We start from the raw sequence: 144,179 nt of genomic DNA, 5'->3' as shown, positions 1-144,179 counted from the left end.
TGATGGGAGGTAAGATATTATTCTTCTCTCTCCACTTCCTTCAGAAGCTAAACAGTCTAGAATTCAGGGATGTCAAACTGGTGGCCCATTGGCAGGATGCGACACATGCAGGCCACGCCCACCCCAGATCCGCAAATGGGAAAAATGTCACGAAACATCACATGACACCGTGAGTTTGACACCCGTGGCTTAGATACATCCCATATTTGAACAAACTACAATAATCTCAATTCAGTGATTTCTTCCAGAGATTTTAGTTTTCAGCTCCCCACCCTAAGCCAACATCGCCAAAGCAGTTGTCTGTGTGCAACTCAACGCACCAAGAGAGTGCAGTTACAGGGAAAAGTGACTTAAGGTGCTGTCCAATTATCAATCAAACTATTTAGACAAATTGAAAAACATTTTTTTAAAAAAAGAATTTTGTTTTACTATATGATCATTGTTGAATCAATCACACGACAGAAATGCCACAGGTTTATTGTGAAATGTTCTTCTCTCACTGCAGATGGACCTGATAAGACAGAGTTAACATTGGCTAGGCAAGAATTAACTTTTTCATTATCTGATGGAGGCTAACCCTTCTTCTTCACTCATGTGAATTGAGTTCAATGGAAAGGTAGTAGGGGTGGGTTTCAGCCTATATGCACTGGTACATGCATACTGCTTTGTGAAATTTAACATGCCTTCCCATTCTTGAGCTTCCGGAGGCCCCGTACTGGAACACTCCCTCCCCTGGCCTGTGCCCCCTGACTTGCTTGCTCCCCCCGCCCACCTGCCCAGTTGCCACTCGCTCACCCCACCTGTCCACACTCGCCCATCCACTTCCTTTGCTGGAGCAGTCCACATGGCGCACGCTCCCGTCTCTTTGACAGCCACCTGGTTTCCAATGCGGGTGGGGAAGAAATCCATGCATTTTTCCTCCCTCGTTTCCAATGGGGGGGGGGAATCCATGCAGAGGGAGGAAAAATGCATGGATCCTCCCAATTGAAAACAAGGCGGTTGTGAAAGAGAAGGGACCGCACACCACGTGGGCTTGTCCAACAGCAGAATCTTCACCTCCTGCTCCTTCTTCAGCTGTTGGACAAGCCCACATGGTGTGCACTGCTCCCTTCTCTTTGACAGCCACCTGGTTTTCAGTTGGGAGGGGATCCATGCGTTTTACCTCCCTCTGCATGGATTCCCCCCCAATGGAAATAAGGCGGCTATCACACACACAGACACACACACACAGACACACCGCACATGTGTAAGGGGGACTGGAGCAGCTGGGAGGCTGACAAAAAAGAAGCCTCTGTTTCTCCACTGGGGCTCGCAGAGGAAGGAGGCAGGGACGATGGGTGGCACTCGCCCCCTCGCCATTTTCCCAGCCAGCCACCCAGCCAGGCAGGGCTGCAGCCGGTGGGCCGAACGGTAAGCATCCCTGTCTCTTTCCTCTGTGAGCTGTGGCAGAGGAGAAATAGAGGCTTCTTTTCTGCCAGCCTCCCAGCTGATCCAGTCCCCCTTACACATGCACTTTGCATTGCAGCAAGTGTGTTGTGTCTCTCTGTGTGTGTGCAGGTGTGCATGATGTGCATGCCTTCCATGGCATGCCCAACACCTTCAGACACCCACCAGGTCACCCGCAGAGCGGCAGAGAAATCTGGCTTCGGCAAAAGGAAAAAAAGCATTTGAAATTAGCCCTCTCTGCTACTCTGCTAAAAAAGGTGGGAACCAAGGCCAAGAGATAACAGGACGACTAACCATATTTGGTTAACCCCCAGAGCGGTAAGAGGCTGAATTGGGAGCTCTGTGAATTGGCTTGTAGGACACAGAATGCCGTGATCATAGGATTTATTGGGCACTAGTTTAGTTCATAATAGGAAGGGATGTGTGTATGAGAGAGAGGGGGGTGAGAGAGAGAGAAAAAAAGAGAGAAAGCAAGAGAGAAAGAAAAGAAGGGAGGGAAGAAGGAAGGAAGCCGGAGAGATGCACACAAGAAAGGAAGGAAGGAAGGGAGAGTGAGAGAAAAAAGAGAGAGAAAGATAGAAAGAGAGAGAAGAAAAAGAGAAAGGAAGGAAGGAAGAAATAAATAAAAAGAAAGTGGGAGAGAGAGACAAAAGGAAGAAAGGAAGGAAAGAAAGAAAGAAAAGAAAGAGAACTTATAACCACAATTGAGCCCCAATTTTTGGTTGCTAAGCAAGAGCATTTTTAAGTGAGTTTCACCACATTTTCCAAGTTGGCCATGCCCACCCGGTCACACGACCGCCAAACCACTCCCACAAAACAGGCCACACTTACAGAATAGGTTCTAAAAAATTGTGAAACCCACCCCTGAAAGGTAGCCTAAAAATGCTCTATTCTTCAAAATATACACATACACAATACAAAGGGGTCAGTAAACAAACTGAAAAAACTGACGGCTCCAAATTGATGAAAAAAAATTGGTGGGTGCCTGCAATAGCCTAATGATGACTTTATTGGGCGACTGTCAGGTTCATCTTTAAGGACTAAAAAGATACCTCACAGTAAACTCGAATATAATTTTCAGTCACCTAAAAATGAAGTAAACAGAAAATAGGTTCTTCTGTTCAGTATCTCAAGGAAGGCTCAGGATGATTTACAGCACCCTCCTTAATTTCGTCTAATAATATTTATTTATTTATTTATTTATTTATTTATTTAATGTATGGCATATCATACATCGACTACCAATATAAATTAACATTTCAACTCAATTAGCAGAACCCAATAAAATATAAGTGTTAAAAAGATCTATGTTCAAATATCAATGTCTAAGCCTATGACGGTGAATCTATGGCACGCATGCTGCAGGTGGCACACAGGGCCCCTTTCTGCGGGCACGCGAGCTGTCGTGCTAGCTTAGCCCCATCTTGCATGCGCACATGCCTCCTGATGGCCAGCTGGTTTTCTGGTCTCTGCCGCAAATGCACAGGAGGCGGATGCATGTGGGAGATGCACATGCATGTGCAGGGGGGTGGGGCACATGTGCAGGGGTTGTGTGTGCATATACACGGGGTGGGGAAGCACAGGGGGGTTGCGCACACATGCAGGGGGTAGAGCACATGCAGGGGGGTTCACGTACACCAGGGGCAGGGTGCGCGGGGTGGTGGTGGTCTTGCACACACATTGCATTATGGGGGGGTGTGCGCCGCACTTTTGGCACACGGTGACAAAAAGTTTAGCCATCACTGGTGTAGGCTATCAATGGTGTGAATCACTATGATTTCAGCCCTGCAAATGTTATCAAGGAAGTCCCTCCTGATAAGGCTGGGAAGCAGCTCTCCCCATGATCAAAGGAACTGTAGTAGGCCAGTGGTTTACTGTCCTTAATCTATCTTATGGTGGTGGAACAAGAAACATATCTTCTTCCCCTAAATTACTTGTCCAATAGCAATTAAAAAAAACATGTTTGCTTTCCTGTCCTGAGTATATGCTTGTGATAGATTCTAAGAACCTATGCTGGATATATTCTTGGAGATGACAAAGGCTTGAACAGAAATTGGAAAGAACTGTGTCTCCTCTGCCCTGTGGATTTTTAATTCTTAGACATAATGCAATGAATTTAAACATACGTCATCCTAATGAAACAGATATATCTTCCCTTGATGCTAGGAGAATTTACAACTCTTATAGCCGAAGGAAAAAAGATCCAGGTAAGAAGACTGATTGGAACCTGCTTAATGGTAGAATGTAGGACCAAAGTAGGATGTGTTCAGGCTCTGAGGACTACTATTAAACCTTATTATGAGAAATAGGAAATGACCAACAGGGAGTTTAAAGTCACATCCCCTAAGTATGTCCCAAAAGAGATGCCCCCTTTCTCTCTGTATTTCTCTTTGTATAGATGGTGATGTCCTATTTATACAGATTTTTGCCACCAGCCCTTTATGTAGTTAGCTTATAGGAACCCCAGAGGTTCTAGCTCACCTACTGCCACAATCATGGTTTTTTTTTCTTCCTTCTGCAACACTGTTCAAATATCTACCAAGTCATGGTAGATTAACATTTAGATGCCATAATGGTGTGCCAGTTCTTAGAGATGTTCCCATTTAATTTCCAGGCACAGGTTAGTAGCCACTTTGGAGCTACGTAAAAAAAAAAAACTGGCTCAGGAGGTTTGCTTGTAGTAGAAAAGATCATGTGGGTTATTTGCTTATTTCTATCACTGCAGCAAATCAGTAGGAGGTGATAACAATTATTCATCTGTCTCACTTTTAATAGGTTTCATAATGGCAGAAACACAGAGAGAAAGCTCTTTGGCCAGAGTGGCCTCAACCAGGGGTGTGCTTCAAATTTTTTAGCAAGGGGTTCTCTGCCCAGTTGCTGGCTGGGTGTGTCCATGATGGGCGTGGCCTAGTTGGCCTCCTGCGCCATGACAGGGTGGAGGCATTTTTTCCCTCCCCAGGCTCTGGAGGCTTTATTCAAGCCTCCGGGAGGGCGAAAAATGCCTCCTCAGGAAGCTAGAAATGGGCCTCCTGAACCTCCAGTAGGCCCATTTTTTCACCCTCCCTGAGCCGCCACGTGTATCCTGCACTTACCTGCATCCAAAATGGGCTGCATGGGGACCAAAATGGGCAGGGTGGGCGGGGCGGGGCAGGGCATGGCCAGCCAGGAGTGGGATTTGGGGGTTCTCCAAACTGCACAGAATCTTAGCTAGAGGTTCTCCCAAATCCCTGTAAACCCCTAGCAGCCAACCCCTGGCCTCAACTCTCTCCCCTATGTTTTTAGAAAAATGAGGAAATAATGGCTCACTTTCCTGTTATCTACTCTCATTAACAGTCACCCAGAAGGCAGGGGTATCCACATCTTTTTCAATTGGCTCACAGGAGTTTTAGGTGCACTGTTCACTTCTAACAAAGCATACAGGCAGTTCAGCCAGTCTGCTCTTTTGTTCAGTGATCCCTTATGTATCTTCCACTATGGATACATTCTTCTTCATCAGGAAGATGTGTGGCCTTCCTCCTCATTAATTGTCGATTTAGGCCTTTGTTGTATATTGCTGCCCTTATTAAGATTCTGTATATCACCTGCTCAGCAGGTCCATTCGATACCAAATGAACCTCCCTCAGTTCTAGGCAGCTGATTGACTGGCTGGCTACAGCCATCTTCTCTTGCTGCTGATGCCACCAGATTCTTCCACTAGTTCCCCTATAACCGCAGCATGTTGCAGTTAGAAGATGCTTCTGTTCAGGTATAGTTATATATCTCATTCAGGTGAGTAGGAAACTCAGTTGTCACTTCTGTGAATGAAATTTCCATGAATACTATTGAATTCATTTTGTTTCCCTTTACGTTATCCTACAATACAAATCTACTAGCATCATCAATGGCAGAAATCATGCCTAGTGAACATCATTTCATTATCCTTTCCTTAATAGGGATCTTGAAAAAGGGTTATAGCTTACACATCTGTGAAGGCAATTCCATTAAAAAGTAGCATTTAATTTAATACAATCTCCATTCTAGAAAGACATTTCTGGTACTGTATAAATTAACACTTATTGTTTCTGCTATTTTATTTCTCATGTGAAAAGCTGCCAAAATGTTCATATGCCACATTTACATTTTCTGAAAACTGAAAGAACAAAATCATAACATGGGGTAATAAAACTTAACCCACTCCTTACTTTGAATCACAGTGCTTATGCTCAGAAGATTTCTGAAGATTGTAATGTAGACTCCTCCTCAGTTATTTTATATATTTAGAAAACTTTTATGGCCATCTATTTCAGATGGCTCCCAATAACATTCTATAAAACGAAAATCAGTACAACCCACAAAATCCCACAACTACATCATATCTCCGTGATGGCGAACCTATGGCACGCGTGCCACAGGCGGCACGCAGAGCCATTTCTGAGGGCACGCGAGGCATTGCCCTGTCAGCTCCAGTGCGCATGCACCCGCTGGCCAGCTGATTTTCGATAGTTTTTTTAAATCTCCGGAGGATTCCCTGAAGCCTCCAAAGGGCGAAAAACAGCCCAATGCAAAGAGAGCTGCCGGAACGGGGAAAGACAAGCGGCAAGGAAAGAGGCCTCTTTCACTCGTGCTGGCTGCTCTGTTCTTTCCCCTGTGCCAGCAGCTCCCTTCCTCATTTGTCTATTGACTGTAGTGCCCAGGATCCTCTTTAATAGAAGGGGAGAATTTAGCAACTGGACTCAGACCTGCCATTGTAAAAAGGGCCCAATCTTTACACAGGAGAATGATAAGGGAAGGTTTTTTGACACAGGAGCACACTTGAGCATCCCCCCACCCCAATCTCTGCTGTTAGTGGCAGAGCAACTTCTCCCCTCACTGGGTGTTATCCAAGGGGAAGCAGCCAGAGCAGAGAGTGGCGAGGAAGCCTTGTGCAAAAATGCACGGTCCACACAGGTGAGGGGGGACATTACGTTATGTGGGTGGGCACTCGAGTTCGTGTGATAGCGCGCACGTATGTGCTTTTGGCACCCGAGGCGAAAAAGGTTCGCCATCACTGTCATATCTCATCACAATGCCACAACATTCCACTGACTACATTTACATTTGCTCAACTCTTTTCTATCCTAGCCTAATGATCAGGTCTTCACAACTCTCTGGAAGGCTGGTACGGTTGTGGTCCAAAATGTCAAAGGGGAAGCCATTCTAAAGGGAAGGGGTAACCATGGAGAAAACACAACTCTGAGGTCCAACCAGATGGCAATACTAAAAGGAAAGGGCATAGAGCCTGCCCACACGGTGTGACCTACCCTCAGAGAAGCCGTCTATGAAAAATTTGACTCTATCCAATGTAAGGCTTTAAAGGTGATAACAAGCCTCCTGAATTGCACCCGTAAACAACTAGAAGACAATGCAGCTTGCATATCAGAGAGTATAACACAGGCAAAATTCAGAAATCCCAGAAATGTGTGTGCTGCAGCATGTAGCAAGCCCATGTATATGTTATAGTAATTCAGCCAAGATGTGACTAAAACACGCAGGACAGTGAACAAGCTCTTAAAGTCCGGGAAAAGGTGAAATTAGAATCCAAGACAAACTGTTGTAAAGACTCCCCAAGCCACAGCTGTCACCTGCTCCTTGTGGCAAGAGCCACAATTCCAAGAGGAGTTCCAAACTGCATACCACTTCTATCCAGGAGAATGCTACTAAGTCAAGAGTCCAGGATGAAAACTCACTGGACTCCCAGGAACCAAAAACACAAACCCACTCTATTATTGCCCCAGAATAATCTAAGCTGGTTTCTTCCTATCCAGACCCTTACAGCCTTCAGGAACTGGGCAAGCACCTGGATAGCATCACCTACCCAGGCTCCAGAGCCAGTCCAAAACAATACTATATAGTTGGTGGTATTGAAATCTGAAACATTTGTTCCATTCTAATATGTAATGCTGTTGCATATGGCATATTTTTCCACATCAAAAATATATGCCATAGGATATTAAAAGATGAAACTGATAATACTCATCTCACCAACTCTTATTTTACCTGAGCAAAATGGAAGTGAAGCTTTCCCTATTAACCTGGTGCTACTTTTTTTTTTAATTGCTCCCTAGGGGAAAAAAAGATTTGGTGCACCTATAATGGGACAGATAATTTGATGTTTCAAATTAAATTGCTGTTCTTCCATTTTTATTTTTTGTTTCTTTTGCATCATCATTATAAATACCTTTATAATGCAAAACCTAAACCTAAAACCTTGAAGGGCAGATTACCAAAGCCAGGAGCAAAAAGTGTTCAAGAAATAAGACCTACTATGTAGTAAGTGCAGATCTTAGAAAAGTCTTGTTTTTATTTGTTTTTTTTGTTGTTCTTTTTGTTTAGTCATAATGTCTTCTTCATTGCCACCACTCCAAACCTTGGGTGAGTTAATGTGGTTTTTTTTTAGTTCATCCATATAGTAAACCTGGGAAGTAACCTTGTAAATAGCTGACAATGGAGTTGTATTTTTTAAGTCTGAAGGTTATTACATTTATTCAAAGTTTCACATCCCACTTTGTTTGTTTTCCAGTGGAAAAGTGATAGAGAAATAAACTGCCAACCTGTATGTGTTTCTCTGAGTTACATAAAGAGAATGCAGACCTTTTTGGATTTTTCTCTGCTGACCTTCCCCTTTTAGATGTCATCTTTAAAGATTGATTTGGAGGAGTTAGTGCAAAATATACGTTTTTCCCATGCATCCCATTTCCCCTTCCTGGACAGTAACAAACTACAGGCAAGATCAAACTTTTCTTTCTCTGAATCCAAACTTTTCTCTCATGCTGTTCTCATGAGCTCCTGTAGTAATGAGGAAATAGGAGGGAGGTCCCAATGTTTGATAGATTTCATTAATTGACATCAAAATGGCCAAAAACTCTACCTAAAGGGTAGAACTACTGAAACATATTGATTGTGAGACCAATTATTTCAAAGTATTGGTGATCAGATGATGCTCAACCCACAGATAGTTAGATTAAACGTCTGTTAGAAATGTTTTCTCTGTGGGCATGATATCTAGAAGTACACGCATATTCTTCATAGTGTAGAATTATATATGATCAAATAAAATCAAACCTTTATTGTCAATGCATAATATGTGTACAATGAAATTGAATGAGCCTCCCTTGGTGCAGCCCCCCTGAAAACACAGAATACATCCCAATAACTCAATAAATAAAAGAAAAAGAAATCCCTAAACCCAAATAAGTAATAACTAGGACACATTCCTTTATACATATATGGGAATGTCCATGGGGTTTTCATGGCAAAGATACTGGAGGGGGTTGCCATTTTCTTCTCCTGTGGATCACGTTTTGTCAGAGCTCTCTGCTATGACCTGTCCGTCTTGGGTGGTCCTGCACGGCATAGCTCATAGCTTCATTGAGCTAGACAAGCCCCTTCACCATGACAAGGCAGTAATCCATGAAGGGGAACATTATTTTACACCAGTATAAACATATAGCGCGTTGCACTGGCCCTGCAGGTCTACCATATTAACCATGATTGTGGTGTTATGTTGAGTTCAGAAGTTCTGATAGCCCACGGATAAAAGCTATTTTTCAGCCTGTTCGTTCAGCTGGCTATGCTTCTATATCTCCTGCCCAATGGTAGGAGAGTAAAGAAGTGCTGACCACGGTGTGAATCATCCCTGAGGATTTTCCTTACTCTGCTAAGGCAGTGGGTCCTGGTGATTTCATCCAATGAGCTCAGGGGGCAGCCCATGATTTTTTGTGCTGTGCTCATCATATATTAATAAAATTCATTATTATTTTCACTTTTTGATTTGACCAATTTGTCAAGATTCTGAAATTGTTTTATTATATCTACATATCCCTTTATAGTAGATTTATGTCTTATTCAACCCTATTCCAATTAAATAGCTAATTTGATTCAGAGCTGCATCAGAAAGCCATTTAGAGCATCAAGGAATAGCAAAGTTTGAAAATCTCTAAGGAATTGGGTGTTGAGGTGCCTCTGTGTAATCAATATTTAAGTTTGGGTAAATAACTAATTTCTGCACAAGGAATCAACAGATTATCATTTTTTTGGTTAAGGAAGTCGCATAACTCAATTAAGCAATTAATTGATTAAAAACTCTAGATTTAAAATAGAATGCAACTGTGTGTATATTAACAAGTAAGCTGTCACAGCATAGTAACAGCTTCTTTTTCACCTGCTTGCAATTCCAAGCATAGCTGGCATGTTTCATCTTCCCCTTTAAGGAACTGAAGAAATCAAATGGAGACAGGAAGCATTGTTCCTTCTTCCTTCATCTTACTCTGCAGCTTACAAAGGCTTATTGCTGATGTCAACGAGACTATGTCACCTGTTATGGCAACAAAAAACAGCTGCAGAAATACTGACAGCTGCCCTTGATCAGGATATTAATAAGTATGCATAACTGACTCTATAAATTGCAATGCAATTTATATCAAATCCTAAGGTACGATGGAAAAAATGTAGGCAAATTATTTGGGCATGCCAAAGCAAGGATTTGATTCTCAAACAGCAGAACTACACATTGTTGTGATTTATAACTTGGATTCTTCTCCACTGTAAATAGTGCCAGATTTGTCCTTTCCCAAAATGCTGTTAGGGTCCTGACACTTGTGAAGTGAAAATAATTCTATATCTGACAGGCAAGAGGTAAGATGTAGCAGGTTGCAAGCCTCTATTGAATCTTGTGTCAAAGAGTGGAAAATGCAATAGAGAAACAAAAAAACCATTCTTATTGGGTGCCCGTGGATCCTTTTGGTATATTTTAAGATCCCTCTGGAGTTTGCTTACGGCAATATTTTTATGATCCATCTTTATACATGGCTAGGAAATTAGCTACATTGTATACTGGTCCCTATACAGTATACCCCGGGGTTTGTTTTTCCTGCTATCTGTATTTTGGGAAATTGTATACTACTAATAGTTTTTACAATACATATGGCAGCTTAGAAAAAATTGTGAACGTGTTCAGTGGCCCCTTGACCCTAAAATCACAAAGGATGGAAGTCTTCACATTTCTGAGCATCACAGAGCTGTAAATTTTTCTCACTTTTTTGATACAGTAACCTTTTCCTAATTTATGGAAGCTTTATAATCTCTCTTTTTCGGCAGTAAGATTATTTTGTCAGATCATTAAGGATTAATCTGCTGATCACAAAATTATATTTTTAGCTGTGACGCAGGAGTGAGCAGGGCAAGTCTTTTGATGTAAGTTAAGGTCAAACATTTGCTTTTAGCAGCTCAAGTTGCAGACATAAAATTTAAATCTCATGGGTGAGCTAGCCTACCGAGAGTCCTGCACTAATTATTACCGTATACAGTGAAATGATGCCATTAACTTGTTATTTATATATGTATTGAATAGTCAACAGATTTAGTATGCTTCATGTGATTACAGCAATAACAATAGAACATTAAAAAGAAACATAGCTACAATCAGTGACGTGCAGTCAGGGGAGGCAGAGGAGGCAGAGCCTCACCGCTCTCATCATGAAAAGAAAAGAAAAATCTCCCCTTTTCTCTTTCTTCTCTTTCTTGCATGTGCAAGCAAAATACCCCAGGATCACAGTGGCGGGGACAGCAACTCCTTCTGCTGCTCTGCGGAGAAGAGCCACAGGAAGGAGGGGAATGGGACCACGTATGCAGGAGGCAGCCCTTCATGTTGGCTCAGGAAGGAAGGGAATGGGACCACGTGTCAGGAGGCTCCTCAGCGCCAGCCTCAGATAAGCGCAGCCGCGGTCCCCTTCATGTTGGCTCAGGAAGGAGGGGAATGGGACCACGTGTGCAGGGGAAGGGGACCGCGGCTCACACTGATCTGAGGCTGGTGCTGAGGAGGCTCCTCAGTGCCAGCCTCAGATCAGCGCAGCCGCGGTCCCCTTCATGTTGGCTCAGGAAGGAGGGGAATGGGACCGCGTGTGCAGGGGAAGGGGACCCCGGCTCACACTGATCTGAGGCTGGTGCTGAGGAGGCTCTTCAGCGCCAGCCTCAGATCAGCGCAGCCGCGGTCCCCTTCATGTTGGCTCAGGAAGGAGGGGAATGGGACCACGTGTGCAGGGGAAGGGGACTGTGGCTCATGCTGATCTGAGACTGGCACTGAGGAGCCTCCTGCACACGTGGTCCCATTCCCCTCCTTCCTGTGGCTCTTCTCCGCAGTGCAGCAGAAGGAGTTGCTGTCCCCGCCACCGTGATCCTGGGGTATTTTGCTTGCACGCTTGCAAAGATCAAAGTTGTCACAGTCCTCCCTTCATGATGATAATTTGATGATGTCACCAGCCTCACCAGCCCTAAACCTCACCGCATGTCACTGGCTACAATTAGTAGAACATGTTATTTTCTATTTTGGTTTTTAATTTCATTCATTTGCAGTTCAACCTCCCTGTGGTATAAACTAATTTGCACGCATACAAAAGTCTTAAGGTTGTGCTTACTTTAAAAGGAGTAGACTAGTAGTGATGGTGAACCTTTTTGGCACTCAGTTCCCAAACTGGAACGCATGGAACCAGCCATCTGGTGTTCTTGTTTCTGGAGTGTGCGAAGATCAGCTGGCCAGTGTGTATGCACGTACCCGAAACTAGAAGAGCAGTTGATGACGGAACGTGTGCCCACAGAGAGGGCTCTGTGTGCCACCTCTGGCATGTGTGTCATAGGTTTGCCATCACAGGAGTAGACCATCTAAACCAGGGGTGTCCAAACTTGGGAACTTTAAGACTTGTGGACTTCAACTCCCAGAATTCCCCAGCCAGCCATGCTGGCTGGGGAATTCTGGGAGTTGAAGTCCACAAGTCTTAAAGTTCCCAAGTTTGGACACCCCTGATCTAAACAATAGCTTTAGTTTGGTTGCACCTGTCCCAGCAACATGCAAAATGTATTGGCAAAAGTAAATTGTTGCTTTACCACATTTCTGGTTTAGGTTAGAAAGTCTGTCTGGCTTGCCTTTTGCTGTGCTAGTTTGTTCCATTTTTCTGAGAGGTTTTTCAAGAATTCCATATTCTTGCTAGCTTAAATACATAGAACCGCAGAGTTTGTCCCCCGGGAATTATTGTTGTGACTACTTTGGCACTATCAAATTCAAAGAGCAATGTTTCTCATCCTTAGCAATTTAAGATGTGTGGACTTCAACTCCCAGAAGATATGTGGACTTCAACTTTCCAGAGGCTAGGTGGAAAATTCTGAGAGTTGAAGTTTACACATTTTAAAGTTGCCAAGGTTGACAAACATACACAGGATAGGGACAGGGAGTAGGGGGGGGGAGAGGGAGAAAGGCTTTCTCTCTTCTGCACCTCTTTTCTGTGCCAAGCAATGCAGCAGATTATCATCAAGACTTGGTTTTATCGCAGGTGGATTAAAAAAAAAGAATCTAGAAGTAGGCAGAGAGATTGGATAAATCCAGCTTTGGTAAAATGACAATTAAAGGAAAGGTAAAAGGTACTTTTAAATAGTACTGGATGGCCAATATTTGTGTATATGTATGTATGTATGTCCCACCTTTATTATTTTTTTATAAATAACTCAAGGCAGCAAAAATACATCTGATACTCCTTTGTTTGTTTTCTTTCCTTATATAAATATAGATGCTGCATGACATTTTCATTCATAACATTTTTACTGTTTTTATTGTTTTAAAATGTTTTTAGTGTCTTGATTGTAATATTTTTGCAGTTGTAAGCAGCCCAAGGTCATTAACTGAGATCGGGTGACTATAGAAATTGAGTACACAAACAAATAAATAAACCACCTGATTCCACTTTGCACATATTCTTATTTGGTTGGATGACCATTCTGCCCAATCTCCACATTCTTTTTTTTAATATTGTGACTATTCTTTGGCCTGCACCACCTCTCTCACTGTAACCTACCCAGATTCAATTGAGGAAACAATTCAAAAGAAAAATGAGAAGCCATAGCTACAGATTCCTGATAATCATCTAATTGATAAGAAACTGTGAGAAAGCAAAATGAGACTAGTGATAGTCACACTCATCAGAATATACTGGGAGATGAAATGGAGATGGAGGGATATGTAGAACATTTGCTGTGCGGTTATATGTGTTGGGAGTATACTCCTAGTGTTGGGTAGGCAACATATATCTATATACAATAACAAATGGTCGTTGTTGCTTTAAATGGGTGAATGTACTTATCAGCTGTAATTAATTTTACAATAAGAGGGAGTCAGGAGAGCTCTCTCTCTCTCTCTGCTTGTCCTATGCTTGATAACTACTTGCTCGCTTGATGACTGGAACGTGAACTGCGACTGTAAGCAATTGTTTGTTCTTTGAATTGTGTTTGGACATATATCTACTATCACTGCTTGTGAAGCAATTATTAGTAGTAAAGCTACTTGTTTTTTACTAGCAGTGTCTGAAACTCTATTCGTGTGTTTTTTCTACTAGCAACGTTTTTTTCTCTCTAGCTGTACATTCCGCTGCGCTAGTTTCTGTCTCCCAATGGAGATACCCCTAACAATATGTGCCCATTGAGGCATACATTATGTCTCTGCTCTGTGAGCTGGATCAGTTGCCAGTTTGCTTCCAGGTGCTGATTTTGATCTTTAAAGTCTTACATAGCATAGGATTTGAGGAACTGTGTCTTCCCAGTTCCATCACATTGAGCATGAGGCCTATATTGTGGGTCCTGTCTATTAAGTAGTTAAATCTGGTAGGCTGTGATCCTCATCCTTTGGACCATCATTCCCCCTGAGGTGAGATCGTCTTCATCCCTACTTGCCTTACAGAAAGCCCCCAAGATGTGGGTTTTCCCATCAATATTGGAGTACCATAGTGAGTTTGCAAGATGCTTGTATGATGTTATGGGATGGTTGTCTCTCCCACTACCTTGAGTTTTTATTGTTTTCTGTTTATAGTTTTTTATGTATCCAGAGTCACATTTTATGAGATGGATCACTATATAAATGTATTATATTGAATTAATAAAAATCCACAAGTAATTTGTAATTATAAAAAGTGATGTCATTTGAGATTACCAAAAATATATTATCCTATTGATGGCAGTACGTTCTGTAGCCTATGTACTTAAGTTGCAATCCATTATTCATTGCTTGAATAATGTGGTGTAGGGTTCATACATTGATAAAGAAAAGATTTCATTTCTAAAAGATTTATTGTACATCACTAACAATATAAGGCAAAGTTTTCTTTGGTTTCTTTATAGGGCTCTATATAGCAATTTCATCTGGTCCAAGGATCTTCTTGGATTTCATAAAATGAATTGTATCTAATATTTCCCCTAGTATAAAAGTGCAATTAAATTTTGCAGATGAATTTATAGAAGCTCTGTAAGATTTATCTATTTTTAAAATACTCAGTTTTCTCATTTATCTTAAAACTATTTAGATGAGTATTGAAATCCAAAACTTGAAAATTAACTGACCCTGAACCATTAAATGTTATATCAATGGGATAATTAATTGCAGACATTATATTACATTGTTTCAATTATTTCAATCAAGAACTGTCCAATTTTTCTTCCCCCCACCCTTCTCGGTTTCTAATAAGTGTTTTTAACACGGTTTGAAAAATAATCCATTTCTGAAATATACAATTGGTTAAGTTTTAGCTTTGCAGACCTGAAAGCATTAAAAGCCTCGAGAGTATAGTTTCTTGCATAAATAGACATAGTTTCCTTATCTTTCCTTTCCAGGTTACTACAATCTTATTTTCTTCTCCCCCACCCCCTTCAGTATATACTATCATTCTACCTCATATCAATGCTTTAAAAACATCCCAGATACGCTGCTACTAATAGATATATTGAATGAGCAACTGCAGGAGTAATTTTATAAAGAGAGATTGGCTCACCTTGAAAAACTGGTACACTACAATTACTGTTTCTATTTCAAAAGAGTAAACCTGAGAGCAGATAGATGCCTTTCCCTGTGGCTAAAAGTCTAAATGGTCCATGAACCACACGAACAAATAACAGGTTTTAATGCAGATCAGACAGGGGCAGTACTGTTCAGTCAAAAGACAGATTAAGAAATTGTTAAACTATGAGTGATATTCTGAAAGGAAAGACTTGCTATACATGGATTGACAGTTGATTTCCCCAGGCTTATGATCCTGGGGGATTTCAATCTGCCTTCCATTGGCGAGACATCCGAGTCAGCTCAGGAGTTCATGGCTTCCATGATGGCTATGGACCTAACTCAGTTAATTCAAGACCCCACTCATAATAGGGGACACACGCTCGACCTGATTTTTGTCTCTGGGCAGTGGATGAATGCTCTAGATTTAGGGGATATTTCTATTCATCCCTTGTCATGGTCTGATCATTTCCTCATCAGGTTTGACTTCCATACTGCTACTCCTCACCGCAGGGAGGTGGAGGCGGAACTAACTAGATGGTTCTGCCCCAGGTGCCTGATGGACCCTGAAAGGTTCCTGATGGAACTTGGGACTTTTCCTGAATCCCTTGCTCACAACTCGACCGAAGCCCTAGTGGAAGCCTGGGATAGGGCGGCCACTTGGGCCTTGGATCGCAATGTGTCTTTGCGGCCTCTGACCCGGTGTCGATCCCGGGTGGCTCCCTGGTTTACCGAGGAGCTCCGGGAGATGAAACGCCGGAAAAGAAGCCTAGAGAGTGGTTGGAGGGCCAGCCGGTCCGAATCTGATCAAACACTAGTAAGAATTCATATTAAATCCTACTTAGTGGCGATAAAAGTGGCAAAATGGCAACATTTTTCCGCTCTTATCACATCTGCAAATAACTGCCCAGCCGCCCTGTTTAGGGTGACCCATTCCTTACTTAACCAAGGAACTGGGAAAGATCCCTTGCAGGGTAGGGCTGAAGAATTTGTTTAGTATCTGCAGGATAAAATCGCTCAGATCTGGACAGGCTTGGACTCTGGCTGGGTAGATTTGGGCGAGTCGATGGGGATGAATCTTGTGGAGACAATCTGGGATGAGTTTGACCCTGTGACCCCCGAAGGCATGGACAGGATTATGGGGAGACTCAGTGCTGCCACTTGTGTGCTGGACCCTTGTCCCTCTTGGTTAGTTTCGGCTTCCCGGGAGGTGACACGAGGCTGGCTCCAGCTGATTACCAATGCTTCATTGAGAGAGAGGTTCTTTCCCACCACCTTGAAGGAGGCAGTGGTGAGGCCCCTCCTTAAGAAGCCCTCCCTGGACCCAGCTTCTTTAGCCAACTATCGTCCGGTCTCCAACCTTTGCTTTGTAGCGAAGGTTGTTGAAAGTGTGGTAGCACGTCAGCTTCCCCAGTACCTGGATAAAGCTGTCTACCTGGATCCGTTTCAGTCGGGTTTCAGGACCGGGTACAGCACGGAGACGGCATTGGTTGTGTTGGTCAATGATCTCTGGCGGGCCCGGGACAGGGGCTGCTCCTCTGTCCTGGTCCTATTAGACCTCTCGGCAGCTTTCGATACCATCGACCATGGTATCCTACTGCGACGACTCGGGGGGTTGGGAGTGGGGGGCACCATTTTATGGTGGTTCTCCTCCTACCTGCCGGATCGGTCGCAGTTTGTGTTGACTGGAGGGCAGGGATTGACCCCGAGGTGCATCACTTGTGGGGTGCCCCAGGGGTCGGTTCTCTCACCCCTCCTGTTCAACATATACATGAAACCGCTGGGCGAGATCATCCGTGGTTTGGGGGTACGGTATCATCAATATGCTGATGATACCCAACTTTTCATCTCTACCCCAAACCACCCAAACGATGCCCTCAACATGATGTCCCGATGCCTAGAGGCTGTGCGGATCTGGATGGGGAGGAACAGGCTCAAGCTCAATCCCTCCAAGACTGAGTGGCTGTGGTTTCCATCATCCCGATTTGTGCATCTTATTCCATCTTTGATGATAGGAGGAGAAATTTTAGCCCCCTCAGAGAGGGCCCGCAATCTGGGAGTCCTCCTGGACACACGGCTTAGTTTAGAAGAACACCTGACGGCCGTGACCAGGGCGGCCTTTTACCAGGTTTGCCTGGTACGTCAGTTGCGCCCCTTCCTGGATCGGGATGCTCTATGCACAGTCACTCATGCCCTCGTCCTTCCTCGCCTGGACTACTGCAATGCTCTCTACATGGGGCTGCCCTTGAAGAGCACCCAGAGGCTTCAGCTGGTCCAGAATGTGGCTGTGCGAATATCATGGGGGTAACTAGGTGCTCCCATGTTACACCCCTTTTAGGTGGCCTGCACTGGTTGCCAGTTGTTTTCTGGTTGCGATTCAAGGTACTAATTATGACTTTTAAAGCACTCCATGGCTTAGGCCCAGGATACCTGGGAGACCACCTACTGCCACCAGTAGCCTCCCACCGTCCAGTGCGATCCCACAGAGTTGGCCTCCTCAGGGTGCCGTCGGCCAGACAGTGTCGGCTAGCGACCCCCAGGGGGACAGCCTTCTCTGTGGGAGCGCCTTCCCTCTGGAATGAGCTGCCCCTGGAGCTTTGCATAATCCCCAACCTCCGGTCCTTCTGACATGCCCTAAAACGTTGGCTTTTCCAGCAAGCCGGCCTGGCCTGTTAATTTTATCTAATTTTTAAAATGTTAGTGTTATATTAATTCGGTTTGTTTCTTGGATTGTTTCTAATTTTCTTTTAAGTTTTGTAATATGTGTTTTTTAATGCTGTACGCCGCCCTGAGTTCTTTGGGAGAAGGGCGGCATATAAATTCAATAAAACAAACAAATAAACAAACATCTAATATGTAAATACTTTTCATTACTATGTTCAATTGTGTAATCTCATTTACTCTTGCCTGCTGCACTAAATTTTGCTTGTCAAAATTCTTGTATCTTTTCAATCAGAATTCTGACACAAACCTTCCCAGGCACCTTTAACAAACTAACCTTGTAGTTCTTGCATATATTACTGCTTCTTTGTGTACGGTAGTAGAACAATAATGGCACTCCTCCAGTCATCAGACACTGATACCTTCTTCATATACACATTAAGCTAGTTACTTAACATTCCCTAAATAAACTTTCATATTTTAAAAATTTCTAATTGCTCCATTTACACCAATAGGATTACCATTTCCCAACATTCTCATAGCATTGATTAGTGCTTTTGATATATTTTTCCTGGACACTAACATACTGGGATTCGTTCAATTCCGGTCTTTGATATAATATTATCAGTCCCAAACAAATCTCTGTAAATATTTGTTCCAGCTTTCCATGGCTTTAGTTTCACTCCAAGCATTTAATTGTACTTATTTTTAATTCCATTCACTCTGCTGGAGGTCTTTGTTTAAATTTCTTTGCCCACTTTCAAAACCATTTTTTTATTTCCATTAAAGCTACTCTGCATTTTCTGTGCCTCATTTCATCTTAACCATTCTTTGCTTTTTGATTACATTCCCTGGAACTAATCTTTTATCTTTGTACAGTACTGTATGCATTTTATAGTATCCTTTCCTCACTTTCTCTCTCTCTCTCTCTCTCTGCAACAACCATTCTTTTATGGTATTTTTCTCATCCATAGCCTCTTTCACTTCACATCCTCTCACTTCAAGCATCCTTTTTCATATTTCCATTAGCATAACTCCACACACTTCAGTGGTCTTCTCTAACATAATTCTTTTCACTATGCTCCAAGCAACTCTCATTCTTCATGTCCGCTCCCCCTTCAATCTGGTGAGAGAGCAATCTATCTTCTACTACTTTTTCCACATAGGACTTGTATTTTTTTTGTCCCTATGCTCCATTTTTACTACTGTTTCTTACACTTGTTTTATTTTCTTCTAATTCCAATATTCCTTCTAAAATAATACCATCTTTCCCCCTATGCAGAATTTTTAATTCATTTTATATCTTTCACTAATTTTTCAACTTTTCATCATAACCAATCAATTTTGTTTTTAGATGTATAGCAATACATTTGACCATCTACATATCCCTAACCTGAGTTTTATATAAGCAGATATGCATCACAATTTCCACTAGGTTTCTGAATGCTCCAATCTGTTTTTCTATACTTTCTCATTTCATTTCCAGAGCAGAATATAATATGCCCATGTTTAGCCAGCACTAAAAGAAAGCCTTAGCAGTAGAATATAGCTACACCAGCCAGCTTAAGTAGTGAGAAAGAGTGAGAAAAGCTCAAAGGACCTCAGAAATAAAGAAGATTTGGAGAAAGAAAACTAACAGCTTGTCCCCAATACTTGAGGGAAGATCCATTTCTTATCAGCCTTCCAAAAGGCCAATAAGGTCAAGGCCATATTGCATCTCTGGAAAGAAGATGTCCCTGTAATGGACTGTGACAATAACCTTGAGGAACAGAAGAATAGCTGCAATCAAGACATTGCTCAGGTAAGAGAAATCCAAGTCCGAAGCACAAATGTAATTTGAGGAAACAACTCAGATGCTGCTTTTACATTTAAAAAAAGCTAGGAGAGTCAAATCTGAGATGGTTTCTCAAATTGCATTCCTATTTTGAATTCAAATTTCTCCTGCTTGTTCTTCAAGATTATTGCTGCAGTTCATTAGAGTTCCATAGGGCAGCTGCAAAGACAGAGAAGGATCGCTTCTTGAACCCACCAGCTGACATTGATTCACTGAGGGACCTAAATCATGCTCCACTTCAGATTTAACATGACAGGCAGAAACCATTGTGGAGAAGCAGTCCCATCTGACTCCATGCCATGTAGGATTTTAAATGTAACAAGAAGTAACTTGAATTGTATCCAAAGCCTATTGGGAACCAACAACAATTGGAAATGAAGGTAGAATCCTAGAACATGCTAGTCTTGTTGCTTTCCTATTTTTGATTATGAATATAGATGACATCTATATAAACTATAATATGTGGATGGAACCTATGAAATTTATGTCAGACTGAACAAAGAAGAAGATGCTGTTGAAATGATGATGCATTTTGAAGCTCCAAAACATTTCCCCCCAAACTTACCAGAGTAACTTTTCATAAACTAAAGCTGCTTTGAATAAATATTTCACTCTGTGCAGAAATGTTCTGATGGAACAGTTTAAATCTGAAAATAGACTATAAGTACCTAATGAATCTACTGATGCAAATGTTAATGCAATTATAGAATTTGTCAAATTATGTGCATATGGAGACTTGTGCAGATAAAATTGAAGAACAAGTGGTGAGGAAAATGCACTCATATAACATTGCATGAAAAATACCTGCAATAAGAAGATCTGACATTGGCCAGATTATATTAAAATGTTCAATAGGAAAATTACTTAATGACAGCAATGAATAGCATTTCCATAGACACTTCATTTAATTGTTTTCATTAGCAGAATGCAGTCAAAAGGTATCTGGGACACAGTGTTCTGGCATTAAAGTCTTTAACACAGAGAAATTCTTTATTATCACTATAGACTATCACACCATTTCAGAGAACAATGTAGTGCATTGAATACTGCTCATATTCAGAAAGAAAGAAAGAAAGAAAGAAAGAAAGAAAGAAAGAAAGAAAGAAAGAAAGAAAGAAAGAAGAGAGGGAGGGAGGGAGGGAGGGAGGGAGGGAGGGAGGGAGGGAGGGAGGGAGGGAGGAAGGAAGGAAGGAAGGAAGGAAGTCCTTTAGCTTTGGTTTCTTAAAGTAAAACCAAGTCACTTCTTGTAAGGATCATGCTTGTTAGTTTTGTTTGGATATCTGTAAAGTAAAGTAAAAAAGAGGAGAAAGGAGTTTATGGGTTCTAAAAAAAGACATTAATAGGAAACAATCAGAGACAGTGATTGTTAATGGGAGTAAACCAAATTTTATTTGTAACAACCTTTATTATGCAATATTTACAAGCAAGGAGTCGAAGTTATTGCCAACTAAAATTTGTGTATTGTTATATCTTTGACGTACAGCTTGGAACAGTAATGTAATTAATGATTTTGGAAAATAAATATAGCACCTCACATTTTGATAACCTTCAGTGGTGGGATTCAAATAATTTAACAACCGGTTCTCTGTCCTAATGATTTCTTCCAACAACCAGTTCATCAAACTGCTCAGAAACGTAACCACCGATTCTCCTGAAATAGTGGGAACTTGCTGAATCCCACCACTGATAACCTTTATAATATACTGGGGTTGTTACAGATTATGTAAAGTTCCATTTGGACTCTTGGGTGCATTTGAGGCTCATCAAAAGGCAATGGGCTTAACCCTGTAGTTTTCCTTCTATTTTCTGCTATACTGATCATATTATTCTCTACATGGCAATTATTAAAGAACTCCAAGATACTTCTGCAATGACAGCTGTTTTTGAGAGATTTCTAACAGCTGTTTTTGAGAGATTTCATAAAAGTGGCTGAAACTAAACAAAAGCAAATGCTGCATTGGTTTTGAAAAGATTGTTATGCTAGGACACATCTCAGCTAAAGCACTAATCCGTGATCCAAAGTAGATAGAAATTATTTTGCAAGCTCCAATTCCCAAGAATCTGGATTTGCCGTGTTCTTTTCTAGCAATCATGGCTGCCTCGTGAAATTTATTCCTAACTATGCCAATATTTTGGTCCACTGCAACTACAAAAGGATTTGCTTGGCACTGGTCTGCAGTAATTGACTCTGCATTTCAACAGCTGAAAAGTTCAATTAAAGAATGTTCTTTGGCTTATTAAAATCTGAATGCCTCAACTTTTGTGATGACTGACGACAGCCCTGTGGGATTAACTACAATCTTGTTAGAGACCCTGGGAGGCAGATCAAAGATGCCTGTTGCCAGTGCCAGCCTGTCATTTTCTTCTCTCGAGGGGGCATTCACAGATTGAGTACATGCTCTTTATGAATCACAAATTACTCATATGCATGCTTCTCTTTTTATACATATAATTTTTGCTAAAACTTTTAAACAAGAAAGTAAAAACGAATAGAAATTAACATAAAGGAAGAAAAAAGAAAAAGAAAAATTGTAGGAAAAGCAAAAAGTACGGAAAAGAAAAAAGTTGAAAAAATAGAAAAAAGATATAAAGAAGTGGCTTCTGATATTATTTATGGCAGTTATAAGTACAAATATATTTTAACCTCTCTAAAGTTACATAATTTCTTTCTGTAATGTAACCTAGCTACTCATCAAAACCATAAATTACAGGCTCATTTTTTTATTTTTATGCACAGAGACCACAAGAGGCTTTCAGTCACCAATAAATATGGATAATATCTTTTCTCTAATCAAAGAAATCAATTTGTGCATTTCAGCAAAATCTGTCAACTTCATCAACCATCCACCATGGATGGTTTTGAACCATCCATTGCACCACATCGGCAATGTAGAATACTTCCATCTTTGTGTATAACTCATACTCATGTTTCAACCATAAAAAGTACCATTTTCCTACTTCAAGTCCTGCATCTTGGAGATTACAACCGCATATGAAAATGAACATAGCTGATTCCATATCACATCTTCTATTACTTGATTCAGGATCAAACTAATTTGTGGAGGAATATGTTTCTCTGGTTGTTGGTTTACGTTTGATGGATTTTGAGGCATTATCATTAAAAGAACTCCCTTGTCTTTTCAGCAAGATGCCCTGCTTACAAGACTTTGAACATATCATTGAATCTGCAATCAGCCACAAGCAATTCTCCTTCTATTGCAACCATTTAAGCATCTGTATAAATATTCTCTTGTGGGTTGAGCTACATCTCAATTTAAAGTGTGCAAGATATTTAAGTAAATTGATAATTTAATTATTTGTCAAATTTATATGACTCTGTCAGACAAACTGAGAAGATACAAAGAAGTGGTGTGTGTGTGTGTGTGTGTGTGTAAAGTGCATGGCTTTTGTGTGCAATTTTACCAGAAAATATTAACTCAGATGTTGAGTATTGTTTCAAGAATAGCACTCTTTGTGTGCAAATTCAACTTTTACATGTTGATTAGCTGCTATTGTAGAGAATAAAGATGACCATGACTGAAAGATGCAGGAACTGTTACCTAGGCAAAGAGGGGCTAAAACATTTTTTTAAAATTCACAAGAAACATCTTCAAGAAAAAACAAAGAAAGTCCAGCTGCCTTTGAAAAAGCACCTTTGGGACAGCCATGACCTGGATGACTGAGAATTACCACAGACATCCCAAACAACATTTGAAAGAAGCTCAGGCAGACAGATCTCTAACTCACCAGAATACAAGAATGAAGACAAGGAGACACTGCACAATCAGATTTGTAAGATTCTGCTATTATAGCCAATCTCAATAAATAATAGTTTTAGCTTCCCTATGGAATTTCCTCATCTAATTACCTAACTGGGCTGACAATTAGACCCTCTTCCACTGAATTGATCAATGAGCAAATTAGGCTTTGGTTTTGTTGACAAATCAAACAAATATGATACAACAAATGTGTGTGCTTATAAACATTCATTTTTCTTCCTACACAGAAACATATCACTGAATACATTACTATGCTGAGAGATGGGAAAATCCAGCAGTATTATGTCATTTTAAATGGGTGTTGGAAATAAGTTACATCCCTGTTCTGCCCCCCCCTTCCATCCGGTAATGAATGCTGACACAGGCTTAGCTGTTTGCCACTCTTTATTTACAGTAATCATAATCCTGTTGGCTGAAAGCCCAAACACAACTCACAGGCAAGACATTGGCAGCAACCCAGACTCCAACAGATACAGGCAAGAGCTTCTCCAGATTGTCACAAACGGTTGTGTCCTGCAAACAGACTCCACCCAAAGTCTCTTCTTATATACTCTCTTGGGAGGGGCCAAGCCACAACCACCTGGGCTTGATGATCTCTTAGGAGCTTGTCTCGGAGCAGCTGTAGCCTTCGTTTCTCCGCTCTTCTCTCCGGGCATCAGGGACAAACTCCCTTTGATCTTCCCCACTGCTCCATGCCTCAGGTGCCTCCTCATGGCCAACCAGCCTTTCTGGTCCCTGCTCTGAGTCTGAACCCTGCCCAGGGTCCTCCATCTCTTCCATAGCCGACTCATAGGGTTTGTCGCTATCTGCGTCCCTCAGCAGCTCCAACGTATCCTGCTGGGCCACAACACATCCCACACCATTGTGTATTCCAGTTTATCTCCATATCAGTGGTGGGTTACAGGCGGTACACCCTGGTACGGGCGTACCGGAGCCTGCCCGGAGCACCGGATGCCATTCCGTTCCAGTGCTCTGGAGGGCCCACCCACCCATCCGAGTTTCTTACCTGTCCTTTAAGCCTCTGGTGTTTCTGCGCACACTCATGGCGCATATGGTGCCTGCACAACGCTCCACTGAGCAGCTGGAGTGTCACGGAGGCTTGCAGAAGCGTCGCAGGCAAGTACGATGCATGTGCGTGCCTCGCGTATCCATGTGGGTGAAGCCAGGGCCGTTCCAACCGTACCGGTTGGAACAGAATACGGAACCCACCATTGCTCCATGTGTATATAGAGGTTTAGGAAAAGGCCTTGAAAGACAGGAAGAAAACTTGCTACCAAACAATGGTCATATAAATGGTGTTTCCATTCCAAGAAACTAATTTGAGAAAATGCCTCACATCTGCACATCTGCAACTCCTGTACAAACAAAGATAAAGTGAGAAGGAGGAAAGTACATTCATACTTTCAAGACTCTATTACTATGGCTGTTACAATAAAAGTAGTCCTGACTTACATGGCATTGGTTTCTTGGTCTAAAGATGGGAGGGAGGGAGGGAGGGAGAATAGATGAAGAAGGGGGTCCACCTATTTTCCAAAGCATCAAAAGGCAAGATAAGAAACAATGGATGGAAACTAATCAAGAAGAGAAGCAACCTAGAGCTAAGAACAAATTTCCTAACAGTGAGAACAATTAACCAGCAGAATGGCTCGCCTTCAGAAATTGTGTGTGCCGTAATAGTGGAGGTTTTTAAAAAGGCTGGACAGCCACTTGTCTAGAATGGTACAGGGTCTCCTGCTGGAGGGGGGGTTGGACTAGAAGACCTCCAAGGTTCCTCCCAACTCTGTTATGCTGTTATTCTATTATAGGGCTGTGTGTGTGTGTGTGTGTGTGTGTGTGTGTGTGTGTGTGTGTGTGTGTTTCCGAACTGCTACAACCTATTTTTCATGTGCAACATTGAAGCGTAGGTAACCGGCAGTTAATAAGTTAATAAGACATCTGTGAAAGCTCATTAATGAGTATTGACTAATTTGTTGACAATTTCAGGAGTATCTAAATCATGAGTTAAATGGCTTTCAAGATTCTGTTATCCTAACAGAGTACGGGGATCATTTTTCTTTCATTAGCAATGAAGCAGAAATAACAATTTTATTTATATGGATACAAACTTCCATGCCTAAAACTTGTCCCTTTCAAATTGCTAGCACTAAATCTTGTTCAACTCTCAATGTGGAGAGAAATATGGAATTAGCAATAAGCCACCTTGCTAGCAACTTTGTTCACTGTGTGTTAAAAAATAATAATATCAGAACTTATAAAATGCTTTGGCTTCCTTTGTTTTCAAGATAGTGATGTAATCAATGACTGAAAATAATGTAGTGATAGTTACAGATAGTCCTTGCTTACCAACCAAGTGACTGTTCAAAATTGCAATAGCATGAATCAGTGGTACTTTCAACTGGTTCTCCAAGTTCCAACCATTGCATCATCTCCACAACCGCAGAATTATGCTTCTGGACCTTGGCAACCAGCTTGCAATTATTAAGGTTGCAGCATCTTACAATTATGTGATCACCATTTGTAACCGTCCCTGCAAGCTTCCCACAAGCAAAGTCAATGGGGAAGTGATGTGGTCACGGGGCATCATGCTTTACAACCACATCCTTTAGCAATGGCAGGCCTGGTCCCAATTGGTATTGCAACTTGAAGACTATCTGCATTTAATCTAGACTAGTTATGATGATCAATCAATTCATCAATCAATCAATTTGCTCTGAGGATTTTTACTATGGGAGATTGAATCTATTTATCTTTTTTAGAGTTGCCATCTATATCTGGAATATTAGTTAAATTTTGATTAATTGGTTAGTTATATGGATAAATGTATATATGAATAAAAATAACAGTTCTGAATAACTACTTTCTCTGTTTTCATCTTATACAGCATATTACCAAAAATGCTGTTCAACCTCCGGTATGAGGAAATACTAGTCGTCAGCAATGCCTGTTTGAGTGACAGGTCATGGTTTGAGGTCATTAAGAGGCTATTAAATGCTAAAAGTCTCCTTCACCCACTAGATAAGTTCTGATAGGAATGGTACAAAGCTAACTTGGGGTATCTAGGATCTAACAACTTTGAGATAAGTTCATTTCCTCAACATACCTCAGACTGACTGACAAGCATGTTATTTCTATTTTTGTAGACAGCAAAAACAAATTCACACAAGCACAAGGCAAGAGATGACTGAAAAAAGGAAGGAAAAGAAGGGGGAAATGTCCCTCCACCTTTTAACCTGTCTCACGCATTGTACATCTACTGTAGCTGTTTCCAGCTTCAAAACAAAGGTGTTTGTCCAAGAGAAATAGATGGCATAAATACTTACATTACAATAACCACAGTTGCACAGAATGTGGAACATATTGCTTAAGCAAATTATTTGTATTCAATTAATTTACCTGTAGTTCAGAGAATATTTCCAAACTTAAAAGTCTCCCAGCACTTCAAATATCTGATACACCAAGTGTGTTAAAATGGGAACATTTGTAACAATCTGAAAATTAGTCTGCTTGATAAACTCTTTAGTTGCATGTCACACCAGATTTTTTTTGAAGCTTTCTGCTGTGATATCCTGAAGATTCTGATTTATTATTTATTCTGGCCATTGCAATACAAAAGTAGTTTGCAAAGCTGGTTATAAAAGAAGCAATGGGCAAATTGTTCAGTGCTACAGGAGTGAGTAAGCACGTTCATTGGATAGGTGTATTTAATGATAGATAGGAAGCAGAGGTGGGTTCCTGCCAGTTCTAACCTCTTCTATAGAAGAGGTTCCACAAATCTACAGTAACGTTTAGAACCGGTTCCAGCTCCCTCCCCCCACCCGTCCACACATCATCAAGAGAGGAGGGATTCTGGAAGTTGAAGTCCACAAGTCTTAAAGCTGTCAAGTTTGAACACCCCTGGGGTTTTTTTTCTAAAGGGTTAGGGGAGCAAGGGTCCTGTAACTTGACAGTTTTAAGACTTGCATGCTTCAAATGGCAGAGTGTCTGAGCCAACATTTTGGTTGCTAAGCAAGAACATTGTTAAGTGAGTTTCACCACATTTTACAAGTTGGCCACGCCCACCCAGTCACATGGCAAGCAAGCCACTCCCACAAAGCAGGCCACACCTACAGAAGAGGTTCTAAAAAAAATTTGGAACCCATCACTGGTAGGAAGTATGGGGACCATAATTCAGGTTGACTTTTCAGGTTGATTTAAGCATTTCAGTTTCCAAGGAGAAAACAATGAAAAACTAAAAGATTATATCTCCATAGGATAGATTTAATAAATGACCTTTGACCATATGGTTAGGTCCCTGTTTGTTCATTTTATAAGGCATAAAATGCATCTTTGCTACTTGTAAAAACATAAATACCTGTTGTGGATAGGTTCTCGGTGTCATATAGTTGCTCTAGCTATTGACATAATTCAGAATTATGTCAATATTGCCTAACAACCAGTCAGTTCAGTTTGAAGTTAAGAAAAGTAGGGTGAACTCCCTCCAGATTCTATGTAGGTGAGAATTCTATCTGATGGGAATTCAGAAGTTGTTGTTTCAGTCATCACTTCCATCATCTGGAATTTCCTCCCTAAAGGGATCTGATCTTCTTTTCCCCTTCTGGGTTTCAAGACTGGTTAAATCCTGCCTAGTCCATCAAATGCAGGAGGAAAGTGTGCTGGGGTAATGGAGTGAATTTGCAAAAGCATGATTTTAAGTATTTTCCTCTGCATTATTAGAATTTGGTTTTGTTTGTTGACACTAGTTGGAATAGTGTGCTCCCCAAGTAAGCAAAATCCGCTAGAATAAGAAAAAGCATCATGAGAAAGGGGGGAACTAGGTCACTATGACCTGCATTTTCTGAATAGTCAAGGCCATTTTATACGACCATCCATTTTCACTTGCTCCTTGACATTCCAAATGTGCCCACCAGTTTGTCACCTTCTGCTTTATGTGACATGTTCTCAACCTCTGATTCACAGTTCATGCTAACAGTCACTTTATTTTTAGGCATTGGAGTGCAATTCTACATATATTTAACTGCAAGTAAATTTCACTGAGTATAATGAAATTTATTTTTCAGTAAGCATACGTACAGAGGCATAGCATCTCACTCAGCTAATTATTATTCTGCTATTCACTGACATCCATCAAGATCATCATCATCATCAAAAATTAAGATCTGATAGGGAGAAAAGGCAAGAAAGAAAAGAAAAGAAAAGAAAAGAAAGAAAAGAAAAGCTTCTTGTCTTAGAGATGAAAGTTGGTATTATTATTCTCTTTTAAAAGGGTAGGGAAGGAAAATAAAAATGAAAAGTAAGCTGACTATCAAAGTGATTAAAATTTTGTTAAATGTTAAGTAGGGACAAATTTTCATGCTGTGTTTTTCAACTCTCAAGGGAAAAGGAGCAATTTATATGCTGTGCTTAGGTTTGTTCTTACCCTTTGGTGAAGTTCTAAAACATTACAAAAAGAATGATAAGAAAAAGAACATTCTTAACTTGCTTTTAAGAATATGTCCTTTCCCTGACCTTCAATGTCAAACTGCAAAGAAGCAATTTGAACAGATGTTTTTATGTCCCAGGTATGTTCTTTAATCACATCTTCAAAGAATTTGTCTTAAACTATGGAAGATTTAATTGATCTGCTTAATTACTTGGTATATCCACTCCAAGGACCATTATTACTGCTTTAGGTTGTAATCTTATGCTCATACTTGCCAGAATATGTCATATGGAAGAGCTACATTGCCAGCTACAAAAAATTAACTTTTCCTATTATGGGAAAAGTAGCTACCACCACTTCTTCTTTCCTCCTCTTCCTCCTCCTCCTCCTCCTCCTCCTCCTCCTCCTCCTCCTCCTCCTCCTCCTCCTCCTCCTCCTCCTCCCTTCTTCTTCTTCCTCCTCCTCCTCCTCTTCCTCCTCCTCCTCCTTCTTCTGCATCCACCTTTCTCTTGCCTTTTGGACCCATAAAAGTGCAGTGTGTAATACACTAGCTAAGAAACAGAGATATAAAGTAATTGACCCCGAGTTAAATGCTGCATCACTGCCATGAATTTACTACGTCCTCTAGCTCAGTGGCCCCAACCTTTCAGGCACCAGAGATCAGTTCTGTGGAGAGAGGTTTTTCCATGGACTGGAGGTTTCATATGCTGCCTGCATCCTGCAGATGGGGTTCACTTGTTTGTGCGGCCCAGTTTCTGGCATGCTGCATATCGATACCAGTCCTGGGTTGGGGATCCCTACTGTAGCCAATTAATTAACACTTGCAATATAATAATGCTGCCTCTTGCCTATAAAAGCAGTGTTTATCAGCCTGGACATTCCTCTGATTTTCTCAGCCTGAATGGCCATTGCTGAAAAGTCTGAGGACACAATCCACAATTTGAAAATGACCATGGTTAGGAAATTCTCTTCTGAAATTCTGAATGAGGAATTTGTATCTCTTGTCCAGATGTTGCTAAATTATTATACAACTAGTGGTGAGGGATCCCGAGATTTAGAATTTATCCATATGAAAAGGGCAATGTGTTTCTTACCATACCACAGCTTTATAAATTTATTCATAACATATACAGAATTCCTGTTTTGTCTTAGGATACACAATTCCCTATAAGGCACAATTATTCTGATGAAATAAATGAAAACTTAAAGAAAAGAAAAAACAGAATGTTTCTTGCATAGCAGTTCAAAGATGCTGATTCAGAGGAAAAATCCTGGTTAGTCTTGTTTTTGCAGGAGAAGCTCCAGTTGGAATATTTTCAACAATACACTATAACCTCTTAGGCCATTTTTATCCATAATGCCTTGCTTTCTATGCCATATTTTTAGTGAGTTATCTGTTATAGCTGAGTCATATTCTCAGTGGGTGGCCCTGACTCAACTTGGCATGTATCATTTGTTTTGTTGTTGTCTCCCTAAAGAAATCAGAGCTCATTCTGGTCTCTTCATGGTTCAAATCTCTAAAACTGGTAGGCCTTTTTAAAATATCATTAATTATCTCTCTGAGGTGAATCAGCTTGCAATGGGTTTGATTATTCAGACCAGCTTTTTCCAAATTTGAATGTATGCTTGGACTAAAACTTCCAAAAGATTTCAGGAGACATGGCCAATATATCAGGTGGTCACTTAGGGAACATTAATGTTCTGATTTCCATTCAGAACAATTTGGACTTTTATTTCTGATACACTCTGGAAAGTCACATTTCTTTTCCTCCTCTGGTCTAAATGAGTCCAGACTAAACTGGATTTTCATGACTTTAATAGTTAGCCCAAAACACTTATTGTAAATTAACAATGGACTGAGATAGCATGCCACTTCCACCCTATGTGCATCTTGCTCCCTTCCATCTCACCTTTGATTATCTTTAGTCAGTTTTAATATTTAATATTTATTATTTTAATATTTTATCTTGTTTTACTTAGATGTAAGCTACCTAGAGTCACCTCTCGGTGAGATGAGTGACATACAAATTTAATGAATAAATTATAATGTTTAAATTACAATAAAGATCCTAGCATAGGCACAAAGCAATGCGTGAAAGTTCATCTTAATTATCACTTATTTCTCTGCTCATCTTTACAACAATTCTTTATAAGTTCTAAGGTAGTAGCAGTTTAGTCATCAAACCCCAAGGACATGGCTTAGCTTAATAGGAAAGTCTTGGTTATATAAATTACAATGGCACCAAGAAATTAATATAAGATGTTTTGGGGAAAATAAGGATATTTGGAATTCAGTGGGGCCAGCAGACACCAATTTTGAAAACTGAAGCCTTTAAACACATTATTAATACAAATGGGTTGTCCAAAAGACTAATATGGCTTGCTGCTCTGAACAATACAAGCATTCATTTTAGTGATTAACTTAACAGTTGCTCTAGAATGCATCTTAGTCTTTGTTGAACTCATAATTTCCACCTTGCACGACTCTAACTTAACATGTGCATATGGAATGAGGAACCTACATATCTGGAGATTACTAATTGGGATAGAAGAGCATAGATGCAAATGTGAAGTAATAAACAGCATCCATATTTTTGGAGCCGAAATGCCTAGTGGATTATGCTAAAGTTTTCAGAAATATTCTCAAGTGCTTTTTTTTTTCCTTTAAGGAAACTAAGCAGTGATATTTTAGCATGTTGATAGTTTTCTTGTGTTTAATACATTTTCGCTTGAATAACCTATAGTAATTTCTTTCGAAAGCAAACTTAACTACTATGGTAGTTGCTTAGACTGGGCAAATTAAATTAGGCTTCTGGCACATGATTTAAACTTTGGTACAGCTAATTAAGTATCTAATGGGTGAGGATGTTAAGAATCAGCAATGTTAAGGGCTAATAGCATAGTCAAATCTTCCTTCTAACCATCGTCTACCTCCTTCAATGTCAGTGGCTTGCAATGTCCTACTAGGATTTCAAATTATTTTGGCTGATTGATCTTCAGTTGTAAGGACCCTAGTGACACTTGGGGGTCATTTGCAATGTGCTAGCTCAGATGCTGTCAATACAACGAAAAATTCACAAGCTTTCAGGAAAACATCTATTGAAAGCAGAGGGTAAATCAGTATGCACTGATAGATCACAAAGGATTTATGAGTTGCTCTTTGGTAGCAATAGTTGTTTCCCATCCTAAAGAGAAATGAAGCCAGGAGCCAGGAATGGGCAATCTGGAGTTGCTTTTCATGAGGAATTTGTGCTTGCAATTAAGTTTTGATATCCAAAATAAGCCTAGGATTGAAACTCTTTTTTCCCCCTAAGTGCATTCCTTTTGAGCCAAGCTCAAGTGCATAGCAAGATTTCACTAAAAAGTAAAGTTAACCCTACTAACTTGGAAACACTGTAATGTTGATTGAAAGGAGTGGGAGAAATTTGTGGTTTTAAATATCAAGACCTTTGAATGTTCTTTGACAAAATTAAGGCATGTTTAGTTAATCTAGATCAAAGATTTCTATATGTAATGTCTTTTAATAACAGAATAGCTGAATAGTATCACTGCTGACACATTCATTAAGCATTTGTCATTTACAAAGTTGATTAGATAAATCTTAATTATTGCACCTCTTGGCTTCTATTTAGTGATGTTCCAAATAGCATACTAGCAATGAAAGTAAAAGGCAAACAAATTTATAAAAACAGGCCATTTTCCAAGCATCATTTGAAAGTATTCGGCTACAGCAGTTACTTCTTTACTCATGTATGGAGAGTTGCAAGAATAGTATGTCTAGCTAAAACATTTGTAGAAACAGAGCAGAAGAAGCACATATTGTGTATATAAAATCAGTTTGTTGGAACAGGTTTCCTGAGATTAGCTAAAACAACAGCATAAATAAGTAAATAAATAAATAAGCACACAACGTGCCTACTGTCCCTGTCCTAATGTTCCTTTTTATTCATATCCATCTCATGTATTTAAAATCATGTTTATACTTATTTATGTTATCTAATACATGCTTGACAAAATAAATAAGTAAATAAATAAATAGGGCTAATTGTAGAATTAGCACACACACACACAAAAAAAAACCCCACCCTTCAGTGGCGCTATTGCATTGCAAGAACGTCAGTACAACATACTGTCCAGGAGTGGGTTCCGGATCTCATCGCAACCGGTACGCTGCAACAGGGCCAGGAGTCCACCATGTGTACGCGCGCTGCGCATACATGCACACCCACTGCCTGCAATGCTCCAGCTGCTCTGTGGAGTATCACACAGGCGCTGTACGCTGTGTGCGCATGCGTAAATGGCCCAGTTGGTCAAATACAGCTCAGGAACGCGGGCGGGCAGGTGGGCCCTCCAAAGCACCGTACTGGAACAGTACCTGCTGCTCCCAGCAGGCACCGACATGTGTACCGCTCGCAGCCCACCACTGATACTGTCCTGTAAATTCTAATTATTCTTCTTAAGATGGGGCTCACAATAGTTAAAAATGCAATTGTCTCTACATTTTTAGGTGTTAATTCTACAGATTTCTATTTTTTGAAGGGCTTCTTCATACTACCTTCATCAAATTCTTGTAAAAGTTAAATTAGCATTGTTAATTACAACTTTGTATGCTTTTAAAAATATACATGAACACTCTTTTTAGGATCCTGCATTTTCTATTCGGAGTACACATGGTAACTACCAAAGCAATGTTGCGAATTACTGGGATCACAGAAGGGGAAAAATTAATTTAATCTTTTCTGGCCTTGCTATAGTCTGGGCAAAAATCTTAAAATGACATTTGGAATAGAAACTACAAAAATAACAGAAAAGTTATTTCCATTACCAACAAAGGAGCTACAAATAAATATCTCTTTCCTGCATGAAACTGATACCTTATCTACACAGTGTATTTTTAAACAAATGCCTATAAAATGTAACAAAATCTTCAACTTCAAGATTTAGCCTTACTTCATGAACAGCAGTGATGAGACCACAGCCTGGATCCATGCAGACCTTGAGACACTTTAATTTGTGGTCCCTAAAGTCTCTCAAATGATGAAATGTATCAGTAATCTGGCAAATAATTAAGCCATATATTTTCTATCATTAAAAGGAAAAAAACAGAAGTGGGAGGAAAAGGAAAATAATTCTGTTAATATTTACATGTTTAGGAATTTATTTTATTCATTTCAGTTTATGGATTACTTACTTATACAATTCTAGAGAGCCTACAATATTCAGATATAAAAATATCCCTAAAAACATTCCATCCTTAGAATAATATATGTTGCTGTTGTAAGTAAAGTCTTCCATAGCTTTCGTATGGCACAGTTTTCACCATTTTTCTGAAATGCAAAATAATTGAAGCCAATCTGACTTCAGGTGGTAAGATATCTTACAAGGAATGTTACATACTGATCCCAGCAATCCTCTTCAGGACATTCATGGATGGAATATCGATGAATTAATGTACCAGCAGTGGCTCCATCATGCTAGAATTCAGTTTCAAAAAACTGTCTCTTCTTTACAGTTTCTGGATATTAGGACAGGACATCTAGCACATTTTTCACTTAAACTGGGATTAAAAAGACTACAACTGAATAATAATCAGCATTTTGATAATACCTAATTCCATACTGATAGATCATCTTCTCTAATAGTTTCATGCACATACACTAGAGATGAACCTCAGAACAGTGGTGGGTTGCCGGTTGTACGCCCCGGTACGGGTGTACCGGAGCCTGCCCGGAGCACTGGATACAGTTCCGGTATGGTGCTCCAGAGAGCCCACCCTCCCACCCAGGCTCCTTACCAGTCTTTTAAGTCTTCAGCGCTTCCACGCACGTGCATGGCGCATACAGCACCTGTGCGATGCTCCGCTGGGCAGCTGGAGTGTCGCAGAGGCTCGCAGAGGTGCTAAGATGCATGCGTGCGTGCTGCGCGTGTCCATGTGGACGCCGCTGGGCCCGTTCTAACCATACCGGTTGGAACGGGATCCGGAACCCACCACTGCCTCAGGAGCACTCCACAGTGGCATGGCCAAAGCTTAAACTTTCCTCCCCCAGCAATATAGGTAGTCTCAATTAATAACTGCCTCATTAAGTGTCTGCTTGCAGTTACAATGATGATGAAAAACTAACTTTCTGACCAATTCTTACATTTACCACCTTCATAGGTCGATAAAGCAAAAGAAAGATGAAGGTCATAAGCACAGTTGTGGTTTCACTTAGCAAGTGTTTTTCTTACGACCAGGTTGTTTGCTTGACAATCAGCTGTGGATTGTTAAATAAGGATTACCTGTTCTGATTAGGAAGGATGAGAGCCACAATATCTCTGATTTTTGTAGATAGCTAGAAAGGATCATTACCAATGCTATTGAATGCTACTGAGAGGTCTCCCATAATAATGTCAACCACATCATTCCCCTTCAAGTCCCACTGCAGATCATCCATGAGAATAATCAACACAGTCTCTCTCTGTTCTATGTCTAGGCCTGATTCCTAGATGGAAGGGATCTAAATAATTAGGACCTTCTGAATAGAATCTAATTGTTTTTTCAACCTTACCAAAAATGGTAGGTAGGAAACTAGATAATTATCAAGGAAAGCTAGGTCAAGGAAAAGGGGAGACCACCACTGCTTCCTTCAAATAGTAGGCACTGCCTCTTTTGCAAAGATGCATTCACTTTTTGTACTCATACCATTATGTCCCTGTTATCTGCGCATTATGGGGCTAATTTGCCAATGATTTGTTTCATCCTACACATGACTGTGTCAACTTTTTCCAGCCATCACAGACTCAAAAGAGCCCCAACTGATCATGCAAAAATAATCTCACATGATTCTATCCATTCAGTATTCACTTGGAGAGCAAACATGAGTGATTTTGTCTTTAAAAAACTAGCCAACCTGTGTCAAAAGGCCAGCAGGAAGATCTTTTAGGTTCTCAAGGCCAAGAATGGAATGTTGTCAGCTAAATTACATTACCCATTGACACTTTATAGATCGAATAATCGTGTACTCTACCATCATGGTCTAGGCCCAAGCATGGGTTTATAACTGTCTCCGCTCCTTTTTATTCCTTGTCTTTCTTCAGTATTACTCCTGGCATCTCATCTGGTGCTTCATCTTTTGAAGATAATCAATAAATAAGGAGCACTTGGAGACTAGTTGGGAACAGTAGTGCCATAGCTTAAAAGTAACAGAGGTTTTTTGGGGTTGCTGGGAATTTCCCAAGTGCCTAAGTAGATCTATAAGCTGCTTGAGATGGACCAGTTTAATGAGCCTGTTTTTCTAAGATGGTTATTAGTGGCTGCAAATCTCAAGGCAATTAGATAGTAATCTGCTATGATAATGGATAAAGTTAATCTCCTCTCCTGTCAGTTCACAGTATTGTCAGTAATAAGGTGAAAACCAGTTCCAATATTTATGTGTATCACATAAGATAAAGTTGTGATGATTTTGGATAAAACGCTAATTGTCATGATAACCATGAGATCCTGAACTCACACCCCATCTTTCAAAGGCATGGAAGGTCAAATTCATGTCTCAGTACATGAAACCTGGGCAGGATTGGATAATGAATCATTTCTAGCTTAATATAACCTCTAAATTCAGGCAGTTGTGCTTTATTCAGCTAACCACAGCTCTGCTTACATTAATGTATGAACACAATTGCACAAACATTTTTGTTTCAGCTGGCTTTGAAGTATGGTGACAATACAGTTTTTTCTTAGAAAAAGCGAAGAACAAACATGATTCATAATGATAAACGTATTTGTTTGCTTATAATTTTGCTTTACAAAGTTAGGCTCTAGAGCAAAACCAACAAAAACATACACCATATTTTTCAGAGTATAAGACGCTCCGGAATATAGGACACACCTTCGTTTTGGGGGAGGAAAATAAGAAGAAAAAAAAATCTGCCTCTGCCTACCAGCATCCATGGTATTCAGCTGGCTAGCTTCCTGACTTGGACCACATGGTAACAAGGTCAGCCAATGAATAAGCATAGCAACTAAGTTAGCCAATGAGGGCTATTTGGACTCGTAAACAGTATTTGCGATGTGAGCCACAAGGAGACTGGAAGGAGCCTGGCTTACCTGAGAACTGAAAGTGAAATTGCTTGTGTTTTGCTTGTATTTACTGATACCTTGGAAAACCTGCTTTTGGTATTGTATTGTACATTATTATTATTCTGAATCCTGCTGAATTAGTTACCCATGTGTGATTGCTGCTGCAAACTCTGACCAACCATGTCAGCTTCATCACTTATTGCAGCCTGATTCAACACAGCTGATTGGTGCGTGGATGGGACTGCCGGAATACCCCCAATCAGCTGTTCCAGGCTGCAGGGATTGCCACAGACCATTACTGCCCCCATGCCTAACGTTTTTGGCCTCTAGTGGGGGTATGTGAGGCTACATTCGGTGAATAAGATGCACCCAAAGTTTCACACTCTTTTTTGGGGGGGGAAGGTGTGTTTTATAACCCCCAAAATAGGGTATTCTAATAAAATATCAAAAATCAAACATAGGTATATAAATTATTTTAAAATGACAGTCCAATTTCCATAGACTGTTAAAGATTAGGTGTGGCACTATTTGTAATGTAAAAGTTAAATGACTAAAATAAATAAAAAGGACAGTTTTCTCCAATGCCTTTCTTTATAATAAAAGTCATGCGGTCGCTATACTTACAAGATATGAAAAGCATTTCTCCCAAAGTTGTCTTAAGTTTTTCCAAACTGTTCTCTGCTTCTTGCTGTAGATTGTAGTATTGTTTAGGAAAATAGTTTCGATTAGCCGGCCTGGCCTAATTGTAACTGTAATTGTACTTACAGGGAACACCCACTACTGACCTTCCTGGATGGCTTTTTAAATTTTAAATTTTGGGGTTTTTAAATTGGTTTTAGAATTGTTTTTAGTTGTTTTTAATTATTTAATTAGTTTGGGTTGTATATACAGATGGTATGTTTGCATTGTTTTGTCTGATGTTTTATGTTATGTTTTGTTGTCTTATACACGAACGGTCTGTACACCGCCCCGAGTCCCTACGGGGAGAGGGGGCGGTCTATAAATTTAATAAAACCTAAAACCTAAACTTAAAATTAAACTTGGTTCCAATCACAGAAGGGGGAGGTTGGTATGTGGGCTAGATTGCCTTCTTTCATTCCACTTGAGATGGGAGGTCAGGGGCTGTAGTGGCAAACTCGCCATACTTGGGTAGCCTCTGTATGCAAAGGCTTAAGAGCATGCAGGAAGTCTTCCCAACAAGGGGGAGGGGGTTTCCATTTAATTATTGTGGAAAGCAGAATGCACAGTAACTGTGGTATGAGCCCTACAAATTGCTTTCAGCACACACACACACCAACTGTAATGCACCTAAAATACATTGGTGATTGGAAGGTTGAACCTTTTGTAGCAATAAAGGAGAATATTTGTAGCTCAGGGTTGAAATAAGGGGTCCTTGGTGCTCTCTGAGCTTGTTTGTTTTCTTGCAGATGTCTCATGACCCAAACTAGATAATAGTACCAGTGCTGACTTTCATCTTTCTGGAAATCATTTGTTCCCATTAATTATATATTTTCCATGTAAACTGCAGGATAATTGAATAGATCCAAATCCCAAATCCCAAGTATTCTTGTACTTCAGAAAGTATTCAACTCATGAGGAATGAATTATTTCTACTTGGATATCCACATAACCCCAACATCAAACTATTTTGTATTTGGACTGTCCAGTTTCCATATTCAAGTAAGAGGTTTGCCATACACATGAGTGGTTTTGTTTATGACATGTTGTTAATCTTCTGTTAGCTGGATCTTTGCTTTTGTAATGACAATTTGGATGCAAAATCAAGTCAGCCTACATACAGCAGAGCCAGGATGAAATATCAAGGAGAGAATAGAGCCATTGCCATAGCAACTGCAGAAAGATAAGAATGGTGGCGATCAGTGGATAAGTGAAACTCCATAGATTGGGATGGTATCAAAACTTATGCAATCATTTTGTTTCTATCAAGACTTAAGTTATAGCCAAAATGAAGACGTTTACTTTTCCTCCTTGGTGTAATTGTATGAGAACTATTAATGTCCAGACTGCTTATAATAATAATAATAATAATTTTATTTGTTAGCCGCAACCCTCTCCCGAAGGACTCGGGGCGGCGTACAATCAAAACAAATAAAATACAAATAATGACAGACATACATACATAAAACAAAGACATATACATGTGCATGGAGGAGGTAGACTAATGAGTGAAAAACAATTAAAAACACAATTTAAAATCCCATTGAATAAAATTACCGAATTAAAAAACCCGTCAGGAGCGTTATGAAGTTATGGTTGAGCCAGGCCAGCTATTTGGAATAGGTGGGTCTTGAGCTTTACACGGAAGGAGTGGAGGTCAGTGGTGGTCCTAATATCCGGAGGGAGGTCATTCCACAGGGCTGGGCCCGCCACAGAGAAGGCTCTGCTCCTAGGCGCCACCCCTCGGCACTGTCTGGTGGACGGCACCTGGAGAAGCCCCTCTCTGTGCGAGCGGATGGGTCGTAGGGATGTATGGGGCAGAATACGATCCCGCAGGTAACTAGGTCCTGAGCCATGGAGCGCTTTAAAGATCGTAATCAAGACCTTGAAACGCACCCGATAGACGACAGGAAGCCAGTGCAGCTCGCGCAGGAGAGGTGTCACATGGGAGTACCTAGTACTCCCCATAATCACCCGCGCGGCCGCATTCTGGACCAACTGCAGTCTCCGAGTGCATTTCAAGGGAAGCCCCATGTAGAGAGCGTTGCAGTAGTCCAGGCGAGACGTCACCAGCGCTTGATAGTGACCACATTAAATCAGGGCATGCATTTCATTTGATTAGAGGCTGCATTTTAATTTGATCTTGAGGCTAAAAGCAGCAGAAGCAACACAGATTTAAGAGGAGAGGCAATAGGAGGAATCTGAGAGAATGTAATAGTTTAAGTGTCTTATTTTGTATAATAAAATACATAAAATGATCACACTACTTGCAGAACATATTTAAGGAATTGCAAAATGACACCCATAATTTGATTTAAATGCCTTGTGCTTTTACTTTACAAACTTATTGCTTTTGTGATTCACAATATTTATAATTTTTAATAATTACATTTGTATCCTATCCTATGTGAAAAAAACACTGGCAGTTCTTTATGCAGTGTAACTTCATCACTGGAGCCAACTTGCTGGCATAGAGTGATGAATGTGTGGCAGAGGTCAGGATAAAAGATCTGGAACATGATTTTATTCTACAGATTTCACAATGAGCTTTAAAAGTTAGTTTCCCATATACAGGTAGTCCTCGTGTATACGGGTAGTCTTACAATTGAGCCCAGCATTTCTGTTGCTAAGTTAAACTTTTAAGTGAATTTTGCCCCCTTTTATGGCCTTTCTTGCCACAGTTGTTAAGTAAATCATTGAAGTTGTTAATGACATGGTTCTTAAGTGAATCTGGCTTCCCCATTGACTTTGCTTGTAAAAAGATTGAAAAAGGTAATTACATGACCCCAGGATACTGCAATCATCTTAAATATGAACTACCGGTAGTTGCCAAGTGTTCAAATTTTGATCACATGACCATAGGGATGCTGCAACAGTTACAAGTGAAAAACAGTCATAAGCAGTGGTGGGTTGCAGGCAGTGCACCCTGATACAGGCGTACTGGTGCCTGCCCGGAACACCGGGTACCATTCCGGTATGGTGCTCCGGAGGGCCCACACGCCCGCCCATGGTTCTTAACTGTATTTGAACTCTTTGGCGCTTCCATGCAAGCTCATGGTGTGTACGGTGCCTGCATGACCCTCTGCCAAACAGCTGGAGCGTCATGGAGGCGCCACTGGAGAGTAGGACGCATGCACACATTGCGCGCATACGCACGTTCATGTGGTGGATGCCGGGCCCCGTTGCACCGTACTGGTTGCACCAGGATCCGGAACCCACCACTGGTCATAAGGCGCTTTTTCCAGTGCTATTGTAACTTTGAGTAGTCACTAAATGAACTGTTTTAAGTCAAGGACTACCTGTATTCCAGATTACAAGGGAAATTATTAGCCATGGAAAATAAACAAAGTCCAGAAACTCTTTGATATTCCAAAAATTGTCATGAGGCAGTTCTATAGACACCTTCCTCAAAATGAAAAAACAGCATATACTCTGGGAAAGCTGCCTTGCCCCAACTTTCAGATCTATTAATATATGTACAAACCTAACCTGTACACAATGGATGGGTCTTGTTTATAGTAAAGCATTTGTCCTGAAGAACCACAGGCTTATTTCGAGACAAGGGTTTATCTAAAATGACTATCAAGACAGCATCACACATGGTTATCATAACAGAATTTTTATTGGCAAACACATTAACTCCCCCTGCAAGAAAAAGAAAGGAAAATCTATGGAAATAAAGATATGAAAATGATCATACAAATTAAATCAGTTGGTTTCAAAAGAAATCAAAATATAAAGAAATGTTCAAAATCCACAACATTCCTACAGAAATTTGGTTTCAGCTTTACTAAGGGTAGCAGCAGATACAATCTTTTAACTGCTTAGTATGTGGTATATACAAACTGATCTTAAAATACCCAAGATGGGATCCAGAATTTACCAGCAGTAGCATCCCTTGAACAGACCTTTGCTCATAATGCTTTCATTTACAGAGACAGGAAGCGAAGCAATTTTCATCAATTCCCTTCCCCATTAATCACTCCACCTAAACTACTCCAAAGACTACCAATCTTTCTGGAACAGATTTAAAGAGGTTGCAAGGAGAAATCAACAAAAATGATCTCTTAAGTTATTAGCAAATTCCTTCTTTTGAATCAGATGCTTATTATGAAAGAGTTTTGCTCTTGGGGGGCAAACTCTGGATCATATCTGAATAGGTACTAGAAATTATACCACCAAAAACTGAGAAGTTATCAATTTCCTAGAGAAATAAATATTACAAATTGGACTGTTTTTGACAAACTTCAGAATGTATACAATCAATTACTATTATTGCAAAAAGCCATATTATGAAATAAAGCAAAAGATCGTTAATAATTTAGACATGATTGTACAGTTTAAGACTTAAGGTCATAAAACAAAGATCAGAATCCTTTATTAGGAAGATACATTAGATTCTATAATTATTAGGTACGTTTAGGGTAGGACTGCAGCTCCCCTTTGCAATTTAGTTCTCCAAAAGAGATGACTAAATTTTCAATGCAATCTTTTAAAATTAAGTTTTGACAGCCAAGATTTGGGTGTGGGCAGTGTTCTAGCATAATAAAATAACCTATAGGAAAGGAAAATTTGTAGAGTTGTATTCATAACATATTAAAAGAATACTAGGTATTTCTCAGTCTATTGAGCTAACCTTTTGTCATTTGGATGTTTTCTGTAGGGCATAGGGATTCAGGAAATATATGCAACATATGAGTTCCATTCCTATTCAGCTACAATCCTGTCTACTCCAATGCCTTCCATATATGCTAGCTTAGAACCCCCATGCATCAAGGACTGTTAAGAATCTAAAACTTTAAAATATCTGGAAGGAACTTGGTTGGGAAAGAGGTTTATACTAGTAATACTATAATTATGTGGTTGGCGCTTATTTTACTATTTAACATTTACTCATTTTACTTAATTTATAGGCAATCCAACTCCTAAACAATTTTGGGTGGCCTATAAATAAATAAAAATTAAAGATGTTCCACAGTAAAAAGATAAACACTTATGAAATGGTTATTGGTATAATATGCTGAATAATTTTGGGAGGAACAATTTGTAAAATGTATAGTTCTATGACAACTGTAAGTAACAGTGACAGAAAGGTTCTGCACTTAAAATTCCATTTAAATAAAAGTATTCAAAAGTGTACACTTATTGCATAAATTTATTTTCAGTTCCTTATGCTCTTTGACTTTTTAATAGCACAGATGATCGTCTCCTAGAACTGAAGTAGAGAAACTATAAAGGGGATCTTCAACACTGAGTACGATAAATGCACTAAAAATTTGGAACAGTGGCTAAATTAATAATACACACATAGGTTGAATAGAATACAAAATATATGAACCTGAAAGCAATACTCTAGTTATTTGTTTTAAAGGAACTTAAAAAAATGAAAAAATTGGAATCGTACTGAACTAAATTTATTGCGCAAGCTTATACAGTACATTTCTTGACTGAAGTCCATTAAGCTCGGTAGGACTTAATGTTCATATAGCAAAAGATACCAACTGATGTCCTTTAGATACTCTGGACTACAACTTTCACACACAACCTCTTGTTGTTTGCTTTTTTCAATGAGACAGACAGCAGCTGAATTCTAAAATACCCAGAAGGTACTAGATTGCAATTGTTTTCAATGGTTTTATAGGACTACAGCTTTAAATAATTCTTTTAAAAAACCTTTAGAGATGAAAATGTTAAAGCCAAATGGCTTCAAGAACTTAACAAAAAATGCTTGATGCAAAGAAACTAAATTGGCTACATAACCATAAATACTGAGTTTGTACAACAGTATTTTAAAGAGGCACATGATGTTGTAATGCACATGACAAATTTCTGCCAGCCTTCAAATATTTATTTGCCAGCAAATGATCATTTTTAATCTTTTATTCATGTGTTTGTTTTATAAGCTTATTTTTCTACATTCATAGTGTTCAGAGCACCATTAGGTCACATAGGCTGCAGTAGATCAGAATGTGGCCATTACTGTCAAATAAAAGGTAGAGTTTCTTTTAACTGTTAACTCCACTTTGTCCTGTTTCTTGTATGGACACATAAAAAGTAACACACTTATACAAAAAATAAGGCACATTTATTTTGATAAGATTAAATTGAAATAGAAAACACAATTCAGAGAGCATTAGTATCCAAGTATTCAGTAAAGAAAAAAACTTGTACTCAGACTTCCATCTTCCTTATTCTGTATTCTGGAGTAATTGCACGTATCCCAATGTGTCAAGTAACAAAACAGATTTAATGTATTTTCCAAAAAAGATTTATAATTCCAGAATTAAGTTCCACAGTTCAAGATGGTTGGCTAATATTAAAATCTTCCACATTTCTCAAAGGTTCTTGGATTTCACTCTAGAGTTAGATAGAGTGGGATAAATGCAGACTCCTTGTGGAAAAGCTGAAATAATAATTTATAGAAGTCTTTACAAGTATTTGGACAATAGCTTCACCAGAGAATTTTCAGGTTCAATCTCAAACTGTGATTTCAACAATGTATGTATTTAAGAGTCAGCTAGGGATCAGAAAACAATTTAAATTCAGTGTTAGCTCCCTTTCAGGTACAAATTATGAACTTAGAAGTCATAAGCTAATATTTAACCTGAGATTCATTTTGTTGATGAGAGATAATATCCTTTGTTTCTCCCTCAGTTCTTGTATTCATGTATACTGGTGTTGGCATTTTATTAGAGAATAGAAAAACTGTTTGCATCATGGCTTTTATGGCAATTAAGATCAAATAGATTCTAAAATGAATGCATTGTCACAGTATTGGGAGCTGGAATTAAAATGTGCTTTTTATTGCACATCAATCTTTGAGAAGACACAGAATTGTATATTCTTTAGTATCCAAGTCCAAACATCAGGTTTCATCTCAATTGAATTCTGTATGTGTTAATTTCCATAGGATTCATATTAATCTCACTGATATTTCTGGCATCTGGAGATGAATGCATCAAAGACAGGGACGTAGGTATTAGACTTTCCACATGGAATTTGTTAAAGAGTTTATACACCCTTAACTGAAAATGGAAGAAGACAAAAAAATAAATTACTGCCAATATCCAGTTCAATGCAAATTTTACTTCATTGTTTTAAAGATTATTCTTCCAAAGTTTTTAAACTGTATGCAGAACTTCTCTGGATAGAAGAAACTCTCCACTGAAATCACCTGAAACAGGGCTAGTGCACATATGCCTACTTTTGCTAAAAGCAAGGATAGAGTTTGTCTAGAATGCCTAAAGGAAACTAATCAAGATCCAAAATGCTCTTCTATTGCCAAGCCTGGATAAGAACCAAAGCTTCATACAAGGCCTAGTAGCCACACTTTAGTGACAGGGAACAGATACAACAAAAGTGATAAGTACATATTTTAATTACCTATTCATGGATTTTTAAATATCTATTTTACATATTATTGTTTATTTTTATTGGCTATTGTATGCCACTCAGAGTCATTTATTGCACTATGGGTGGCAAAACAAATTTGATAAATAAGTAACCCCATACTACATAAGGCAATAATTGATAATGTTTGTGTGTATACTGCTTTTAAGGACAGCAGATAAACCAACAAAAACTATAAAGGAAAATTGAATGCCATTCTGCAAGTATAAATCTAGAGAATTCAATGGAATCTTAAGCATATTCCGTAAACTAAATTTACATTTTTCCTTACAAAAATTTAAAATTATGATGACATATGGCAGCAGAAAATAATAAAAAGCTAATTAATATTAGGTACTACTGAACTGAAAAACAAACCCATTCTTAATTGACAGTATATGTTCAGAATTAACTCACAAGCTGAACATTTTTTCTTTCTATAACTTATATTAAGGATACCAAAATATGCACCTTAACATAATGTAATATGTAAAAACTATAAAGTCTACTATAAATCTGGTCTCCCAAAAGAAATTCAAGCTCTGATTTGTGATAATAGCATGAAGCTTTACTCCTTAAAAAATATTAACTCCGTTGAGCATACTTAACTGGAAATCAGATAACCAGTTCAAGCAGTATACAGACCTTATTAAAATACTGTATCTTACCTTTCCCTGAGTGGTGGAACAAAGGAGCCCTAAGTCTGTGTTTGCAAATCTACAATCAAAACCCTTTCTGTGAAAAATCAAGGCAGCTTCTTCAGATGGCCCCGAATCTGTCTGAAATCAAATTTGGAAAACAATTAGGAAGTTTAGGCAACTTATCTTATATAATATTTAGGCCACTTATAAGGTATTCTATAGCCTGACACTGTTCTGTCTAATCTGTATAATGCTAGATTGAAATACTCATACACACCTGAAGTCCTGAACGTTATTATATGGTGAGCGATATTTACAAAAGTTAGAAAACAGTGGTTAATATAGCAGGTAAAATCCTAAAATGCATGGACAAGGTAATGTAGATGATATATAAAATAGGTTCTGAATTAATATTTCAAATAGTTAGTGTCTTCACCAAATAATAAAAGAGTAAATCCAGTTCAAATAGATCCAAATATATTAATGATTTAGCAAACTTCTATACTGTTAATACACAATTACACTATTAAGAAATATTATAAACATTCATTTATCTCTCAAAATGATTAAAAAGTTTGTTCCCTAAAAGTTTGTGTATACGTTTGTATTTATTGTACATATACCAATAATATTAAACAAATTCTTTTGTAACAAAAGAATGGCTAAAGTAGTTTCAATTGGCAACTGGTACGGAAAAAAAAAACATTGCAGAAATTCTCAAGCAAAATCTCCCTGAAGATTATTCTTTGTTGTTGTTCAAAAGAGCTATAGTAAATCAGATGAAAATTCATTAAATTCAACATGTGGTCTCTTATGTTCAGTAGAAAGTCCACAAGGCACAAAACTGGAAATTTTACAGAGACATCACAACTATTCCAAATTAAGTTAATGCCCATTCTAAAAGGAAAACTATGTCTTTACCAGACCTGATAGCATTCCTACAATAAAGAAAAATCCCACTTTTGCTCCCTGCTACTCATAAAGGAATCGTATTTTTCTTTTTACGTTTTACTATTTTCAAGAATGTCTTCAGCCAATCTTTCTAATCTATTCAAAGCTGTCAAAAAGAATGTGCATATGCCATAATATTCTACTCTTAATTTAAAGAAGTATGAATAGAATGTATATATCATGAAATATGCACCAGTCCTTCCTGGTTACTGAAATATGTGACATATGTTGTCAGGCTTAATATGTTAATAGTACTAATTCATTATCTCACTATTTTAGCAATTTGATGATATTTTTAGTCTTAGTGCTTCAGTGACATATACATTATTAGCCAGATAACTTCATAATATTATTGTTACCATTACAAAAATTGTAGTTTGTGATTTACAAGACACAAGACATTTATCACTCTCTCCTTCAGCAGGTTTGCATACAGCAAATTCAATTCATTGTGAAATACAGTTTATGTTAAGGAGAAAAAAAGAAATGCCCCTATAAATCAATGCACATTAAGAGGAGGCAGCTATTACTATATTATGCTTGTTACACAGAATAAGAAACCGTGGCTCTCATCTGCAAGCATATCATGCCAGTTCTCCACTACTCCGGAGCAGGGGTCTCCAACCTTGGCAAATTTCCTCGGCCAGCTTTGCTGAGAGTTGAAGTCCACAAGTCTTAAAGTTGCCAAGGTTGGAGACCCTTGCTCTGGAAAACACCACCTGAATGGTATCAGTAAGATTTCACAACCTTTTATTTTTATATACTGTATATATAATATTTACAGGAATATTGGGATTTTGTAAGAATGTGCATTAGGAACTCACCTTTGACTGTATTGTCCTCAGGTTAACTATATGCATATCACATGGCATAGATGAAATTAAAGGAGAAAAAGTATTCAACAGTGGAGGGCTAAAGCTGCTTGCAGAAGTAATCATTGGAATCACAGGATGATTTATAAAGGATGACGTTATGTGACTGAGTATAGAAGGGTAGCTGACAGGTGACTGTTCTTCTTTCTATTAAAAAGCAGAAAGAAAATAATTAGATTTTTGCCTATGTGGTACAGTGGGCATATTTACATCTATTTATATTGCTACATGAGTCTATGGATAAAACTAAATGTGTGCAAATTTTACATATGCCGAGTTGTCACAGTAATGTCCATTTATATATCTGCAACTTGGATTTGGGGCAAAGTGTTACTTACATTTTTCCCTTATCAACTTTTCTGCCCGTGTCAGACTTGGTCATGCTATATAACAGGGGTGTCAAACTCGCGTCATCATAGCATCATCATGTGACATATTGCAACTCCCCCCCTTTGGTAAATCAGGCCTGGGTGTGGCCAGTGTGTGATGCATCCGGCCTGTGAGCCGCAAGTTTGACACCCCTGCTATGTAAGAATGAATGATAGCAAAATGCTGATTTTAATTTAAAGTCAGCATTATTTAAAGAATGAAGCACTTTATTTTGTTTTCTTCTTTTACTATGGCATATAGGGCATTGTTAATATGTTTACAAGTCTTCGATTATTACTATGCCTCATTCCCCTGAAAGTTTTGGTTCAAGACAATGTTATTCAGATCTTCCACCTAATTTGGTAGTCTATACCACCTCTGTAATATTTCAGTTGTTTCCACTCCATTATATAAGTAGTCCTCACTTAACAACATAATTGGAATTGGACATAATTGGAATTGGGATTTCCAACCCTAAGCTTCACATTAGGCAAAATGTCACTGTTGCCCTGCATAAGTGATGAAAGTTCTGGCAGTTCACAATCTACAACTGCTTGCTTACTTTGATTTGCCTTTTCTCGTATCCTGGAATGTGCCAATCCCTTAAAACTAAATCCTTCAACACCATGGCAGGCAGGAGGTTGCACTTTGCTGCTAGGAGCCCCAACAGGCAGATTGGACTGGGTGGTCAGCTAAGAATATTGAAGTCTGGCAGTTGGGTCCGCAGTGGCAAGCCCAGCACCAACAGAGCCCCAGAGCCAAGGAGGAGGAGGAGGAAGTCTGCAAAGATCAGCAAGGATTGGCAATGGAGGCCAGGGGGGCCAAAAGGGCACAGATGGGGGGGAGCGGGGGGGAGACAAAAGTGGGGAGAGTTGAAGTGCACCCTGTAGTTGTAAATATGAATGGGCTGCCAAGCACCTGGATTTTGATCGCATGACCAGAGGGATGTTGCAATGGTTGCAACTTTTGAGGATGGGTCATATCTACCTTTTGTCACTATCGTAATTTCAAACAGTCACTGAATGAATGGCTGTTCAGCAAAGACAATCTGTAATTGTAGTGCAATAGCGCAATCTCTTGATTGCATTAAGACTTCCTGTTTTTCCTATTTGTTCCCCATAATCTGTGCATTGGTAAAAAGATATTGGGCCTCTTTGGAGAAACTCCCCCCCCCCCTTAAGAAGTGTTGCACTTCTTAAGCTTCTGAAATTATATACTATCATTAATTAAAATATGTATTTTCCAAAAGACAGCAAAGGTATTTCTGTACTGTATCTTAAATCAGGGATAAAAAACAAAATTAAACATAATGTCCAAACCCTTTCCTAGTTTTGCTTCGGAAACAGAAGTTTGAAATAGCATTTCCTTGAATTAGCTATGCATTTTCAGTGAACCCGTTGGTTTGTTTTTCATCAAACCGACGTCTTTCTTTCAAGGAAAAGCACCAAGCAGTCAAGAAACAGCTACATTTACAAATGCCACCACATTACAAAATTAGGGCTTTCAGAGAAAGGCCTAGAACAGTGGTCCCCAACCTTTCCAGCTTGGCGGCCTCCCCGGCCTGAGGGGGCATGTGAATGGCAGGTGCATGCACATGCACATGCACACAGCTCTATTTGCGCAAGTGGCAGATGCGTGCCCTCTCCACTCACATGGAGGTTTGTGCGTGAGCGGAGGGCACTTGTGATTGCACTTGAACCTCCACTCATGTGAGCACCAGACACTTATGGAGTGGAGTTTTGCGTGCTGTTGCCTGTCACTCGTGTGGCCCAGTTTTGAACAAGCCGTGACCCGGTAGTTGGCCATGGCCCAGGGTTTGGGGACTCCTGGCCTACAAGGACAATACAATTATCCTGATGAAATTAACTCTAATTTGAACACTAAAGATCATTGCTCAATATAAGATAAAAAAATATTGTGGAATATATTGATGATACATAAGTGAATATATTTAATAGCTGGCAGACTATAAGATGATGAAAGTGCTTCTTACCATATTTACTTCATTTCTTTTCTCCAGCAGAACTCGAAACAGATTAGCTGTTATTTTGTTGTCCTGGACACCTTGTCCTAAACCTCTATTATCATCTTGCATAAGTCGACGATCCATGATAACCTCTAACTGGCCTAAAAAAAAAATCAAACACTGTTTTTATTTCTACACATTTTAGCTATTAAACATTTACTGGAATATATTTCCCAGAAACTGCTATAAATGAAGCAACAATACAGGATATTTACAAAATAAGAAATTTAAAACTTCCTTACATTAATATTGTTATATATTGTCAAACTCAAAATAGCAGTCCCAAATACTTGAGAAACAGAAAAGACTTTTAGATTATAGTGTACAATGGCATTATTAAAATAAATTGTGATTTTCATCACAGTCATATCAAAATGTTACTACCACTTCTTACCACTTTTTAAACTTGCAACACCAAGAGCCTGAGCAGAATGAAGGGTCAAGCGAATCTTGCTATCTTGTACATAAGCCATTGTACTCATTGGGTAAAAATTTGCTTGAAGAGGCAATTTACTCATCGTCTGCCTAGGCTGAATCTAAATTAGAAAATGTAACTTCAGTGAATGTTGAAAATTTAAATAATACAAGAAGAAAAACTGCTTTTGCTTCACAAAAATAGCAATTGTGAATACTATTTTATATAATTTATAAAAGTATATATTATGTGGATATTTCAATCACAGTTTATTAACATGAGGCTTGTCAATAACAAGAATACACTACTTCTTAGATGTTACCAAAATGATTGCTAAAAATATTTCTGCAAAATTCAGCCACAAAAAGACCAGGCAAAGATGTTATTTTCATTAGCTGTAGAAAATACATTTTTAATGATATATTTTTGAAAGTCTGAACAGTAAACACTTGTTTTATAACAAATGCCCAAAAGCCTATAAAAATTAAGAGTTTGTAAGAAAAATTCTGGATCTGGCCCACCCTGGAAACAGTGAAGAACCAGCCTGTGGTGTTTCTGCCAATATAAATGGGCTCCAGAGCTGTTTTCGGCTACCACAGCCTCCTGCAACCCACTGCCAGTGAAAATGGACCTCCATTTTCACTGGCAGAGGGTTGCAGGAGGCAGTGACAGCTGAAAACGGAGCTCTGGAGCCTGTTTTCACTGGCAGAGTGCTTTGGGCGCCACAGGCACCCTTAAAAGAGTGATGTCGAGCTGGCCATGCCCACCCTGGCCATGCCCCCCACCAGTCTGCCCGAGGTCAAACGCAACCCTGATATAGCCCACAATGAAATCGAGTTTGACACCCCGGCCCTAGAACAAAGTACAGAATTTTTTCTTCATAGTCACTAATAAAGAAATATATCTTTTCAGTGTTTAAAATAAGTTATTAGTTTTAAATAAAATTTTGTGTCCCAAAACTCAATTGGATTTTAGGCAGTTTATTATATAATTACTTTCAACAAAATATGTAAACGGAACTTATGAAAATATATGCGTAGGGTATCCATTAATTCATGAGAATTACCTGATATCCATTGAGGTCAGTATAAAATTTGTTATGGCTTTCTGTATTAGATGAAATTCTCATTGCAATCTCACGATTGTATTCTCCTCTTATGTCCACAATATTGGATATCTCAAAAGACTGACCTTCCAATCCTAAATGTAAAAGGTATCTCATAATACATTGACATTTCACAATAAGTGATTAGTTAAACCCATAAACCTAGCAGATACAAGTGTCTCCTAATCTCCTACTTTGGTAAAATTGGAATTAAAATTTTCCACTTTTTTATGCCTATAGAGTTCTTCCTGCAGAGTTGTTGATTCCTACCATTACCATTTACCACTATCAGTGTTGTGTTTTCCATCACTGGATACTTTCAAAAAGGGGCTGGACAACTATTTGTCTGAAATGGTATAGGGCAGTGATGGCGAACCTTTTTTGGCTTGCGTGCCATAAGTTGGGGTAGCGCAGGGGGGTCATGCGTGGGCGTGCCACACCCATAATGCAATGTGCGACCCATCCAGTGCGCATGCACGCACTACAGGCATGACCCTCCCCATTTTTTGCATGCTCTTTTTGCCCTCCCCAGGCTCCAGAGGCTTTGTAGGAGCTTGGGGAGGGCGAAAACAGCCTCCCCGCTCCCCAGAGGCCCTCCGGAGGCTTCAACGACCTTCAGGAGGCTTCCCTGAAGCCTCCGGAGCGCTCAAAACGATGTTCTGAGCAACCAGAAGTCACTTCCGGTTTAGTCGGAGTGTTGTTTTAAGTACTCCGGAGGCTTCAGGGAAGCTCATGAAGCCTCTGGAGGGCCTCTGGGGGGGGAGGTTCTTTTCTCCCTCCCCAGGCTCCTATAAAGCCTCTGGAGCCTGGGGAGGGTGAAAAATGGCTTTAAAAAATGCCAAATTCAGCTCTCCAGCACGCACATGCGTGCTGGCCAGCTGACAGGGCAGTGCCTCGCGTGCCCTGAAAAATGGCTCCATGTGGCACGTGTGCCATAGGTTCGCTATCCCGGGTATAGGGTCTCCTGCTTGAGCAGGGAGTTGGACTAGGAGACCTCCAAGGTCCAAGGACAGAAATAAGTAAGCATATAACTAAGTAAGTAACCAACTAACCATACACGCATCTAAGCCTTCCAAAATCTGAATGCCCTCTAGTACTGTGAACTTAAATTCCTAAAATTATCCACCAGCATGGTACTGCTGAGAATTCTGGGAATCGAATTTCACACATCTGAAGTGCACACATTTTTAGGAAAACACATGTATGTAAGCACACAAGCGGAAACATATTTTATTGCTCATTGGTTTTTTCTATTTCTCCATCGTACTCACAGAAGCAGAAGCTAAGTATGCATTATAATTCAGGTGTTTCAGCAAGCTAAAATACTTTCCAAATAAATGTTATACATGTTTTATTTTCTATATTTTCTTATAGAAATAACTGAAGTTTTACATCTTGAAGGACATATTCTTTTCAAATATTAATACATGGTTAACATTTGAACTTGCTAAAATACAATATCTTTGAGATGACCTTGCTGATAGTTCGGAGACTTTCAAAAGTCAAAGTCACCAGAGCTTGAATGCTTCTGAATGGCAGTTTCACATACAATTTATTACAATAGCCTAGCCTCAAGTACTCTGCATCAACTGAGCACATTAACCTCTGTTGCAGTTAAAACTAGATTAGAACTTCCCTAAACAGTCAGTAATGGACTGGATGAAAAATAATAAATTGAAACTGAGTCCAGACAAAATTAAAGCGTTTATTGTTAGGAGTCAGGGTGGTGTTAAGATACTAGGCTTGCCAGCTGGAAAGCCAGCAGCCCAAATTCAAGACCTAAGCGCTAAGTGACATAATAAGTTTCCCTCCTCACCTCAGCTCCTGCCAACCTAGCAGTTTGGGGGCACGCAAACCTGAGTAGATAAATAGGTACCACTACAGCGGGAAGGTAACAGTACTCTGTGACATCCTTTATTGTGAGGAGTCATATTTTCCCAGAGGTAATAGGTCTGCCTATTTGGAATGGCATAACTGTCAGCTCTGCCTGGTTTGGTTTGATGCCTCATAGGCATCCTGCCATCAAAAGAAGAAGGGGTGTGTGTGAAAGAGGGAAGAAGGATGAAAGGGCAATAAAGCTTTGTGTGTATGTGATAGGAAATTGGGAGGGGGGAGTGACAGGTGATAAGGACCAGAGCAGCCTGATCCTGATTGTACCAATATCCCATGACCAGGTGCCCTAAGAAATAAGTGTATCACTACCAAACATCTCAGCGTTCTCAAAACATCTTGGTGAGTTCCAATTGGCTGGAAACAGAGTGGTCACGGGAAGAGGGATGGGCTGGGGAAAATCTACAACCTATTTTTGTATCTAGTAAGCATGGTAATTTCAGAGCTGGCTTGGCTTTATTGCAACCAATATCCTTAGTAAAATAACCCTCTGTTTAACCAAATGGAGTCAAAGGCTTTTCTTTCCTAAGGGATCAGATTGGGGTAACATTCGTTCAGAAAGAGCAGGTATGAGGTGGAGCTCCTTGAATTTCTCTCTGGTTTCCCACATGTAGGCAACAATCAGTATCAATCTTTTTATAAGGTCTAGTTGATATGCTAACTGCATTTCTTTCTGGAAGAACAAGTAGCATTAGTGCTGAATAACCTCCATGCTTGACTATATTAATGCACTCTAAGTGGACCTGCCTTTGTGGTCAATCTAGAAATTCAGTTGCTACAAAACTCAGAGGTTTCACTGGTCTTAGGAAGAATGCAGAAAAACAATATCATGCATAGGCTTCATGCTCTGCACTTGTTGTCAATTTATTCCAGGGCAAAAAACAAAATGTTGATTGTTATGGTGACAATGACCAAGGTCCATTATGATTAAGGGAACATCTCATTTCACAGGAGCTTCCATTCTCAGGAGCAAAGTTCCTACAGAAGCTGAGAGTTCCTTCAGCAGGGACTTGGGGTTGTATCTTTTCTAGTGGTGCCTCAGTTATCTGGAATGTAATTCCTCTGCAATTGAGTGAGTTAGTATATTAGCTTTTTGAAAAACCTTTAAAAGAAATATTTTAGTGAGGCTTTTTAACTGTAGATTACTTTCAGCAATTGGTTCTACTTGTTTTATTGTTTAATCAAATTGATTTTAATTTCTTAATTTGAAATTTGGTTTTATTGCAAATCACTGAGAGATTTTAATTGTCAATAGCACAAGTCAAACAAATAAATGATAAGTCATAATCATCTATTCACTAGGAAAAAATATGTATTCTTATCTTTAAATAGAATGGAAGAGCTAACAACATTTGTTAATTTACCTTACCATGAACTTTATAAAGTCGTACAGTGTGTGTCACATGATTGAAAAAGGTAGTAACTTCAGAAAAAATTATCCCATGCGTCACTCGTATGATAGGTGGATCAGAAAAAACATAAGGCTGAAATAAAAGAAAATAAAACAAATTTGTGCCTTCTAGTTTCAAGTTTCATGGTCCTGCTTGAAACAGAGAAGTGGAAGGGGAATTTATCATCCCTTCTATTCCAGTTAGTTCCTCCAAATGTTTAAATCAGGGGTCTCCAAACTTAGAAACTTTAAGACTTCAACTTCCAGAATTCCCCAGCCAGTATGCCCACAAGTCTTACAGTTGTGAAGTTTGAAGAACCCTAGATTAAACCATTCATGTATTTTACCATGAAGTAAATACAAGTATTTATGATTACACTTATGAACACATTTGAGCCCAAAATTTATGTTGCTAAGGGAAAAGTTTGTTACATGAGTTTTGTCCCATTTTATGACCTTTCTTGCCACATTTGTTAAGTGAATCACTGCAGTTGTTAAATTAGCAACACGGCTGTTAAGTGAATCTGGCTTCCCCATTGAATTTGCTTGTCAGAAGGTCACAACAGATATTCACATAAGGCCAGCACACTGCAACCATAATAAATAAGAACCAGTTGCCAAGTATATCTGAATGTAAATCATGTGACCATGGGAATTCTACAACGGGTCACTCTTCACTAAGAATGAACACTAATTGAGTGAACAATTTCCCCTTTCCCCTTTTAGCTCCCTGCTAGCAGATCTCAATTTCTAAATAGCAGCATGAGAAATCATCCAAAAATTAAATCTTCTGAAATTCTAAATCCAGCCTAAACTAGTTTAGCCTAAACTAACCATATCATGAATGAGATTATAGCGTATAGTATATAACACATTATTTCATTTAATTTGCCTGATTATTTATCAAAACAAAGAGCAGGCAGAGTACTTACATCAAATACAACTGTAATTTCAGCAACCAGTCAGCAACCCCACCCTCCTTTAATTAGTCTGGAGGCAGTTTTCTCAACATTCTTTTTACTAAGTCAAATTATTTTATTTTTACTAGGAAAGAATCAACTTTGATCCCAAGTGAATAAATCAACAGTCACTTCACTTCCCTCCTACATAAACTCCAAAGGTAAACTAATGCAAATGTAATAATATTACCTTGCTCTCTCCATCTGGCAAGAAGAGATAAGCTCCACTTTTATCTCTGTTACTGGTAGTTCCATACCAAGCAAAGTCCAACTTTACCCGATAATTTTTATTATCTTCTTTTGTATTTACTTTCTAAAGGGAAAGCAATTAATGAGTTTAATCTTTGTCATAATTCCAATATCAACAGTATTTTAAAAACAATTTACACTCATACCTCAACAAGTCCGGAATTCCCCGAGAACCAGATTTTCATGTAATGGTTCTCTAACATGATCTCATCCAAAGCGTTCTGTACCTCTTTAACAGTAAATATTCTGTACGGCTTGACTAACTTAGCTTTATCATTATGATACAGATTATAATCAGCAACTGCAGTTTCTGAATTCAGTCCCTCCAGAAGCTCATAAACTCCAAAACCCAAAGGAGGTAATTGAGCCAAGAAAGAGATCTGTTTAAAAAAAAAAAAAAATGTTACATTTCTGATCTCAAGAGCTAAGGGATAATTTTTTTGTATTTGGATTTTTTAAAAGACAATCCAGAAGACACTCTTTATCAACATTAATAAATTATTAATCAAAATTTAGTATTTTTTTAGTTTTCAATTTTCCAAAATTCAGTTTGCTTTAGAACATGTAGACATATGTATTAAAATAGCTTGCCTGGTATGCATCATGTGATATTTTAGATGTTCCATCCCATACTGCACTAAGTTGGACCACAACTGCTTTTCCAGATGGAGAGAGTACTTTAACTCTAGGTGTATTCACATAGAGTGAAACCACTGATGAACGTTCTTGTTCCACAGGATTATAAATCAAAAGGTGCCTGGAAGAAAATTGATGAACCATGTAATTTGGTCAAATAATTCTGCTTCACTAAAAATAAATTCCACAAACAAGAAATCACTAGAAATTGGATCAATTATATTCATGACTGGGTTCATGACTGGACTAAGCCATAATTTATTTTATGAATAGTTTGAACAAGGCCGACATTAATCAGATTCGGTCTGTAGAGAAATAAAGCAGTCATCAATTGTTTGGAAAATTCATGATTTCTATTCACCACTTTTATCTCTTCTATGCACTTGTATTGATTGCATAAAGGGTTGGGGAAAGCACCTAAAGTATAAAAAATGGGTTCTTGTTACTATATATTGCTAAACAGCAACCGAGAGCCAGTTTGGTGTACACTGTAGTGGTTAAAGAATCTGGCTAGAAATCAGGAGAGTGTAAATTCTAGTTTTGTCTTTGGCAAAAAATCAGCTGGTTGGCCTTGGGCCAGTCACTTTCTCTCAGTCCTAGCAATGATGCAATGGCATAAGGCAACCTCTTCTGAAAAACCTTGCCAAGAAAACTGCAGGACTTGTCCAGAGAGTGTCTTAGAATCAGACACAATGGAACAGAAGAACAACAGAAGAAAGTGACTGCATCAAGAATTTCAAATGATTATTTATTGTCCAAAAATAATCTATACTTTACTTATTGTTCCATTTGCCTATATGAAATAAATTTGGCTTATGATGTATGAACCCAGTCTGTTTTTAATTTTAAAAAACACTGTTTTATATATTTTGAGGATATATAAATAAGTCCCTGATCAAGGTGAATTAGTACAGGTAGTCCTTGACTGACAACCATAATTAGGCCTGCAAATTACAGTTGTAAGCCATGGTGGCCAACAGAGCAGGTACATTACCCACCCAAATTTACATCTTTTTTTTGACAGTTGTTAAGCAAACACTGTGGTTGTTAAGCAAGCCAGAAGCACCAAAAACATCACAAATTGCGGTCACATAACAGTGGGACACTGCAAATGACTGTAAATGAGGGCCAGTTGCCAACCATCCAAAATGTGATCATGTGACCATGGGGATGAGGCAGCCATTGGAACTTCAGAACCAGGTATTAACTAGCTTTTTTTGGTGGGGGAGACATTATAACTGAATAAGTGACCAGTCATAAATTGAGGACTGTGTAATCCTGTTGTAGGATATATTCAATGGACTTATGTAACACCCACTTAAATAATTACAATGCATAAATGTACCGTTATTTTAAAAAATGAAATAAATTCATAGCACAGGATTGGATGAAATTAAGCTTCTTCCAAAGTAAACATCCTCCAATGAAGAAAACTCACCAGATTCAACCCATTGTTTAGCAGCTTGCTGACTTGACAGCATTCAGCTATATTGGGGCTAAAACTTAAATTCTGGGGATTATCCAATTTGAACTAACAAATCTGGTGAATCTAAAGATAGCTACAGAAATGCTATTGCACTGTTAAAACCACAATTAATATATCAAAGGACATGAAACTCTAAACTTAACTCTATATTTATACAAATTACCAGAAAAAATAGTATATCTAGACATGGCATTTCTGGTACCAGTCTCGTCTTGTTATCATGTTCCACAATTACAGAAAATACTTCCTCTGTAAATTTGTACAAGTACCAGCTGCAAAGGTCAAAATGAATATATTGAGATTGTGTGTGTGTGTGCGTGTGTTCTATACTTACAGAAAATAAAATAATAAAAGCAACCAAGTTTCAAGAGTAGGGTACATTTCATAAAATTGATATACCTATAAAATCAATCTGGCCATATCAGAAAGAAAACCTGCTTTGATGTGTACTATTCTGAAATACCTCCAGAAAAATAAAAAGTGTGACGTTATATAATAGGCAGTGTGAAAATGGATGGATGGATGGATAGCTGGATAGCTAGATGGATGGATCTTCTATCAATGTCTAGAAGTACACAATTTTGTTATGAACCAAGACAACAAAATAATACAAAGATTTACATAGAAATCATTCAAGCAGATTTTGAATGCTTTGCCTATGTAAATCTTTTACACCAGAGTAGGTAGTATAAGATCCGTGGATGCTAGTGTAATTAGGCACTACAATATAATTAATTCCAACTTTTAAGATTGTTTATACTGTACTCTTATTTACAAGAGTAGATAAGGACATTCATATAATATTAAATCCAGGGTCAAATATAGTTGAATATTGGGAAATTCAGGAAGAAGAATGTAACATCTTTAAAATTAAATCAGAAGAGTACTCTTAAGTTAATATTCTGTTTTATATGGTAGTTTATAATAGGTATGTTACTGGCCATTATCAGAATAGAATGCTGGAATCCATATAGACTCTTATTATACAGTTACATACCTTTTCATTCTCAAATAAAGATTAATTCCATTTGCTGATTTAAAACTGTAATTCATATCCCCACTGATTATGTAAACCCAGATATATTCTAGTATCTTGTCACTGGATGCAAACTGGAATGTATATATTTCTATATCTAAGAGACATGCAATCTATATGCTAATATATAGATAATCTGCATAAAACACAAATTAAGGAGATGAGAAAACTTTCAATCTGACTAATAATGATGCAGAAAAATAAGGGCAATATAAGTAATCCTTGACTTACAACTGCAATTGGAACTGAAATTTTGGTCATAAGTCATGATGGTCGGAAGTCAAGGCACCCAAGTGAACAGATCTGATTTTATGACTGTTTTACATTGGTCATTAAGCAAATCATTCTTCCAATTGTAAAACAAAATACTGAAAATTGGCCAAAATGTTGCAAACTTTGGTCACATGACTGCAAGTAACTACAGCCAGTCTTATATGTGAGCTGGATGTCAAATACCTGAAATGTGAACATGTGGCCATGCTGGAGGTGAGGGGAGCATGCAGCATTTTATGATGGAAAGCACATTTCCTGAGGCTGTTGTAACTCTGAACAGTCATTAAGGGACTGGTCATAAATTGAGGACGAATTGTATAATATTCTATTTTGAACAGAACCACCAAGAAAAATGTCGCTAAATTAATTTATGACACATGAACATAAATTAACTGGGGGAATCTAATTTATCATGGAGAGAAATGTTTTGGGGAATAGAGAAAAGTTAAAAGCTAAGAACATGGTTGATTCAGCCTTCCATCCTTCTGAGGTGGGTAAAATGAGGACCCAGATTGTTGGGGGCAATATGCTGACTCTGTAAACAGGTTAGAGAGGGCTGTAAAGCACTGTGAAGCGGTATATAAGTCTAAGTGCTACTGCTATAAGCAGAAAGAATACATCTTTTTAGTACCATGTTTCCCTGAAAATAATACCTCCCTGGATAATAAGCCCAATTGGGCTTTTGAGCACATGTGCTAAAAAATAAGCCCTCCCCCCAAAATATTGCAACACAGCAGCAGCCATGAGGTGACCACGCTTGCTGCCTCCTGCACCTCAAAAATAATAAGACCCTGAAAATAAGGCCAAGCGCTTATTTCAGGGTCAAAAGAAAATAAGGCCATGTCTTATTTTCGAGGAAACATGGTAGTCTTCAAATGTATGTTTGCAATTTTGGAAAAGAAAAAGAAAATCACAAGATTTCTATACATAGTTTCCAGTTAACAAGTTTGCATTTCAGATACACAACAGTATGCACACTGTAGCTATGATTAACACAAATCTACCATACTGTTTTAGAGCATGTATATATTATGCCACCTATAATATCATAGTTTCAATAATCAAAGCAACACAGTTACGATAACAAAGCATCACGCTCACAACAGAGGCTACTCGTTCTGTGTAGCACAGAACACCACTCATGTGGAAGACACTGACCAGATCGAACTCATCACAAATGAATAAAAAAATAAAAATAAATAAAAATCCTGAAGCATAGTGGCAGGTTTATTGAAGGAAGTTTTTCCCCATTTAAATTCCTGGAGAACTTGGAAAAACTGAACAACTACCTCTGTTTTAGAGGCAATAGGCAGCTATGCTGCTCTCACCATTCAGAGCACTTCTTTGTGGCACTGGCCTCTGGGTTTATGCTGGAATTGATTCTTCCTTCAAAAATTTAAAATTGTTCTCCTGTTTCGATCAGCCAGAAAGATCCTGAAGAAAAAAATTTCCAGTCAGAACATTTTTTTTTCCTAGAATTAGAAGTGTGGCTTGGCCTATTCCAGCATTAAAGTGCTCTCCAAAATTTCAATCAAATTATGTTTTATTCTTACTGCCACTTTGGCAGGGGGAAAAAAATTAAAGTTAAAAAAAATCTACCTTGGTATGATCCTAAGCAATGGGATGGTGCACTGAAATTTTCATTTGCAAAAATACCACTTCCCTTCATGAATTTTCAGGAAGTCTACAAAAATCTGGTGGAACTATTGCATTGATTGCATACTAACAAAAACTACAGATGCTTTTTTAAAAAGTGCCCTAAGTAATTTCCCAGAAACAGACAACTGCAAGCATTAACTTTTACAAAGAAAATAAATTACTTACCTCTAGTATCAAAAATACTTCCATGAAAAATTCATACCAATATGCCTAAACATTATGTCATTCAACTTTTTTTAACTAGGAAAACTGAACTTCATCAAAAGCTCATTGCAGCAGAACTGAATGCAAAACCCTCAATGCTAAAACATAATCTCTTCAAAAAGCATTAATATATAACTGGTAGGTGAGCAAGATCTTCAAAGAGAGACAGTTTGCTTCCTTTCTCCTGATAAACAGGAGAAACAATTAGCAAAATCCACAGATCATCATAAAAATATATGAATTATTTCAAAAATTATAGTACCATCCATAAATTGTACCAAAAGAAATTAAGATCATAATGCAGCCTGGAATCCTAAAAAAATAATTGCCATCTGTAAAAATAATATCTAAATCCTAAATGATTAAAGACATATTTGAAAAAGGCAACAAGGCCAGAGAACGTTGGGAAAAAACCTCAAAAAAATAAAAAAGAAGAAAAAAGAAGAAGGGCTTCAACAAAATTGAGCATCTTTTTGAATCTTGCAGTTTAATCAAAAGCACATAGTAAAATTTTATCTTCAACTTACAAATGACCTCTGAACCTTGAACTTTATAAGTGCATACAATATATTTTCTATTTTTAAAAAATTCCCAGTATAATACAGGTAGTCTTCGACTTACAAGAGTTATTTTGGGACTGTTTGAAGTTACATCGGCACTGAAAAAAATAATTTATGACCCTTTTTCACACTTACGACCATTGCAATTTTCCCATGGCCACGTGATTTACATTTGGATGCTTGACAACTGGTTCATATGTTTAACGGCTGCAGTGTCCTGGAATCATGTAGTCAACTTTTGCAATCTTCTGACAAGCAAAGTCAATGGGGAAGCCAGATTCACTTAACAACCGTGATATTACTTTAACAACTACAGTGATTTACTTAACAACCATGGCAAGTGAAGTCATAAAATGAGCCAAAACTCACTTAACAAATTTCTCACTTAGCAACATAGATTCTGGGCATAATTGTGGTAATAAGTTGAGAACTACCTGTACTATTTTTGCCAATAAAGTCATAGCGCTTGTAATAAAAAAAAATTACAGTATTACGGTAATATTCACCTTAAATAATGACATCACAGATCATTTGTTCAACAAATGTACAAACAAGTCTATGCCAGAGCTAGTTTTTCTTTGGCTACAGTGCAATTGGTATCTTTTTCATTTTTATTGTACCTAAAACTATTTGCTGTCACTTCCGCCATTTCTATCTAAACAACACTGTAAGAAAGAATACATCCAAGTATGTTTACCTCTGAGACCCAACTAGATCTATGGTTCTCATTATTGTGCCTGCAGCCCTCCACTTTGGTCCCTTTTCAGCTTCATGCCCTCTTGTCTTTATTGGGCTATATGATTGTGTGAATGGACAACTCTCCCCCAATGCAAAACAACTATCATACTCAGAACAATATTGTCAAAATGTGTCCACTGGCTATGCAAGTTGGGAATGCTATAATAGAAAGATTATATAAATATGCGCAGGAAGTTACATACACATTTTCCATTGCACTGAGCCATAAGCTATGAGCAATATTAGCAGAAGCAAGTATTTTTAAATCTCTGCTTTCATCCATCGCTACGAGTCAGATGACATATAAATTAGATAATAACAACAACAACAACAACAATAATAATATAATTATAATAATAATATTATAAATAAAATAATAATAAGAAGAATGTGAGCAAGGTTTCAAGGAATCAACTCTTACAATTCTATTCTCATTACTTGTGGCCCTTAGGAGTTTAAATATTTTATTTTAACTTTCATTGTTAGCAATGATTAATTTTCAACAGTCAGGCTTAATCTAAACAAATTTACTTTATTCCGCTGTGGTCCATATAATGTGCATGCATCTCAGCTTATTTATGGCTGATATAAAGCTTTGTGAACATGCTACAAGTTGATGTCCAATGCTCTGATTGCAATACTTGCTTTTCACATGAGCAGAAAAAAGCTAACAAACTGTAGACAGTTCTTTTGTGAAGAAAGCAATATATGGTTTTGTTACCCAAAACTACTTGCAGAAAGAGAAAATGCAATGCACATCAGGATGCAGCTCATATTTTGGTTTATCATATTGTATCAATTGACTAAGAAAGACACTTGTAGCCTTTTTCATTTCATGTTGCTACTGTTTCTTCATAACATCAATTGAATCTTAACATAAAACCAATAATATCAAGCAGATTTTCTGAAGCACTATAATAATCAATCTTTAAATTTAAATATTAAATTAAAAAATAAAATCAATAGAAAAGTTAAGATTTAAAGATTGTTTTAAAAAGTCAGACATTTTAGATATATATTTATTAAATATTTAGTATTGTCTGAATGTTTTTAACATTTTTTTGCCTTAATGACCTCTGAACGTGCCTTTATTACTCTCTCTCATATTTTATTACCAATAAAAGATGTTTGTGTAATTATTTTTCTTAGCATTTCCTTTGTTTCTGGCTTAGTTGTGTTTTATACAAGAAGTAGTTCAAATGCAAAAAAAAAAAACATTTGAATTGTGTTACATTGTATTATTATAATCAATTAATGGGCTGCCAAAGCAAGATACATTAAAGTACACTGTGTTATAATTAAAATAAAAAAGTTTAATGGTGACATGTGCAAATGAAAAGAATTATTTTTACTGGAAAAGAGAATGGAAATCCACTAGTCTTCTTTTAGGGTGACAGTCTCCAATGAAATTGCATATTCTCTTGGGAAGTGTCCAATTCCCCAGAAGCAAAAATTGCACATCTTACTCACAGTGTTTTTGTAGAATTCTGCTTTATAGAACTGTAGATGCAACTCAAATTATTTTTATGAATCTAAGCATTTATTTATTCAAGAAGCATTATTTCATAGTCAGGTTTCTTTATTAATGACATAGTTAACTTAACCATTTATCATAGAAATTGGTCTACTGTTAATCAGAAGTAACATCTGTGCAAGTAATCTGGGTTGGGGATACATGCTGGGAGGGGCAAATGCTGGAAATGGATAAACTAGAGCAAATGGTTTGTGCTGAATAATGCATACTTTCCCATTCACACATACACAACTGAGAAACATCTAACATTTTTAGATATTTTTAAATATTAAAGAACCAAATATTTACCTTGGCTGTTTTCCCAGCTGTATGACAGTCTTATGTAGCAAAGAGTCTTGCGAGGACTGAGTAATATCCTACCAGCAGGGAAAGTATTTTTGGTTAATTACTGATGCAATATACAAAACAAAAATCAGAGTCAAGAGAACCTGCAATGGTCCTATAATGACGGTTGGTGACTTTGGCTCTGACATTTTACATGTCTAAATTCAAAATCTTCGGTTTAAGTTCTAGTCAGATTTTATCTGCGCTAAGTGAGCAACAATGTTGCCGGAGAATATGCCAGACAAGAATCAATCTTCTTCCTCAGGAATGAGGAAAACCTATTCAGTTGGGTGAAGGGAGACTCACACCAAAACATTTATGTGAGATGCTAAACAAATCCATTGTGCCCAAAGTAACGCAAGAGAAATGCAGTCAACGTCTAACCAAACAAGGATATTTGACACTGAGACAGTCACAAAGTGTAATTTTTTTGTAATTTAGACTGAAGAGCTTATTTCAGATTTTATTTTCAGACTGTATGTTCAGTGGAAATGCCACTTTTATAGTTCACAATACAACTCCCATGCAGCACCAAAGTTTCCAGAATAGCTCCTCTTATGTTTTACCTCAGATTGTTTTTCAAAGCAAAATAAACATTTCCTTTCATTAACACCTTTCCTTCCTATGAACAAGTATTAAAGTCACAAAGACATAGAAGCATTTTTTAAAAATAAAAAAGGCAGTTAGAAGCCAGTTTGCTTTAAAGTAAAGTACTCCAGCTGATCCCCCCCCCCCAAAAAAAAAGGCTAAGGTGGAAACAGGGAAGTTATGTAAATAGATCCTGGGAGTGGGGCTAGGCATGTTGTGCATATATGCATATGTCCTGTATACATAAAGTTGCCGGTTTCAATTCTGCTGTTCTATTTCCTGATTAAAAGACCAGTTCAAGTTTATATTTATATAAAGCTATCTTTCATCAGCACAATTTATGGCTTCCGTTACAGTAACCGTGATCACATTAGCTGCTTTGTGAAACCCACCATTGTAAAGAATGGTGTTGCTGCGTTGTAGCTATACATTTCTTTGTCTTTCAGAGTAAGAATGTGAGCCGATTCCGTGATGATCTCCTTCAAGTTCATTAATGAATGAAAAAGCCTGTGAATAAAATAAATATACCAACTATGAAGACTAAATTCAAATATTTTTGTGTTAAATTTGCCATAAAGTATTTTTTGTATTAAAATTGACATGCAAGCATTAGACTGCTTAAACTTAAAACAAGTAAACGATTTTTAGTGATCTAAAACAAGACTCCAGATACCGTAATTAGATTCACCTTAAAGAATAAAAACTGTCAAGAGTCTGAATCCTCACCTTGTGCCATAATCTACAACCACCCAATCTTTTGAAGTTCCTGTGATAGCATCATGATGCTGAAAAAGTCCCAGATTTCTTCTCGCCTCTGTCAGCAATCTATAATAGTCTACTGAAGGAAACATTTTTGTTTTCTCAAACTTTTTGGATTGTACCACAGCCAAAGAATATAGAATTTCTGCAGTTCTGAAATTAAAGAGATTGCTTATTATAGAATAATTAGCTAAACAAATATATGTTTAGTTGTGCATTTGCACTTTTGACTTACATTTCATAAAATCACAAGTGCTGTTAGGAAAATATTTGAATAGAGACACTTTTTGATCTTGTCACACATGGAAAGCTCACATTTATAAAAAAAATCATAGCTTGAAAAACAAAGTCTGGGATGCATTGTATTAAGTATGCATATATCTATATTTTTGTATCTTAGGCCTTCTATTCAATGGATAAGTGAAGTCACTGGGATTCTGGCAATGTAAACATTTTATAAACAAACAATTTCTTCAAACCTAAATTTGACTTACTTCATTGGGCTTTTTGGCAAAATATAAATTTAAGCATTTGTCATCATCATGATTACCATCATCTTTTGGAGTAGATGACACATGAATAACATTTGAAAATCCCAAAATGATGAGACAACCATTTTCTTTGGTTGCCTCTACACTTCTATTTCCTTGGGGTCATAGCAACTGTATCACTTCTGTATCTTTACAACTTGATGAAGTAGTAATTTGCTCATTGGAAATACCTTTCTGAATGCTTTGCATGCACTTTTTGACAATCACAAGCTTTGACTCTCACAACCACAACAGTTTCCTTTCCCTAAGATGTAAGAATTTCTATTGAATGTTGCTAACTTAGAACCTGTCATAATCAGAAATGGAAAAAGTAAAATAAATGGATATTGTTTACATATCTTTTGGAATTATGTGTTTGAATATCTTAGGCTTTTAAAAGTGGTTTTTAAAAACCCACTTTTGTAGGCTGATTACCTGTAATCATTGTATCCCCCTAAACTTATTAATGGGAGTGTTTTGTTCCACTCTACTGGACGTGTGAACTACTTCAGGGTTAGCTGCAATGAGAAGTGATATAAACGTATTTTAAATTGAATGATTCATTTTAAAAATGTAAAATTCATGATGTAATTAAATTAACAAAAACAGTTTTATCTAGTTGTTGAGCACATGAGAGAATGTTTAATAGAATTAACTGCAATTACCCAAAAGGTGGAAATGTACTTTCTCCTACAATTTTTAAGCTGGATCTGAAAAAATCCATTTGACATTAAAGTATTTGTTGCTTGACAAAGACAAGTATTTTTCTATTGTTTATTATCTGGATAGATTATTTCTATTTTCTATTGTCTGGATAGATTATTTCTTGAATAGAAGAGAAGCTCCTGAATTACTCCAAGAAACAAATAGTCAAAACAAAGAATCAAAATAAAATTCCAGGCTTTTAATACCAACCAAAAATCATCTATTAGAAAAAGTATGAGACGTTAACAAAATGAAATAAAATCTTGGGGAACAGAGAGAGATTATGGAAGAAATAGTTTTGGAATAGAAGCACAACATAATAAAAAAATAAAAAAGTTAACGAATCCATCTTATAATATTAGTAATATACCTATTCTATAAATGCCATCTCCCTCTCTCTCTCCATTATTGCAGTAGAAGATATTAATTATGTAAGAGCTTTTATAATATTCTACAGTAGTTAACATTTAGGCCAAGTTTTGTTGCAATATTCTATTGTAGAATCTATAAGTAATAAGTGCTACTGGATTGACATAGAAATATAACAACATGATTACAAAAGCATGTGCTACTTGACAGCATAAGAGCATAAATATTCAAAATTACGCTATTTACCTTAAATATGATTCTAGAATTCTATCAAAGCGCTTGTAGAATGGTCGTGATGTAAAATATCCACTCCAATAATGATGATCTCTGTCTGCATAGGTGAAGAAGTCTCCACTCAAAACAGGGAACACTGAATTACCGCTCTTTCCATCCAATTTGCCAGCTTTATGCAGCGCCTCAAAATAATCTGATAGCGTTCCAAACTGAGCCTAAAGCAAATTAAAATGTGGTATAAATTCTTTACCATGTGATCAATGAGAACAGATTTTGTTCTTCAAGCAAACTTTGAAAAATCTACTGTTTCACTCCCGAAGCTGAGATTTTCTCATTGTTGTTCTAGGTTGACCTCTCGTTTTTCTTTTCTCTACACAAAAATAACTTTTTCCATCTCAGTTTCGCTACTATAGCTTATTAATTCCTCAAGTGAACAGATGACATGGGGAAGACTGATGTATATATTTTGCACGCAGACCATGAATCATCCAAATGGGGAACACTGTAATGGGGAATATGACACAGATGAAGAAGGAACTTCTTTCTTTTGATTTGAGGTTCCTACTTAGCATTAGTAGTCAGCTTGTATCTTTAAAATTCTAAAAACTCGCAGAAAATCTTGTCTAGGAAAAATCATATATTTTTCCTGATAAAACCTGAACTTTGTTTCTATTACCAGTCTTGTGGCTCCCCAAGCAAACTTAGCTGCTTCAGGAGTAGTTTTAATCCCTGATATAATTTTAGAAGACTTTATTGATCATTATGGTGTATTACAATTAATCTTATTCATTTGTCATTATTTTTCTGAAAATACCAGAGCAATGCTTAGCATAATAAAGCAGCACAATTTATTTAAATTATAAATCTATATACTACTAAAACACATTCATTTGATACTTTGTAACCTTCAATTGGGCAAAATGTTGCATTATAGGACAAAATAATTGTCAAAAATGTACCTCAAGTGAGTTAACTCACAGAAAACTGGAACCCATTACTCACGAGGTAATGAAATTTGGCAATTTGGGGGGGCACTGTAGCACTGCTGCTGTTCAGTGCAGCTCCCACTGAACCGTTATCACACGATCCCCATTTTCAATGTTGCCTGACAGCTTCCCCAAAGTCAATAGGGAAGATGGAAGGCAATGATTGCTGATATGCCTATGCTCCATGCCTTCTTCACACTAGCAAAATATTTGCTTGTGTGAAGCTTGCAGGGAGAAAGCATTAAAAGTTAAGTAAAATTTAAAGATTTGAATATACTCCTGAATTACATATCAAACATTTGGAACATCATAATTTTGCATGCAACAAAAGCTGTATATAGCTTTGTGTGTTTAAACAAACTGCAGTTAATTTACTATCCTATCTTACATTCCCATGTTTTGAAATTCACGTTCTTTGGATATGACATGAGTTTGTCTTAAACCATCATATCCATCATATTATTTAAAATGACATTAAAACCTTGAGGAAAAATATGTACAGAATCCCTCTCTTTTGCATAGAAGGAAAAGAAAGAACGAGAGTTGCATAAACCTGAACTGAAACAGTTCAGTTCAAAAACTCTGAATAACACTATGTTATACTTAAAGAGAAATAATATGGTTATGATTATAAAAAATTCTTGGAGATGCCACACAGATATGACTAAAATTGTTATGCTCTGGCCAACAAATTCTTATAATTTCAAAGCAACCATCAATAAATAATCATTGAAATCATTGAAGTCCATGAAATATTTTAGTTGTTTTACATAGAACAGAAGTGCTTACGAATATAAAATGCTTACAATTCAAAGTTTCCTACATTTGAATTTAAGAAATAGCAAATCATGAAGCAGTTATTCTATTCCAGTTAAATAAGTACAAACTCTGACATCTGGGCACATTCATATTCCTAATAATTGTACGGAAAGCCAGAACAACACATTCATCTTTAAAAAATTTAAACTGTGGTAGCGAGTCAGACTCCTTTATTAAAGAGTCTGACTTGCTATATTTTTTTTCTTTGAGCTTATTGAAGATTTGGGGGGTGGGCTAGAGAGAAGATCTGATAAATTGTTCTGTTAGCTGAAGTGATTAGTGTAAAATTTTATGAGATTACTTGAAAGTTGGGTTTACTTTTCTTATAGGAAGAAATAAACCACATGACTTATTCATAATGCATATACAGTACAATTCTGTAATGTAGCAAGGAGTAAAACTTTCTTATTTCTAAATAAGTACAAATAAAGATAAAACTGTTAGCCAAAGACTGCAATTCCATATATTATATAATCCTATACAGGATTGCCATCAATTTACAACCATTTATGGGGTGATCATTAGAACTACAGCACTGAAAAAAGTGACTTATAACCATTTTTCACATTTAGAACTGTTGCAGGAACCCCATGGTCACGTGATCAAAATTCGATGCTTAGCAGCTACCATATTTTTCAGAGTATAAGATGTACTGGAGTATAAGACGCACCAAGGTTTTGAAGAGGCAATTTTTTTAAAAAAGTAGGTAGGTAGGTAGAGGGAGAGAGAGAGAGAGAGAGAAATGCAATAGGTAGGTAGGGGGAGAGAGAGAGAAGGTAGGTAGGTAGATAGATGTTTCCAGGTGTATTTATATGTGTGCTGGAGAAGGAAATCACTAACAACATGCAGTATCTAAGACTTGTTTCTGCTGGCACAGCACTTGATCAATGTAATTCTCATCAATCACTCTAATCAAACAGCTTTCCGAAAGGAAAAAAAAAGAGTTTTTGCACTCTGCAAACCTCCCCAAAACGGCCCGTTTTTCACAAAAACTGGCCCGTTTTTTTTCAAATGAAAGGCATGAATAGCCTTGGAGGGGCTTGCAGAGTGCTCCAGGGTGGGGGGGGGGCAAAGATGAGCAAAAAATGGTCAATTTTTCATGAAAATGGGCCGGGTTTTGCCCAAAAAATTGCACACATAGCCTTATGGAGGCTTATAGAGTGCTGCTGGGGGCAAAAAACGGCCCATTTTTTGCTCATTTCTGCCCTCCCCAGGCCCCAGGAACTCTCTGAAAGCCTTCATAAGGCTACACACAGCCATTTTGCTGAAAGGGGCGTGGCTTAGGGAGGTAAAAAAAATGATGTATTCAATGTATACAGCAAGACGCACCCAGATTTTCAGCCTCTTTTTTGAGGAAAAAAGGTGCGTCTTATACTCCAAAAAATACTGTAGTTCACATTTATTATGGTTGCCGCGTCCTGGGTCATATGATCACCATCTGCAATTTTCTGACAAGCAAAGTCAATGGGGAAGCCAGATTCAAATTACAATCTTGTTACTAATTTAACAATTGCAGTGATTCACTTAATAGGTTGTAAAATGGGGCAAAACTCACTTAGCAATTGTTTTGCTTAGCAACAAAAAATTTGGGCTCAATTGCACAAATAAGTCGAGGACTATCTGTACAACAGAACAATATCTCTCACTAGAACGCAAGGAATCATATTTTTAAACATATATTTATTTGCCACAACAGTTCAGAAGAAAACGTAAAATAAATTGGGTGTCTTAAAATCATTGCTTCTTACCTTGACATGGAACTCTGGATGAGAATTCATATAATCAAACAATTTCTGATAATTCTGATATTGCTGATCCCATTCCGAACTTTCACTATAGCGAAAATCATCTCCTAGTGGAGCCAATAAAATATTGGTACGAAAAAGCTTTGACTTCTTTCTGTATTGATCTAAAATCATCCATGCCCTTAGAAATAAAAGAATAGATTTGCAAAATTGTACTGATTGAATTGAATTACTAATGTTTTAAAAAAAAGATTTATGCAACCAAATTTGATTTCTGAGTTTATTTATTTATTTATTATTCGTATTTATAGACCGCCCCCTCTCCCAAAAGGGACTCGGGGCGGTGTACAGTCACTAAAATGCGTTATAAAATACATACATAAAACAGTTAAATAATTAAATACGTAGGTGGAGGAGGTTGCAAGACTGTATATAGAATAATAAATATAATACATTAAAAACTCTAATAACCCAAGAGTTAAAATATTACCCCAAATTACCCATTAAAATATATCCATCGGGAGGTAAAAACTAAGAATGTGCCAGGCCAGCTAATCGAAACAGGTGAGTCTTTAATTTTTGACGGAAGGAACGGAAGTCAGTGGTAGTTCTAATGCCGGGGGGGAGGTCATTCCAGAGGGTTGGGCCCATCACAGAGAAGGTCCTACCCCTAGGCGTCGCCCGCTGGCACTGCCTAGTGGACGGCACCAGTAGTAGTCCCTCCCTGTGAGAGCGGATTGCTCGTAGGGATGTGTGCGGGAGGATACGATCCCGCAGGTAACTGGGTCCTGTGCCATGGAGCGCTTTAAAGATGGTAATCAATACCTTGAAACGCACCCGAAAAACCACAGGTAGCCAGTGCAGCTCACGCAGGAGAGGTGTCACATGGGAGTATCTTGAGCTCCCCATAATCACCCGCGCGGCTGCGTTCTGAACTAGCTGTAGTCTTCGGATGCGTCCCAAGGGAAGCCCCATGTAGAAGGCATTGCAGTAGTCCAGGCGAGACGTCACCAGCGCATGAGTGACCGTGCGTAGGGCATCCCGGTCCAGTAGGGGGCGCAATTGACGCACCAGGCGAACCTGGTGGAACGCCCCCCTTGCCACGGCTGCCACATGGTCATCCATAGACAGCCGGGCATCTAGGAGGACGCCCAAATTGCGCGCCCGCTCCACAGGGGGGAGTTGTTCACCCCCTATGGCCAGCGATGGAGTTAGCTGGCTGAACCGGGGTGCCGGTAGCCACAGCCACTCAGTCTTGGAGGGGTTGAGTTTGAGTCTGTTGTCCCCCATCCAGACCCCGACGGCTTCCAAACACCGGGACATCACTTCGACAGCCTCGTTGGGGTGGTTTGGGGTTGAGATGTACAGCTGCGTATCATCAGCGTACAGATGGTATTCAACCCCAAAACCACGGATGATCTCCCCCAGCGGCTTCACATATGCATTGAACAGGAGGGGCGAGAGGACCGACCCCTGTGGCACCCAAGAGAGTGGCCTCAGGGTCGACCTCTGCCCCCCTGTCAACACACATTGCGTCCGGTCAGAGAGGTAGGAGCCGAACCACCGTAGAACGGTGCCTCCGACTCCCATCCCCCCCAGCCGGCGCAATAGGATACCATGGTCGATGGTATCAAAAGCCGCTGAGAGGTCTAATAGGACCAGGATAGAGGAACAACCTCTATCTCTGGCCCTCCAGAGATCATCAACCAACGCGACCAAGGCTGTCTCTGTGCTGTGCCCGGGTCGGAAACCGGACTGGCGTGGGTCTAGATATTCGGATTCGTCGAGGTGTCGCGGAAATTGCTGCGCCACCACATAGTCTGACGATTTAAAATCTAGTCCTTCGAATCAAATTTGCAATTCTATGAAGGTTTATGAACATTCATTTCAATTGATATAAAATGATGAGATCTTTAGCTTATTTATATTTAATCAGTATGATTGAGCAAACAGATTTAGAAAATCTGTGTCAATGAAATGGGAACAAGCAAAATTCAGAGCATTCATTAATTTCACCATTTTTAACAGTATCCCTCCATCCATTCAATAAAACATTACAGATTACAGTTCCACTCTTCATCTATGGCTAAATTTGGGCATAGCTCATTATTCTAAAATATCCACAAATTTTCCCAAATACTCTACAATCAACAAAAACTTATTGAATATTGATTTCTTTTATTTACTAACACTTATGTGCTACTTCACTCCCAAAAGAATAAGTTTAGAGAATCTCCTATAGCTAGGTCAGAATCAAAACAGTGAAACAATAATTAAAGTGTAAATAGAACACAATAAATAATAAATACAACAACCCCAGGACTCAAGGAACATTCCAAACAAAATAATAAGAAAACAAAAACATTACTACTCTGGTATGCAAACTTGAATGCCTATGCAAAGAAGGCTTTTCTACATTCTTCTGTTTTATTAACGCTGTTGCAATAAACCAAGAGCTTTCCTCAGAGAGTAGAAAAAGAAACTGCTCTAAGAGCTCTTCAAAGAATTATGAAACCCTTCCGTTTCAGAAACTGCTAGAGTTGCTCACAGTATAAAATAGAATCCAGTAAAAAAAAAAATCAAATGGCAAAAAGTAAAGTACTCCATTTTTTAAATCATGCCACTAATATAAAACTTTAGTTTAATTAACATATTAGGAAACAGTGAGATAATATATAATATAGTGTCTTTTTCAGAAAGTAACAAGTCATCCATTTTCTTATTTGCATTTTACCTTATTTGCATTCCCCAGACATGTTAAATCTGAAACTTCAAACTGACTCAAAATTCCAAAGATACAATCCCTAGACATTTGGAGTAATATTCCTTCAGAAGTTCACAAAGCAACTTCTATTGTGGATGCAAATGTCCACATAGAAGACAACTTTGTTAATGCCTAATAAAGAATTGTCAACTCTTGGTTTTGTCCACACAGGACATGGAGTATACACAGTTAAGTGATTACAAATAGTTCTCAGCCCATGAACATAATTTAGCCCTGAATTACAATCATAAATCATGCTAGTCATTAATTGGATTACCAAATGACCGCAATTGATTTTAAGAGTCAATTTGTAGGAGTCATCAAGTGAATGCTATGGTCACTAAGTGAACTCATTGTACCCAATAGGCAGCTTTCCCCAAAAACTGGAAGGAAAGGCCAATTTCCAGCAAAAAATATATATCATAAATTGCAGTCATGTGACCACGGAATGCTACAAATGTATGTTATAATGCCAGAACATAGATATTGAGAGACAGAGACTGATCATGTTGTCATAATGATTTGTCTAGATACTGATGCTTAAAATTTCATCCGGCTACATCCAGGAGAGAGCGAAAAGCAGTAAAGTTATTATTTTGGTCCCACTGACAGCCCAACAATTCTTTACTCGAACACACTTAAGACTCCTCCTGTTTCAGCTGACGGTTTTAAGAATTATATAGCTGAGACCACTGCTGGTTTTTTTAAAAATAACTTCTCTATCTTCTGTGAATACTTCCATCTTCCATCCTGCTAACATCTTTTCCCATGTGTGTCATTCTTTAGATCTTAAGCATGAAATGGGGTGAGCTATCTTCTTTTACTTAATTCGAAAACTACTCTGACATCCGGTTTTGGCTCATATGCCAAGTAAAATGCTTGAAATAATGTTTAAAAAATCCAAAGTTGTATTAGTGCAAAAAACATTTTTGTCTCCCCAAAAATATGACATGTCTCCCCAAAAATATGACAAAAATATGACTGGTAATAAGGCCATGCCACATTTTTCTGGTAGGCAAAAATATAAGCCCTCTCCCGCAAATAAGCCCCCTGGACAATCCCCCTCCAGCCAGGCAGAGCGCCACTCACCAACCTAGTGGTATTCCAAAGGTGCCAAACCATGGGAACTGGGGGGGTGGGGAGAAAGGTGATTGCATTGCTTGGTGCCTTCGGGATACTGCTAGGTTGGTGAGTGGTGCTATGCCCAACTGGAGAGGGGGGCTGCTCTCCTGCGAGCGGGCTCCCAAAGAGCTGGGCACAGCCTCAGGGGTGAACGGCTGGGTTACGCTGTCGCAGCAGCACAACACAGCAGCCATGAAGCAACCATGCTCATGAGCAGCCACCCAGCTAAACCCCTTTCCAGCTGGGCACAGTGCCATTCATGACCTAGGGGTATCGCCAAGCCCTGTGTGCGCCTGATCGCCGCCGCCTGGCTCCCACGGCTTAGCACCTTCAAAATGAAGTGAATGGTGCTCTGCACGGCTGGAGAGGGGGGTTGCACGAGCACTCTTCCACTCCTGCTCGCACACCTCCCAGCCTCACGATGCCCTGGCCCATCTCTCCCTGCATAGCCAGGGCACCTCCGCTGTTGCCACCGCCATCCCAGCATGGCTTTTTTGATGGCTTCCAAACCAAGTCTTCTGGTAGTGGCCGCTCTGAGCGTACGCTGTATGGTTGTGGGCCGGCTGCCAGCACAGCATACTCCCAAAGAGTACAACCATAGAGTGTATGCCCAGAGTGGCCACTGTTGGAAGACTCAGTTTGGAAGCCGCCCAAAAAGCCATGCTGGGATGGCGGCAGTGGAGATGCCCTGGCTCTGCAGGGAGAGCTGGGCCAGGGCATTGTGAGGCTGGGAGGCACACAAGCGGGAGTGGAATAACCGCTTCCGCAACTCCCCCTCTCCAGCTGTGCAGAGCACCATTCACTGGCATTTTGAAGGCGCCAAACCGCGGGAGCTGGACGGCGGCGAACAGGCGCTCAAGCGGCTTGGCGATACCCTTAGGTCAGTGAATGGCGCTGTGCCCAGCTGGAAAGGGGGTTTGCCAGGTGGCTGCTCATGAGCGTGGTCGCTTCATGGCTGCTGTGTTGCGCTGCTGCGACAGCGCAACCCAGCCGTTCTCCACTGAGGCTGTGCCCAGCTCTTTGGGAGCTTGCTTGTAAGAGAGCAGCCGCCAGGCAATCCCTAAATAATAAGCCCTCCCCTGATAATAAGGCCCAAGCCATATTTTGTGGGTCAAAAAAAAATAAGACCCTGTCTTATTTTCGGGGAAACGGTAATTATAAAATGTTCACATTTTATAGTTAGTGCAATATTGCTGTTGTTGATTGATATTTTTATACACTTACCTGTGGTGAACGTTTCCGGAATGAATAGCTTCGGGAGGAACTCTCCAGGGGCAACTAACCCGTCCCCCAGGAAGTCGCTTAAAATCAAACTGGCAGCAGATTTTAGGATCTGGCCCACAAGTGTGAGGAACATCATAGCTATAGAAAGGCATCATGTGGCAGAGAATATCTGTATCAGATCCCAAATCTAAAATTAAAATACCAAGAAAAATATAAAAATAAATTATTTTACATATATCATAAATCAGACTACTTAGAATCTGTATCACCCAAGTTCAAGCCTTAGAGAATTTTTCTTCCATCATCAATTAATTCCAAAAATACTTTTTTCTTTCTTTCTTTTTCCTTTTTACTACGAGCCATCTGTCATATAATAAAATATACAGTATATGTCTTTCCTCTTGGTCATTCTCAAGGTTGCTAGATCCATGGATCATGTCATGTCACAAAAAAAAAACAATATTCTATCTCATCAGATGACAGAAATTAATATTACATTTCATTTACATACCATACTCATTTTCCAGTTAATAATCAATATTATAATTGACAGCCATATATATAAAATTAGAACTACTTTTTATTTAATAGATACATGAAAGGTAACACACGCTTCTAATCTGTGCTGTTTCACTACTACTATACCTGGAAAGCCTACTCGTTTGTTTCTTTCACAGAGTTAACAATGAATGCCATATGCCAAGTCCATGCACTCAATTTCAAACTGTTTATAGGATTTCATCTTAATAGTCAAATGATTCTTGATAATATGAGATCTCCAGAATGATAGACAATACTTCAGAAGCTCGACGTGTACAAAAGTCTAATAGTGTTATACACTATGAATTTTAAAAGAAATCTAGTAATGCTGGATAAGGCATGCTGTTAGTATGCTTTAGTTATGCTTTCTGAGACTCAGATAGTTTGACTCTTAGAAAAGTCAAACTAAACAGACATCAGCTAAAACAGGATTAGGAAGCAAAGGTATAATAAACCTTGGAGAAACCTGTCTTAAAAACCTTGGAAACATTACTTAATTTAGGTACCTGTCTATAAGTTGGAATGTGCTTCTTTCATCATTACATCCAAAAACTGACTTCGGAAAGGTGATTTGAAAGCTTATTCCCGTGCCTAACTTTTACTTCTGCACGTTTAAGTTCGTAAAGAAGGTTTTAAAATGAATAGCTTAAGTTTGCATTATAACAACCCCCCCCCCAAAAAAAACAGGCCTTCTGTTGTAAAGGTTATTCCAAATTGATTACTTTTAAGTTTATTCCACTCTCGTTTAAACAGTCATTTGATTAGAAAAACTGTAACAGTATTCCCCTGCTTCCTGGTAAGAAACCAGTTCACTTTCGCGCTCTCGCAAATATCACCTAGCCTGCAAGCATTCTGTTATTCTATTTTGACCATTTCCAGCTGAGCTGATTATTATTAGATTTTATCTCCCTGTTTCTCTCCATTTCCTTCCTTGTATATTATGTCTTGATTATAAGCTATATTATATTATTAGTTATATTTGCTATGGGAGACATATGGCTAAAGATGAGGATTAAAAAATCCTATAAATAAATAAAAATGGGTAAATGTATCCTCTATTCCTCTAGGCTTCCTTAACATAACATAACATATTTGTAAAGTCCTTTATCATGCTCATTATCACTGTCTGTTCTCCAAAAGTGCAGGATGGATGTATCTGAATTTTTATTTATCTACACCAGAAAACAACAAAGAATTCAACTATCTTGCTACTTTGCTAACACAGATTTGACGATATAACCCAGTGATGACGAACCTATGGCACGCGTGCAACAGGTGGCACGCGGAGCCATTTGTCAGAGCCTTTATAGGAGCATGGGGAGGGTGAAAAGAGCCTCCCCTGCCCCCCCCCGCAGGCCCTCCCCGAGGCTTCATGAGCTTCCCTGAAGCCTCCGGAGCGCAAAAAACCAGCCCTACGAGCAAACCGGATGTTCGGGAACGGACTTCCGGTTTGCTCAGAGGTTCGTTTTGACTGCTCCGGAGGCTTCAGTGAAGTATCCTGAAGATCCCTCAAGCCTTCGGAGAGCTCAAACCACCCTCCGAGCAAACCAGAAGTCAAACCAGAAGGCATCCTGAAGGTCCCTCAAGCCTCCGGAGGGCTTCCGAGGGGCGGGGGAAGCTGTTGTCACCCTCCCCAGGCTCCTATATAGCCTCTGGAGCCTGGGGAGGGCAAAAAAAGCATGCAAAAAATGGGTGCATTGCATTATGGATGCGGCACGCCCGCACACTACCCCCCCTGTGCTCCCCCCACTTATGGCAGGCGAGCCAAAAAAGGTTCGCCATCTCTGGTATAACCTATGTTACAACACAAAATGCTGATAAAGATGTCTATTCAGGGCTTGTTTATTTATGTCAGAAACATCACAATTAAAATAAGGCACACTATATGACATAAAATTTAAAATACAAAATTATTCAGAGCCGACACTACATTACTCCGGACAGCAGACTCTGTAGCACAAAAAGTTCATTCTTTGCAGGAATTTAAATATTATAATTATATATATTGTAACTAATTTATCACCAAGATCTTCATAATACCGAAGTACATATTTGAAAGAACTAAAGCTGTTGTGACCCAGCAGGAGCCATTGGAGCTGCAAACAGACTCTGACAGCGAGGGGCCCTATGAGTTGGCTCTGGAAGATATGGAGGACCCTGGACAGGGTTCCGACTCTGAGCAGGGATCAGAGATTCTGGTTGGCCACCAGGAGGCATCCGAGGCATGGAGTAGTGGTGAAAGCCAAAGGGAGTGTGCTCCTGACGTCATGCCTTGGAGCAGTGGGGAAGAAACAAGGGAGTTGGTCCTGGACACCCGGAAACGGAGGGCTGATAGATGTAGAGAACAACTACGCAGATACAGAAGATAATTGGACCCAGGTGGTTGTAATTAGGCTCCTCTCAAGATAGTATATAAGGAGACTTTGTGAGGAGGCTGGTTGCAGGATTCAACTTAATTACCAATGCTGGAGAAGCTCTCATGTCTGTTTCTTATCTTGGAAGTCTGTATTGCTGCCAAGGTCTAGTCAGTATGTTAATTTACTGTGAATAAATTGTCTAGCTGTATTCTTGTCTTGGAGTGCTTTGGTGTACAAAGAGGGGGGTCAGAACATAAAGCTATGCTCTCAATTCCAATATTCAGTTTTGAAATTTACACCCATTTTGTTAGGAAATGAAGGGCAGAATTTTTCTAAGAGCTTAACAACACTACTAAATTCTGGCAAACCAAACCAATGGCTTTTAGCAACCAGCAGTTAGAAAACTCACCATAAGTAGACAAAATTAATCATAGTTGCAACTGGAAAACTTCAGCATTTTACATCAAATCAAAAATGCTAGGAAATTACTGGAAGTTTGACATTGAAACAAATCAGCCGTGTCAGACACATGCATGAGTGAAGTGAGTGAGTGCGTGCAAAGCACGCACTCAGCGAACCAGTTGTTAAATCGGTTGGATCCCACCCCTGCCAAGGACTCCAAAGTATTTGTTGCAATGAGCTCATATGAAAATAATACTTACCCCAATTCTGTCTCCAAAAAAATTCTAGTGCCTTCTGGGTTGCAAGATATTTTTTAACTGAATAATGAACTCTCTGTATTAGCATATTGGAAAATCCAGCACGTTTTAGAAGATAAGTCATAGTTGGTGAATGTCCAAATGGATCAACTGCCCAACCAGATTTTGGCTTTACTCCTAAAAAAAAAGAATGTGTTGAAAGCAACATAATGCCAGATTATATAAATACACAAAAATTATTCTTACAGATTAACATGGGATCCCCAATATTTGGGGACTGGTGCACAAATTGGAATGGTTGACATATAGTCAAGTATTAAAAAAAAACAAAAATTCCTAAAAGATAAATTGTTGCCTCATAGAAAGCTTTGTTTCTTTTTCAGTAGAACAGGAAACATGATTTCATGGATGAGGACGAAACTGTCTTGAAAAGCTAAGTATGAGGCAAAGGTGCTATCTAACTTCCCCAAAATGTACAATTACATTTTTCTACAAACACAAATTATTAAATTTTCCAAAAAATTAGACAAATTAAAAAGTGCTGGCATACAAAATGAACGCGAATTACCTTGACTTCCTACCATTTATATTTTTTTAAGAATAAGTGCGATATTTTACTCTGCAGCAGGGCAGCCTCTTATTTAAAAATGCAGTAATAAAGCATTAGGAAGATGAGGCACCTTACAGCCTGTGAACAAGGCGGGCTCCAAATTTCAAAACCCCTCTCTTCTCTACTTTAATAATCAATGACAGACAGAAAAAAATAGCACTGAAAATTCGGTATATTACTATACTAATCCAGAAGTCATATTGAACTTATTGCAATAACATTTAGGAGAAGAGTTATCCAAATGTTTTTACTGACATCTGTCTTTACTATAAACCCAGTTAAGCATATTATATACATTTTTGGCAATTGTGGTTTGACAATTTATAAAGGAAAATAATTGATTCATTCATCACTTAAACCTCTGTACTCAAATGGAAGAGTTGGCAAAACTCACAAGACAAAAATTACACAAACCTACCTACAGCTTTCTCTAGCCACTGGTGTCCTTCTATCAACTGGTCAATTAAAGCAAAATAATGAGCAGAAGCTTCATCAGGCATGACCCAACCTCCTGTTACAATTTCAAATTGTCCATCTTCTATTAGCCTGAAATATATGTTTACTTTTTAAAATCATCTGTAATATTGCTTGTTTATAAACAATAATAAAACCATCTTTAAATACTGATAGCAAGTACTTCATTTCTCAAAAAAAATGAAAATCACTTGTATTAGAAAAATGTGTGACCCCTAATTTTACAAGATGATATGAAAACCATACGAAGTTGGGAGAAAAATTAAAACTCTCTCTAAGAATAACTCTGCAGCCTTAAAATTAGGATGGGGGGCATGAATGTAGTCGCTGGTTTACATCTTCAATAGCTAACTTAGTTTCTTTTTAAGAAACTAGGAAACATGATTGCATGGATCAGGAGATATCAATAGATACATCTGTACATAAAGATGTAGAGTGACGTTTACTGATATGAGATGCAAGACTACAACTGAAGCGACTGGATCTCGTGGTAAGCCTTTATCTTGTTCCATTTTTTCTCCTCTCTATTCTTTCCATTTTATTCCACTGACTTAGAAGTAAAATGATGAGTTATTGCCAATAGAGAAATGTGGATTTAGTTATCATATTATGTCCGTCAGGAGAAACTTGCCTGTTTCATTAAATGTCTAGAGTGAGCGAATAGTAATAATGGAGTTTCAGTAGAAAATTACAGTATTATTTCATTGAAACTTTATTTTGAACTGAACCAGCATCACTATTTCTTTTTAAAAATGATCTTACCTATAACTAACATTTCTATTCCAAAGTGTTCACTTATTAAGCTTGGTAATTTAATCATGACATTAAAAAGAAATGAAGTTAAATTGTGCTTTAAGAAATAAAGGCCAAGTCTAGTTATGTATAAGAGCACTGCAATTTATAAACCTATACAAAAATGGGTCACAATGACAATGAATACTGATGTGGTTTTTTTTTTATTACTAGGGCATACAATAGGTTGAAAGAAAATATATACATGCAATATTAAAATATCCTGACCTTTTCACAGCATCCTTCTTCTGACTATCTATTCCATCCCACCACTTTGAAAAATAAGAGATTTCAGACCACATAAATTTCCTTCCTTTGTCTTCTTGAAGTTTAAGAACCATGTTATTGAGAATGTGTTGTGTCTGATCTCTGAAATAGTCATCAAATGTCTTCAGCCAACCTATTAAACATAATATCATATGCTGAACAAATTAAACTGAATACATTGTGATAATATCAGGGTTTCCCAAAAAGAATCATAATTGCTTTTTGTACAACAAAAATTTCACTATGACTAAAAAAACCTAGACAGTAACAAAAAGTAGACTCTGACGGGTTTGCAAACTTGAAGTGAGCAATAAGAAAAACTTCGTTGAAGTATATCTATATTTAAAATAACATTTTGAAAGCACAAACTATGGTGATAATGGTAATATCTTATCAAGGAAGTTGCTTTAAAATTTTAAAGTGGAAGAAAGTATTAATTTTTAGTCAATATTAAGAAAAAGTACCAAGAGGGTTCACTTTAGTTCAACTGCCTTTTGTTATAAACAACTTAGGCAATAAGTGTGCATATGTTGGATTTGTTTCATTACTTCAGCCATATCAATAAGTCATAAACTATTTTCTCAGCAAATGCATGCAGATTTTTTTTTCTTAGAAGCTCCTAAAATATATGTTATTCTAGAACATTTCAGAAAAAAATAATGATTCCTAAAGTGCTCTTAACCCTTTCTTAGAATTCTGAGAACAAAATGGTGGCCAATAAGAGATAAAATCACTCTCTTATTGCTGCAACCACTAACAACAATGAAGGCAAAGAAAACCTTCACAAAGTCAATGCAAATGGAAACAAATGTTATATTAAAAAATCAATTAAAAAGCTAAATGTAATTTCAGTGATGAAAAATGAGGTCTTTGATGTTTTATTCACTTTTGTTATCAAAATGAAAATTATTTTCTGATGCTAGAAACTAAGTAGTTATCTCTTCAGAACAAAATTTCTGAAAGTCACTGAGTTTTGTAAAAAAAAAGAATGGGACAGTTAAAACGAATACGTGCTGAGACATGTATGAGATCCCAAATATCAGGGATTTTTAAAGGCCACAAATTGAACATAAAGAAGAATGTAAAATACTAATTAAAAAGAATGAAAGGAATGAGCAAACTTAAGAACTGAGTTAAGTAAATTGCTATAAAAGATGCTGGTTTTTTTTCAGAGTCTACAATGATATTTGCAACTACTGTATCTATCTGAATCTTTCCTCAGAAAAATATGTGTGTACAACAAGAAGTCAGGTAACCGGTAGGAGGAGCCGAAGTCGCAACGACACAGCATGCAATCTCAATGCTCTGAGATCGCAATCGACACTTTTGCCAGTGGGTGGTCCAAATGGACCTAAACTGTCCCACAGAGATGGTGGACAGGAAGAATATGTCTTGCTGATCTCAGGGACATCACAAAGTCCCTGATCGATCCAAGAGAAAGTCTTCAAGCCGGTGACAAAAAATCCAGCCATTTGCCTGATGAAGTTGGAGCGGCTCCAAAACGGAAGGATATGGAAAGAGAAAGTGTTTCCAGCTGGTGAGGAATTTTTACTGTTTTAAAAGTGACTGCCTATAAAAAACCTTAAAATAAATTCAAATTGGAGAACAGAAGAAATAAGCGGCAGAATTAAATTTGGAATGGTTTTTGACAGTGGGTTATCTTTTTTTTTTAATGCTATCTTCACAGATGGAATTTATGTAAGCCTTCTTCTATTTTTCTTTTTTTCATTACTGTTTGTAACCTATGGTCTAAAATTCTCCTCTTTCATTACTGTGGGTGTTTTTCTAACTCATTTAAGAATTGGACTTTCTTTTCAACTTGAAATAAAAAAAAGATATTTTTTTAAAAATGCAACATTGTAACAATAACACTGCTACTTCGGAGACTAGAGTTTTATGTATTGGAAACGAAACACTTTATTTTCTTTCACTGATTATCTTGGCTTGGCACTTCAGGGTCTTACTGCTTGTTTATGGAGAGTGATGGGAAGAAAAGCATACAGATGTTCCTTTGAAGTATTTCTAACCAGAGAAAGGTGAAAATGAAATGATTATTGTGAATCAATGCTTAATTTTTGTTAAAACCTTCTAAGCTAGAATAGCAGTTATTAGTTGGAGATAATGGTGTAATTTCAACAGGAGAAGGAAGCTTTAAGTCTGCAAAATATATTCTCAGAAATACAGAAATTATCAAATACATGTGAGAGCATAGAGAAGGTTGGATGACTTAGTGCATTTAACAGCAAAATATGATGGAGAAGTTGAAGATGTTCATCAAATGGATAAAGTGGCGGTTAAAATCCAAAAAGTCAAAGAGGAAAATGAATATAAAGAAATTAAAATTGCTGATATTTATGGTAATTGGTTTGCCTCTGAAAATGTAAAGAGTGGAATACCGAAAGAGGAATTAAATGGAGGGGAAACTTACCCCAGATGGCAAGATACAGAAGAAGAAAAAATAAAAGAATGTATGGATTTAAAGAGAGAAATCTTATTAGCAATAGTTTTGATAACACCACCGACAATCAAAGATAAGCGGATTAAGGAAACAGAAGAAGGGCATCAAAATTACATGAGAGATTTTATAAGTAAAGAGTGGCTAAGAGGAGTCCATACAAAGTTGATTAAAGAGAAGATTAAAGGACTGATACCACAAATAGCAGAAGATATGAGACTGTTTTGTTATTGGAAAGATACAGGTTGATAGATGGAAGAGTATAATTTAAAACTAGTTAAACTTAGTGAAATTTAGTGACAATAGATATAGTTAAATAAATGATAATGATAATAATGTATACAATGTGTAGTGTTATGATAAGCAATAATGGGATATGAATATTGAATGGTACCCATGAAAGGAAGATTAGAAATTCTCTTGGATTATATATAAAGGTAAAAAAAACAAAAACGAAGTTAGATATACTTAAGTTTTGAACATTAGAGGGGAAATGTTATGATACAGGATATAGTTAAATAAAGGAGGCATAATGATAATAACGCACATATAGGTATGGGTGTAACATAAGGAAATTGGATGTAAATTGCAAATAATGATTTGGAAAGAAGGATTAGAAAATTTTGTTATTGAATATTATGGATGTTTAGCTAGAATAGGATATAAAGATTCAGTGTTATTGGAGGATTTTAGAAATAGTAAATGAAATGCCAGTATGTGGTTATGTATTAAATTTTGGTATATTCTATGATAGTTAAACAATTATAGTCAAATGAAAATGGAGGTATGATGATGGTAACATATATAAATATCTGAGTTTAAAATACTTGAGTTAATATGAAGTATGTTTGTTGACTGTGGAAGAGATACACGAAAGCCTTTTTGTAACCAACTGATACACTTTCTACAGTATGTAAAGGAGAATATGTTGTGTTTGTCTTGAAAACTAAAAATAAAGAAAAACTTAAAAAAAATAAGTCAGATAACCATTGTATTGAAGAAATAACTTTAAAATAAATGTCAAGTATTTGTCAGAATTTCTGGGACAAGAATTTGTAAAGCAAAGCAGAACAAAATGAAATAAATGGTATGTCTTGCTAATCCACTGCTACTCAGCTTTTATTTAATACTCTTGGTCAAGTTAACCACTAAATGCAAACATAAAAGGAAGTAGAAAAGCATTATGAACTATTGTGTATAGGTCCTGAAAATCATGTCAGCTGTTAGCATTAAAGTCTTAAATTATGGATACAGTGACCACACGCCCTCTTTATTTCAAAAAGCTGCCTTTTAGATTTATATAACTTACTTATTTATTTTCTTGGTTTTACTCTTGAAATTTCCTTTGTAAAACAAAGTTACAAACAATTTTTTTATCCCTATGAACCTCTCTCAAATTTGCTTCCTTTCAGGTTTTGTTCTTTAATTTTTCCATAAAAATATGATCATTGTAATTATGCAAGACTCAGGCCACAGATTTAAACTTTCACAAATATCCCATAATTTTAAATACATTTATTAAATTCAAGGACCTAGTTGTACAGTAATGAGTACAAAACTGTTATTAATTTGATCTATATTTAACATATGAATTATTCTTTCAAATAACTTAAATCTTTGTACAATGAACTACATGAAATATGGAATTGGGTTTTAGCTAATATAGCATAACTCTTAATGTAATGTGCAAACGGGCTATTGTATTATGTGAGCACATTTAAATAAGAAAGAAATGGAATGTTTATGTCAATAAGAAGTATGCCAACAGCCTGAGCCTTCTGTAAATCAAGTTTCAGGCTTAAGATATTGGCAAGTATTTTTTTTAAGAATACTATTATTCCTGAATAGAAAAAAGCAATGTAATATCAGGTAAATGGTTCAAGGTTTTCACATCAAGATGATAAGTATTTTGCAAATCTTTACTATAGGAAGTGGCAAGGAAGAATATCCAGAAGAAATAACATATTTTACTGTCTAGCAAAAAGTAAATACAACATTTTTACTTAAAATATATTCTAGGCAGAAGTCAACTATATGACCAAGACACTTGATAAAATGTGCCACCAAGGCATCTGTAGATATTGTTATACTCTTGGTCTTTTTAAGAAGCTTAAAATGGTGACAAAAATCTCCCAGGTACTGTAAATCTTGACAAAAATCTAACAATCTGGGAAGGTATTATGCAATTGTCAGCCAGTTCCAGGGGGCCCATTTGGCATCATTTTGGGGTTCTTGACAGGCTGAGATGCTGTAGTCTGGTATATTTTCTTTTTCTTCTGCAATTTTCTTAATATTTACTCAAAATGAAAGAAATCCTTTTTGGCATTCACCCTTATTTGAGTCTATTGTCTGCAAATCCTGTATTTACTGACTACTGCCTGGCAGCCAGTGCCTGCAGAACCATATTGTGCAATCTCTTTATTTTGGACTGTAAAATCCAATCCAGTATTTATTGGTGGTAGGCTGAAAGATTATGGCCCAGAAATTAAGGCAAATAGAAATTGTTGTGAATTTTGTAAAAAAAAACCACCAGCTTAGTATGTCACTGGTCTCTCATTTTTGCTCATTTGGTTATTTCTGTACAATTTGTATTGAAATCTAGCCAGCTAGAGTGATTACCTGCTGATTCTGTAACTCATAAAGCATTTTTAGTAGCAGTGGAATCAAGGAAAGTACATTAATAAAAAAGAACTATATAATGATAAAACATTATGTTTCATGGAGCTGAGGACACAAATATGATTGCCCCAAATATATTTTGAAGCTTTCCGAAATGTTACCTGGATCATTATGTGAGTGAGGTACAACAAAAACTTGAAGAGGTTTATCATCCCACTCATGTTCATCATAAGTGATGTCAAACCCTTGCTTCCAAACTCCACCATCTGGATTATCAAAAGGAAGAATGTCATAGACTTTCAGCATCTAAAATGCATAAAAAGAATAGCCATGATATATAAAATTATTGATGCACATAGTTCTATAAGTATGGTTCGGCCACTAATTTACTATTAAACAAAGTTCAAACAAATCATTGAGAGCCAGTTTGATCTGGTGATAAAAGGCACTAGACTAGAAATGAGGAGCCAAGAGTTCTAGCCTTGCTTTCAGTGTAAAGCTGACTGTGTAACATTGAGTCAGTCACACTCTCTCAGGTTTAGGAAACAAGCAAGGACACACCACAGATTTATCCGGGCAGTTGAGTCAGCAAAGACCCTAAGGCGTGGATGAATAAATAAACAAACAAACAAACAAATAAATAGTCTCATTCCAAAGTTCTGTTTGAATACTACATTCAAAGAATACTTTTCATAGATTTTTATTTAAAAATTATTTGTCTAGATATCATACATTGAACATAGTACATATGTGATCGGCCACAATAGTCTAAAGTATGCCACTCATCATCTTTTACAACTATACACACATTTTATATCAAACATTCCTAATGTTCAACTAATTCTGCCTACAACCATTAAAACACACACCACAAACACACATATTTATTTTGTACACATACAAATATTCAAGTATCACTTGACGTAACACTAATGATCATGAATAAATAATATTCAGCCTTTACTGCAGCTTCAGGTGAGCCATATGTATTAGATTAAATCTGCCAATAAAAGATTCAAAACAAATTATTAAACAAATTCAAATCTGCACTAAAAGTCAAAACAGTTTTAGTACAGTTTTAATAATATTGTAATGTGTGTCATTTTAAACTTTTAGCTATTTGTTAATTGTTTGAAAACTTGCAAACCTCCCAGAGTCACCTTGTAGGGGAGATGGGTGGCATAACATTTAATAAATAAAAATAAATTAATAAAAATGAATTATAAGCAAAGTAAAGACAGACAATACACAGTTTCTACCTAAACTGACAGACCAATACATAAGAGAAACAAAGTTCAATTAAGTTTTCTGCCACTTGCTCTGGGCAAATTGGATTCTTTCTTCATGAAAGTTACATCAGTAGAAATTATTTTTTAAGAGAGTAATACATTTCTACATTATCAGAAAACTTTAAGAATGTAGCTAATTCTTAGAAATTCTGATAAACAAATTTTTCCTAGGAAAAATGATTATTTTACATATAGTACTTCCCGAACTGCATTCTCCTTTTTCTCAGGGACACAATACATACTCCAAATATTTGCATTTGCTGGAGAAAAAAACCCAAACAAGCAAAATAATTAAAATAAGCTAAAAAGCCAATGCTTTTGGTATGTGTTTTTTATATATATGGTTGCAACCATGGCTGCAGTTTCCCTGGTATAAAGAAAATTTTAGGCATATTCAGACATTTTGCAGTGAAATTCTATTAGGAAGGGATTGGGATCAATTTGCACACTACCGTGCTCCTTTCTACAATCAAAAACAAAAAATAAACCAAAAAATAAAATTAGGGAGGACATTATTTTTTTCAACATCTGCCTCAAGAATTTGACCTGCCAACATCAGATAAATGAATAGACTGTAAAATTGGCTATATTTTTAAAATCAAACTGTAAGCAATATTTCTTTGTAATATTTTATTATTTAAAATTGATGCCATTATCATATATCTTAATAGCATTCTCTAAGCAGGTACTAGATGATTTTCTGAAGGTTTTTTGGCGTGCATAGGCTTAACTTCTTGTGATTTTTTAAGGCTCTTGGAATCCACTGCTTAGGTTTTTTTTCCCCTCAAGGTGATACGAGTTAAAGAAACTGATACTATATAAAGCTGCACAAGCAGAACAACAAAAGTGTAAAATCTCGAGAAAATAGGAAATACCAGCAATGTATACTAGTTCTGATTGCAATTTTGAAAAATGTTTCTTGTTCTGGAAAGCTGTTTTATTATCAGAAAGGTTCTTCCCTAGCCTCTTGAACTCTACGTAACTATTCTTTGCAGTAGCTGCTGCCATTTGAAAATGTTTCAAAACCCTTTTGAATTGCTTTTGACATGCTTCTACCAGAGTAGCAGATAAGTGAGAGATTATACTATATGCCTCAATCCAGAGGCCTACTAGGATCCACTAATTGCAGTGCTTGGGTTCTTAAATTTCATTAGTGTCCATAAAGAATTTGCTATTTGTTTATTCACAAAAGTTATATGACTCTGACTGCCTATCTTGTACATTAACTTTGGACAGCTAACAATGAGAGAACGTAGAAGCAACAATCAAAAAGAATATACTAAAACCTATATATTTTTTCAAAAAAAATACACTAATCGCACTATATAACAAGGTGCCATATAACAAACTCAGCTATGCAAACCACATCTATACTCCCTAACAGACCAAAGTTTGTTACAGTAAGTGTGCTGGCAATTTAGTTACTTGCCAATACTACTTTTGGGGGAAAAGATATCATCTTGAAGAATCTGTTAGAATTGTAGACTTGACAGAATATTGGTGGACTATTGGACTATTTCTTGTGGCTACTATATAGTTAAATATAACAGATCAAAAAAGGCAACCTTATCTGTGATTCTTAGCATTCTTAGTCATAAGCAAAGTCTGGAGTCTCACAGGTTTCTTATCTTGCATTAAATACTGAAAGGCATGTAAACAGCTAAGCATATTTTTCAGACAATAAGACGCACCTAATTTTGGGGAGGAAAACAAGAAAAAAAATCTGCCTCCCAGCAATTTGCCTCCTTGCAGCAAATAGCAAATAGTCTGGTCAGCTTCAGCACAGCTTAATTTAGCACAAGCAGCTGACAGGCGGTTGGATCAGCCTCCCAGAATACCGCCAATCAGCTGTTCCAAGATGCGGGAATTGCTGCTTCCACCTGTTGTCACCTCCGTGTTCCCCATTTTCATCCTCCACGTGTTCCATTTTTTACCTCCATGCATCCCATTTTCAGCCCGTTACAGGCAGCAGGAATCGCCACCACCGCCTATCTCCGCCACCTGGAATGGGCCACAAATGGGGCTCACAGAGACTGAAAATGGGGCATGTGGAGGCCGAAAATGGGGAATGTGGAGGCCAAAAACAGGGCACGCAGAGACAGCAATAGGTGGTAATGGCAATGGGCAGCAGTGGTGGCAATCTCTGCAGCCCAGAATAGCTGATCAGTGGTATTTCAGGAGGCAGATCCAACCACCAATCAGCTGCTTGTGCTAAATCAGGCTGTGCTGAAGTTGACCAAGCTGTTTGCTGCAAGGGTGGGGGCCAGTGGATGGGCAGGGCTTCAGCAACATTTGCTCTATAAGATGCAGACATTTCCACCACTTTTGGTGAGAGGGAAGTGCGTCTTATACACCAAAAAATACAGTACATCTCACAATAAGGAAAGTTGGAATTCCCCCCAATACTGTGAATCATAACTGGCTAGGAATTTGAGGATTCTGGCCCCAATAGTACAAGGAAGAAGCTATTCTTTTGAATAATGAAGTTGTAGCACTGTCATCTACACACATTTCAGAAGTTGATGACACTGCAATAAACTGCAATCCCAGTAAAGCACCTCAAATCATACAAGCATATCCAAGGAAATAATTCTAAGAAATGCCTAATCATTTTAATTTGTGTAATCATGAGTGCTAAGCGTATATATTCAGACATTAACCTGGTACAAGTTCTGGCATTTCAATACATTTGATTTGAATGCATTTAAATGACTGCTCCTTCAAAAACTTTGTATGATATGAAATACTAGCCATCATGTAGAACACAGCTGCCTAACATGAGGCTCCTGGGTGATGTGCAGCCATTAGAGTCCGTTTGGCCACAAATTTCAAAACTCTTGTGATATGGTTCCTCATACTTTTGGAACAGAAACTGTATTGTAAGCCCTCAGACAGACAGACAATTCAACCAAATAAAAAAAAAAGTTGAAACCCAGGGTGGGAAAACAAGAAAACCTTAGTCTCATTTTCTTCATACTATCTTCCTTACCCTCCACACAAATTGGCCTCTCAACAGTTAACTCATGAATATTTTTTTTATTTTATTGAGCAAGCCATTGTCGGTAATTTATTGAGCTTCCCTAATGTTGGAAAAACATAAGCAAAACACTGATCTGACTCATAACTGGATGTGCTCGCTTGATCTCAGAACACAAGGATCTAGTAGTGATGGATCCCAACCACTTATAGGAAAAATGAACAGAGCAAATTCTAGGAAAATGAAAAGACCAGACTTTAAGGAACCTGGAAGGAAGAGAACTAAGGGAAAGATAGGATACATGGCCAGAAACAGCAGCTGTTAGAGATTAGTTGTGCACAATGATTTGAAATAAAAAGTCAAATTACTGGCTATTAGCCTGTAGTAGTATATTATTTTCAAATGTATTTTCTCAAAAGGTAAGTGTTTCCACAGTAAGTACAGGTAGTCCTCGACTTAAAAGTTTGTTTAGTGACGGTTCAAAGTTACAATGGTACTGAAAAATATGACTTACGACCATTTTTCAGAGTTACAACTTTTGCAGGATTCCCATGGTTACCTGATCAAAATTCAGATGCTTGGCAACTGGTTCCTATTTATGACTGTCGCTGTATCCCAAGATCATGTGATCATTGTCGCGACCTTCTCACAAGCAAAGTTTAATGGGGAAGCCAAATTCACTTAACAACCCAGTTACTAATTTGTCCACTTCAGGGATACTGCACAACTGTGGCAAAACTGACTTAACAAATGTTTCACTTAACAACAGAAGGCTCAATTGTGGTTGTAAATCAAAGACTACCTGTAATCCCTAAAACACGGCCTACTTTAACGTTTGGTATAGTAAATAGCAATATAATAACATTTGCAACTATGGAGAAAGTGTTATTTTTAATTGTAATCTGCAATTTTTAAAAAATAGTTCAAATCACTCAGACAAAAGCATTGTAAAGAATTTTCTCTGAAATAGTCATTCCAACATTTATGCTGTGCTTAAATACAATTTCTCCTTCACTAGAGATCAACTGAATCAAACAATAATATAAAGTCATTCAATCAATCTGAAACGAATATCCCAAATTATAATTTTAAAAAATCATTCAAATAAAACAGTAAGGGGAAAATTCATTAGCAAGTATACCCAGTGTACACTCATATGCAAAAACTGCACATATCACAAATGAATATATCACTTTAAGTTTAAACAAAACATATAACCCATTTAAACCAGGGCTGTAAGGGTCTCAAGAAACGTACAGCCTAAGCCATCACGTCGGGGGACGTATAGTCTCAGAACTATCACGTCGGGGTCACCAGCTGTAAGGGTCACTGGTGGGCCTTCCATGAAACCAGCCGAATGATGAGTACACACACAGTGTTCTCGGGATGGAAGCGCGTAAATCTAAACTTACACGTCCCTTTTATTGGTTACAAAAGTGGGTGGTTACAGAAGGCAAACAAAGGAATAGCAAGAGGAAAAATTATGATTTCATACATAGCAACACTCTATACGTGATTATAAAAATTAGTTACACAGCCAGAGACATCGCACCTAAAGATAAAAGCTTATTCTAAAACCTCCCCTTCATTGCAGGCAGAAAGGAATGTCACAATGCTATCTGTGATAGACTTCCTCTCTAGCCCAAGGACAGCTAGAGAGAAATGTGTTTCTTTGAAGTCTGTATGTGTATCCTTTTTTGTGTGTTGGTACCGAAGTATGTCTCCACAAGGCACCAGGCTGATTAATAACCGCAACACAGGGCTGTCACACTCCCGGCCCATGGGCTGGATGTGTCATGTGCTGGCCGCGCCCATGCCCGATTTAGCAACGGGGCCAAAAATTCCCAATATGTCAAATGACACCGCTGTGACAATATGAGTTTGACATCCCTGATTTAAACCATATTTGCATATCATAGCGCATTTTCATTGGCAATCCCAGTGACTTCAGTATCTGCATGTATGTTTGATCAATCTACCAGTCAATTATTTCACAGTTTAGGAATTCAAGTATAACTTGGATTAGGCTACACAAAAATCTCTATATTTCTTTGGCAGAGGACTAAAAATAGATGAAAGATAACAGCTAATATTCAACTGATTCTTACTTGAACATCTGAAGCTTGACTTCCAATTTTTGAAGCAAACTGACAATCTTCAGGCTCAATTGAAAGATATGCAGTGGCAAGAGGCAATACTTCTGAAAAATTTCTTTGATTAAAGTTTAACACTTCTGGATTATGTTGTCCATCTTTGACAGATTCACTCAGATTGATCACAGAATCTCTTATGTTTGAAATAATTTCATTGTTTTCTGCCAGCAACCGTTCCAAGTGGTCTATTTTCTCTTGCAGTATTGAAAGCTGACCCTGTTGAAAAATACACAATTAGACATCCAAATATCCTTGTAGTAGAAATATATTTATTTCCTCTTCCTGTTCTAAATATCATAGCAAAGACCTTATAATTATCATCAAATCAGTGTAAGAAACTTTCTCAGAAAAGAAACAGTATTCAAGATTATTTCATTCTTTAATTGAATGTGTGTAGGATTTAGAAATTTTCTGAAAAAGCAAACAACTGTGGTACTCTATTTTGCTGCAAACACAATAAAACCCCACCATTTTTCCAAATACACTATGAATTCAAGAATAAGTTCCAAAATTGTCTCAGCATTAAAATAATTTATTCAAAATTATACTATTATGATATCTTAGTGGGCTACAAGGCGGCATTATTTATTAAGAGAAGAATTAGTTATATTACAAAATATCGGAACAGAAAATCAAAAGGAATAATTAGCAGCCATTCAGAGAACCTTTTTTAGCTACAGAATTGCATTCTAGATACATGATCAGTTCAAAACATTTTATGGGGCAAGTGAACTATTTGCTGTAGTTTGAAATAAATAACAGATTAAAACAAATTTAGCTAGTGAGGCTAAATAATAATCTTTTTCTAATTCTTCCAAGTAGATGATATACATTTCCTTGTTGATTCATCGTATCTCCTCACAGTATTACTACTGTTACATGCATATTTTTGAAAGCATAATCCCCTATCATAACCACCATACTGTTTTCCCTGCTGTGGCACCTGCTATATACAGGTAGCTCTACCTGCATAAAAGAATATTCTTTTCATTTTATTTAGTACATTTATTTGCAACTATAGGTTTTAGCAAGAATTAGAAGAATATGGCATTAACATAATTAACAAAAATACAGGCTTTTTATATTTTCTTAGATTTTTAAAATAGACATGAACACCATATTTCCTGTTCTCACCATATAGAGAGAAAAAATTTTCTGTGGACCGGAGGGGGCGTGGTTTTGCATGCTGTCTACATCCTACTCATGGAGTTTCACTCTTTTGAATGGCCTGGTTGCTGGCATGCCACAGACTGGTGCCAATCTATGGACCAGGGGGTTGGGCATCTCTGTTATGATATATAGAAATTCTGAGCAGCAGCAATGTATTTTCAACAACAGTATGTGCATATAATGGTGTAATGGTTAAGGCATTAGGCTAGAAACCGGAAGACAATGAATTCTAGTCTTGCTTAAGCACAAAGCCAGCTGGGTAACCTTGAGCTAATCATTCTTCTTTAGCCTGAGGAAGCAGGCAATGGCAAACCACTTTGAAAAACCCTTGCCAAGATAACTGCAGGAGCTAAGTTAAAGAAAAAAACCTGTCTCAAAGGCACAAAAGAAAAAGGTATAAACAACAAATGTATATTTGACATATTTGCTGTTCAGTCCTAAACAACTTGGAAGGATTAATTATAGAATGTGTTGTACCTCGATTCTCAATTGCTTCAAAATTTGTCGAATTTGGTACTTGGCACATTTTGATGTGAAAATGTTCTAGTACTCATTTCTTTGGTTCTTGATGCACTGAAATAGGAAGAGGGGGATGGCTGCAGAGAACGGACAGAAAGTTGGCCATGCAGAAAGGCTGCTACAAAAAGAAGTGGGGGACAGCTGCAGAGGTTAAACAGGAAGTTGGCCATTCTGGGAAGGTCACTGACATAGGAAAAGGGACAGACAGGAAGTTCTTTCCAACTGAAACAAAGGACATTTGGTGAATCAAGTGGTTTCTCTGGAATTCATTTTTAGTACTCGTTGCACATCCTGGAATCAATTAAGCATAAGTACCGACGTACCACTCTAAAATCTTCCATTTCCTATTTAATTCCAAATAATCTTATGTACCATATTTTTCTGAGTATAAGACACATGTTTTTCCCTCAAAAAAGAGGCTGAAAATCTGGGTGCGTCTTATACACTGAATATAGCATTTTTCGCCTCCCAAAACCCCGTCCCCTTCACCAAGGAAGCTTTCAGAGAGCTTCTGGGGGCTGGGGAGGGCAGAAATGAGCAAAAAATGGCTCGTTTTTTGCTGAATTTTACCCCCCAGCCCCCAGGATCACTCTATAAGCTTTCCAAAGGCTATCCATGCCCTTTTTAAAATGAAAAATGGGGCCGTTTTTGCACAAAATGGGGTGGTTTTTGCTCATTTTTGCCCCCCACCCCCACGAGCACTCTGGAAGTTTCCTAAAGGCTATTCATGCCTTTTGGGGGGGGGTAACGGGCCCGTTTTTGCAAAAAAAAAAAAAACGGGCCATTTTTGGGAGGTTTGCAGAGTGCAAAAAGTTTTTTTTTATTTTCCTCTTCAAAATCTTGCTGCATCTTATACTCCGGTGCAGTTTATACTCCGAAAAATACGGTAGTTGGTATCTGTAAGCCCTTAACACATAGTACAACTGTTGCTTCTGTCAAAATTCATTTAATTTTATTATCAAAAGTATGAAATCAAAGAACAAGATTTATTGCCAAGATTATGATTCAGAATATCGAAGATGTTATACATATTTTGTACCTTTACCTTGATATTCAAATTTTCAAAGAATCCCATGACAAGGGCTTCTGGTTTGGAAAATCTGTTTTAAGATCAGGCCAGTACAATGTTGAATTATGCAGAGTACTTTTTAAAAGTTTTGTTTTCAGATTATATGTGCAGTCAATTAAAAAACCCTGCAATTCCTGCATGCCAGAAGGCCAATGCCCCCCTATATTGTGCAAGTAACTGCAAATTGAAACAAGTTTACTCAGGAATCAGTCCCACACTAAGCAACACTCCTATAGCTACACTGAGCTGTGCATCAGCTCATAATCAGCAGCATCTTTTGTTAAGAACCAGAAGTATAAGGTGACATTTTGACAAGTGTAGGAAATATTATAATCTGGAGTAAAACAGAGCTTTTGTCGGGAAATGGTACAGATATTTTTTATTGCTTTGTATTTGTGTTAAAAAAGGCTTGAGTCCAATTTATTTATAAAATGTATTGAAGTAATTTTTTAGTCTAAATCAAACTGTAGGTTTCATATTTGGTTTAGTATTAACAACAACACTAAATATGTTAAACAATATATGTATTAATAATCCCAACCATTGTATACAACGTACAATTCAGTTTCAATATCTTTGTGTTCCAGAAGACAAGAGAAATATTTCAACGACAAGGATTAAATCCTTACCATGAAATGGTTCTACTAGGGCTGCACAAATCCTTTAAGAGAGTTACTTCAGAATGTGTCGGAGTGAGGGTGTCTGCAGGGAAAGTCAATGACATCCAAATGGCATGTGCAAGTAAGGGATTGAAACTATACCCCTTTTTAATCAAAATAACTGTGAGAGGACTGCAAATGCAAGGTGATAACTACAGCATCGCTATTATCCTAAAAAAATTGACTTCTACTAGTGGGGATATTTTTTTACTTATTAGCAAGGTTCTATTAATTGCAATGGTTTCAATTCAAATAAAACTGTTTTCATAATCCTATCATTCAATGGTTGCCTGATAGGTGTTCATTACAGCTTTTTATGGCCTCACCTTTGGAACTACAACCAACATGGCTGACATGGTTTAACTTCATGAACCGATCAGGTTTTAACTATTTTATTATAGTTTGATCTCCTATTTCAGATAATCTGGGAAAAATAAGTCAGGCCTTGCCTACAGATGCAATAGAGCAGAGAGAGCTGTTCTTTTAAGGCTGAAATAAGATGGTTTCTTGCTGGTGTTCGTGCATGAACAGCATTTAGCATCCCTTTATCTGGTGATCAGAATGTACCACCATTCACTAAACTGACTGGGGTTTATTGAAATTGAAATCCAAAATATCTGGAGAAAAGGTTGGGGAAAGTAGCCTATATATTTCCTTTTAGAGCATTTTCATGACTTATCAGCCACCACTGAAGCAATTCTCCAATTTTATGTGATTTCCACCTTACCTTTAGAATATGTTAAACATACTTCAAATTTCTATTGAACTAAGTTTCCAATTTAGTGGGTGGTTTTTAAGCAACTACTATGATTCATATATTTTACAAGCATATTTGAACCTGTAAAGATTGATAATATCAAAGAAAATTATATACACTATTAAAATGCTGAGGAAAAGGTTTAGAAAGTCATACATGTGAAGTATCATTTTGTGCCCCCTAGTGGTATATTAAGCAAACTAGAGAAAAAGTTAATTTTTAGTTCTATGTAATTCCTATCTACTACTATAGTTTATTAAAGTTATTACAAAAGGAATCCTCCACCTATAAAATTAATGTTTTGTAACTTTGTGGCTGATCTGATTGCCTACAAACAATTTTCCAGCTTTTTTATGTATTGTCAAAACTTTAAAAGAAAAAACTGCTCAACTATTACAAAATCATGTATCAGCCATACGTTTTCCCCCAGCTTGGCAAAACACAAATCTTAACAGTTTAAAATGTTCGGTATACAAAATTATTTTAAATTAACATGGCAAATCAAAACATACATTTTAAATGTGCACCATATTTCTCAAGGCTTAGAATAGTATTTTCTCCTAATTTCAGTCTGTTATATTTTCACTTCTGTTATATGCACTGGTCTTGACTTTACATCTTCAAGCCTGCTTCCATAAGCTATCTACCTTGAGAAGGTGTTCCAGGCCCCTCATCAAAATGGCAGCAGTCTGGGTTATTCGGCAATTGTGCCTGCATTGCTCATAAGAGCTACAGAAGTTTTTGGGACTACCTCTATGGTTGCTTATTCCATATTCTCATTTCTCCCTCAGCTCTGTCACAATCTGTGCCACAGCCCAGCATTTGTAAAGAAATGGCTCAGTATTTCAATAAGAGCGGGGCTTTCAGAGGAAATGTGAAACGTGGATACTAACAATCCAAATAGCACACATCCTTCCTTCCATGGGCTTTAATTCATTTTATAATTATTTTAAAGGCTAATGTAGTCAGTAATTTAAAATGCATGTGTAACTTTTTATATGATTTCTGGCTGATATGTATATATACACACACACACACACACACAAATATGTCACAAGGGCACATTAGAACAGAGGAATCTCTAGGTTTCGTTTGGTTGAAACTCAAACCCCAAGACTAAAATGGTGGAGAAGGTGGGCACTGCAAAAAAAAAAATTGGCTGCATTTATATTTTTTGCTTATCTATTTCTTCCTTAATAGAAAGAATCTTAAATTCAATGATACCATCTTTGCAGATGGATATGTTTTAATTCAAACCCTCACCATATACAATAAGTACAATTTTTAATTTTAATGTTGCCACAATCTTGCATCCACACACTTTTTGGAAATAGAAACCAAGTGAAAATACACCCTAACATCGAACAAGTTTAATAATGGCAACTCTTAGAAGTAAGACTTGTTTGAACAAGAATTTCATTAACAAGAGCATTGAGTCCACATCACAGGAAGTAACTGTTCCACTCAATTCTGCCCTGATCAGATCCTATTTGGAATACTGCCTCTGGTTCTAGGCATCACTTATCAAAAGGTATAGTGACAAACTGGATCTTTTAAAAATATTGGAATAGAGAAGAAACTAGTAAATTGGGTAATTATAGCAGTTATAGATATCAAAAAATAAAGTGACCATGTAATATTCCGTTCACATGACAAAGTAAAGTTTATTCAAAATAGTGAAGATTAAATTTACTTCACTTCTATAAGATTAATCAAGACTTTAAAACATTTTAATAAATGTATTTCCAATCCCATTAAAAATTCTAAGTATTTCAAGATAAAGACATTTTACAGTATATTGAAAACAGTAACTTTTTGGTAGCCGTAATTACAATGCAAATTTAACAGCATGATAAGTCATTCAAGTTAAATGTCAGCCTTGCACAAAATGAATTTCCTCTTTTTTAAAAAAAAGCTGTGTCTCATCCTTCAAAATAAGACTATATCAACACAGCCTGTGTGCTTCTGTTCCTAATGAAAAACACTGCATTTATAATTTGTTAGCTTACAAGCCAAGACAACATCAAGACATCTACTATGTTTATTGTCTGTGAATGCAAGCTGGAATTCTGCGCTGATCTACTGCTCTGAATCAGATTGTGCCTCCAGGCAAGTTTACAGCTTGCATGCAACCTAAGCCATTGTGAGGCCTGTGTCAGGGAGATAACTGAAATCTACAGCTGCACAGTTCTGCCAAATAGAGATTCCTGGATGGTTTGTTTATATCCATTTCTCAGCAAGCTTAAGCATCTGCCTATCATATTATCCACAGGCAAACACTAAGCTAGAAAATTTAGCTTCCTTTTATTGCTCTGGCTGTACTTTTGTTTTCTTGCTTTAAGCAATCATAATGGGAACTTGTGGGTTAAGTAAGCCAACAATGTTCCAATTCTAGTTAAGTGCTGCATATAAATGCTTTTATTTGGCCCGGCACCCAATTATCTGAGATAAATAATAATGGATAAGAAAGGGGAACATGCAGACTTCAGTAACCTAACCGGTTCTTTTAACTGAAAATCCTATCTATCATAGGAAGAATTCCTATTACTCTCTCAACAGATGGCAGCACTTATAGGTGTTACAATGTTTTAGGGTAGAATTAGTCACAGTTGTAAAACTGTTACAGTAAAGAGATACTCATAATTTCCAGTCTATCAAGTAAGAGGTCTTTCAAAATAGAAAATAAAGATACCGCCTACCCAAAAATCACCTGAATTTTTTTTGTTTCCAAACTCATTTTTTACAGAACTTCAATTCACATGTACTCTGTTGCAAAAATACAGTAAGAAAAGCTTTCTAAAACATTACTATAAAGCACAAAATATTGTGAAACTAACCAGTTTATAGCTCACATATTCCACTTATTACATACCGTAAGTTCTGACAGTGCTGACTTATCTTTTTAACACACCTTATTAAATGTTCTTCTACATTGTTTGAATTTAATGCATTTAATTTGTCTTTTATATAAACCACTTTGACATGCTTCAACTAGGAAGCAATACGTATTAAATAAATTGCTATTTTTTTACTTTTTAAAAAAAGATTCCTTTACAACACCTCACGGACCAGTACTGGTCTGCAATCTGTCAGCAACCGTGCTGCACAAGTGGCAGGTGAGCAAGCAAAGCTTCATCTGTGCATGCACAGGATCTAAGTAGCATGCAAAATCATTCTCCTCCCCCGCATCCCAGTTCTATGGAAGACAATTTTTCTTCCGAAACTGGTCCCTGGTGCCAGAAAGGTTGGGGGGGGGGGATTTGCTGCTTTACATCCCAGCATGAAAGCCCACTGAGTGACTTTGGGCCAGTCACTCTTCAAGTTCAACTCACTTCACAGGGTTGTTGTGAGAAAAATAGGAGGAAAAAAACATCTTAATCATCTTGCATTATTTATAAAAATAATGTTAAAAATCTAAAAATAAACCTAAAAAAGTAGAAACTTGGAATTTTAGAACCACAAAATTAGGCAAGACAATGAACCTTTCTCTGCATAATACATTTTGTAATATACAGTTTGCTAAATATTCCAGTCTGGCAGTTCTAAATAATATTTATAATGCATACGTGGAAGTGTACCAGATGTATCAGACTTGGTTCAAAAGCAAGCAAACCTAGCATTACATATTTTTTAAAAATGTACAAACTCAATGCCATAATTACCACCTTAATGCCATATAGAACTCTATTTTCATGCACAGAACAAAACAGTTATAGAAAGCACCAAACTTTCATACTTCGTTAATTTCTTAGCTACAGATTAATTATCAGAGTGATGCAGCGGTTGGAACTCTCTACTTTCACTGAACTCCTGAGTTCAGGTCTAGCGCTGGGCCAATCTTCCACTCACCATCTATCACACAGGCTGCTCAAAGAATTCAGGGTGTGCCCTCAAAGTGTCTTAAACTACAGTTATGTGATAAACAAAACACAATTGGCTGGGTTTATTCATTAAACCCATTAATCTAGAAATATGGTTTACCGTGCCATAAAAGAATGTTGCCTTTTTATTGGAAAGGGGTTACTCCACTATCCACAAATCAAGGTAAGGATATGAAAGGAAAAACAAAACTGAGCAGTTTATACTCAAGTACCCGTAGTGAGAGCTTCATTTAACAGTCAAGCAAACTTACACTTCCTAGACTTAAAGGAAGTTTCCTCTCAAAGTCATGGGAGAAAAGAGTGCCTGATAAAGCAGCTGACTTATATTTTGAGTCAAGATCCTATCCTTGCCTACGGTTTACCCTTTTCCTACAGGGCACCAGAGCGACCCCTCTCTGGAAAATCCCACTCTAAAGTCTTCATCCGTAGTCACTCCTGGAGATGTAACAAAAGGCAGTGGTTCATAGGCATAGGGTCCCCGATAGGGCAAGTATGGTCTTCAAAATCCGATTCCGGGACTGGGCTCCTGTGAAATCTATCCAGTACAACTACGATTGAGCTTCCATTTAAAATCTGCTAAAGGGGGAGGGCGGTGCTCGGTCGCGCGCTCTCCCCACCACAACAATTAAACCGAAATGGTCAAAATTTAGCGTAAGCGTCTTTACATCTCCAGCAAGCCTGCTTTGATGGAAGGGCTTGAGGTTCACCGTTTCCTCCTTTCTCCCCGGATCCGAGACAAGGAGACTCCCCAACCCCCTCCCCCCGCACTTCCTTTCTGAAGATATGCCTACTCTGCTTGAGTCATCCGCACCACTTCCCCCCCCCCTTTTTTTTTTTTACAGCCGGAGCGCTCTACATTTTCTCCCCTCCTTCCCCGAAGCGTCCCAGCTTGCCGGGCGAGCCACCCTTTCCATCCCACCAAAGCCTCCCCCTTCTTTTACCACCCGGCTCCGCGGCTCCTCCCGTCCTTCGCTCACCTGGGGGAAGGAGCCTTCCCGGCGGTGATTCTTGGGGTTGTCCAAGTGGCTCCGATCCAGCATCAGGTAGAGGGAGAAGATCACCACGCAGAAGATCGCGCTGCCGAATATCGTGAACTGCCGGCTCAGCTTCATCGCCATCCTATGCCAGGCGGAGAAGAAGCCCAAGAGATCAGCCCCGGGTCTCCGACGCGCACCAGCCCAACCTCAACGGCCGCTCCAGCGATCAAGTTCTGGCCACGTTGGTGGAAAGTCCCGGCCCCGCTGGCTACCCGGCGGGGGGCTGGAAGGACCAAAGTTCCTCCCGGGCCCGGACAGTTTGCAAGCGGGGCCGGGACAAAAGGGGTCGCCCCCAACCCGTCTCTGAAAGCCGCCGTAACTCAGCTCAGCTCCCCCGTTCGAGGTGAGCTGAACGGCCGAAAAGGCGTCCAAACCTCGACCTCGAAAACAGCCCGTTGTAAGATCCGCCCGGGAATTTCCGGAAAGGGGTGCGGACGCTACTCGCGCTTCGCCGGAGCGGATAGAGAGGGGCCCGGCAGAGGGAAACCCGCCCGGGCTTGCGACACTACCGAAACCCCGTCCGCGCCAGCTTCCCTCGCCTCCCCGGAGAAGGACTGGCGGCAAGAAGCGAGAAGCAGCGGCTCCACAAACCCACAAGGCGGCGCGAGGAAGGAAACGGGGAGGAGCCTCGTCCCCGTCCTCCCCGCCCTCCCGTCGCGTAGCAACAGAAACCGCGGCTATGGCGGCAACCTCAGGCGAGAGCGCCGAAGCTCTAGCGCTCGGCTCGCCAGTCGGGTGGGAGGAGAGGCGACGGCGTTTCGCCCAGTTGCGACCACAGGCTCTGCGATTAGGTCCCCCCTCCCCCATGCCGTCTGGCTAGAGCGCGGCGTGCGCCGAGGGTTGTATTCCTTCGCTTTCCTATTACGGGCGCCGCTGCTTCGCTTGACTTCCTTTTGTGTGTTCATGACTAGGACACGCGTCCACTGAGCTCGGGATCCGTTTGTGAGGCAGCGAGTCCGCCGCCCTCGAGACGGCTGAGGCATTTGCGTGCCTGCTGACAGGCGAGCGCAATAATAGGGGCGTGTATAAGCTCACCCGCGTGCCTAACGTCCCTGTCCTACGGTCCCCATTTATTTCCACCCGTTATCCGTGTTTATTCTTATTCCTGTTATCTTGTACATAAGTTACAAACTAAATAAATAAGCAAAATAAAAATCGTGGAAGGAAGGAAGGAGTTTGGCAAACGTGTCGGGGCGAGAGAAAGCCCCTTTTGTATACACTGGAAAGCCTGGGAAGGGAGCAGCTGCTCCGGCTGCAATTTCTGTGGATATTTTTCCCCCAGCTGTTACTACTTTACAGTTTGCTCGGCAGATGTGGGCGGTGCAGAAGCGCCGGCATTTCTTGTCTTATTTTCAGGCTAGATAGAACAAGGTGTCCCCTTAACGCCTGATGTTTCCGCCTACTTGCCTTTGGGGCATTTTCTTTCTCTTTTCTGCAGGATAATAATAATAATTAATAATTAATAATACTAACAACAACAATAATAATACTAACAACAACAACAATAACAACAATAGTCATAATCATAATCATAATCATTGTACTACTAATAATAGTAATAATAATAATAATAATATACACCTACTATTCTATATTTGACATGCTGACACATTTGTCAGTAACTGCTCATAGCTAGAAGAGAAGGCCTTACTTGTTCGCTCCAGCCCCTCTCTCTAAATTGTCTTAAGGTAAGTATGGGCCTGCTGAATCATGCCAAAACCCACCTTGATCTGTCATTTTGTTTCTCACACTGGCTATGCTAAATATTTCTGGGGTGTTTGTAGGCACCTTCTTTTACTGCCTTTACTCCCCTACTTGGGATAGTTGGAAACTGAATTTTCAAAAGTCGTACCAATAGATTCCTCTTCTACAAATGTATCAATCCACTATAGTGGTTCATCATCACATTTTGTGGTAATGATTTCTGATTAATTAGACTGTGCAAAGAATTTTTTTTGTACATAAGGTAGTATTCCAGCTAGCATAATTGGAAGACCCCTGCTTTAGTGTTTTGAAAAGAGTAAAAATCCATCTGTCCATCTTGTGCAATTAATGATTTATACAGCTTGATCATGCCTGCTTCAGCTAACACTTTTTTTCTAACCATAAATTGTGGTTGGGGGCAGGGGTTGTGCTTTAGGAGATCAGTATCAAAGAATTGTTCAGAGTTTCTGCAGATAGTTTAACTCAGAAAGCTTCTTCAGAACAGAAGAGGAATTTTCTTGCAAGATCTCTAGTCTACATAAAATTTGGATCAATTCCATGGGAAGTTGATTCGTGAAGGTTTCCTAAAAAGTAATAATTTAGTTCTTTACAAATGTGTGCAGTAAGTGTATTAATATCTTGGTATCTTGCAAGACCAAACCACAAAGGAAGTGCAAGGAATCTGCGCGCGCTCTCTCTCCCTCCCTCCCTCTCTCTCTCTCTCTCTTTCTCTCTCTCTCCCTCCTTCCCCCCCTCTCTGTTTTGCTTGTACTCTTACTGATTTCTTAGAAGACACATTACTATCAGTAAGATGCAGAAATAGGGATGAAAGATTTTAGCATAGGTATATTTAATCAAAAATAAATCCTTAAGTGGATACAGGAAAATTTCTCCAAAATATGTATTCCAATGACAAGGCATTTGTACTCAATTAATGTAACCAACATTAATGTAACCGCCCAACTTTTTCTGAACTTACACATGAATTTTGCCTAATTTATCTACTTACAGCTTTATCATGTTCAGGTAGACTGTGGGTTATGATGGCAGTTGGGACCAGGATTGCCATTGCTAAGTGATGCAGTCATAAAGTGTGACCTCACATAACAATGGCAATCTTGACAGTCTTGGTTGCCATTGTAACCCCAAGGTGCCCAGTTCATTAAACATGAAGAAATAAAACAAAGGGAGATTGAGGGGAAATGGCTGCGATTCCACAAAAATGCAGGCCAGTTGGGAAGCAGGGTATGACTCCACATGAGTTGGGAAGGCTGGGGGAAGCAGGGGGTGGCTCTTGATTTGCATTGATTTCACTTGTGGGAAGCTGGCAGGAAAGCTCATAAATGGCATAAGATGACTGTGGTACACTGCAGCCATTGTAAGCGCAAATTATTTGACAAGTGCTTGAGGCAAGATTGCATGACCATGGAATTGATGTGATTGTCAGAACTTCCAGGACTGGTAATAAACCACTCCTTTGGTGCCATCACAACTTTGAATGGTTGTTGAATGAGTGGTCAATAAGTGACGACTTACCTCTATTGATGTTTTCAAGTTCTCTCCTAAAAGTCAAATGGTGAAGTGTGATACACATTCTTATTTGTAATGTTTGCAATGAATTTAAACTCCATTGTAAGTACACTGAAGCCTTTTCATAGGTACAGTTTTACTGAACTCCATGGATAGGATCTCTGTATCTACCATCTAAATCCAGACTCAACATTGTATGCAATAATTGCACAACCTCTTAATTTGAACCTTCCAACCACCCTAATTACCACACTGTCATTGGTAGGTACCTTCCCTTTGTTTTCTAAAAATATAAATAATAGGTTAAAAACAAAAACTAGTATGATCACATTGGGGAAGATTTCTCTGAGATAACCTCTGGATTGAGGTAGGCAGGAATTTCTTAGAGATTTCCTATAGATTACAGCTAGTCCTCACCAATTGCCTCATTTAACAACTGTGCAAAGTTGCAATGATCAGCTTTACAAATGGCACACATTTATGCTGATTGCAGCATCCCACAGCCACATGATTGTCATTTGCATGCTTCCCAACCAGCTTCTAATAAGCAGCTCTGTACAAATCATGCTTCCATTAATGTAATATTTCAATGTAATTTTTAAAGTTATTTTCCATCACTCAGAGATACAAAATTCTGCTTTGCAGATCATTTTGACTTAGATGAATAAAGCAATGTCACTAGCTAAGTTTCAGAACAATGGAATCAGAAGTGGGTTGCTCCCGGTTCGCCCCGGTTCAGCTGAACCGGTAGTAGAATTCAGGCCTGGGTCGCAGAACCAGCAGCGACCCAGGCCTACCACATCCCTGAACTATTTCCCTCACCACAGCTCGGGCGCTGCCATTTTGGTTTTTAGTGACTGTGTGTGCACAGTTCACTATAAATTGTTCTGCGCATGCACGAACAAGCACGCTCATACGTTTCATACAGGTTGCAAACCGGTAGTAAAACCGGCAGCAACCCACCCTGAATGGAATGCTAAGCGCACTTACTGTTAGAAAGATTAAGACTCCATAAATGTGCTAAATACTTACATCATTGCTTACAAAATCTGGGAAATTGCACATGGAAGATAGTCAGGTACAACTGCATTCCAAATGTAGATTTAACTGTTTCAGAAACTGGATAGCAATTGAATTGACTATTATTGTCCAGAACATTTCTGAAACTGAAAGAAATCCACTTGGCTCTACATAGCTTACTAGTAGATAACAAGTGGCTTGAAACTGCTGGAATAAAAATGTTACTATTGTACAATCCTTTTATCTGCATTCTAAGCATCAGAAAATACAAGGCTGTCTTCCTTGGATAAGTTCCATGTTTGAGTGTAAAATTTCAACATTGAGATGTCAACATTGCCTAATGTTTCTTATCAAAGTAAATAGATTGATAAAGGGAATATCAGAAAGAGAAGGTAGCGCAACATCCAAGAACTTACAGGCTAGATTCTTAAAAACTGTAGATTTTCTAACTTTTTAGAGTGAAAGCCAAAGATACATGGTTTGATAATTTGGCATTCCCAGAATGTATTCATTTATCCATCCCTCACTTGAAAACCTGCCTTTCTTCTTATAATGCCACTTCTGTCACTACTCTTCTTGATAAAAATGCAACCTTGCATTCTAAAGTTTGAGTGAGTTTTTGCTAGTTCAGTTTGCTTATGATTATAGGTAAAAAATTAAAGTTGTTTCTTGGCTACAAGAGTTTGTACTTATAATATAGTATAAAGAGATAATCTGACACTTTGTACTAAGCCATGAATTAATGAACTACAGTTGTCTGAATACAAACATCAAGTCATAATCCATGATTATGACTATGGTTTGTACACATAATGCTTCAAGCCTATAGTGGTTAAGGCTCCAGCTTAAAAAGCAGGAGACCATGACTTCCAAGTCTCACTTCAGCCATGATGGCCAGCTGGATAACTTTGAGCCAGTCATTCTCTCTCAGCCTAACCCACCATATAGATTTGTTGCTGTGGGAAAAATAAGAGGAAGAAGGTATATTGGATATGTTCAATTCTTTGAGTTACCTTGCATAAATAATAAAATCAGTACATAACTTTTAGGCATTTTTTCTAGCTCTCACAATTTAAATGCTGTTGGAAAGATAACACTATTCTTTAACTGACAGTTTCAGGGATGTTAGCACTTAGTTTGATTATAATGTTTACATAATTCATTATGATTTATGCTATAAATCATACAATCATTATTAGGCATTTGTAGCATACCAGTATTTAGCAAACCATATCTTAGTTACTGCATGTGAAGCTGGCTTGCAACTATATCTACAGGCAACATTAACATCAAGCTTTACAACCACATCCCTTAACACAATGGAGTTGCAGGCCCAATTACCATTGTTAAATGAATGCAACCTGTATAAAGAATTAATAGTCTCTTTTGGGATTCGAATAGGGTATTAAGCTAATTTTTAATTAGGCTTCATTGAGTTAAGCATGATTGGCTTCATATAATAAGACATAAACTTTCTTTAACTGCATGAGTACCACTTGCACAGAACATTGGAATACATGTAGAATTTTAAAAAATAGATGCCTTGCTTAGCAAAGACATCAAAGAAGCTACATTATTACTAACATGAGTTAACAATAGCACCAGTGTCAAAATTAAATGTGATAAGGGCTAATATGGTAGCAGCATTAAAGGGGCAGGATTTCTATTTAACAAATGTCTTGGTGGAGGGAATCTAAATATTGTCTCCCTCTTTCCCACTGTTTTCCCCATCTCCCTAAATTCAAATTAGCTGTTTTTCAGAGATTTGAATTATAGGAAAAATATATTATGAGATTCTATCATGAATCTCCTAAATAACATGTTAATCCTCCATAATAAAATTCCTTTCAATTGGTGGAAATGTGGATGGAAGCATCTTTTCTTGCATGTTGATGCTTTCCTTTCTCTTTTTCTGTGTTCCACATAGAAAAAGCCTTCATAGCCTCTTAGTTCTCTGCTACTTATTTTCATTTGTTGACTGATTTATTTTGCAGAACGTGCAGAAAATTTCCTTTATCTTTTGTTCACAGTTCTTAGCTCACGTCTTATTCCTTGCACATGTATTTTATCTAACAATATTCCCAAATAGTACCTAAATATATGTTACCTTCCAAGTGCACTAATATTCATTCTCTGAATTAGAAATGATATAGTTGTCTGAATGCTGCAGATTCAGCAAAGATAATAGTATATACAAATATATTAGCCTGAACTGAAAAGAGTCCATTCAGTTGCTAAGCAACTTTATGATTTAACAGCATGAAAAGTGCAATAATTTCTTGTCAGAGTTGGGAGTTGTAATTATGCAAACAAGCATGAGAAGGAAGAGATTAATACCACATCTCAATTACAAGATATGAGAATTCTGATAAAGCTTTGGTTTATCATCTATATATCATTTCTGTATAGAAGAGCGAAACCAATAGTTTTCAAGAAAAATAGATTAAACATTAACTCCTTTATTATAATCCTTTGCAATAACACCTGTCTGTAACATTTTTGGCAATCTATTCTAAATCATCTTGTCAATGTTTGGCTTGGCTGAAAATTCTGAAATGTGGTTAAGTTAGATTACAATATTTTCTACAGATAAAAATTGAAATCATACATAGTACCTAATTTCCACTGCTAGTAAAGGTAAAGGTAAAGGTAAAGATTCCCCTCACACATATGTGTTAATCGTTCCCCACTGTTAGTACTAATATGTAAAAGGGTTTTATATTCTCAAGAGTTTAACTCACAGCTGCTTCTTCTGGTTCTTCCAAAATAATGGGTAGTTGGGCAAAACCTGGTATAAGGTAAAGGTAAAGGTTCCCCTCACACATATGTGCTAATTGTTCCCAAGTCTAGGGGGCAGTGCTCATCTCCATTTCAAAGCCAAAGAGGCAACACTGTCCGAAGATGTCTCCATGGTCATGTGGCCAGCATGACTAAACACAGCACACTGACCACTGTTACCTCCCCACCGAAGGTGGTTCCTATTTTTCTATTTGCATTTTTACATTCTTTCGAACTGCTAGGCTGGCAGAAGCTGGGACAAGTAACGGGAGTTCACTCCGGTATGCGGCACTAGGGATTCAAACTGCCGAACTGATGACCTTTGTGATCAACAAACTCTGCACCTTAGCCACTGAGCCACCACATCTCTTGCTTAGCTTAGCTTACCTTACCTTACCATCCCTTTAGGCTTACCTTACCTAAACCTGGTATACATCTATATAGTAATTGCCTTTTATCAAAGCAACTTATCCCATCTAAATTCTGGTTCTTGCTTCATTTGGGAGGGGGTTTAAAGTTTTAACAAAGGAAGACTCGTGCTGTATTGTGTGATCTTTATAATATATATAGATCCCACATAGGCATTCATAAAGATAAAACAATGGGTGACTACAGAAAATATCATTGAGTTGGTAGAGCTGAGTCAGTAGACACCATGGAGCATTATATGCCTTCAGATACAGGTAGTCGTCAACTTACATTTGTTTGTTCAGTGCTGAAATTATGATAATGCTGAATGAAGGGACTTAGGACCCCTGGTCAAAGTTCTGACTATTGTAATGCCTCTGCACTTGCATCATCAATATTCAGGTGATTGGCAGTGTGTCCACCCTTATGATTGTGGAAGTGTTGCAACTGCCCACCACCACCACGGTCCAGAATGCCTCATATTTGTTCCACCCACAAGAGAAAATAGAGATGGGTCAGGTTGCTGTTTGCTTTCTGCCTGCAGAAGGGAATTTATCCGTATTAGATCTCTGAAGTTTAAAGCATTGACTTTCTGTGGTTTCAAGTTATACAAAGCCTCCATAAATAGGAAAAGCCTCCACTGGTAACAATTGTGCCAAATAGCTAGAGGTGAGAATAAAGAAGGACATCAATTTGCTAACTTCTAAACCTCATTCCATGTCTAAATAGGACTCAAGATATCCTCTGTACAGTTTCTATTTATCTACACATAGCATGGCCATTGTTGCATAGGACAGAAGTAAGAATCTGACATTTCTGTAATTCTCAAGTTAATAAGCTTGATCCACAGTGACATATAGTGTAGACACAGATATTCTTACTACAGTTTTTTGCCGCTCTTTATCCTACATTAACCCGTCTGTTAATAATTGCCTAACTTTTCCATCAGTAGACGCAGGAACAAGTGAATTGCGGTTAGTAATTGGCTCATAGCCATCCCCAATCCAGTGTTGAAGTGGTTGGACTGTATTTTCTAGAATTACCAGAAAAGATTTCCAAACAGAATGTGATATTTGCCTTCTAGGGAAGGCAGAACAAAATGATTAGCAGGTAAGGTTTTTTATAAACAAACTAAAGTAAAAGTGCTACAGTCCAAGTTTTATCTAAAGCAAAGTTCACCAAAAAGCTGTAAAGATGCTAGGTGAGTCTCTCTGAGCAGAAAGTGCCATAGGTAGATGAGATGTTGACCAATTGTATCTACCAAGAGCAGAGGGTGGTCGAGGACTCCTACAAGTAAAGCAGACTGTGGAAGAAGAAAGACACAGCTTGAATGATTATATCCAAAAAAGTGAAGAACCATTCCTTCATTTTGCATGTGGAAAACTTGTGTAGTTGAAAGTGTCTTTAATAAATAACTACCCTACTAATTCAAATTGTTTTTTTTCCCAGTGTTCATGTTCATCCTCTGGAATGAGATTTCTCCTGAAGTTTGAGTGCTCCCCACCTTACCAGTATTTCAAAAGACCTTAAGAGGCCCTTTTCTTCCTTTTTGTTCTCTTTTTTTGCCATTGTTCTTTTCTCTTATACTGTTCTCTTTTTTGTATTGTTCTATGTTTTAAAAAGTTTTAACATGTAATCTACCCAGTCTGTCAGGCTCATTTAAATTTAATAAATTATAATATACACAACAGTGTTGAATCACAGCTGCTAAGTTACTTAGCTGGTGTTTTCCTTCATGCGCACTGAGTTTTTCCCAAGAATCTAGGATGTCATAATGTGTTTTGCAATGGTCTTAGGCGACCCCTGTGAAAGTGTCATTCGACCCCCAAAGGGGTCCCAACCAACAGGTTGAGAACCACTGATCTACACAAATTATCTATTCACAACAATCAAGTCTATTCAAGTCACAGCTGCCAGATCTTTAGCACGTATTGGTGTACATAGGAATGTGGTTCTTCCCAAGAACGTACAATGTCGCAATGTATTGCTCTATATTATTACACAATTGTATCACAGAGGCCAGTTGTTTCGCCGGATTTGGCATTGATTACTAGTCGGGCCCCACCCAGGGACCTAGGACGTAACGTATTTTTGTAATATACGTGCGGATCCAAGCAGTGCAGCTTTTTGCATTTGACTGATGGTGATTTTGTTAAGTTTTAACTGTTTTAAATGTAATTCCAGTGCTTTTGGAATAGCACCCAGTGTGCCGATTACCACTGGAATTACCACTGCTGGTTTGTGCCATAATAATTGAATTTCAATTTTTAGGTCCTAGTATTTCACGATTTTTTCATGTTCCTTCTCGTCGACTCTGCTATCACCTGGTATTGCAATGTCTATGATTGTAACCTTATTCTTCTCAACCAGTGTGATGGCTGGCATGTTATGCACCAGTATTTTGTCCGTTTGTATATGAAAATCCCATAGGATCTTGACCATCTGATTTTCAGTGACTTTTTCAGGCCTATGTTCCCACCAGTTTGTTGTTGTTTTAATATTATAATTTTTGCACAAATTCCAGTGGATCATTTGTGCTACTGAATTGTGCCGCAATTTATAATCAGTCTGCACAATTTTTTTACAGCAGCTGAGTATGTGGTCAACAGTTTCATCAACTTCTTTGCAGAGTCTGCATTTGGAATCATCAGAGGATTTTTCTATTTTGGCCTTAATGGCATTTGTTCGGATAGCTTGCTCTTGCGTAGCCAGGATTAGTGACTCTGTTTCTTTCTTTAATGTACCTGTTGTTAACCATAACCAAGTTTTTTCACTGTCCACTTTATCTTTTATTTTTTCCAGAAATTAACCATGCAATGCTTTGTTCTGCCAACTCTCCATTCTTGATTTTATCACATCTTTTCTGTATTCTTGTTTCGTCTGTTGGGCCTTCAGTAGATTTTTGTTCTTTACTTCGATTAATAGATGTTCTTGACTTTCTTTTAGATAATCAGCCAGTGCATGTTTTTCTTCTTCAACTATTTGCTTCACTTGTAATAATCCTCTGCCACCTGATTTTCGGGGCAGGTATAGTCTATCAATGTCACCGCGTGGATGTAAACTGTAGTGCATTGTCATTAGTTTCCTGGTTTTTCTGTCCAAAATGTCCAAATCAGCTTGTGTTAACTATACCAGCTCTGTATCTTATAACTGGTATTGCCCAGGTATTTATGGCCTTGATTGTATTTCCACCATTTAATTTAGATTTTCAAAATTTTCCTAACTCTGTTGGTGTACTCTCTCCTGACAATAGTTTTTACTTCTCCATGTTTCATGTTATCCAACTGCAGAATGGCTAAGTATTTGTAGGCTACATTTTCATTGTATTTAATTAGTTGGACATTGGGCATTTCAATTCCCTCACACGCAGTGATTTTGCCCCTTTTTATGGATACAGTGGTGCATTTTTCCATGCCAAACTGCATTGAAATATCGGTGCTGAATACTCGGACTGTGTTTCTCAGTGATTGGATTTCTATTATTATTATTATTATTATTATTATTATTATTATTATTATTATTATTATTATTATTATTATTATTATTATTATTATTATGTTAATCTTTGGTGAGATTCACAGCCTTTGGGGCTGGTTGGTAGCCCAACAGCTCGAGTCCTAACCAAAGACCTAGGAACTGTTAAGGTAATGTCGGATGATATAAGTTGTTCCAAGTAGAGTGGTTTTTTATAGAGTTAGAATGTTCAAGTCAGGTAAATTTAGAATTTTCAAATAGCGAGGTAGCCCTTTAGATATTGCTCCAAGGGCTCCAATTACAATTGGGACAACACATGATTTCTTTTTCCACAGTCGCTCAACCTCAATTTGCAAGTCCTGGTATTTTGTGATTTTTTTTCTTGCTGTTCATCTTCAATTCGTGCATTGCCAGGTATTGCAATGTCAATGAACCATACTTTTTTCTTTTCAATTATTGTTATGTCTGGTGTGTTGTAGGCCAAGTGCCTGTCAGTCTAGATTCCTAAGTCCCACAAGATTTTGCCTTTCTCATTCTCTAAAACCTCAACCTGATGGTCCCAGTGGTTTTTGCTGTACTCAAATCCAAACTTTTGGATTCCAGTGAATAATCTTAGCAATGCAGTCATGGCCTTGTAGGTAGTCAGTTTGTGAAATTTTGCTGCATCCGCTGATCAAATGGTCGACTGTCTCATCTTTCTCATTACAGAGGTGACATTTGCTGTTGGTGGTAAATGTTGAATTTTTCCCTTCATGCAGTTTGTGGCTAAGGCTTGTTCTTGAGCTGCCAAAATAAAGCCTTCTGTTTCTTTTTTCAGTACTCCTGATCTTAACCAGTTCCAAGTTAGTTTTTGGTCAGCTTTGCCTTCAATACTTTTCAAGTATTGACCATGCATAGCTTTGCTTTTCCAATTTTCAGCTCGCTTCTCAATTATTCTTTCTTTTCTTTTTTTTTTAAACAAAGTTTTATTGGTTTTTTTAAGATTTACAAGGGAAAAGGTAGTGGAAAAAGTATACAAATTTTGGCAGTTGCAAAGTGTGGTAGGCGCCCCCTCTCTCCAAACTCATAGTATACATCTGGGTAGAAGTCATTAATATATAGTCATATATAGTCAGCATATTAATTCTATTGGTACTTTCAATCAATTTAATACATAGTAGTATATAGTCCACATGTTAATTCCATTAATACTTTTGATCAGTTTATGTCAAGAAGATTTTCTTATTCATTTTTGTGATCTGAGCTTTCTTGGTATTGCCCCATCTCCCCCCGCCGGCAGAGCTCCGTGTCACGATGTTAAAAGGTTTGCTAGGCCTGAACTGCCTGAATTGACACTCAAGAGTTAAACTAAGAAAGCTTTATTGCGCAGGTCATAAAACAAAAAAAAAAAAGGTTCTTATCTGAAAGTGATTTATTGCGCACGCGTTACACATTCCAAAATTCCTCTCTTCTTTGTTCGGCAGCCAACTTTGGCTAACGTAGCTTTCATTATCAAAATGTAACCAATTAGTTATTTCTGTTTCATCTACTTTTATTATTTTATTATTAAAGTTTGTTTATTAATTAGAATACTTTTAAAGACTTATTTTTCTAAATATCTCAAAAGATATGCAGAAGGGAATCAGCCACGGTTCATCGGTCTCTAACAGGGTGTTTTTTTCCCCTGACAACTTGGTAGCAGAGGTTTGGTTGACACCTTGGTAGCAGAGTTTTTGGCTTTTGATGATACCAGCTGAGATGGTTACAATTTATGGCTGTATTTTCCCTTCATGCTATCTAAAGATAACCGACTAAGCCTAATTAGCAATGTCGGAGAAAAAAAAAAAAAGAAAAAGAAAGATGGGGCGAGCACAGATGGATCAGCTTCCTCTGACAAGGAGGCTCCCTCGGACACAGAGAAGCAAGATCAAAACGTGCTTCAGGAACAACAAATTCCTTCAGGTGCCGAGCCAAATATGGGAGAAGGAGCTACAGGACGCGACATCCACGAAACGAGGTCAGTGGTTCCTCCTTCTAAAATATCTCCAGGAGATTATGAATTTTTGGGGGCCAAGCCAAAACTTCCCACTCTGCCAGAGCCACTCCATTCCCAGACCCTCGCAGATTATCAAACGATTGATGAATGGCAACTGCCGGCACAGAAAATATCCTCCCACGCAGAAAGCAGATTTTATAACATCTCCCCAGATGGTGAGCAAGAAATGCAAAGCTATCTAGATCAAATAAAACTGTTTGAAAAATATGCTAGGGAGGCGAGAGTGTGTTTTGAAGAGATAAGGCGAAGTAGAAGAAGCTCCCCCACTCCCAAAAAGTCTGAGGACGCCATCTTGTCTTCTTCAAAACAACAGCCTAAGACACACCCCACAGAGTTCATTGGTCAATTAGAACAAAGAGACATGTACACGTCACCGAGGTCACGTGGTCCCTTTGAGTCGACTGAACTTCCGCATACGTATAGAAAGGAGAGGCAGCCAAAAAGTGAAGCTGCACTGCCATCTGCTGGCGGAGAAAAATTATTACAGCAAAAGATTAAGCAATTGGACCAGATTTTCAGAGATATGTCTATGAGTCCTTTAGAAGCCAAAACTTTGTCTCCAGAGGTTAAGTCTTCAACACCCCCTGGCGGCGTTGAATCCTCCCTAGATGAAAAAAGGCAAAGCCAAAGGCGAATTCGAGGAAGCCAATTTGATGTTGCCACGCAAAGGCCAATGATGCAACCCCAGCATCCCCTGGTTCAACAACCAGCTTTGCAACCAGAGCAACAAATTATTCCTCAGCAGGTATTCACAGTCACCCCCTTGACTGGTGAGTCCAAATTAAAGGAGTCAGGAGAGAATTATAAAGCCTGGGTCAGTGAAATTGCGCTCTTGCTTCGAAGAGAAGGCACATATTCCATGGTTTTTGATCCTCCCCGTCAACCCTGGACACCTGCAATAAGAAACCTTGAAAACAGAGCTATCACGACTTTACTCATGTCAATGGAAATTGAGATCCAAGGTATCTTTCCACCTGATGCAACTGCCCAAGAAATATGGGCTATTTTGGAAGATTGCTACAGGCCCGTTTCAATTGAATCCTCATGTTTGCTCATGTCTGAGTTCCATGGTTCGAAGTTGAAACCTGGTGAACGAATTGGTGGACATTTGACCAAACTGAAAAGAATGAGAAGTGAATTGAGACAAAATGGCCATGTAATCGATGATATCCAAATGATTAGCATCATCATTAACTCATTGAATTATGAATGGAAAGATGCTGTTGCAAAGATTAACTACGTGCCTATTGCTCAACGCACAGTTAACCACGTTTGCAGACTTTTAGTGGAAGACGAAGCTATCAGGTTAGCTACCCCACATCTGCAACGGCCTCCAGCACCAAAGGCTCCAGCCAGACGTCCCTTCCGAGGAAGAGGCTACGCTCCAAGGATGCCAAAATGCTACACCTGCAACCGTGTGGGACATGACACCCGGGATTGTCCCCAACGAGTTCCAGCTCCCGTCACGTACCAGCCCAGAGGAACAGATTCCAGAGGCAGAGGTAGAGGCGGAAGACAAGGTCGTCGTGGTCCAAGGCGTGATCCACAAGCTCCGCTTGCAACACTGGCCATAACCAACGTTCCACAACCTGATCCAAAGTTCGACAGACGTCTTTTGTGGACTTTAGATAGTGGAGCAGCTGTGCACGTTACCCACAGAAGGGAACTTTTCACAGAGATGGGCGAACCAGAGCCCGAGTATCGAGAACTGTATTCCTTCACCAACCACACTTGCAAGGTTATGGGAAAAGGAACTGTTTACATTGAAGAGCTCGATACACACATCCCTGATGTTTATTACATACCTTCAGCAACCAGTAATTTGCTTAGTCAAAGTCACTTGTCTAGAGATTTAAAGTTCCAGGTTCACCACCTCGAAAAAGCAAGTTACTTAGTTAAAGATGGTGATATTGTTGCTGAAACCATGCTGATTGGTGGTGTTTATTACTTAAAGCCAAAGCCTAAAGGGCAAGCACAGGCAAGTATGCAAACTCCAAAAAGGCACAACGCAGACCCAGAGAGAGTTGTCCCAGAGAGAGAAAGCGTTACTGTGCCAAAGGCTCCTAAAGCCAACAAACAGAGAAAACAGAAACAGATTGCTCAAAGCAAGCCTGAGGGTCCTCATGAAACTGTTAATGTTGAGAATTCACTAACTGGTAAACCTTTGCATTCCAGGTGTATTCACAAGTGGCACAGAAGATTGGGGCATGCCAGTTTCCGTGTTCTTAGAAAGATGCCGGAGTTCGCAAAAGGTTTGGATCTAAAGGGGTGTAAGGTGTTTTTGGATTGTGCGGTTTGCAAAAAGGCTAAATCCAAGGCGGCTGCAATTCCCAAACACGCTACACGCCGGTCAACACGCATTTTTGATTTGGTACACACTGACATAGTGGGTCCTTTCCCACCAACCCTTGGTGGCAGAAAGTATTTTTTAACAATTGTAGATAATCATTCTAGATATGGATTTGTATATCCTATGAGAGAGAAATCTGAGACCTTTCAGATCTTTAAAGACTTTGCAGCGTTTGTTTCTACACAATACCAAGTTCGCATCGCCAGAATCCAGAGTGACCGTGGTGCAGAATTCATGTCTCAGCGTTTCCAGGACTGGATGCGTAAGAATGGAATTCTTCATCAGACATCTGCTCCATATACACCGGCTCATAACGGAGTCGTAGAAAGAAGACAAGGGGTTCTACAAACCATGATGCGTTGTCTTCTAGAAGATGCCAATCTCAGTAACGCATACTGGGGTGAAGCAATCAAATATGCAAATTACATTGTCAACCGTACTTGGAGCAGTGTAATCAATCAAACTCCTTTCTACATGCTGTATGGCTACAAGCCTGATCTCAAGAACCTCCACATTTTTGGTTCATATGCTATGGTGAACACTCCCTTAAGTCAAAGAAGAAAGGGAGGTGCAGTAGCAAAGAGACTAAGATTTATGGGTATTGATGATAATTCAAAATGGTACAAATTCATTGATACTAAACATGTGATTGTCATTTCACAATCTGCTAATTTTGAGGAAGACATTGACTGGTCCAGGATTCATTCCAATGATCCTGAAGTTTATTTTCCTAGAGATGGTGTTCCAGATGCCACGCAGCCTGATGATAATTCGCAGGCAGATGTTCCTTCTACCAGTTCTTCACAACCTGATGTTCCGTCTTCTCAAGCCGCGGATGCTGATGCTAGCGACGAACGTGAGGACGAGGATGATGATGAAGAAGAAGAAGAAGACTGGTCTGTTGTTCCTAGACGCTCCAAGAGGGCCACAAAAGGAATCCCTCCACAACGTTATTCATGGCAACTGACAAAAACACCAGTACCTTTGATTTGCAACGTTACTCTTCCTCCAGAGACATTCACACAAATCAAACAGCTTCCTGATTCAGAACAAGACAAATGGTATGATGCAATGCAGGATGAAATGGACAGTTTGAAGAAACTTAATGTATTCACACCTGCAAAACCTCCAGCAAACAAGAAAGTCATTGGCACCCGATGGGTCTACAGAATCAAGAAGAAACCAAATGGTGATTCTTTATACAAAGCCAGACTGGTAGCTCAGGGTTTCGCTCAACGTTATCCTGAGGACTACACAAACACTTACTCACCAACAGTCAGAACTGAAAGTGTAAAAATTGCCTTAACCACTGCAACTATTCTTGGTTTAGAAGTTTTCCAATTTGATGTGGACACAGCTTATCTACATGCAGACCTAGATGAAGAGATCTACGTGAGAAGCCCTCCAGGATTCCGAAAGCAAGAAGGGGATACCTGGTTCCTGAACAAAAGTCTTTATGGTCTGAAACAGTCAGGTTTAATGTGGTATTTATGTCTTACTGACAAACTAAATTCAATGGGCTTTATTAAGTCCGAAACTGATGAATGCGTGTTCACAAAAAGATCTAACAATGCATATGAGATAATTCTTGTTTATGTTGATGATATTGTTTATATTGGTCCAAATAAGAAAATGAGTGAGATTTTTGCCAAAAGTTTGCAGAGATACTTCACACTAAAATCTTTAGGACACATTAGCACTTATTTAGGTGTTCAAATTGAAAAGACACAGAAGGGGTTTAGTCTTTCACAAGAGGAGAAAATTGACCACATTCTACATCATTGCAACATGAAAGATGCTAGCACAACAAAGACACCCATGCAAACAGATTTTCACAACTTAACACATGAACCAAGTCCTGAGTTCGAGGATCAAACACTCTATCGTTCAGTCATTGGTTCACTATTATACATTAGTAGTTGGACCAGACCTGACATCGCACTTAGTGTTAATCTTTTATCACGACACGTAGGTAAGGCAACACAATTTCATTGGTCATGCATTAAGAAGTTGTTGAAATACCTAAAACACACTAAACACATGAAGTTATTGCTAGAACCAACACACACTGATCAACCAAAGTTGATTTGTTTTGCCGACGCCGACTGGGCGAGCGACAAGAAGTCACGCAAAAGCACTTCTGGTTACATGATGTTCCTAAATGGTTGTCCTGTTTACTGGCAAGTGAGAAAACAGAGTTTTGTTTCATGTTCATCTACTGAAGCTGAATATGCTTGTGTTTCAGATGCTTGTAATTCTCTAACGTGGTTTGATGCTTTGATCACAGATATCTGGACACGTCCGATTCGACCAATCACTGTGATGGAAGATAATGTATCTGTTGTTTATATTTCTGAGTCACATTTTACAGGTTCTAGGTCCAGACACATTGACATTCGTTATCAAAACACAAAGCAATTAGTTAAGCAAGGTTTTGTTAAATTGCAATATGTTTCTACACATGATCAGATCGCAGACATGCTTAACAAACTACTTGCCGCAAATCAACACGAATATCTGCGAAAGAAGATGTGCCTTAATTGATGATTTGATGACGTCAGCCCAGACTAGCAAAAGAAGGGGTGTCACGATGTTAAAAGGTTTGCTAGGCCTGAACTGCCTGAATTGACACTCAAGAGTTAAACTAAGAAAGCTTTATTGCGCAGGTCATAAAACAAAAAAAAAAAAGGTTCTTATCTGAAAGTGATTTATTGCGCACGCGTTACACATTCCAAAATTCCTCTCTTCTTTGTTCGGCAGCCAACTTTGGCTAACGTAGCTTTCATTATCAAAATGTAACCAATTAGTTATTTCTGTTTCATCTACTTTTATTATTTTATTATTAAAGTTTGTTTATTAATTAGAATACTTTTAAAGACTTATTTTTCTAAATATCTCAAAAGATATGCAGAAGGGAATCAGCCACGGTTCATCGGTCTCTAACAGGGTGTTTTTTTCCCCTGACACTCCGGCCCCTCCCGTGTCCTGCATATCCGTTGTAGGATCTTCTGTTTTTTCTAGGTGTATTTTGTTTTTTTCCATAAAGGCCTGTGCCTCTATGGGTGTGTTGATTCTAATTCTTGTTTCCTCCCAGAATATTAACATACCTTCAGGCATCAACCATCTGAACCACACCCCCTTCTGGTATAATTTATTCGCTAATTGCGAATAATTTTTCCTTTTTTCCCTTTCTTGGGGATCTGCTTCAAGATGGTTATTTCCCTATCATGGTATGTCAGGGCTTGCCCCCTTTGTGCACCCAGAATTTCGTCTCTTGTGCTTTTTCTGAGGAATTTAATATGTACCTCCCTGGGTACGTTGTGTGTTCTAGCATAGGCTGAGTTCACTCTATAAACCAGATCTATCTCCCATTCCATCTGTTGTTTTTCTTTATGGGTATATTCGGCCAAGATGTTTATCATGATGTCCCTTATGTTTTCATCATCTGCTTCCATCACGTTTTGAAATCTAAGATAAAAGGACATTTTCTCAAATTCTGTTTTCATTTGTTGGGTATCAAGTTCTTTGTTTCCCTTCTGCACCGCCTCCACCCCCTCCCTCATCTCTGCCACCCCACCCTCCACAAGGTCCAGTCTCTGTGAGTTCTTATAAATTTGGGCTTGATTCTCTTTAATTTCTTCTTTCATTTCCTTTAATTGTTTCTTAATTTCCTCTTGTCCCTGTAAAAGTTGCTGAAGCATTTGTTGCAAATCCATCTCTGTACTTTTAGGTTGCATCAGGTCTGTTATCTTTGATTGTGTAGCAGGACTGGAAGTTGCTGATGTCGGGGCAGAGGTAGCAAAGCCAGGCTTTCCAGGAGGTGGTCTTTTAGGAGACATTGTTTATAGAATAAAGAGCTCAGTCAGTGTAGAGAATGGACAGCTAGAGCGGCAGGGCAGCCAGATGAGTCCAGGAGGCAGAGGGTCCAGGCAGGAGAGAATTTCTCTAATCAGCCTGGCAGTAGAGTAAAATTTTTCACCCCAGGGAGTTCAAAGAGTAGGAATCCACAAGAGATTTATCTGAGTAGCACGGAGACAAAGACCGGAAGTCTGAATTTTTAAAGGTGGAATCAGGTTTCACAGTTCATGAAGACAACGGAAGTGTGCCATCTTGCCCTGCCAGCTTCGGGTTTAGAGGCATAACAAAGTTTTCAAAGTTCCCAAAGTTTTCAGATCATCAGTATATTATGAGGTTAAGTTCAAAGAAAGTCACTTTAAGCAAGGGTGTGGCATCATTGGTTGGCTCTCCCCCCTCCTCCTTCCCCTGGGGCTGAGAGCAAAATTGTTCCAAGCCGCCTATCCAAGGGGGGGGAAATCCCCCTCCCTCCAGCCGCGCCTCCCAAGTTAGTCAAAAGAAAAAGTTTTAAACTGCTGAAAAGTTCTTCAATTCAACAAAGGGAGTGAAGGGGGGTATGCGCCTCACCGCACCGCCGCTGCTTCCTTCTGCTTGTTCATTCTCCGCGCAGCATTCAGCGAGACGCCCACGCGTCCTCCGATCTGCTCCCCGGTGCCTTGGGCGAAGCGGGGGACCTCCCGCTGGCTGCCGCCGATCCAGGGATCCCCCGCGATGCCGCCCCTTCGGCAGGACGCCTCTCCGGGGCGTCCTGTGCCCCCCAAGAAGTGGGGAAGCCCACCGAGGAGCCGGAGCGAGCAAACACTTGCTCGTCGCTGGTGGCCGCCGGAACCGGAAGTGCTCAATTATTCTTTCTTATATTCAGCTTTTAACTTAGTTGACTTCAAAAGGCCTCCTCTATTTACTTCCTTAATCATTGGTTCTTCACTTTTCTGGATGTAATCATTCAAGCTGTGTCTTTCTTCTTCCACAGTCTGCTTTATTTGTAGGAGTCCTCGACCACCCTCTGCTCTTGGTAGATACAATCGGTCAACATCACTTTTAGGGTGCAAAGCATGATTCATTGTCATAAGGTTCCTTGTTTTTCTGTCCAAATTGTCCAACTCCATCTGGGTCCAGTCAATTATTCCTGCAGAGTATTGAATTACAGGTATAGCCCAGGTATTTATGGCTTTTATGATGTTTCCTCCATTCAGTTTGGAATTTAATATCTTGTGAATTCGTCAAATGTACTGTTTGTATCCACAGTTCACCTTCTTCAAAATGATTGTCAGTGGTAGCATTGAGAGTATAAAAAGTAGGGGTGAAAGGGAATCACCCTGGAAAATGCCGTGTTTAATTTCAACTTCATCCAGTTCTTCTCCATTAGCCATAAGCTTCGTTTTCCAGAGGTTCATTGAAGTTTCCATGAATTTGTGTATGTTGCTGCTAATGCCAAAGATTTTCAGGCATTTCTTGGTCTAGCTGTGGGGAACTGAATCAAATGCTTTCTTATAGTCTATCCAAGCCATGAACAGCTTGGTTAGTCTTTTCTTTGAATTCTTTAAGATTAGCTTGTCAATCAGCAGTTGGTCCTTTGTTCCTCTTGAATGTTTGCAGCATTCTTTCTGTTCTACAAGAAGCAAGTCATTTCTTTCCAAGTATCCGTAAATTTGGTTTGCAATGATACTAGTAAGGAGCTTGTATGTGGTGGCAAACAGGTGATTGGCCTATAGCAGGAGTGTCCAAACTTGGGAACTTTAAGACTTGTGGACTTCAACTCCCAGAATTCCCCAGCCAGCATGGCTGGCTGGGGAATTCTGGGAGTTGAAGTCCACAAATCTTAAAGTTCCCAAGTTTAGACACCCCTGGCCTATAGTTTCCAGGGTCCTTTCCTTTTTCTTTATCTTTTTGGATCAAAAGTGTCCTTCCAGTTGTCATCCATTCATCATTGTCAGGTGTTTTTAAGATCTGGTTCATTTGGGCTGCCAATCTTTTGTGCATACTTGTAAGTGCCTTTAGCCAGAAACCATGTAGCTCATCTGGTCCAGGTGCATTCCAATTCTTCACTTTTCTTGACTGCCTTTGCACCATTTCTTTTGTTATTTTCACATCTTCCATTTTATGCACTTTAATAGAATCCTCAACCTGCTTGATCCATGTTGCATTTCTGTTGTGCTTCAAGAATTTCCCCCCACAAATTCTTCCAGAATTTCAGAGCTTTCTTTTTATCAAGCTTTTCATTTGTTGTTACTCCATCTCCACTTTCTAAGCTCTTATAAAACTGGTGCTGATTTGCTCTGAACTGTGAGTTTTCCTTGAACTGAGTTACTCGATTTTCATACCGTTTAATCTTTTCAGCAATGGCAACAACCCTCGGCTTCAGCTCTTCAATTACTACCGCAATCTTCTTATTCTCCAAATCGTATCTTGCTTCCAGGCTGCTTTTGACCTGCTTGTTCTTTAGCTGACCTTGCCTTAAGTTCTTCAAGTTGCTCAAGTCTCCACGAAATTTTTTGATCTTCAATTCCAACCGAATTTTCCACTTAGGCTTCCCCTTCTTGCCTCTTTGGTTCCTTTTTATTTTCATTATTTTCATTATCATTATCATCATCATCATCATCATCATCATCATCATCATCATCATTATTATTATATACTTTATTCATTAAACATGAAACTCAGACAACTGAACATTCAAAAATGCATTATAAATACCAGTGACTGGTGCTAATGGTTGATACGGTTTGCTGCCAGCGTCCTAGGTATCAACCAAGTACCTTCTTAAAATATAAGATGTTCCAAGTAGCACAGTTTTTTGCAGTTCTGCTGGTGTTATTGCAGGAAGCTGCAATTTGTGGATGTATCTTGTAAAATTCTTGGACATGGTGTCAAGTGCCCCAGTGACAATGGATATCACTGTTACCTGTTTCATCCATAGCCGTGTAGTTTCGATGGCCAGGTTGTGATATTTCATGATTTTTTTCTAGTTCTTTTTCTTCGGCTATAGCATCTCTTGGTATGATGATGATGATGATGATGATGATGATGATGATGATGATGATTGAACCTCAATGGAAATACGACTGCAAAATATCTTAAGCTAGATTCATGTTGTGTTCTACTAATTTTTGTTTTATGAGATTGGTTTTTAATAAATATACAAAAATATACTGCTTACATTTCTCTATAAATTATTTGTTGTTTTTATACATTTTCCAACTAGAACAATATTTTCAACTTTAGCACTGCATCACAAATTCATGAGTAAAATGCAAACGTATTTTGATCATCTATCAGTCCAGGAATTGTGAATCAGTTCTCTAAAAAATAATAATCAAACCCTTTTATTCTTATTTTCACCTGTGAGTTGTTAGAAAATGTAGTTTAGAATATCTATTGTGCATTGTGAAAGATTATATACCTACCTGCATTCATATACTTATTTGCTCTTTGGCTAAAGGTTAGCAGTAATAGAATTTTTATGTACATTTTTGGGATGTGTAACCTAATAACCTTTTCCCTCTTCACAATAAATAATGTATTATTAAAGTGTGTTGTCCTGGAATACGTTTGTGTGTGCTTTCTTCCCTTAACTAGTAACTCATGATCATATAGCCAACTGCTTTGTTTTTATCTTGTGATCAGAAGAAGTGTGTACTAAGTACCTTTATAGAATCATAGGACTGAAAGGGACCTTATAGGTCTTCTAGTCCAACCCTCTGCCCAAGGCTGAAGTCTTTATTCCATCTTGAGCAAATAGCTATGCAATCTTTTTTTAAAAAAAAAACCCTCCAGTAACAGAGCACCCACAATTCCAGGAGGTAAGATATTCAATGGGTTAATTGTTCTCACTGTCAGGAAATATTTCCTTAGTTCCACGTTGGATCTCTCTCTAACAAGTTGCTTGTTCTGCCCACTGGTGCTTTGGAAAATAAGTCAACCCCCTCTTCTCAGACCCTCAAGGACTTGAAAAGAGCTATCGTCATCCCTACCCTTTAGGGTAAGAGATACCTAGTTCCCTTAACCATTAATCATACAGTTTAGCCTCCAGACCCCTTGCCATCTTTGTTGCTCTTCTCTGTATTCTTTCTTGGATCTCAACATCTTTTCTGTAACATGGCAACCAGACAGCATGCAGTATTTCAAGTGTGACCTCTCACAAGTGTAGTATAGAAGAGTATTCTCACATCTTGTGATCTTGAATCAGTTGATGTAGCCTAGAACTACATTGGGGTTTTTGGCAGCTGCAGCACATTGCTGGTTCATACTTAGACATTCATTTAGTTTTCTCAGTAGAAACATACCATAGTTTATCAATTAGTTTGTAGAATTACTAAGAATGGGGGGAGGGTTTCAGTGATTAGTATATGACCTTTTCAAGCTCTGCAACTCAAACACATTTTTTCAATCACTTACTTTAAGAGGATTTTTTTCTACTGATAATACTGTAGTAGAGATCAGAGATACTGTTAGGTTTTTCCATTTGCTGGAGGTTGATTAAATGAGCCCCATAGATATTTTGCCAAAGAGATTCCATATCCTCACCAGTATATTTATGCTTATGTCCTGCTTGGTAACAACTTTAATCTAGTATTAAAAAAACATAAAGTTTTGTAAATCTTGAAAGAGTAGTTGTATACATGCATTGTATGTATTCAAAATGTTTATATAGCTGCCCATCTTATAAAAAACTTTAGGCAGCTCCCAATCAAAAACTCAAATAATATACGTATAAGCTGTATGGAAACTATATAAATAATATATAAGCTGGATGGAAACTATTAAACCAAGTCTAGCTTCTGATGCACCTCATCTTATTCCAGTGCTAGGAGGAAAGACAGTTTTTTAATCCCTTTTAATTGGAAGGGTAGAAGCTTGCTTGTTGGAAGGGTAGAACCCTTCAGAGGGAAGGGTGTTTCATAGGGCAAGAGCTGCCATGGAAGAAACACGCTTATTAGCTCCTAGGAGCATGCCCACTCTAAACAATCTGGCGGATGGGTAGATGTCCTTAGGGAGAGGTGGTTCTGCAAATAACCCGACTCTTACCATAACAGCATTTTAATATCCAGAAAAAGAAATCTGGAAGCCAGTACAATTCTTGCAACACAATCATTAGATGGGTAAACCTTGCTGTACTCATCACTGTGTGTTACTGCATTTAATTTAGTTGAAATAGCTCACTGGCCTTCAAGGGCAGTCCCAAGTAGAGGAAATTGTAGAATCCAAATAAGAAGTGACCAAGGCATGGGAGTGACCATGAGCAAGGCCTTCTGATCCATGAAAGGTTATAATTGGCACCATAGATGAGTCTGTGCAAAGACCTCTCTAGCCACAGCTGCCACCTGCTCCTTGATCAGATACCATGAGTCCTGGAGGACCACCAAGTTATATACCAGGGAAAGTGTTACCCTATCCAAAGATAAAATATGATCTGGAACAGCAGGAAGGGGGGGGAGTGGGCAACAAACCAGAGTGATTCTGTGTGGCCAAGGTTGGGTTCAAGCCAGTTCATCTATATCCAGACTCTTGCAGCCTCCAGGCAACTCAAGCCAACACTACCCCATCACCACCTGTTTGTCTAGAGATGGAGATTTATAATTGGGTATCTTCAACATACTGATGATACTGGACCCTATTCTAACAGATGACTCCCCTAGCAGATTCATATGTTGTAATTGTTAAAAAGGGTGCAAAAGCCTTTGCAATATGGACAACCTATATTGCAGGAACTAGAACCCTAGAACTGCCCATGGAAGAGGGAGAATCACTGTAACATAGTGCCTCCCACTTCCAACCCCCAAAGCCACTCCAGAAGGATACCATGCAATTTCAGTGCTATGTCCCAATACAGGTAATCCCTGAGTTATGATGTTTCACTTAGTGACCATTTGAAGTTACGCGATAACTCCCCAAATATTTTACTACACAGTCCAGAAATTGCAAATGTTGCAGCACTATGGCAGTTGTTCACCCTTAAGAACCACTGCAACAGTCACCTTGGCTATTTCACACACACACCCATCTCCCTACAGTTGCTTCTCCCCTCCCATCCTGCCACATGGGACTCCTATCATGAAGATCTGTCTCCTCTCTGCTGCAGTTTCTTTGAGAGGGGGACAATTTATCTTTGTCATCTTAAGTTCTTCATTGATTCCAAATGCCAGGTCATAGATAGCATTTCTGGTCAGTCTGGAATGGTAATGCACAAGAAGAATATCATCACAATATTGATGACATTCCCAATTGTTACCAAACAGCATATGGAAAAGGACCAAGTCCTGGAAAGCCACATGTAGAGTCCCCAAGGACTCGACCATTCCTTTCAGTAACTGAAACAACTTGTTGAGGAAGAAGAATTACCATAACCTCAACATTTGCAGATAGCCTGCAAAACCAATACCTTAATCAATTATATTAATTATATTACAAGATGTGTAATAGGATCAGGAAAGATGCATTTCAGAAGATCCAGCAGCAAGCATATCTTTTAGAGATCCTGGAGCACCGGGAAACTGCCAAGGACTGGAAAAGAGCTAATGTGGTTCCCATCTTCAAAAAAGGAAAAAAATAGATCCAGAAAACTATAGACCTATCAGCCTGACTTCAATACCAGGAAAGATTCTGGAAAAGATAATCAAGCAATGAATTAGAGAACACCGAGAAGTAAACAAAGTAATAGCCAAAAGCCAATGTGGGTTTGTCAAAAACAGATCATGCCAGACTAATCTTATTGCATTCTTTGACAAATGACAAAATTAGTGGACCAGAGGAATGCCATCGATATAGTTTACTTGGACTTCAGTAAGCCATTTGATAAGGTAGACCATAACCTACTACTAGATAAAGTAGAAGAATGTGGGTTGGACAGCATCACCACCAGATGGAATTGTAACTGGCTGACCAACCGCACTCAACATGTAGTTCTCAATGGAACTGCATCTACATGGAGGGAAGTATGCAGTGGAGTACCCCAAGGCTCTGTTTTAGGCCCAGTACTCTTTAACATCTTTATCAATGATTTGGATGAGGGAACTGGGAACTCATCAAATTTGCAGATGACACCAAGCTGGCAGGAATAGCCAACACTCCAGAAGACAGACTTAAGATACAGAAGGATCTTGACAAACTTGAACATTGGACACTATCTAGTAAAATGAAATTCAATGGTGAAAAGAGTAAGGTTCTACATTTAGGCAACAAAAACGGAATGCACAGGTAAAGTATAGGTGGTACCTTGCTCAATAGTAGTAACTGTGAGAGGGATCTTGGAGTCCTTGTGGACAACCATTTAAATATGACCCAGCAGTGTGCAGCAGCTGCCAAAAAGCCAACACAGTTCTAGGCTACATAAACAGAGGGATAGAATCAAGATCATGTGAAGTGTTAATAACTTTATAATGCCTTGGTAAGGCCATACTTGGAATACTGCATTCAGTTTTGATCGCCACGATGTAGAAAAGATGTGGAGACTCCAGAAAGAGTGCAGAGAAGAGCAACAAAGATGATTAGGGGACTGGAGACTAAAACATATGAAGAATGGTTGCAGGAACTGGGTATGTCTAGTTTAATGAAAAGAAGGACTAGGAGAGACATGATAACAGTCTTCTAATATCTCAGGGGTTGCCACAAAGAAGAGGGAGTCAAACTATTCACCAAGGCACCTGAGGGTAGAACAAGAAGCAATGGGTGGAAACTAATCAAGGAGAGAAGCAACTTAGAACTGAGGAGAAATCTCCTAACAGTTAAAACAATTAATCAGTGGAACAGCTTGCCTCCAGAAGTTGTGAATGCCCCAACACTGGAAGTCTTTAAGAAGATGTTGGATAGCCATTTGTCTGAAACGGTATAGGGTTTCCTGCCTAGGCAGGGGGTTGGACTAGAAGACTCCCAAGGTCCCTTCCAACTCTGCTATTGTATTGTATTGTAACATTGTTTTCCTCCCATTTCCAGTAAATAATTGAGCACAAAACAGATTCAGATACCGTATTTATCGGCATATAACACGAACTTTTCCCCCCGAAAAATAGGGGGCAAATGATGTATGCGTGTTATACGCCGATATAATGTTAAGAAGCCATGTTTTTACAGTTTAATACAGCCCTTTAACAGCCCTCCCTGCTCTATGTAAATGCGGCCCGCCCACGGCAAGCAGAAGACCTTTCAAATTTCTCTCCCATCACCTCCTTTTCGCGTGCGTGCACACACTTCGCCTCCTTCAAGCTCCGTGCTCGCTGGAGGAAAAGGGGAGGGGGGTATTTCCGAGTTCCGAAAGCAGAAGACCTTTCAAATTTCTCTCCCATCACCTCCTTTTCGCGCGCGCACACACACTTCGCCTCCTTCAAGCTCCGTGCTCGCTGGAGGAAAAGGGGAGTGGTGGTGGGGTATTTCCGAGTTCCGAAAGCAGAAGACCTTTCAAATTTGTCTCCCATCACCTCCTTTTCGCGCGCGCGCACACACTTCGCCTCCTTCAAGCTCCGTGCTCACTGGAGGAAAAGGGGAGTGGGGGGGTATTTCTGAGTTCCGAAAGCAGAAGACCTTTCAAATTTCTCTCCCACCACCTCTTTTTCGCGCGCGCGCACACACAGGAAAAGCAGACAAGCAGGAGAGAGAAGAAAGAAGGCAGGAAGGCAGAAGGAAGGGAAGGATGGAACTGGAAGGGAGGCAGGGAAGGAGGGAGGGAGAAAGGAAGGATAGGAGGATAGGGAAAGAGGAAAGAAGGCAGGCAGGCAGAAGGGAGGGAGGTGCAAGGAAGGAAGGAAGCCTAGATAAGCAGGAGGGAAAGAAGGCAGGCAGGAGGAAAGAGAAAGGAGGGAACTGGAAGGGAGGCAGGAAGGAAGGGAAGGAGGAAGGGAGGGTGGAAGGAAGGATAGACAAGTAAGAGGGAAAGAGGAAAGAAAGCATCTGAATGTACTAAACACGAGTCTTCAGGGAAAAGATGCTTCAAAGTTCTTTATTTGAAATTTAAATTTTTTTCCTGAAATTTCCCTCTTAAAATGAAGGTGCATGTTATACGCCTGTGCGTATTATACGCCGATAAATACGGTAATCATTTTTTTCTGAGATCCTGCAAATATGTTCTTGAAACTTAGCCAAAATGGAATGTTTGTATGGAAATCACCTGATGTTTAGATCAAGAAATTATGTTTTTAACTCGATAAACTCCAGCAGAATGATTCTGAGAACTGATTTCATTTTCAAATTAATTTCTGCCTATAATACTTTCTTTGCCGTTTCCATATTGAAACTATTAAACTTTTAAAAGTAAATACACATTTAATTTTTTTCAACAAAATTAGTCCTTGGCAGAAAGAACAAACATTTTATGGTATCTTCCAGCTGAGACTCAAAAGCCATTTAACATATAAATTGTTTAATTTAGAACCACCATCTGCTATTCTTAGGCAATTGACCACCTGTATATAGACCAAATACACCTGTTTCTAACTTCAGCTTACTACTTTTTTTCTTTTCTCCATTTATCTATTTATCGTAATAGCATCGGACATGATCATATTAAAAAGGTATCAGGTTTAATTTTTGGTATCCCAAGTTGATTTCAAAAAGATCCTTAGTAGAAATTCTACATGCCTACTGCTTACTGTCATGCATGTACACCAATGTGTATTGGAGTTCCCTCCAATTGTAGCCCCAATATGTTTGAAGGACACCAAGTTGAAAAAGTTAGTTTATCCCACTATAACATTATTGATAGTTCTCTCTTAACAACTGCTATGTTTAGTGACTGTTAGAAGTTATCAAGGCACTGAAAAAAATAACTTTATTACCAGTCCTCACACTTATGACTGTTGCAGCAGCTGTGCTGTTATATAATAGAGATTCAGGCACTCCGCAACTGGAAGGAGTTTGCCACAGTGCCCTGTAGTCACATGATTGTCATTTTATTTTAAAACATCAAATCTAGTTAACAATTAAAATGTTTAAATTAAACAAGAAAAACAATATATATTCAATTTGATGTCCTAAAATAAAATTTTAATTTATTAATCAGTTTTGTATTAGATATGGTATATAAAGAAACAAATGCTAACTTTAGACTTATTTTCTTACCAAATTTGTTTATTTCAAATATTAACTTTAGCTTTTCTTTCACAATATTGAAGCTGAACAAGAGACTATCAAATTAGCATTTTAGTACTAATTTATATATGCATTTAAAGCTAAGTGCTGTGCAAAGTCCTATATTTCTCTGCAACAATCTTGTGAGGTAAATTGGGCTGAGAGAGAATGACAGGCCCAAAGTCATCCAGTCAGCATCCATGACTGAAGGTACAATAGAATCTAGATCTTTCCATTCCTTGTCCAAAACTGTAACCATTACACTGCATTGGTGCACTGTGGTCATCTTTCCATACAGATAAACCTTTCGTCCAATGTTTCTCATGCTTTGCACAACAATTCTTGTAACCCACACCACATAAAATAACAGCAGAGTGCAAATCATATAAATTCACCATTAGCTGTTGTCTTCCAATATTACAAAGATGAAACTAGGACTTTATTTTTATAGATACCTTATAAAAGCATCTGTTTTTCTAGCATGTCCCCCACTATTATAATTGCCAAAATTACATTATTTCTCTTTGCCATAAACAGTCTTATAATTATTTAAGGCAAAAAGAATTTACAGAATCAATTAAAATCCCAAAACAATTCCTAATTCAAAATAGATTTCAGCAATTGCAGGTTGTGAAATGGAAAATTATGTTTCACAGTGTCTCATATTCAGACAATTCTGAATTTTATTATTAAAATTTTGGTCTTAGAAATGATGAAGAAAGAAAAGCAGGGGTGAGGGGAGGGGAGGAAAGGAAAAGAAAGGAAAAAAACTGGGAATCTTTGTCAATCTTTTACTTTCTAGATATATTGAACTACTAATTGTAAAGTACTTGAACTAGAACAGGTGAGGAAAATCTGCATATTAGAGATTTTCGGTGACAGAGATAATAGAATATGGCAATAAAGGCAATTACTACATGTTAAATTGTGTTAGACATTTATACATTATACATTTAATACTGTTATAACATAAGTACGGTGGTCTCTATAGATAGAATTTCTCATTATTCTTGAAATACTTTGCTTACCGGTAATTGGCAATTTCTATGCGTTAATCTGGTAGGATGTTATTTAGCTGGTTGCTCCCTTTTCCTATCAAGGTTTGTGATTTTGCTATGACTGAATATGTTCTATATGAGTGCCAGATATTTTAATGCACGATAGACATCCTTTTTATCACTTTTATCACTGTGCCAGCAAGCTATGAACACACCTGCTGGGTTTCTTCCCCATCCCCGTGAAAAATCCATCTGACTCTTCATTAATAAATGAGAGCCTGATGCTGCCAAGAGACACACCAGCGAGGACAATTGTCTCTTTATAGAAGCCAAAGTGCAGTCTGTGGAATCTCCATTGATAGCTCAGTGGGGGAGTACATGCTTTGCCTACCAAATGCCTCTGTTTCAGTCTCTGATATCTCAAATGAAAGAGTCAGGTAGCAGGTAATAAGAAAGCCTGAGCCAGGCTAAATGCTACCAGTCACAATAGATAGGATTGCATTCAATTGAATATCAGAAAGGCATCTAGTGGAAGGTAGTAGAGGAGTTTGTTTGCCACCCATATTTAGGAAAATATTAGACAAATCTATTGTATAATTTCCATGTATAATATGCATTAGGGAAGTTTCGTCTCTCCTCGTGACCCTCAGCCAAGCCTTGGTGAAGTTTCCTGCTGCACCTGCTCCTCTGTTGAGCCAAGAAACTGGTTGCCACTTTGCTGGGGGGAGGGAGAACAAAGGGCGAAAATAGCAGTTGCCCCAGAGTCTATGAGAGCAGAAAGCTCCACATTCTGCCTGGAACATGAAGCAACAATAACAGGAGAAATTAAGTATGCTTGTCTTTTGTTGGCTGCCTGGGGTAAGGTAAAGGTAAAGGTTCCCCTCACACATATGTGCTAGTCATTCCCAACTCTAGGGGGAAGTGTTCATATCTGTTCCAAACCCGATGAGTCAGCGCTGTCCGTGGTCATGTGGCGAGCATGACTAAATGCCGAAGGCACATGGAATATTGTTACCTTCTCACTAAAGGTGGTTCCTATTTTTCTACTTGCATTTTTACAAATTTCAAACTGCTAGGTTGGCAGAAGCTGGGGCAAGTAATGGGAGCTCACTCTGTTATGCTGCACTAGGGATTCGAACCACTGAAATGCCAACCTTTCTGACTGACAAGCTCAGCATCTTAGCCATTGAGCCACTGCGTCCTCAAATGGTGAATGGCTGCTTTTTAGAACTCTGGGGTGGGAGGCTGGTAAAGTTTCCTTGAGGTGCTGTTTGGAACCGAGTTGACTATTTGTTGGCTTTGGGCTCCATTAGTTTACAAGTTCTGTGTCTTATTGTTGGGACCATCACTCATGCTTTTACTGGGCATGATCTAGCTAGAGGTCCAGGGGTCCCACATTAAAAGCACTGCCCTTGATCTCTTCCTGTTTCTCTCCTGATGACAGGGATTTACTGGCTGCTCCAATTTGCATGAGTTGTCCAATGCTGGATTCTGAGGAATTCATTGAGAGAACTGGTATGGGGGAAGACAGGAAGCAGTAGGCTCTTTTTCCCCTTTCCATTCCTCCCATGCCTTAACTCTTCTGGGCAGGCAGCAATAATTACACTTCCAGCAATGTTGGGATTCAGGTTTTTTTACTACCGGTTCTGTGGGCGTGGCTTGGTGGGCATGGCGTGGCTTGGTGGGTGTGGCTTGGTGGGCGTGGCAGGGGAAGGATATTGTAAAATCTCAATTTCCTCCCCAGTCCAGGGAAAGGTTACTACAAAATCCCCATTCCCTCCTGATCAGCTGGGACTCAGGAGGCAGAGAATAGAAGGGGCGGGCCAGCCAGAGGTGGCATTTATTGCTTCTCCAAACTACTCAAAATTTCTGTTACCGGTTCTCCAGAACTGGTCAGAAACTGCTGAATGCCACCTCTGGTATTTGCTTCGCTTCCCCTGCTCATCTCAAAGGTCATCATTTATTTGAAGTCATCATTCGGGGCTTAGTTATTCCACCCTACAATGACAAATAGAAAAAAGTCTGAAATATATTCTCCATTATCCCTGCTAGAGCTTCCAAATCTCTTGTCTATCTGTGATTCTCTGCTGAGATTCCCAAAGGGTCTTTTGAGTTTATGTGTAAAGTCCTGGTAATTGTCAAGAACCAGATCGTTTACTTCAATGAACAGTATTGCCAGGGCCGGATTTAGATGAAAAGAGGCCCTAGGCTATTCCACTTATGGGGCCCTTTCACCTCCCATTTTTAAGTTTGTAAATTACATGAGAGATAATAAAATACATCATTACTGTGATATATATCAATATATTAAATGAAACATGTTGTAATTGGTACTAACCTTTATAAAAAATGTGGCACGGATAATAAATAAAAATAAAAGGCCCCTCTTGATCTTGAGGCCCTAGGCTGAAGCCTAGTTAGACTATAGGAAAATCTGGCCCTGAGTATTGCCCACTTGGCTCCTGTTTCATCTGAACCCTGACAAGCCATAGACATATGGTATGACCACAATTCCCAGTGACCTGGGATGGATTTATATAACTCAGTATCATCAGCATATTTATGATACTTCATCCACATAACTTCTCCTAGTAGTTTCATGTAGGTTTTGAATAAGTGAATGGGCCTAACCCTGAACCACTTCATATCATAGTGCCTAAGGAGGGTCAACCTGTCCCCACTCCCGAACTCACAAACATCCTGCTCAAAAAGGAGTAGAACTACTGCAATACAGTGTCTTCAACTTTAACCCTTGCATTGAGTGTTGGGTAGTCTGCATAGAGGAAAAACTGGCAAAAATACTGCATCTGAAACGTGTCTATGGCTATGTCTTTCTCCATGCCAAACACCTGGCAGAACATCCAGGCAGAAAAAAAGTGGATTCAACCACAGATAGTTGCCCAGATAGAAAGGCCCAGTAAAATTGAGTGCTCTGTCTCATCATGCGACATTGCAAGCAATGCCAAAGTTGAAATTCCCAGTCTATTTAACTAATACATTGCCCAAAGAAATCAGAAGTTTTCATGGGGAGGAAGACAGCAGGAGGAAATGTCAAAATGTGACTTGTAACAAAATAATGCAAAAAAATTGACTTCCTATTGTCATGTCCATAAGGACAGAGTTTGTGTAACAATATTGTTTATGTGTCATCATGTTCATATGATTAATTGAAGTTTAGGTTCAGATCTCATAATCATCTTTTTGACATTTTAAAAAAAACTTATTTTAAAATTAGTACAAAAGCTTACTGTTTTGATGAATTGAAATAAAAATATGTGCAAATTATATTTAAGGTTTTCTAAATTACATTTTCTAAAAACTAATATTCTAAAACACAAATAATACCAATTCTTAATCTTGCTGAATACTTGTACTTTGGTGCAATTTTAATTTGAATTAATTTAGCAAGAAAATTCAGTTAGAATTCATGAGGTTTTCATAGAAATACTAGACTGTGACCTGCTTATCTCTTTCTCAGCTTTCTCCTTACAACCATTGTGATTATTATTCATGCAGTTAAGGTTCAACAATTACTGCTAGTACACAGGTCACTAAATAGGCCTATATTAAACATTAACCTACAGAGATCTTTGCTTATGCACCCTTCAATTATTCAGGTTTTTCATATTGATTTTCTAAATTATTCACCATGTCCTTATGTACATTAATTTGTTGAATAAATCTATGTTTAATTTCTTATTATATTTCTCTGGGATTTCTCTATGAGTGTGTGTGTGTGTACATGTGTATGTTTATGTGTGCATGTATCTGTTTGTTGATATTATTCAGTAGCACTATTTTAATTGTCACCAAACAGTATTTTATACAATTTTTGTAAAAGTGTTATGAGAAAAGTGTTATGATTCCAATACATACACATTTTGAGAATAAGTAAAATAAATCCAGTGATTCAAACTATAAAATTATAAATATGAGTATTAGAATACTAAAAAAATAATACTTAAAACTAATTGAATTAATTATAAAAACTTTGGAAATAAAAAAGTAAATTACAAAATGAATGTGTTTGTATGTAATTACCAGCGGTGGGTTTCAAAATTTTTTAGAATCTCTTCTGTAGGTGTGGCCTGCTTTGTGGGAGTGGCTTGCCAGTCATATGACCAGGTGGGAGTGGCTTGCCAGTCATGTGATCGAGTGGGAGTGGCTTGCCAGTCATGTGACTGGGTGGGCGTGGCCAACTTATAAAATGTGGTGAAACTCACTTAACAATGCTCTTGCTTAGCAACCAAAATATTGGCTCAGAAACTCTGGCATTTGAAGCATGCAAGTCTTAAAGCTGTCAAGTTACAAGACCCTTGCACCCCTAACCCTTTAAAACAAAAACCCCAGGGGTATTGAAACTTGACAGCTTTAAGACTTGTGGACTTCAATTCCCAGAATTCCTCCTCTCGCTCTTCATCTTGATGATGTGCGGACGGGCGGAGGGAGGGAGGTGGAACGGTTCTAAACGGCACTGTAGATTTGTGGAACCTCTTCTATAGAAGAGGTGAGAACTGGCAGGAACCCACCCCTGGTAATTACAGACCAGTGAGATGTAATGAAGACATTAAAAAAATACAAAACAGCATAGAAAGCTTAAGGACAAAAAAATTACTTGTAATATTGTAAAATTAGGACAGAGTGTTTTCCTGTGTAATGCAATGACAGCTAAAATAAATTTTGAATTCTCTGGGAGACATTGGAATTACAATCCAACAATGAAATGCAAATGAAATCTTGTTCAGAATCAATGAAAGTTCATATATAAGTGACATTTTGAAGAGAGAGCATAAGTTGCTATAGAAGAGGGGCACTGAAGGAATAAATGGTATAGACTAGAGTCTCAAGTTCCTCCAGGTCACAGGGCAAAAGGAGTATTGCTATCCTTTGCCTCCAATATTGTAGAGGTCAAGGCATTAAAGCCGGCTAAGAAGAAAGCTCTGAGGTATATGGGGGAGTTAATACTGAATAGTTAATTTGCTGACATGAACAATTTTCTGCTTACATCCTGCCACTATTGATTGCTTAAATTGCCCTGCTGTTCTTTGAGGCTTATAACATCTGCTCCCAGATTGTGTCTTCAACTCTGAATAGACTCATGGCCAGAATACCTTTAAATAAGAAGCTGCACTGGTATAGATCATTCTGAATTCTAGTTTTTTTCCAGAAAGAAAGAAAAATCTAACAAAATCACAGCAGCCAGGGAATATCTAAGAAGTGAAGTGTGAGCCAAATGCAACAATATGATCCCAGTTTCTAAATAGAATGCTACATTTAAAACACAGTAAATTACTTGGAGTAGCACTCTTAGGAATCTGGACTGGATGATTTCTAAGATTATTACAATATATGCCTAAATTCAGGTTTATGGGTTTTGCTTTAAAAAGTTTCATGGTAAAAGATTTGTATATTTTAATTTATTCCCGACAGATTACAGATTATAAAAAGGTTGGAATACCACAAAAAAATGACATTTGTGCTAATTTATTATTTTCTGCCATTGATGGTTACTCATCTAATTTCACTCAAGAAAACCACGATTTTGGTTTCAGAAGAGTTTATTGGGAGCCTTTTATCCCTAGACTCATCTGCTAGAGCCCCAAAACTTCTTTTAAGGCCAAGCTGAATTAGGAGAGAATGACTGCATCTTTGGCATAAAGAAGCTGGCCTGCTGTCTATTGTTAAGCATGTGGTGTTAGAAGTCTGCTTTGATCAATGTTAGATATTTGCATAAACTGCTGTAGTCTTCGCTCAGGCCCGCCGTTTAGGCGGGAACAAAGGGTTGCTCTGATTGGTCGGGAGGTCTGCCAGCTCCCCATAAAAGGGGAGCTGCACGACCCCGTATTCAGCTGGATCGGATCTACTTAACCTAATAAAGAGCTGTTGTCACGAACGTCTGGAGTCTGTCCTCTCCTTGCCCGAATCTAACACTGGCGACGAAGGTGGGATTGAGAGGCAGATAGGACGAAGAACTACAATCAAACATTCCAGCTAGCGATCCAGCCCGGGGAATCAGCGGGAATCTCGGCAGCCATTTCAGTGCGGCAAATTCAAATCGCAGGACAAGATGGCTATGCACGCTCCGCCAACCCCGTACGACCCAGTGGCCGAACATTGGGAATCCTACATGTTGAGATTTGAATGCTTCCTCGAGGCAAACGATCTCATGGGAGTGCTGGACTCCCGGAAAAAGAACATGTTCCTGGGATACTGCAGTCGGGAGGTTTTCGAGACGGCCAGAGACTTATCGGAGCCAACCCCCATCCAGGCAGTAACATGGACGGCTCTACAACAGACGCTGCAGACACACTACGCACCCAAGCCTTCCCGCCATGTTCGCCGCCACGAATTCTACATGAGGAACCAGAAGGCGGATGAATCCATCAACCAATACATCGCAGCGCTTCGGAAGGCAGCAACGTATTGTGAATTCAGGAATCTGGACGAGCACATCCTGGAACGCCTCATATGCGGAGTGCGGGACATTTCCCTGCAGAAACGTTTGTTGGCAAAATCCAACTTAACACTGCAGATCGCACTGGATGAGGCAAGAGTGTGGGAATTGGCAGACAGATCAACGGAAACGTTACAACGCCAGTACAGCGCACCCCAATCCGGGGCCAGACAGACCCGTGTACATCACGAAGCCACCGACCAAGAGACCGAGGACAGCGAGTGTTGTTTGCCAGCGTTGCGACAAAATAGGGCACATTGCTAAGGTGTGTCGGAGCGAAGTCCCTGACACGACATGGCAACCGCCATCTTACCGCAACAGAAGCCCACCCCAGGGGCTAGGCGGAAAAACAAAGGGCGCCCAGAAAGAGAACAAAGGGAGTCAGCCGAGAGAGAGTATTCCCAGAGAGAGCCACTAAGAACCTATCTCACAACAATAGGACAGGTCCGCACAAAGTGACCTAAAAAGCTGAAACTCACTGTCCTCCTTGAGGACGCTCCATGCGAGCTAGAAGTCGACACGGGTTCATCGCTGACAATCATCTCGTTGTCAGCTATGAAAAAGGCGATCCCCAGTCTAAAGAAGCACCAGCTGCGTAAGCCAGACATCTAACTACGTGACTACCAGGGGAACAGGGTCCCCATCGTGGGTCAAGGCACATTCCGGGTCCAGTTCAAGAACATCACGGCCCAGCTGTCTGCGACCGTGGCCAGCGCACCATTGCAAAGCCTCCTGGGACTGGACTGGTTCGAGGCCCTGGGTCTGGAAGTCACGGGCATCAACGCCGTGGAAAACAGCAGCGCCAAGGAGATTTTTAAGGAGTTCGAGGACGTGTTCAGCCCCGGCCTTGGTAAGTACGTGGGGACGCCAATCTCCTTTAATTTGGACCCCAACGTGGCGCCAATCAGACTAAAACCTAGGAGAGTGCCTTTTGCCCTCCGGCCAAAAATTGATAAGGAAATCGACAAGCTGGTCGAACAAGGAATCCTTGAGCCAGTCGACCATGCTCGTTGGGAAACCCCAATAGTGACCCCGGTAAAGTACAATTAATGTCACTCTACAACAGAGCGCGTACCCTGTGCCCGTAGTACAACATCTATTGCACTCATTGGGGCCAGGAGATTTTTTTGCAAAATTAGATATGGCACAAGCTTGCCAGCAGTTGCCAGTGGATAGCACCATGGCGGAGGCCCAGACTATAGTGATGCATAGGGGTGCATTCAAATGCAACCGCCTACAATTCGGTGTGAGTATTGCCCCAGGACTGTTCCAGAGCGTCATGGAACGGCTTTTGCAGGGAATACCAGGAGTCGTTCCATATTTCGACGACATCTTAGTATCTGCTGCAAATGAGGCACAACTTTTAAAACGTGTTAGGACCGTTTTGGCCAGAATTTGTGAAAAGGGTCTCCGCCTAAAAAAGGAAAAATGCAAAATTAATGTGCCCAGCGTAGAATTCCTGGGCTACAGGATCAATGGTTTGGGAATCCACCCAACATCAAAAAAAATTAAAGCCATTCAGGACGCCCCCACACCAAAAAACCAGACTGAGTTGCAGGCCTTCCTCGGACTTCTTAACTTCTACAGCGTCTTTCTCAGACAGAAAGCGACCGTTGCTGAACCTTTGCACCGACTTCTAGCGAAGAATGCAAAATGGACCTGGGGACGTCCCGAGGCGGCCGCTTTCGCCGCAGTCAAGCGCCTGCTCACGACCGATTCCCTGCTGGTACAGTACAGCCAAACCCTACCTCTGGTGCTAACATGCGACGCTTCACCTTTCGGTGTCGGCGCAGTACTCAGCCACAGAATGCCAAATCGAAATGAAGCTCCCATCGCATTCTATTCAAGAACCTTGTCTTCGGCGGAACGGAATTATAGCCAATTGGACAGGGAGGCATTGGCTGCTGTAGCGGGAGTCAAGCGTTTTCATGAATACCTCTACGGCCGCAATTTCGAACTCGTGACAGACCACAAGCCGTTGCTGGGTCTGCTGGCGGGAAACTGACCCACACTGGTATCCCTCTCCCCGCGTATGACCAGGTGGACTATTTTCCTGGCTGCATACTCCTACACACTGGTACACCGACCAGGTTCCACGTTGGGGCACGCGGACGCACTCAGCCATTGCCCCTTGCCGGAATTGTTGGCCGACCCCACTCCGGAGACACCGGTCCTTTTGATTGACTGTTTGGACACAGGACTGGTCTCCTCTGCTGATGTTGCCAGATTTTCAGCTAAGGACAACGTAATCAGACAAGTGCAAACATGGGTATGGAGGCGGTGGCCCAAAGGACTTTTGGGACCTGAGTTTAAACTGTTTTGGTCTAAGCGCGATGAACTGTCGGTATTGAAAGGTTGTTTATTGTGGGGGGATCGAGTGGTTGTACCGAACAAACTTCGGAAAAACGTGTTAGAGGCTTTACATGTGGGGCATCCGGGTATCGTAAGAATGAAAGCATTGGCGAGGAGCTACGTCTGGTGGCCTAACATGGACAGGGAAATAGAGGAATGGGTGGCCACGTGCAATCCTTGTCAGGAATCCAGACCAGCTCCCCCAGAGGCAGCCGCTACGGAGTGGGAGAAACCGCAGGCACCCTGGTCGAGGATACACATACACTTTGCAGGACCAATTCAGGGCCAAACGTTCTTGATAGTTGTGGATGCATACTCCAAATGGCTAGAGGTGGTCCTGATGACCTCGATCACGGCAGAGGCAGTCATCAAGGTACTACGGAGACTTTTCTCCACTCACGGCCTGCCCGATGTTCTGGTCTTCGACAACGGGCCCCAATTCACGGCCATGCAATTCGAGACCTACTTAGCCAGTCAGGGAATTCGGCATGCCCTAGTCGCGCCATTCCATCCGGCATCAAATGGTCAGGCGGAAAGAATGGTGCGATCCGCAAAAGAGGCCCTCGCTAGGATGGGCCCGGGTGATTGGCAAACACGGGTTGATCATTACCTATTAATACAACACATTACGCCCAGTGCCACCACGGGGAGGAGCCCCGCCGAGCTTCTCATGGGTCGCCGGTTGAGGTCTCACCTAGACCGGCTACACCCAAACTACTCTGCCACATCGCCCCCAGACTCCACAAGCAAAATCCAGAATTTTAGCATAGGGGATTCAGTATAGGCCCACAACTATGCAGGGGGAACTCTATGGATTCCTGCCAGAGTAATTGGCATCACCGGACCTCGCTCGTATCTGTTAGAGCTGGAGGACGGTAGGAACTGGAGGAGTCACATTGACCAACTCCGGGGTCGCCTGACCCATTCCAATCTTAGGTCACCCAACGAAGAGCACACACCCATGGATGGATTGCTTACACAGACCTTCACACCCCTCACAGACAATTTCAGTTCAGCAGAGCCGATGGAGGGACCCGAGTCCGATGTAAGAACGGAGCACGCCCCGAACGAACGGAATCTACAGTCACCAGCCAGGTCAACGGAACAAAATAGATCCTCCGACCAAGCACAGGAACAGGCTCAACCCGAATTGCGCAGGTCTACCAGGATGAAGCAAAAACCCGCTTACTTACAGGACTTTGTAACGAACTGGAACACTCCAGCTAAGAGGGGAGGGGTGTTAGATATTTGCATAAACTGCTGTAGTCTTCACTCAGGTCCGCCATTTAAGCGGGAACAAAGGGTTGCTCTGATTGGTTGGGAGGTCTGCCAGCTCCCCATAAAAGGGGAGCTGCACGACCCTGTATTCAGCTGGATCGGATCTACTTAACCTAATAAAGAGCTGTTGTCACTAACGTCTGGAGTCTGTCCTCTCCTTGCCCGAATCTAACAATCAAGGTGCTGGCTGTTCAGTTCAGATAAATACCGAAGAAGGGCCATAATTAAGGCCTGTTTGCACTCTGAGATATCATTCAAGACATCTAATTTGTATAATTGTGTTTTTGTGCACCATCCTAATTAAGTAAAGTAATCTCTGATCTATGGATGAATGAAAGAATTTCCATCAGAATTTTTCTGTAGGGAAGGAATCAAAAACTGGTTTGAAATCAATAATGACACATGAGTATACATGTGGGCATTTCACTGCTAGGAACTATAAGACCGCACACTTATTTATTAGCAAAACATTTTTCCTATTCTAGCCAGTTCAGAAACTGTAGCACACAGTTTCTGGGAACTGCCTACAATTTGCTAGGAACACTTAAGAAACTCAGGTGGTAGTGCTGTTGCCTTTGTTAAATAATGGGGCAATAATAGAAAAGTCCAATCTTTAAAGCATTTAGAAATGTGTTGTTAATATATGTTACATATCGAATGCTTAGGGAGGAGGGAAGCAAGTGGGAAAGCCCACCAATAGCATTATTTGTTCAAGAGTGTGGGAAGTATTTGATTATTATTGGGGGCTTTGCTTTCTCATTTTTCATTGATAAATACTGCAGCTGGGATGGATAGAACACTATTTAAAGGGTGAGAAGATGCAAGAACTAATTGAGAAGGAATTGTATAGCCTGTTGTAAAAGTCTTGCCAGTTCTCAGAGGAAATCTTAGCTTCTAGCCAAACCATCTTGTTAGCTGTGGATCTTGCAATTATCTTCAAAGAAGAGTGGCATTTCTATCCCTTGTGGCTTGGAAAAATCTATCTCAGTTGGTTTGTATAACTTATTTAGTTCCCTAGTGCATTCTTTTGAATGTAATCCAGGTTCCCCCATATGTTTGACTGATGGAGTTTAAAGAAAATGGACCTTGGCAATTAGCCATTCTGCTTTGTTATTATTGCACACTACTGTTTCTCTAAGATATTTCAAGATTCTCTCCTATAGACCTCTTCAGTCTAATGCCTTTTTAAAACATTTCTTGAGACCAGCAATCTTAATAGCTATTTATAAGCAGTAAGAAACTTTAAACTGATGAACGTAATGGAGGAACACAACTATGATTCGTTATGAAGAACAAGGACTTTTGAACAATTGCCCAGTTTTGTAAAATCAAAGCAAAATAAGAGTGAGAAGGA

General features: G+C 38.9%; 1 protein-coding gene across 2 annotated transcripts; it reads right to left on the bottom strand.

Annotated features, from left to right (window-relative positions):
* Positions 1–43,761: 43,761 nt before the first annotated feature.
* Positions 43,762–103,149, bottom strand: MAN2A1 (mannosidase alpha class 2A member 1). Of its 2 annotated transcripts, none has more exons than XM_081941298.1 (22): positions 102,474–103,149; positions 93,397–93,657; positions 87,184–87,328; positions 81,910–82,081; positions 80,834–80,961; positions 79,809–79,982; positions 76,250–76,436; positions 71,143–71,320; positions 67,602–67,804; positions 65,719–65,904; positions 65,385–65,499; positions 64,369–64,436; positions 56,546–56,711; positions 56,101–56,334; positions 55,896–56,018; positions 54,726–54,840; positions 51,428–51,561; positions 50,341–50,482; positions 49,914–50,047; positions 47,504–47,698; positions 45,756–45,866; positions 43,762–44,723 (listed from the first exon to the last, which is right to left on the bottom strand). In XM_081941298.1, the coding sequence occupies exons 1-22, from the start codon at positions 102,612–102,614 to the stop codon at positions 44,571–44,573; spliced, it is 3,465 nt and encodes a 1,154-aa protein (XP_081797424.1). In that variant the 5' UTR covers positions 102,615–103,149; the 3' UTR covers positions 43,762–44,570. The 2 variants fall into 2 exon arrangements, with proteins under 2 accessions (XP_081797424.1, XP_081797425.1); XM_081941299.1 differs by lacking the exon at positions 102,474–103,149 and adding an exon at positions 101,465–101,482.
* Positions 103,150–144,179: the final 41,030 nt, after the last annotated feature.

This window comes from Natrix helvetica (assembly GCF_964273705.1).
Source record: "Natrix helvetica genome assembly, chromosome: 2".
Lineage (NCBI taxonomy): Eukaryota > Metazoa > Chordata > Lepidosauria > Squamata > Natricidae > Natrix > Natrix helvetica.
The sequence above is the reverse complement of the archived record's forward strand: the minus strand, read 5'-3'. Positions and strand labels throughout refer to the sequence as shown.

Coding starts and splice junctions, on each gene's coding strand:
- MAN2A1 (XM_081941298.1), bottom strand. CDS start 102,614: ATGGCGATGAAGCTGAGCCGGCAGTTCACGATATTCGGCAGCGCGATC. Junction 93,658..102,473: donor GGGAAGGCTCCTTCCCCCAG/GTGAGCGAAGGA, acceptor ATTTTTCAACAG/GGTCAGCTTTCAATACTGCA. Junction 54,841..55,895: donor TGCCAGATGGAGAGAGCAAG/GTAATATTATTA, acceptor CTTTTATTTCAG/CCTTATGTTTTTTCTGATCC.